Source organism: Scyliorhinus canicula, chromosome 9, assembly GCF_902713615.1.
Source record: "Scyliorhinus canicula chromosome 9, sScyCan1.1, whole genome shotgun sequence".
Lineage (NCBI taxonomy): Eukaryota > Metazoa > Chordata > Chondrichthyes > Carcharhiniformes > Scyliorhinidae > Scyliorhinus > Scyliorhinus canicula.
Window position 1 is genome coordinate 93,227,007 of NC_052154.1, and position 144,179 is coordinate 93,371,185.

The 144,179-nt window shown below is 48.2% G+C and overlaps 1 protein-coding gene across 1 annotated transcript; it reads left to right on the forward strand.

Annotated features, from left to right (window-relative positions):
- The first annotated feature begins 5,705 nt into the window (after positions 1 to 5,705).
- LOC119970908 (septin-7-like) lies at positions 5,706 to 100,854 on the forward strand. Its single transcript, XM_038806017.1, has 13 exons — positions 5,706 to 5,732; positions 7,968 to 8,070; positions 42,905 to 43,011; positions 44,485 to 44,585; positions 53,090 to 53,224; positions 54,522 to 54,639; positions 57,739 to 57,831; positions 63,386 to 63,482; positions 73,027 to 73,078; positions 88,821 to 88,946; positions 94,798 to 94,933; positions 98,498 to 98,643; positions 99,680 to 100,854. The coding sequence occupies exons 1-13, from the start codon at positions 5,706 to 5,708 to the stop codon at positions 99,717 to 99,719; spliced, it is 1,281 nt and encodes a 426-aa protein (XP_038661945.1). The 3' UTR covers positions 99,720 to 100,854.
- Positions 100,855 to 144,179: the final 43,325 nt, after the last annotated feature.

Below are 144,179 nucleotides of genomic sequence, written 5' to 3' on the forward strand. Positions count from 1 at the left end.
GTCATCTCAGATGGCTACAAAACCACCCCATGTCCCCCTCCTCTCCACCCAGATCTATCTCATAAAGTGCCTGGTTGTACTCCCTAAATGCCTCATTTATCTTCCCTGGCTCTGACACCACATCCCCAGTCCGTAGCATCAATATTTCCCTGGACGCAGCCTGCCTCTGCAGCTGGTATGCCAGCATGCGACTCACCTTCTCCCCTTACACATATTGCACCCACTTGCCCTACGCAGTTGCCCTACCACCCCTCCCTGTTGTGGAGATGCCGGCGTTGGACTGGGGTGAGCACAGTAAGAAGTCTTACAACATCAGGTTAAAGTCCATCAGGTTTGTTTCGAATCACTAGCTTTTGGAGCATTGCTCCTTCCTCAGGTGAATGAAGAGGTGTGTTCCAGAAACCTATATATAGATAAAGTCAAAGATGTAATACTTCTTACTGTACCCTCCCTGTTGTCAGCCTGTCAAACTGCCCCTGCAACTTTTTCCTCCTCGCCAATCCCTCCACAGTAGGCACCCTCCCCATCTTGCTCCCTCCTTTCCCTATCTGCATGAGCCTTAAATAAACTAATTTCTCCCCTGACCGCTGCCTTCAATGCTTCCCAAAATGGCCGCCGCCGCCTCCCCATTCTGACGCAACTCCACATACTCCTTTTTTTTAAATATAATTTTTATTGGAATTTTTTACAGAAATATAAAACATAACGACAAACAATGAAATGCAACAAAATAACCTATAATAACTGTAACACCCCCAGACCGTATCGACGCATGTATCACATCCCCCACCCCCCCAACCCCAATGACCAACAAAAGAACTTAAAAATAAATTTAAATTAAATAAACAAACATAGTCATCTTCCCCCCCCCCCTGTTGCTGCTGCTACTGTCCCTGTACCCTATCGTTGAGCCAGAAAGTCGAGAAAAGGTTGCCACCGCCTAAAGAACCCTTGGACCGACCTCTCAGGGCGAATTTGACCTTCTCTAGCTTAATGAAACCGGGCCATGTCATTGATCCAGGTCCTCCCACGCTTGGGGGCCTCGCATCCTTCCATTGCAGCAAGATCCTTCGCCGGGCTACTAGGGACGCAAAGGCCAGCACACCGGCCTCTTTCGCCCTCCTGCACTCCCGCTCCACCCAACCCCATCCTGGCTTGACCCTGGATCCCACAACCTCGACACCGTCCTCGCCACCCCCTTCCAGAACTCCTCCAGTGCCGGGCATGCCCAGAACATATGGGCATGGTTTCGCTGGACTCCCCGAGCACCTGACACACCTGTCTTCACCCCCAAAGAGCCTACTCATCCTTGTCCCAGTCATGTGGGCCCGGTGCAGCACCTTGAATTGGATGAGGCTAAGCCGTGCACACGAGGAGGAAGAATTAACCCTCTCCAGGGCATCAGCCTATGTCCCGTCTTCGATCTGTTCCCCCAGTTCCCCCTCCCACTTAGCTTTCAGCTCCTCTACTGACGCCTCCTCCGCCTCCTGCATAACCTTGTAGATATCAGATATCTTACCCTCTCCGACCCAGAACCCCGAAAGCACCCTGTCGCTCACCCCCCTCGCGGGAAGCGAAGGAATCCCTCCACCTGCCGCCTAGCAAATGCCTTACCTGCAGATACCTGAACAATGTTCCCCGGGGGAGCCCAAATTTCTCCTCCAACTCCCCCAGGCTCGCAAACCTCCCATCAATGAACAGGTCCCTCAGCTGTCTGATGCCCGCTTTGTGCCAACCCTGAAATCCCCCATCAATGTTCCCCGGGACGAACCTATTGTTCCCCCTTAACGGAGCCTCCATCGAGCCCCCCACTTCTCCCCTATGTCGCCTCCACTGCCCCCAAATCTTGAGGGTAGCCACCACCACCGGATTCGTGGTATACCTCGTAGGAGGGAGCGGCCACGGCGCCGTTACCAGGGCCCCCAGGCTTGTATCTCCACAGGACGCCCTCTCCATCCGTTTCCATGCTGCCCCCTCCCCATCCATTACCCACTTGCGCACCATCGACACATTGGCCGCCCAATAATACCCCGAGGAGATTGGGTAACGCCAGCCCCCCCCCATCTCTACCCCGCTCCAAGAAGACCCTCTTCACCCTCGGGGTCCCATGCGCCCAAACAAAGCTCATGATGCTGCTAGTCACCCTTCTAAAAAAGGCCCTAGGGATAAGATGGGCAAACACTGAAAAAGGAACAAGAACCTCGGGAGAACTGTCATTTTGACGGACTGCACTCTACCCGCCAACGATAGCGGCACCATGTCCCACTTTTTAAATCCCTCCTCCATCTGCTCCACCAGCCTGGTAAAATTAAGCTTATGGAGAGTCCCCCAACTCCTGGCCACCTGCACCCCCAGATATCTGAAACTCTTCACTGCCCTCTTAAATGGAGTCTCCCAAGTCCCTCCTCCTGATCACCCGGGTGTACTACAAATACCTCACTCTTGCCTAAATTAACTTATAGCCCGAGAAAACCCAAATTCCGCTAACAGCTCCATCACCCCCGGCATTCCCCTTCTGGATCCGCCACCTACACAGGTCGTCCGCATACAGCGATACACGATGTCCTCCCCACCCCGCACCAGACCCTCCATCCTCTCTGACTCCCTCAACGCCATAGCCAAAGGTTCAATCGCCAGTGCAAAGAGCAAGGGGGACATGGGGCACCCCTGCCTGGTCCTACGGTAGAGCCTAAAGTACTCCGATCTCCTTCCATTGGTAACTACACTTGCCATCGGAGCAGCGTACAGCAGCCTCACCGTTTGATGAATCCCTCCCCGAATCCGACCGCTCCAGCACCTCCCACAGGTACCCCCACTCAACTCTATCGAACGCTTTCTCCGCGTCCAGCGCCACCACTATCTCCGCCTCCCCCTCCACTGCCGGCAATCATAATAACATTTAGCAGTCTCCGCACATTCGTGTTGAGCTGCCGTCCCTTGACAATCCTGTCTGATCCTCGTGTATCACCCCTGGCACACAGGCCTACTATCCTGGTGGCCAGGATCTTCGCCAGCAACTTAGCGTCAACGTTGAGGAGCGAGATAGGCCTGTATGATCCACACTGCAAAGGGGTCCTTATCCCGCTTCAGGATCAGAGAGATCAGTGCCCGGGACATCGTCGGGGGCAAAGCCCCCCCCCCCCCCCCCCCCCCCCCCCCCCTCCCATGCCCCATTGAAGGCTCGCACCAACAGGGGGCCCACCAGATCCGCATACTTTTTATAAAATTCCACCGGGAACCCGTCCAGCCCCGGCGCCTTACCTGACTGCATTTGTCCAATCCCCCTGACTAGCTCCTCCAACTCTATTGGCGCCCCCAGCCCCTCTATCAGCTCCTCTTGAACCCTTGGGAACCATAGCCTGTTCATGAAGCTCTCCATCCCCCCTCTCCCCATCGGAGGTCATGAAGCTCTCCATCCCCCCTCTCCCCATCGGAGGTAACTCCACATACTCCTTAACCGCCGCCCGCACCTAATCACAAAAACCTCCATCCGCCAATAACCCAGAGTTAATCCTCCACCCCGGCCTCTGCTCTCATCCCAATCTAAACCAAATATCCAGCCAGTGGGGTGCATGGTCCGAGATAACTATCCCCGCATAGTCTGCCCCCTCCACCCCAACCAAAATCTCCCGACTCACTACAAAGTGATCAATCCTCGCATACACTTTATAGACCTGTGATAAGTAATACTCCCTTCCTCCTGGGTTCTGAAAGCATCATGGATCCACCATACCCATCATCTCCCATCAGCTCCCTTGCCATTCATACCCTCCCCCATCGACCTGGGGCTTGACCTATCCACCCTCGGCTCTGGGACACGGTTAAAATCTCTTCCCATGATCAACTGTAACTTCTGCACTGTAAATTCTGTGATTCTATAACTGGTGTATGGCCAAATCTGCATCGCTGCCAGCAACTCCCTCATAAAACCCACATCATCCCAATTTGGCATATACATTTACCAACAACAACCCTTCCAATATCCCACTCACAATTGATTTATCCCACCTGGATCCCTCGCCACCTTCTCACACTCAAATCCCATTTTTTGCTCATTAACATCGCCACCCCCCTCGATATCGAATCAAACCCTGAGAGATAAAACTGCCCGACCCACCCCTTTCTTAACCTAATCTGGTCCTTCATACAGAGGTGCATCTCCTGCAGAAAGACCACCACTGCTTTCAAGCTTCTGATGTGTACGAACACCCGTGACCTTTTAACCGGCCCGTTTAATCCCCGGACGTTCCACGTTACCAGAGGCTTATGCCTCCAATCCCCTCTACCGTCCGTCATCTTCCCCACATAACTCCCACCCCCTTAATTCCACCCTGTACCTAGCCCATCCCAGATGTCCCCTTTCTCCGCCCATGACCATGTCATCTCTCACCCCCTGCCATGTCATAACAACATCCCCAGCTTTCCCCCCTCCCAGGCCACCCCTCTCTTCTCCCCCACCACCTCACTTCTGTTCACCAGCATAACCTGCTAGACCAACAGCCCCCGTCCAAAGGCACTTACCAATGCACCCCCGCTCTGCTCAAGGAGGAAGGCTCCCTGTTGACCTTACTCTACCCCACCCACCCAAACAAAGACTTCTTCTGAACTCCAGGTAGCCTTCTCCAAAAGCAAACAAACAAATGTTAAACACCAACAGTCCCAGAAAACAGGATGGGCGGATGGGAACGTCCATCCCCATATAAACTTTCCCAACAGCAAACAGCAAACCCAGAAAAAGATGAACATTCTCCAATCCCACCCTCCACTTCAAACCATTACAAAGTGCCAGCACCCCGTTTCCCAAGCATTGTCCGCTCAGTTCTCCCCAAGTTTATTCTCCTTAATTAAGTATTCGACCGCTTCTGGAGTCTCAAAATAATGCTCCCAGTCTCTGAACGTCACCCATGATTTCACCGGGTGGAGCACCCAAACCTGATCTGCCACTGGTACAGCACCGCCTTGGCCTTGTTGAAGCTTGCCCGTCGCTGTGCCAACTCGGCTCCAATGTCCTGATAAATTCGATGCTATTCCCCTCCCAGTCAGAGGTACGCTTCTTCCTGGCCCATCGCAGAATCTTCTTTTTCTCTTCAAATTTATGGAGCCTCATGATCACCACGCTCCCCAGCTCTAGGCTTCTGCCTCGGGGACCTAGACGCTCAGTCCACTTCAGGCACCTTATCCAGCACCCCTTCTGCCACGAGTCCTGCCAGCATCGTTGAGACCTACCTCGTGGCACCCACACATTCCACTCCTTCAGGCAGGCCCACTGTTTGCAGGTTCTGCCTTCTCGAGGCATTCTCCTGCTCCTCCATCTTTGCCTTCAACATTTTACAGAGTCTCCTAGGAGCCCCTCCTCCAGAGTCCCCATACGATCGCTGTTGTCCGAGATCACTCCTTCGATCTCCCAAATCTGTGACCCCTGCACCTCCCAACACTTCTCTACCCGTTCCAAAGAACTCTTCAGGGGTGCCACAGCTTCTTCAATGCCTTTGCTCGATCCTCACGCATTTCTTTCCTCAGCTGCTAGAATTCCGCCTTAATAAACGACATAGCTGTGAAGGTATGAGTTGCAATTTGGTTGTGGTGGATTGGTAAGCTATATTAATGATAGACATCTTTAATTAACATTTAAAGAATTAATACATGGTTTACAACAAAAATACATTTGTTTGACGCAAAAACCCAGCAGGAAAAGTAATCTAAGCATGGTTAACAAGAAGTTCGATTGTATGGTATCCAAGAAAGAGTTGTAAAGTTGCCAAAGGAAAGAGTAAGCTTGAGGATTGGGAACATTTTAGAATTCAGAAAAGCAAAACTGATAAATAGTAAATCTAAGCCTAAAAAAGCCTAACAAGAAGCCAAGACATACTGTAAAAGATGCTGTTGGCATTTTAAAAAGGAAAAGATTAGCGAAGACAAATGTGGGCGCTCAGGCTGTGAAAGAATGTATAATTGGGAATAAGGAAATGGTAGAGAAACTGAAATACTTTTTGTCAGTCTTCATGGAGGAAGAGTCTAAAAATCTCAACAATAATAATCTTTATTATTATCACAAGTAGGCTTATAACACTGCAATGAAGTTACTGTGATAAGCCCCTAGTCGCCACATTCTGGTGCCTGTTCTGGTATACTGAAGAGAGAATTCAGAATGTCCAATTCACCTAACAAACACGTCTTTCAGGACTTGTGGGAGGCAACAGGAGCACCCAGAGGAAACCCATGTAGACACGGGGAGAACGCGCAGACTCCTCACAAACAGTGACCCAAGCGGGACCTGGGACCCCGGCGCTGTGAAGCAACATTGTGCTACCCTGCCGCCCTATTGGACTACTAGAGAACTAAGGGATGAGGAATTGAAAAAAATTAGTCTTCGTAAAGAAGTAGCATTGGAGAAATGAATGGGACTGGAAATTAATAAATCCCCTCGACCTGATGATCTACCTCCCAAACTGTTGAAAGAGGTGTCTGTGTTGATAGTGAATTGAGCATTGATGACAATCTTCCAAAATTCTATAGATTCTGTAATGGTTCCTGCAGATTGGAAGTTGGAAAATGTAACCCCATCACTAAGGAAAGGAGGGCGAGATAAAACGGGAAATTACAGACCTGTTGGCCTGACACTAGGAGGAAAATGATAGAATCTATTGGATTGGATTTTGTTTATTGTAACGTGTACCGAGGTACTGTGAAAAGTATTTTTCTACGAGCAGCTTAATAGATCATTAAGTACATGAAAAGAAAAGAAAATACATAATAGGGCAACACAAGGTACACAATGTAACTACATAACACCGGCATAGGGTGAAGCATACAGGGGTGTAGTGAATAAGCTGGGTGGGAGGGGTCTCTGATTATGCTGCCCGCTTTCCCCAGGCGGGGAAATCTATAATCTATTATAAAGGATGCGATAACTGTACAATTAGAAAGTACAGAGAAGGGTGGCAAGGTAGCATTGCTGCCCCCTCACGGCACCGAGCTCCCAGGTTTGATTCCGGCCGTGGGTCACTGTCGGTGTGTGGAGTTTGCACGTTCTACCGTGTCTGTGTGGGTCTCGCCCCACAACCCAAAAGATGTGCAGGATAGGTGGATTGGCCATGCTAAAATTGCCCCTTAATTGGGGGCAAAAGAATTTGAGTACCGTAGTAAAGATGCCTTGCTGTAATTGTTAAGAGGCCTGGTGAGACCGCACCTGGACTATCATGTATAATCTTTTTATCTTCTTGCCTATGGAAGGATATACTTGCCATCATGGGAGTGCAATGATTTCTCAGGTGGTGGGATTGTCCAAGAGCAGAAATTGGGGATACTGGCCCTGTATCTCAGAATTAAAATAATGAGAAGTGATCTCATGTTGGACAGATTTGGAGATATTAAAGATAGCAAGGGATATCGGGAGAGTGCAGGAAAACAGCATTAAGCTGGATCTCTAGTTGACATCGGATAGAGGGACTGAATACTATCTTTCTCCCATTTCCTACACCCCTACTGTACCCCAGTGTTACACAGTGAGAGACCTGTCCCCACTGGTACTGTACCCCAGTGTTATACAATGAGGGACCCATCCCCACCAGTACTATACACAAATATTGTGCAAGACAGACCTGTCCACATCAGTACGTTTCCCCAGTGTTATACAGTGAGGGATCTGTCGCCACCAGCATCGCACCCCAGCATTCTATAGTGAAATATAAGAGACCTCTCCCCAACAGTATTGTATTATGATGTGGAGATGCCGGCGTTGGACTGGGGTGAGCACAGTAAGAAGTCTTACAACACCAGGTTAAAGTTCGGACTTTAACCTGGTGTTGTAAGACTTCTTCAGTATTGTATTATGCAGTGAGATTTTATAGTAAGGCCTGTCCCCACGAGTACTGTACCCCAGTGTTATACAGTGAGAAATCCAGAGTCACCAGTGTTGTGGCTAAAATGGATTCCTGGTCTGAATTTGTCTTTTTGTTTATTTACAGCATGCCCGTTCCCTCGAAGGATATGTGGGATTTGCAAACCTCCCTAATCAAGTATACCGCAAGTCAGTGAAACGTGGATTTGAGTTCACACTAATGGTTGTGGGTGAGTCTTGGTGTGTAAATTGAGAATTTAAAGCCCTTTGCTACATCCTGTGAAGACAAATGTTGAACGGTGGTGTTAACATATAACTAACTGTTATTATCCAAGACCACACACCCCCATATTCTTCGTAAGATCCAGTCAGGGGCCAATAATGTTTTATTATGATCTAGCAGTTGGTAAGTGCCGTATGAGCCAAATAACCAAAAAGGGAAACTAGACAAGCAATCACAACTATTTTCTATTTGTATTTACCATGTGAAAATATGTGTACTGAATTCAGGAGCCACAAATTCCAGTAACGCTTTTAAAATATTTATTAAAAGGAAAGAAAACTTACACACAAGATTACATTTACAGTTAAAAATTAGACTTCTAGAACATCATTTGCTCAACTGATTCTTACTTTTCACAATTAAACTGCCGTTTAGGCAACAGTCCATATATAAACTTAAACTATTTCAAAGAAAATCCAGTAACATTACTACAAGACATAACGCGCTTTTGCTGTTGGGGAAGAATTTCACGGGGCTCACTCGATTGTGGAAATCTAAAGCTTTAAACAAAACTCTGCTTTCTGGAATAACCGGGTATTTTCTTGGGTGACTGAAGGTTGCTCCACTTCTTCCGAGTTCTCTCCCAGCACAGCACTCTCATTGGGGGACCTTACATGGGCATACTTAGTATAGCTTCCAAACTGTCTTTAAATGTTTCTTCCTCCTTCATCTTTTCTCAATTGTCCCTATCTTTCTTTGGACTTCATCTTTCCCAGAATGTAGAAACCTTTCATGTTCTTCTTTTCGGGTAAAATAAAATTGAATAACTTTGCCTTATTTATTATGACCTTTTCTTAAGTTGTAAACTTCTTCATAAGTCCCTTTGAAATTCAACAGCTAAAAATCCAAATCCTCAGTTACCTCCGAATGCAAATTTCAACCTATATTGTGTTTACAGGTAGAACATCCAATTTGCCATATTCGTTTGAAGTGCCTGCCTTTACTCTTAACCCCTTTGATATTTTCAACTTGTAGACAACCTGTTTTCAGTTTACACGTCTTACACACACGCCCACACACGCCTGCTTTTGATCAGAAAACTGAAAGGGTTTGGAGTGAGTCGAGATGTTTTTGAGAAGGTATGCAAAGGTCTGCTGGAGACCATTTTAACATTCAACATGAAACTCTGGTCTGGTAACCTGTGTGTGAAATGCAAAACCAAGTTGGCCAAAATTTTCCATATTACAGGTAAAAGCATTGATAGACAGTAGTCACAGCTCAATAATTTATTTAATAACGCAGTTAATGGGCAGCACGGTAGCATTGTGGATAGCACAATAGCTTCACAGCTCTAGGGTCCCAGGTTTGATTCCGGCTTGGGTCACTGTCTGTCTGTGCGGAGTCTGCACATCCTCCCCGTGTGTGCGTGGGTTTCCTCCGGGTGCTCCAGTTTCCTCCCACAGTCCAAAGATGTGCAGGTTATGTGGATTGGCCATGATAAATTGCCCTTAGTGTCCAAAATTGCCCTTAGTGTTGGGTGGGGTTACTGGGTTATGGGGATAGGGTGGAGGTGTTAACCTTGGGTAGGGTGCTCTTTCCAGGAGCCGGTGCAGACTCGATGGGCCGAATGGCCTCCTTCTGCACTGTAAATTCTATAATTCTATAATTAAGAGGAATGCTCAGGCCATCATTGATGAGCCCTATCACTTTATGTCATCAATTTTAATCAATGCCCAATCCTATGAAAAATCTATTTGGGATCTATTGCTCTCAGTGCCATAAGCTTACTGAATTGCATTATGTGAATTTAACTTGCTGTTTTTATTAATTTAAACTGCAGTAAGTGGTTTAATGCCAGAGTGCAACGTGTTATGTTTTTATGTTTGTGTGGTATGAATGTATGTTTTATGTGCAGAAATGTAGGGATGTAATGTAGGTATAAAGGAAATATTTATTGTTTTTAACTAATGACTATGATTATATCTTATCCTGGTGGTGAAGCCAAAGACAAATTTCTACTTCAAACAATACAGTTTTATTCTATTCTATACCAACGTAGAGCCTAAAAATATTTAAGAAATGACATTTTTTTCGCAGTTCAAAGTAGACAAGTTTGAGATTCAAGACACTTGCTCGGTAGGTAAAACCACAAGATTACACAGGTTTTGAACAAACAAAATTAAACTTTGCTGTACAAGGTCACTAAGATAAAACAATTTACAATATCTAATATGAGGCACAGATGAATTTACAGGCAAACTGTGGTCAAATACCCCACACTGCGCAATAAATGGCAGATGCAAGAAGGCATACAGCATGCTTGCCTTCATCGGACGGGGTATTAAGTACAAGAGTAGGCAGGTCATGTTACAGTTGTATAGGACCTTGGTTAGGCCACATTTGGAATACTGCGTGCAGTTCTGGTCGCCACATTACCAGAAGGATGTGGATGATTTGGAGAGGGTGCAGAGGAGGTTCACCAGGATGTTGCCTGGTATGGAGGGTGCTAGCTATGAAGAAAGGTTGAGTAGATTAGGATTGTTTTCGTTGGAAAGACGGAGGTTGAGGGGGGGACCTGATTGAGGTCTACAAAATTATGAGGTATGGACAGGGTGGATAGCAACAAGCTTTTTCCAAGAGTGGGGGTGTCAGTTACAAGGGGTCATGATTTCAAGGTGAGAGGGGGAAAGTTTAAGGGAGATGTGCGTGGAAAGTCTTTTACGCAGAGGGTGGTGGGTGCCTGGAACGCTTTGCCAGCGAAGGTGGTAGAGGCGGTCACGAAGCATCATTTTAGAGGCATCTAGACAGGTATATGAACGGGCGGCAACAGAGGGAAGTAGACCTTGGAAAATAGGAGACAGGTTTAGATAAAGGATCTGGATCGACGCTGGGAGGGCCGAAGGGCCTGTTCCTGTGCTGTAATTTTCTTTGTTCTTTTGTTCTTTGAGACAGATGTCTCAACAATCAGATGTCAGTAAAAACTGAGCCACCCAATACCACTGAAACTCTATCCCTCCCATGAGGACTTCCTGTGTTCACCTTTGAAGATTTTACCTGGAATTCTCTCCAAATGTCACTCCAACTTGGACAGCTTCAACTATGGTTCACCTCACAGGGTTTCAATCTCGCCTCCTGAGATTCTATTCTCCTGGATTATCGAGTTTTCACTCGAGCACTAACTCACAAGCACAACTTCAGCACTTTGGCTGCACCGAGCAGAATACTGCTGCTCTAAAGGGGTACTTTCACTCCAGTAGCCCACGGTAAGGATTCGCTAACCTTATCCTACCTCCTTGTTTTTATAGGGCTTTTCCTGATCCCTCTTCACATTAAATCTGCTAGCCCCTGCCATTTCCTGTTTGGAACCTCTTTCTCTGCTGCTCTTTGAACTTAACTGGATCTTCTTCCTGTTTCTGTTCCATCTGGAACTTCTCTTTTGGGACATACCCTGTCCTGTGCATGGGATACTTGTCAGTAATGGCACTCTGCTCCTGGTCATGTGACGTGCATGCACAGACGCAGTGGACCCAAGCAACTTGGAAATGCAATTTTGTGCATGCATAGCCTACTCTCGTCTGTACGCGCGTGGAAGGAACCACTGAAGTCTGTCAACACTTGGGAGTTCCCGACCTGTGCTCTCGTGAAGATGATGAGTTAATTTTCATAATAAGATGGTCAGGGAGATTGGGTAGATTGGGGATCCTCAGGGTGATGAGATCGGGTTGCTGGGGTTAGGGGGTGTCCGTGGGAGAGGTGTCACTGGAAATTGGGCAGGGTTGGGGGGTCACTGGGAAATGGGACGGGGTTGGGGGGTCACTGGGAAATGCGGGGGTGTTGGAGGCCACTGGGAAAGGGATGAACAAGATGACCCACTTAAGCACTCAGTCCACCCTATTGCCATAACCTCCAAACCTTTTAGGTTACCAAGGGCAAAAACAGCGAGCATCTGTTTTCTCTTTATGGATGTGTTTGACCTACTCCATGTTTGGTAGCTATCTGCAAGTGGCTTTTCATCTGTGAATCATTGAGCAGTTAGCTGAGGTAGCTGTGATCCCAATGGTATTTGTTTGTGTGCTGTGTACTCTAATGATTTAATGGTGTATGTCTGCAGATTTTCTGCTGTATATTTTTTCTAGATATTTGACTTTCCTTCAAAAGTCCGGTCTCTCCTGATTTGCTTATCTTTCTGCACTCTCACCTTTCTTTTCCTTCACTCTCTCTTTTCAATGGAAATTGATGGGGGGGGGGGGGGGGTTCAGTTTTTATATACATATGTCATGCGCCTGTGTATTTTTTCCATCTTTAATGGGATGTGGGCATCGCTGACTCGGCCAGCATTTGTTGCCCATCCCTAATTGCCCTTGAGAAGATGGTGGTGAGCTACCTTTTTTGAACCACTGCAGTTCGTGTCCTGCAGCTACACCCACCGTGCTGCAAAGGAGGGAGTTCCAGGAATTTGGACCCAACAACAATGAAATTACAGTGATCTATTTCCAAGCCTGGATTGTGAGTAACATGGAGGTAAACTTCCAGGTAATGCTGTTCCCATGCACCTTGTCCTTCTAGGTGAAAAAGGTCATGTGTTTGAAAGGTATTACCGAAGGAGCCTTGGTGAGTTCCTGTAGTGCATCTTGAGGGGGTAAGCTCTGTGTTGGTGCCACTTTCTCTGAGGCAATTAGGAATGGGCAGCCAGTGATGCCCGCGTCCCCAGAATGAATTTTAAAAAAAAGTCAAAGTCTGAAAATTGTCCAGGTCTTGCTGCATTTGGACATGGACTGTTTCAGTGTCTGAGGAGTTTCAAATGGTGCTGAACATTGTGCAGTCATTAGTGAACATTCCCAATTTGGAAGGAGGGTCAGAAATGAGGCAGCCAAAGATGTTTGGGCCTAGCACATTACCCTGAGGAACTCCTGCAGTGATATTCTGCCGCTGAGATCACTAACCTCCAACAACCACAACCATCTTCTTTTGTGCCAGGTATGACCGACCGGCAGAGGGTTTTCCCCGATTCCTATAAACTTCAGTTTTCCTGGAACACCTTGATGCCATATTCGGTCAAATGCTGCCTTGATAACAAGGGCAGTCACCCTCATTTCACCTCTAGAGTTCAGCTCTTTGAACCAAGGCTGCAATAAGGTCTACAGATGTAATCCTGTCAGAACCCAAACTGAGCAGGTACTATCTTCTCTCCAGCCGTAACTAGAAAAACAGATGGGTTTGCATTTACGTAACATCTTTCAGCCACTTCAAGACTTTCAAAAGCACTTTATAGCCAATGAAGTATTATTGAAGCGTTGTCAAAGTTATAATGTTTGAAACCGGGCAGGCAATTTGGACACAATAATATGCTATGCAATAATATCCTTTTCTTAAAGCAGGTCCTGTGGGTCAGGATCTCCAGCAATGGTAGCCATGGATCGCGGACTGAGTTTTGAAAGCTGCGAGACCCCTTTCAAGTATTCATGTTCTATTAGGCATGGCTACATGGTCTGTTCTCAGAGACCTGGTTCCTGGGATGGCAGGATTGACGTATGATAGAGATAGATAGAGATGTTGTGCCGAACTTTTGTCCTAGGTTAATCATAGAAGTTTGGACACTAAGGGCAATTTATCATGGCCAATCCACCCAACCTGCACATCTTTGGACTGTGGGAGGAAACCGGAGTACCCGGAGGAAACCCACGCACACGCGGGGAGGATGTGCAGACTCCACACAGACAGTGACCCAAGTCGAAATCGAACTTGGGACCCTGGAGCTGTGAAGCAATTGTGCTATCCACAATGCTACCATGCTGCCCTTAAGAACAAATTAATCTACACTCCATTATTCTACCCTAATCCATGTACCTATCCAATAGCCGCTTGAAGGTCCTTAACGTTTCCGACTCAACTACTTCCACAGGCAGTGCATTCCATGCCCGCACTACTCTCTGGGTAAAGAACCTACCTCTGACATTCCCTCTATATCTTCCACCATTTATCTTAAATTTATGTCCCCTTGTAATGGTGTGTTCCACCCGGGGAAAAAGTCTCTGACTGTCTACTCTATCTATTTGGGGCAGCACGGTAGCATGGTGGTTAGCATAAATGCTTCACAGTTCCAGGGTCCCAGGTTCGATTCCCGGCTGGGTCACTACTTTACCTTCATCCACATGCTTGGTCACCTCCTCAAAGAAGTCAATAAGACTTGTAAGGCAAGACCTACCCCTCACAAATCCATGCTGACTATCCCTAATCAAGCAGTGTCTTTCCAGATGCTCAGAAATTCTATCCCTCAGTGCCCTTTCCATTACTTTGCCTACCACCGAAGTAAGACTAACTGGCCTGTAATTCCCAGGGTTATCCCTATTCCCTTTTTTGAACAGGGGCACGACATTCGCCACTCTCCAATCCTCTGGTACCACCCCTGTTGACAGCAAGGACGAAAAGATCATTGCCAACGGCTCTGCAATTTCATTTCTTGCTTCCCATAGAATCCTTGGATATATCCCGTCAGACCTGGGGGACTTGTCTATCCTCAAGTTTTTCAAAACGCCCAACACACCTTCCTTCCTGACAAGTATCTCCTCGAGCTTATCAGTCTGTTTCACACTGTCCTCTCCAACAATATGGCCCCTCTCATTTGTAAATACTGAAGAAAAATACTTGTTCAAGACCTCTCCTATCTCTTCAGACTCCATACACAATCTCCCGCTACTGTCCTTGATCGGACCTACCCTCGCTCTAGTCATTCTCATATTTCTCACATATGTGTAAAAGGCCTTGGGGTTTTCCTTGATCCTACGCGCCAAAGATTTTTCATGCCCTCTCTTAGCTCTCCTAATCCCTTTCTTTAGTTCCCTCCTGGCTATCTTGTATCCCTCCAGCGCCCTGCCTGAACCTTGTTTCTTCAGCCTTACATAAGTCTCCTTCTTCCTCTTAAAAGACATTCAACCTCTCCTTGCCAACCATGGTTCCCTCACTCGACCATCTCTTCCCTGCCTGACAGGGACATACATATCAAAGACACGCAGTACCTGTTCCTTGAACAAGTTCCACATTTCACTTGTGTCCTTCCCTGACAGCCTATGTTCCCAACTTCTGCACTTCAATTCTTGTCTGACAGCATTGTATTCACCCTTCCCCCCCCAATTGTAAACCTTGCCCTGTTGCATGCACCTATCCCTCTCCATAACTAAAGTGAAAGTCACAGAATTGTGGTCACTACCTCCAAAATGCTCCCCCACTAACAAATCTATCACCTGCCCTGGTTCGTTACCAAGTACTAAATCCAATATGGCCTCCCCTCTGGTCGGACAATCTACATAGTGTGTTAGAAAAGCTTCCTGGACACACTGCACAAACACTACCCCATCCAAACTATTTGATCTAAAGAGTTTCCGCTCAATGTTTGGGAAGTTGAAGTCACCCATGACTACTACCCTGTGACTTCTGCACCTTTCCAAAATCTGTTTCCCAATCTGTTCCTCCACATCTCTTCTATAGGGGGGCCTATAGAAAACTTCCAACAAGGTGACTGCTCCTTTCCTATTACTGACTTCAACCCATATTACCTCCGTAGGCAGATCCCCCTCGAACTACCTTTCTGCAGCTGTTATACTATCTCTAATTAACAATGCCACCCCCCACCTCTTTTGCCATCCTCCCTAATCTTGTTGAAACATCTATAACCAGGGACCTCCAACAACCATTTGTGCCCCTCTTCTATCCAAGTTTCCGTGATGGCCACCACATCGTAGTCCCAAGTACCGATCCATGCCTTAAGTTCACCCACCTTATTCCTGATGCTTCTTGCATTAAAGTATACACACTTCAACCCATCTCCTTGCCTGCAAGTACTCTCCTTTGTCAGTGTTACCTTCCCCACTGCATCACTACGTGCTTTGGCGTCCTGAATATCGGCTTCCTTAGTTGCTGGACTACAAATCCAGTTCCCATTCCCCTGCCAAATTAGTTTAAACCCTTATGAGGAGAGGTTGGGTCCACTGGCCCTGTATTCACTGGAATTTAGAAGAATGAGAGGATATCTAATTGAAGCATAACATTCTGACAGGGCTGGGCAGACTACACGCAGGGGTGTTGTTTCCCCTGGTTGAGGGAGGGTCTAGAACAAAGTCACAGTCCCAGGATACAGGGTAAGCCATTTAGAATTGAGATGAGAGGGTGGTGAACCTGTTGAATGTGGAAGCCAAGTCACTGAATATATTTCAGAAGGAAATAGATTTCTTGACTCTAAAGGTGTCAAGGGTGTGTGGAAAGTGCAGGAGTACAGCATTGACACAGAGGATCAGTCATGATCATGTTGAATGACAGCTGGCTATTTTCTATGTTTGTGTTGCTAATGTGGCCTTTGAAAAGGTAGATCTTTACTTTCTTTAATAGATTCTCAACCTCTCCAATCCTCCAATATTTACTCCTGGCCACACAAAGTCTGAAGCATTAAAATGAGGTCACGTTGGGAATATGAAGGTGCCAATTAGTCTTTCATCTCCCTTCCTTTTTACACTTCTGAATATATTTACTAATGTTTCTCATCATTTCCTTTTGTATTTTCCCCCATTACTTATTGTTCCTGTCCAGAACTCTTGCATTATCCATGGGTCTCTTTACCACTGATTGGAAACATTTAAGCCATTCTATAGTATCCCCTGCTTTTGGCCTTTTGATTTTCGAACTAGTTAATTTAGGCACAGTCCCTTTTCTTCACTCCTCAATGGCATCGTTTCCTGCCCAGCTCTTTCCCTAGACTCCTCAACTGACACTAGCACGGGGCAGGGTGGCGTTTTACCCTCGGGCGTGAGGGCAGTGGTTTGCCAGCAACTTAATAAAAGCAAGATATTGTGGATGCTGGAAATCTCAAATAAAAGCAGTGCTGGAAATACTCTAAATGTAAGAAATTATTATTTTATATTTGTTTCAGTAATGTTATTTGAAAAATGGGTTAAAATGCAGCCAGTATGTCTTCAAAATCTGTGATTATGGGATCGTAAAAGTACATGTTCCGCATAGATTTGAGAAGCAATTTTGTTTACAGATAGGTGGCGAATATTTTTTCATTTGGGAATATTGTTTTGGCTTAGAGGACCCAGGGGTATAGATAATTTGCGAGAAATTGTATTTGGTCCTGGCTAACCAGCTCATGGGATAGTGGGAGGAGACAGAAAAATGCCTTATTTGTTGTGTGCAGGTGACTTAATTAAGGGGTAGCTTCCCGTAGGATTTTAGTGTCCCAAGAAGTGTCTTTTCAGTTTGCTCCTGAAAGGTTCTCTACAGAGAGAAGCAAGTAAACCTGACTGTTGACTTTATTTACAAGTGGTAGTTGAACTATATTAGTTTGCTTAATTGGAATATATAGCGGCAGGTGTTGGGATTAAGTTAAGGTTTTTCCTTTTACTTAAGAACTATTGTAACTGTTAACTGTAAAGCTATTTCGCTAATGTGGTTAATTTCTTTTTAAATTAAAGTTTGTTTTAACGCAAAAGATACCTAGTGGTCAGTGTTATCACTCCTGGGCTAATTTTGCCTCAGTGTTTCAAATTGTTGGGTTCTCATCCGGGATCCTAACACGGCATCAGTAGAAAGAAAAACAGAGGTAACATTTTGAGTTGACTATGACCTCTTCAGAACTGAAGGAAGGTGGGAATGTGATGGTTTTAATGCTGCTGAAACTGGTGAGGTGGGGAATAAACAAAAGGGAAGGTCTAGGATTGGCTAGAGGGTGGCAGAGATTAAAGTACAGAAATGTCACTGAGTTAAAGGCAAAGCGACTGGTATAATGGCCAATAAGTGAATAAATCATTTGACTAGAGTGTTGTCCCAACAGAAGTGAATTAACCAATAATTTGTGTGTTTTCCTGAGATCGCTGACTGCTGCAATGAGTTACAGGCACCAGATTTATACGTAAAACATTAATAAACTGACAGGGCAAAGTTGCACTATGTGGAATGGGTTAAAGTGTGTCTGTTTCAATGCAAGGAGTGTCAGGAATAAGGGAGATGAACTGAGCATGAATCAGTACTTGGAACTACGATGCTGTGGCCATTACGGAGACATGGATTTCACAGGGGCAGGAATGGTTGTTAGATGTTCCGGGGTTTAGATGTTTTCAGAAGAATAGGGGAGGAGGTAAAAGAGGAGGGGGTGTGGCACTGGTTAATTAGAGAGTGCATCACAGTTGCAGAAAAGGAGGTAGTTGAGTAGGGTTTGTCCACTGAGTCAGTATGGGTGGAAGTCAGAAAGAAGAAAAGAGCAGTCACTTCATTGGGAGTTTTCTATTGACCCCCCCAGCAGAGAGATAGAGGAACAGATTGGGCGGCAGATCTTGGAAAGGTGCAGAAGTAACAGAGTTGTTGTCATGGGTGACTTCAACTTCCCTAATATTGACTGGAACCTCTTTAGTGCAAATGGTTTGGATGGAGCAGATTTTGTCAGGCGTGTACAGGAAGGATTCCTGACTCAATATGTAGATAGGCCGACTAGTGATCCTGTCTTGAGTTAATCAGATTATTTGAGACATCTTTCCTTTACAGTTGCTTCAGTTTTAGTAGCCGATTAATTCCTAGTCCTGCCGACTTGCTAAGCTGCTCTGGTGCCCTGGGAATTTGAAACTATTCCTACAACATTATCCCTCTGGTCACAGGTTGATGTATCCTTGGCAGTATACTTCAGTCTCACCTTAAAATTAGTATTAGTATCTCCAACCATCACCATCGTAATGGTAACCATAGTAACCATCACCTTCCTTTTCAGAAGCTTCATCACTGGTATTGATATCTTTCCCAGTATCAGTGATTGATGCTCACTGATTTGTTAAGAGGTCTGTCTCCCTCGTTTTTAACAAGTGCTTTTATTGCAATTGTTCATTAACTCCAGTGCCTATGTTTAGTTAACTGTCTACCTTTATTGCATGTCCACCTGAGAATTAAAGAATTATAGAATTTACAGTGCAGAAGGAGGCCATTCGGCCCATCGAGTCTGCACTGGCCCTTGGAAAGAGCACCCTACCTATCCCCACACCTCCACCCTATCCCCACACCTCCACCCTATCCCCACACCTCCACCCTATCCCCGCACCTCCACCCTATCCCCGCACCTCCACCCTATCCCCGCACCTCCACCCTATCCCCACACCTCCACCCTATCCCCACACCTCCACCCTATCCCCACACCTCCACCCTATCCCCACACCTCCACCCTATCCCCACACCTCCACCCTATCCCCACACCTCCACCCAACCTTTTTTCAACACTAAGGGGCAATTTAGCATGACCAATCCATCTACCTGCACATCTTTGGACTGTGGGAGGAAATCAGAGCACCCGGAGGAAATCCACTTAGACACAGGGAGAACATGCAGACTCCGCATAGACAATGACCCAGTGGGGGATCGAACCTGGGACCCTGGCGCTGTGAAGCCACAGTGCTATCCACTTGTGCTACCGTGCTGCCCCACGGAGAAACAGCAGTGCTAACCATTGTAACACCGTGCCGCTCCCAGTTTGCACCATCAGTTCGTCTCGATGACCCAAGCCGAGAATCAAACCTGGGACCCTAGAGCTGTGAAGCAACTGTGCTAACCACTGTGCTACCATGCTGCCCAAGGAAAGGAGACTCAATTTATTATCTCATTAGGTCAATAGCAGCCAGACAGTGCTGCAGTCCTGGACGGGGAGTAACACAAAAGCAAAAATACTGTGGATGCTAGAAATCGTAAATATAATCCGGAAATGCTGGATAAAGTTAGCAAGTCTGGCAGTATCTGTGTGGAGAGAAATAGAGTTAAGGTTTCGATTCCGCGGCGCGGTAGCACAGTGGTTAGCACTGTTGCTTCACAGCCCCAGGGCCCCAGGTTTGATTCCCGGCTTGGGTCACTGAGTGGAGCCTGCTCGTCCCCCCGTCCCCCCCCCCGTGTCTGCGTGGGTTTCTCTGGGTTTCTCCCACAGTCCAATCATGTGCAGGTTAGGTGGATTGACTATGCTAAATTGCCCTTAGTGTCCAAAAAGGTTAGGTGGGGTTATGGAGATAGGGTGGAAGTGTGAGCTTATGTAGGGTGCTCTTTCCAAGAGCTGGTGCAGACTTGATGGGCCGAATGGCCTCCTTCTACACTAAATTCTATGCCTCTTCAGTGCTCTTTTCTGAGGTCTGGAGTGAAACGTGACCCCACAACCTTCTGGTTCAGGGATAAGAGTGTTACTAACTGTTCCGAGTGTGATAGTATAAGTTTAACCTGAAGCTACGGTAGGGCAGACCAAAGAGAAGTGAATCCGCACAAGCAACTTTGCAGTGACATTAAATCTTCCAGCCCGAGAGATGAATGGAGCTTTATTCTGTTCCACCTTCTCTCCACCCCACTCTCCAACTATGTAATCTATCACATTTCCCCCCTCTTCAGCTCTGAAGAAGAATCACAGACTCAAAACATTGTTCTGTTTCTCTCTCCATAGATGCTGTTGGACTTGCTGGGTTTATCCAGAATTTTCTGTTTTTATTTCTGATTCCGCAGTATTTTGTTTTCACTTATTCTGCAGAGTGGCCTCAATCTCCTCCATCAGCTGTTTCCAACCACCCACCCACCCCCTACCCTGGGCAGACAGCCTCCCTCAGTTTGGTGACATAAATCTTTCCAATTGAACATTCTTGCCTATTGCGGTATTGATGTGGCAGATTCCAGAAGCTTCTGGCACCTTGGGCTGATATCCATGGATCACAGTGATTGGCCAATATTAACACATACTTTCTGCAACAACCCCTGAGGGCTCACGTGCTCCGAATACCAAGCAAATAGATCCAATGAATGACTACTGTGCAAACACTGTGTATAATAAGGAGCTTGCTGCATATCACTGCCATGAACATAGACAGTAAACAGAGCAGCAGTCTCCGTTTATTAGAGAGATTTCCCCTGTGTGGCCTCCTGTCCTGTTTGTCTTCAATTCTGCCTTTTTTGTCCAGAAATCTACATTCTTTCTATTTGGCCAGAAGCAGTGTCTTGGAAACATCTATTGAAAAGGAAGTTGTGTCCTAATCCCAATAATACTGCAAGCAGTATTCTGTTCATCTGAGCAATATGTTTGTGGGTCTCACTGCTGTTTACTAAATCGTGTGGTACACAGGATTGACTGCCCCACTCACATTCGGGTCAGTCTGGAACTGTGTAAAGCAGAGAGCAGAAGAAGCAGCTAATCCTCATACATTATGCTGGGATGGAAAATAAGGACAGTCCAGGACAAGAAAAGTCCTGTCAAAATTCAACATCAACCAACTTGTATAATTTATACCATTAACAAATTGATCACTGCCACCTTATTGGCACATTATTTAAAACATCCCACTGTTGAGTTGAGAAATTATTTTGTGCATCTGTTTTAAACTTCCTTATTTCTTAATTTAAATCCTTCCCACTCATCAACCTGATTCACTTTGAAGCAATATCTGCCATTTTAGCCAGAAAATATTTGGTCGTGGCTTCCCTTCCCCTCAACTTGTACACAGCTACCACCCCATCCGTCCTGTTCCTCGTCTTACTGACCTCTCCAGACTCTGTTCGCACTTTGGACTGTGAGCTGACTGATGACCCATTCGATGAGGGCGTCGTTGACCTGGTCACTTTTATTGTCCATCGCTAATTGTCCTTGAGAAGGTGATTGTGAGCTGCCGCCTTGTGGTGCAGTAAATGTGGTGTAGGTACATCCACAGTCCTGTTAGCGAGGGAGTTCCAGGATTTGGACTCAGCCACAGTGAAGGAACAGTGCTGATTTTTTTTTTAGTATCCTCCCAATAAATCTAAACTGTCTACTTTCACCTCTGCTTCCATAGCAACAACCGTAGTAACTAACAATCACTGTTTGTCCCTTGTTGAGTAAGAAATACACGGTAGCATGGTGGTTAGCATCAATGCTTCACAGCTACAGGGTCCCAGATTCGATTCCCGGCTGGGTCACTGTCTGTGTGGAGTCTGCACGTCCTCCCCCTGTGTGCGTGGGTTTCCTCCGGGTGCTCCGGTTTCCTCCCACAGTCCAAAGATGTGCGGGTTAGGTGGATTGGCCATGCTAAATTGCCCATAGTGTAGGGTTAATGGGGGGATTGTTGGGTTACGGGTTACGTGGGTTTAAGTAGGGTGATCATTGCTCGGCACAACATCGAGGGCCGAAGGGCCTGTTCTGTGCTGTACTGTTCTATTCTAGGGTGTCTCAAAACACTTTGTGACTAGCTAAATATATTTGAAGTGTAGTCACGATTGTCATGTTGAAAACAGGACAATCAATTTACCCACAGCAATCGGATAACCAGGTGTAATCTGCTCAATGATGTTGGTCGAAAGAGACAGTGTTCAAGATTCTGAGGGCTAACACCACTGCAAAACACTTCAGAGTTGGAAATAAGAGAAATTGAAAGACGACTTTGCTGAACTCCATGGTAACAGAAAGAATGCTGTTTATGGGAATGCATGCTCAGTTGATTGATCGTACAGTAAGTGATCAGTCATTCAGGATGATGTTGGAAAGCTGCATTATTTACAGTTTGGCAGGTCTGAGAAATTGTGCCGGTTAAATTGAACCGTGATTTTATGGAATGTGGTAATCATTCATATCCTGGGTGTTAAAGAGTCATAGAATTTTAGAGCACAGAAAGAGACCCTGCGGCCCATCGTGTCTGTGCCGGCCATCAAGCACCTATCTATTCTAATCCCATTTTACTGCACTTGGTCCATAGCCTTGTATACTATGGTGTTTCAATTGCTCATCTAAATGCTTAAATGCTAAGGGTTCATGCCTCTACCACCCTATTACACGGTGAGTTCCAAATTCCCACCACTCTGTGGGGAAAAAGCTTTTCCTCAACTCCCCTCCTGCTCCTTGCCTTAAATCTATGGCCTAAGGGCATTAAATTTATCGCCCTATCTATGTCCCTCTAATTTTGTACACCTCAATCAGGTCCCCCATCATCCTTCTCTTCTCTAAGTAAAACCACCCCAGCCTAACCAGCCTCTCTACATAGCTGAAACGCTTCAGCCCAGGCAACACCCTGGCGAATCTCCTCTGCATCCTTTCTAGTACGATCACACGCTTTCGTGTGGCGAACAGAACTGCACACCGTCCTCTGACTGTGGCCCAACGAGTGTGTTGTACAGCTCTGGCATGGGGCAGCACAGTGGTTAGCACTACTGCCTCAGTTCCAGGTACCTGGGTTCAATTCTGACCCTGGGTGACTGTCTGTGTGGAGTTTGTACGTTCTCCCTGTGTCTGCATGGGTTTCCTCCGGGTTCTCCAGTTTCCTCCCATTGTCCAAAGGTGCGCAGGTTAGGTGGATTGGCCATGATAAATTGCCGCTTATTATATAAAACGTTCGGTGGGGTTACAGGGACAGGGTGAGAGCGTGAGCCGCTCCTTTGGAGGATAGGTGCAGATTGGATGGGCCAAATGGCCTCCTGCACTGTAGGGATTTTATGATTCTATGATTACTTCACAACCTCCCTGCTGATATATTTTATGCCATAACTGATAAAAGTAAGAATCCCATATGCCCTTTTTAACAACCTTACTTACCTGTCCTGCTGCCTTTACTCGTCTATGGGCATCCACCCCAAGATCCATCTGGTCCTCTGTATTTCCTAGCATCCTACCATTCATTGTGCATTCCTCTTGCCTTGTTAGTCCGCAAAAATGCATTACCTCAATTTTATTTGCCCTGTTCTGACCAGCCCATCTATATCATGCTGTAATTTAAGCTTTCCTCCTTGCCATGTACCACACCGTCAACTTTCGTGTCATCTGCGAACATGCTAATTATATTTCCGACTTTGACGTCTAGATCATTAATGTGTACTACAAACCGCAAGGGACCCAGCACCGATCCCTGCGGAACACCACTGAACAACGGCTTCCAGTCATAAAAACAACGTTGACCATCACCTCCTGCCACTAAGCTGATTTTGGATCCAATTTGCCCTGGATCCCATGGACTCTTACCACCTTGATCAGTCTCCCTTGTGGAACCTTAGCAAAGCCTTACTGAAGTCCATGTAGACTACATCAACGGCACTGCGCTCATCTACACACCTAGCCACCTCCTCAAAATTCAGTCAGATTTGATCGACATGTTCTCCCCTTGACAAAGCCATGCTGACTACCCTTGATTAATCCTTGCCTCTCCCAAGTGGAAAATAATTCTGTCCCTCCGTTTTTTTCCAAATCATTTCCTTACCACTGATGTTAGATTCACTGGCCTGTAATTATCTGGATCTCTCCTGTGCCCAGAGAGGATTGAAAATTAGGTTCCGATCCCCAGCAATCTTCTACCGTGCCTCACACACAGCTGCCTAGAATACATCTTGCTTGGGCCTGGGGATTTATCCACTTTTAAGCCCACTGAAACCGGTAACACCATCTCCCTCTCAATGCTAACATGTTTCAATTATATCACAGTCCCCCTCCCTGATTTCTTACATGCAGCTTCCTTTTCCATGGTGAATACAGTTACAAAACTCCTCCCCTAGGTCAGTCGGCTCCACACACAGATTGCCACTTTGGTCCCAAATGGACCCTACCTACTCGTTCCCTGGGAACTACAGGCCGAGAGCCTTATGTCAGTGATAGGGAAATTACTGGAGAGAATTCTTCGAGACAGGATCTACTCCCATTTGGAAGCAAATGGATGTATTAGTGAGAGACAGCATGGTTTTGTGAAGAGGAGGTCATGTCTCACTAACTTGAATGGCCTCCTTCTGCACTGTAAATTCTATGTTCTATGATAGAGTTTTTCGAAGAGGTCACAAAGATGATTGATGCAGGTAGGGCAGTGGATGTTGTCTATATGGACTTCAGTAAGGCCTTTGACAAGGTCCCTCATGGTAGACTGGTACAAAAGGTGAAGTCACACGGGTGAGCTGGCGAGGTGGATTCAGAACTGGCTAGGTCATAGAAGGCAGAGAGTAGCAATGGAAGGGTGCTTTTCTAATTGGAGGGCTGTGGCTAGTGGTGTTCCGCAGGGTTCAGTGCTGGGACCTTTGCTGTTCGTAGTATATATAAATGATTTGGAGGAAAATGTAACTGGTCTGATTAGTAAGTTTGCAGACGACACAAAGGTTGGTGGAATTGTGGATAGCGATGAGGACTGTCAGAGGATACAGCAGGATTTAGATTGTTTGGAGACTTGGGCGGACAGATGACAGATGGAGTTTAATCCGGACAAATGTGAGGTAATGCATTTAGGAAGGTCTAATGCAGGTAAGGAATATACAGTGAATGGTAGAACCCTCAATACTATTGACAATCGGAGAGATCTTGATGTACAGGTCTACAGGTCACTGAAAGGGGCAACACAGGTGGAGAAGGTAGTCAAGAAGGCATACAGCATGCTTGCCTTCATTGGCCGGGGCATTGAGTATAAGAATTGGCAAGTTATGGTGCAGCTGTATAGAACCTTAGTTAGGCCACACTTGGAGTATAGTGTTCAATTCTGGTCGCCACACTACCAGAAGGATGTGGAGGATTTAGAGAGGGTGCAGAAGAGATTTACCAGGATGTTGCCTGGTATAGAGGGCATTAGCTATGAGGAGAGGTCGAATAAACTCGGTTTGTTCTCACTGGAACGATGGAGGTTGAGAGGCGACGTGATAGAGGTCTACAAAATTAATGGGCATAGACAGAGTGAATAGTCAGAGGCTTTTCCCCAGGGTAGAGGGGTGAATTACTCGGGGGCATAGGTTTAAAGTGTGTTTTTTAGAGAGGGTAGTGGGTGCCTGGAACCTGCTGCCGAAGGAGGTGGTGGAAGCAGGGACGAAAGTGACATTTCAGGGGCATCTTGACAAATACATGAATAGGATGGGAATAGAGGGATACGGACCCCGGAAGTGTAGAAGATTTTAGTTTAGTCGGGCAGCATGGTCGGCATGGGCTTGGAGGGCCGAAGGGCCTGTTCCTGTGCTGTACTTTTCTTTGTTTTGTTATCCTCTTGCATTTAATATACTACTTATACCTTTGGATTTTTCTTTATTTTGCTTGCCAATGTTTTCTCATGCCCCGTCTTCGCTTTTCAAATTTTTTAAGGTATCCCCAGCACTTTCTATACTCATTGGGCATCCACTGTTTTCAGCTGCCAGAAACCTCCCTTTTTTTCTTTAGCTAATCCTGTATATCCCTTTATACCTAGGTTTAACATAGAAAAATACAGCACAGAACAGGCCCTTCGGCCCACGATGTTGTGCCGAACTTTTGTCCTCGATTAAGAACAAATTAATCTACACCCCATCATTCTAACATAATCCATGTACCTATCCAATAGCCGCTTGAAGGTCCCTAATGTTTCCAACTCAACTACTTCCACAGGCAGTGCATTCCATGCCCCCAGTACTCTGTGGGTAAAGAACCTACCTCTGGCATCCCCTCTACATCTTCCATCATTCACCTTAAATTTCTGTCCCCTTGTAATGGTTTGTTCCACCTGGGGAAAAAGTCTCGGACTGTCTACTCTATCAGTTCCCCTGATCATCTTATAAACCGCTATCAAGTCGCCCCTCATTCTTCTCTGCTTGAATGAGAAAAGGCCGAGCACCCTCAACCTTTCCTCGTAAGACCTACTCTCCATTCCAGGCAACATCCTGGTAAATCTCCTTTCAACCTTTTCCAATGCTTCCACATCCTTCCTAAAATGAGGCGACCAGAACTGCACACAGTACTCCAAACGTGGCCTTACCAAGGTTTTGTACAGCGGCATCATCACCTCACGGCTCTTAAATTCAATCCTTCTGCTAATGAACGCTAGCACACCATAGGCCTTCTTCACAGCTCTATCCACTTGAGTGGCAACTTTCAAAGATCTATGAACATAGACCCCAAAATCTCTCTCCCAAGTGTCTGGAGGCTCTGCTGTGCCCCGCTGCCCCCTCACAGCTCCCGAGGGTCTTGAGGCTCTGCTCTGCCCTGCTGCCCCCTCACAGCTCCCAAGGGTCTGGAGGCTCTGCTCTGCCCTGCTGCCCCCTCACAGCTCCCAAGGGTCAGGAGGCTCTGCTGTGCCCCGCTGCCCCCTCACAGCTCCCGAGTGTCTGGAGGCTCTGCTCTGCCCCGCTGCCCCCTCACAGCTCCCGAGTGTCTGGAGGCTCTGCTCTGCCCCGCTGCCCCCTCACAGCTCCCGAGGGTCTGGAGGCTCTGCTCTGCCCCCTCACAGCTCCCGAGGGTCTGGAGGCTCTGCCCCGCTGCTCCCTCACAGCTCCCCAGTCTCTAGAGGCTCTGCTCTGCACCCTCACAGCCAGTGACACACTGCTCTCTAATACAGCAAGTACGAGTTTGCAGACTTTTGTGAGAGCCATGAAGAATCCAGCAGGAGCTTGTGGAGTCAAACAAAAAGTGACTATTGACAACAATTTTGTTGTATACAGTAGCAGCAGTTCACTACTGGTTCCCTCTGTAGCCAGTACCACACTGGCCATCTCTATTTATAAAGCTGCACTGCTAATGATTGCCCACCATCCCTTCCCCCACCCCCTCCTCATTTCGGGAACTTATATTCGTCAAGGCACATGGGGTAACTAATTGTCCCCGTGCAATAGGATCCGGCCTGGTTTTCAGTGTTTTTCAGGAAAGTATTGGTTAAATTCCAATTCGTACACTTCTTGTTTCCCTCCTCCTCGTGGCATCTGTTCTTTCGGAAGAGCTTTCTGAAACTCTGGTTCAGATGGGAGCTGTCGAGCATGACCATTGTCATTCTTTCCAGTAAGGAAGGATGTTAAGGCTTTGGGAGTCAGCTACTTTCACAGCCAACTTTCCACTCCATCCACTCGGTTTCACTACTCAAGCTGGAGCTGTAACAAGTCAAAATAAGGTCATTTTATTTACAAAACCAAGTACAGAGTAGCTTTTGGATTTTATTCATTTACGGGATGTGGGCGTCACTGGTTGGGCCAGCATTTATTGCCCATCCCTAGTTGCCCTTCAGAAGGTGGTTGCCTTCTTGAACCGCTGGAGTCTTTAAGGGGTAGGCACACCCACTGTGCTGTTCGGGAGGGAGTTCCAGATTTTGACCCAGCGACAGTGAAGGAGCAGCAATATATTTCCAAGTCAAGGTGGTGAGTGACTTGGAGGGGAACCTCCAGATGGTGGGGTTCCCAGGTATCTGCTGTTCTTGTTCTTCTAGATGGTAGTGGTCATAGGTTTGGAAGGTGCTGTCTGAGGAACCTTGGTGAGTTACTGCAGTGCAACTTGTAGATGGTACATATATAGATGCCACAATTCGTTGGTGGTGGTGGGTTTGAATGTTTGTGGAAGGGGTTGCCATCAAGCGGACCGCTTTGTCCTGGATGATGTCGAGCTTCTTGAGTGTTGTTGGAGCTGCACGCATCCAGGCAAGTGAAGAGTATTCCATCACTTGTGTCTTGTAGATTGCGGAGCGGATTTGGGGGTCAGGAGGTAAGTTACTCTCCATAGGATTCCTAGCCTTTGACCTGCTCTGATGGCCACACCAGATGGCTAGTTCAGTTCAGTTTCTGATCAGCGGTAATCGCCAGGATGTTGATTGTGCGGATTCATAGATAGTGATGCCTTTGAACGTCAAGGCATGATGGTTAGATCCTCTCTTGCAGGAGATGGTCATTGCCTGGCACTTGGTGTGGCACAAATGTAACTTGCCACATGTCAGCCCAAGCCTGGATATTGTTCAGGTCTTGCTGCAATTGGGCATGGACTGTTTCATTATCTGAGGAATCGCGAATGGTGCTGAACATTGTGCAGTCATCCACTAACATCCCCACTTCTGACCTTATGATGGAAGTGACGTCATTAATGAAGCAGTTGAAGGTGGTTGGGCCTGGGACAGTGCCCTGAGGAATTCCTGCAGTGATGTCCTGGAGCTGAGATGATTGACCTCCAACCACCACAACCATCTTTTGTGCCAGGTATGACTTCAACCAACGGAGAGTTTTCCCCTGATTCCCATTGACTCCAGTTTAGCGAGGCCTCCTTTATGCCATACTCGGTCAAATGCTGCCTTGATGTCAAGGGCAGTCACTCTCACCTCACCTCTAGCGTTCAGTCTTCTGTCCATGGTTAAACCAAGGCTATAATGATGTCGGGAGCTGAGTAAACCTGGCGGAACAAAAACTGAGCATCCGTGAGCAGGTTTTTGCTGAGTAAGTGCCACTTGATAGCAGTGTTGATGACTCCTTCCATCACTTTGCTGATGATGGAGAACATAGAACAATTGGCTGGATTGGATTTGTCCTGTTTCTTGTGTACAGGACACAGCTGGGCAATTTTCCACATAGCCGGGTAGATGCCAGTGTAGCTGTACTGGAACAGCTTCTAAGGGGTACGGCAAGTTCTGGGACACAATTCTTCAGTACTATTGCCGGAATATTGTCAGGGCCTATAGCCAGTATCCAGTGCCTTCAGCCATTTCTTCATATCACCTGGAGTGAATTTTATTGGCTGCAGACCTCCGGAGGCAACCAACATTGATCACCCACTCAGCACTTCTGGCTGAAGATTGTTGCGAATTCTTCAGCCTTCTCTTTTGCACAAATGTGCTGGGCTCCTCCATCATTGAGGGTGGGGATATTTGTGGAACGTCGTCCTTCAGTGAGTTGTTTAATTGTCCACCACCATTCATGGCAGATCTGATGTGTTTGTTGTGGAATTGCTTAGCTCTGTCTGTTACTTGCTGTTTGGCATGCAAGTGTTGTGTTGTAGCTTCACCAGGTTGACACCTCATTTTTCGATATGCTTGGTGTTGCTCCTGGGATGCTATCCTGCACTGTTCATTGAACCAGGGTTGACCCCCTGATATGGTGTGGGGAATATGCCAGGCCATGCGGTTGCAGATTGTGGTTGAATACAATTCTGTTGCTGCTGATCGCCCACAGCTCCTCATGTATGCCCAGTCTTGAGTTGCTAGATCTATTCGAATTCTATCCCATTTAGCAGTAGTGCCACACAAGATGATGGAGGTATCCTCGATGTGAAGACAGTATTTTGTCTCCACAAGGACAGTGCGATGGTCACTTCTACCGATACTGTTATGGACAGATGCATCTGCAGCAGGCAGTTTGGCGAAGATTAGGTCAAGTATGTTTTTTTCATCTGTTGGTTTCCTCACCACCTGCTGCAGTCCCAGTCTAGCAGCTATGTCCTTTAGAACCCAGTCAGCTTGATCTGTAATGGTACTACCTAGCTACTCTTGGCGATGAACACAAGTCCCCACCCAGAGCATAGTCTGCACCCTTCCCACCCTTAGTGCTTCCTCCAAGTGGTGTTCAACATGGAGGAGTACTGATTCATCAGCTGATAGTGGCCGGTACGTGGTAATCAGCAGAAGGTTTACTTTCTTATGTTTAACCTGAAGCCATGAGACTTCTTGGGGTCCAGAGTCGATGTTGAGAACTCCCAGGGCAACTCCCTCCAGAGTGTATACCACTGTGCCACCACCTCTGCTGGGTCTGTCCTGTCGGTGAGACTTTGTGATAGTGATATTTGGAACAATGTACGGTATGATTCTTGTGAGTATGACTATGTCAGGCAGTTGCTTAACTAGTCTGTGAGACAGCTCTCCGAACTTTAGCACAACCCCCAGATGGAAGCCAGGGAGGAGATTGCGGAGCCTTTGTCCTTGATCTTTATGTCGTCTTTGTCGACAGGAATAGTGCCGGAAGACTGGAGGACAGCAAATGTTGTCCCCTTGTTCAAGAAGGGGAGTAGAGACAACCCTGGTAATTATAGACCTGTGAGCTTTACTTCGGTTGTGGGTAAAATGTTGGAAAAGGTTATAAGAGATCGGGTTTATAATCATCTTGAAAAGAACAAGTTGATTAGCGATAGTCAACACGGTTTTGTGAAGGGTAGGTCATGCCTCACAAACCTTATTGAGTTTTTTGAGAAGGTGACTAAACAGGTGGATCAGGGTAAAGCGGTTGATGTGGTGTATATGGATTTCAGTAAGGCGTTTGATAAGGTTCCCCACGGTAGGCTATTGCAGAAAATAAGGAAGTATGGGATTGAAGGTGATTTAGCGGTTTGGATCAGTAATTGGCTAGCTGAAAGAAGACAGGGTGGTGGTTGATGGCAAATGTTCATCCTGGAGTTCAGTTACTAGTGGTGTACCGCAAGGATCTGTTTTGGGGCCACTGCTGTTTGTCATTTTTATAAATGACCTGGAAGAGGGTGTAGAAGGATGGGTTAGTAAATTTGCAGATGACACGAAGGTCGGTGGAGTTGTGGATAGTGCTGAAGGATGTTATAGGATACAGAGGGACATAGATAAGCTGCAGAGCTGGGCTGAGGGGTGGCAGATGGAGTTTAATGCGGAAAAGTGTGAGGTGGTTCACTTTGGAAGGAGTAACAGGAATGCAGAGTACTGGGCTAATGGCAAGATTCTTGGTAGTGTAGATGAACAGAGAGATCTCGGCATCCAGGTACATAAATCCCTGAAAGTTGCCACCCAGGTTAATAGGGCTGTTAAGAAGGCATATGGTGTGCTAGCCTTTATAAGCAGGGGGATTGAGTTTCGGAACCACAAGGTCATGCTGCAGCTGTACATAACTCTGGTGCGGCCGCACCTGGAGTACTGCGTGCAGTTCTGGTCACCACATTATAGGAAGGATGTGGAAGCTTTGGAAAGGGTTCAGAGGAGATTTACTAGGATGTTGCCTGGTATGGAGGGAAGGTCTTACGAGGAAAAGCTCAGGTACTTGAGGTTTGTTTTCGTTAGAGAGGAGAAGGCTGAGAGGTGACTTAATAGAAACATATAAGATAGTCAGAGGGTTAGATAGGGTGGACAGTGAGAGTCTTTTTCCTCGGATGGTGATGACCAACACGAGGGGACGTAGCTTTAAATTGAGGGGTGATAGATTTAGGACAGATGTCAGAGGCAGTTTCTTTACTCAGAGAGTAGTAGGGGTGTGGAACGCCCTGCCTGCAACAGTAGTAGACTCGCCAACTTTAAGGGCATTTAAATGGTCACTGGATAGACATATGGATGAAAATGGAATAGTGTAGGTCAGATAGGCTTCGGATGGTTTCACAGGTCGGCGCAACATCGAGGGCCGAAGGGCCCGTACTGCGCTGTAATATTCTATGTTCTATGTTAGTAAGGAGGACTTTGCAGGGTCGACAGGGCTGAGTTTGCCGTTATCGTTTTCCGGTGCCTGGATTAATGCTGGTTGGTCCGCCCAGTTTCATTCCTTTTTATATATTTTCGTAGCGGTTGAATACAACTGAGTGGCTTGCTGGGCCATTTCAGAAAGCATTTAAAAGTCAATCTCATTGCTGTAGCTCTGGAGTCGCTTGCAGACCAGATGCAGATTTCCTTCCCTAAAGAACATTCATGAACCAGATGGGTTTTTAGGACATTCCAGATATTTTATTGAGTTTAAATTCCATCACCTGCCGTGGTGAGATTCAGCACAGTGGGCTAAACAGCTGGCTTGTAATGCGGAACAAGGTCAGCAGCACGGGTTCAATTCCCATACCGGTCCCCCCCGAACAGGCGCCAGAATGTGGCGACTGGTGGCTTTTCACACAAATTTCATTGAAGCCTACTTGGGACAATAAGCTATTATTATTATTATTATTATTATTACCTGCCGTGGTGAGATTCAAACCCGGGTCTCTGGATTACTTGTCCAGCGACAATACCACTGTGCCATCGCCTTAGCAATGGGCCCGTTATCCTTTTCCCTCTTATACATAATAATCTTTATTGTCACAGGTAGGCTTGCGTTGCAGTGAAGTTGGTGTGAAAAGCACCTAGTCACCTGTTCGGGTACACGGAGGGAGAATCCGGAATGTCCAAATTACCTAACAGCAAGTATTTTGGGACTTGGGAGGAAACCGGAGCACCCGGAGGAAACCCACACAGACACGGGGAGAACATGCAGACAGTGACCCAAGCCGGGAATCGAACCTGGGACCCTGGCGTTGTGAAGCCACAGTGCTAACCACTATACCCTGCTGCCCGAAGAACCTTCTGGTTCTTCTGTTGAAGTGAGGACAAATGGTCGGTTCTGCCGCAGTTATGTTTCTGAATAAAGAGTTTCAGATCAAACTGTTGCTTTCTGTCTCCCCCCTTGTTTTTAAAAATATATATTTTATTGACCATTTTGTTGATAAATACAAAATGATAAAACAAAAAAACAAACAAAACAATATTACCCTCCCCACCCCACCCTCCAACAGCTGACGGTAACTAGCTCTTTAACTTAACAAAATAAGCGGCTGTCGTCTTTTGTCGAACCCCTCAATTGAACTCCTCGCGGCGCACTTAATTTTTTCAGGTTATAAAAAAAACCATACGATCCCCCAGCCATAATGAGGCATTGAGTGGACAAGCTGCCCTCCACTCCAACAGAACCCGCCTCCGAGCAATCCGAGGCGAAGGCTCGGGTCTCTGCCTCTGCTCCGTCTGCGGCTCCGGCAGGTCTGACACCCCGATGCCCCCGAAGGGACTGGGCTCCAGTTCAATTTGTAGAATCGGCGACATGGTGCTGAAGAAGGGGATCCAAAATCTCGCAAGCTTAGGACATGCCCAGAACATATGTACTTGGTTGGCTGGGCCCCTTCCACAGTGCTCACATTTGTCCTCCACTCCCTCAAACAGCCGACTCATCCTAGACCTTGTTAAATGTGCCCAGTGTACCAACTTCAACTTGAACAGCCCAAATCTCACACATGAAGCTGTGGCAATTACCCATTGCAGGGCTTTCCACCTCACCTCCGTGGTGATTTGCATCACTGTAAATACACAAGGTGTTAATGTAAATGCACTAAGACTAAGTGAACACTAGAGGGAGCACCAGAGACATCATGAAATGCAGACATACAGCTAATGAAAACTTAGAATAGGACACGACCAATGGGCAGTCAAGACACCCACAGGTGACACGACCACAAGGAGGCAACCCATATAAAAGGACAGGGCACACATGCTCTTTCTCTTTCCACAGGCGACACTCGGAGAGAAGGACAGGGCAGATCAGAAGCATCACACCCACCGCATGGCTTAGAGCAGAATGGTTAGTTAGACTGAGTTACTATAGCAAGATTAGCAGGAGAGTCGACCTCAAGTAGGAGAATTGTTAACTGTTCAATAAATGTGTTAAACCTAGCTCCAAGTCTGAATCTTCCTTTGTCAGAGTAAGCATCTGGAAGCAGCTTATGCTACATGAAGAAGTATAACACAACAACCTCTGCCTCCAATTTCTCCTCTCTCCCCTCCCCCCCCCCAACTCCTTCTACTTGCTCTTAGTCCTCCTCTCCTACCTTGTTAATGAGTACAGCCCTGCTCATAGAACATAGAACAGTACAGCACAGAACAGGCCCTTCGGCCCTCAATGTTGTGCCGAGCCATGATCACCCTACTCAAACCCACGTATCCACCCTATACCCGTAACCCAACAACCCCCCCCCCCTTAACCTTACTTTTTAGGACACTATGGGCAATTTAGCGTGGCAAATCCACCTAACCCGCACATCTTTGGACTGTGGGAGGAAACCGGAGCACCCGGAGGAAACCCACGCACACACGGGGAGGACGTGCAGACTCCGCACAGACAGTGACCCAGCCGGGAATCGAACCTGGGACCCTGGAGCTGTGAAGCATTTATGCTAACCAGCATGCTACCGTGCTGCCTCATCTTTCAGAGGAGGTGGTAACTTGCTCACTAGCAGCAGCTTTCCCATCCACTCTCTTCTGATGGTTTTCCTGTTGTGATGTTCACTGAGATCGTTGACCTTAATGGCTGAAATATCATCATCAGGAGACCATTAAAAGTGGACATGGCAACACCGTATTCCACGCAACACAGCAACTTCCATTGAAACACAAACAACGTGTGTCTGGCAGCAAATTGTCATTTGTGGTTTTTCTTAGAATAGGATGTAAATTATCTGCCAGAAATCAAAGGCCAGGGATAAGACAAAGTTCCTGTGACTGAGCAGAAATTTGGGAGAAAGAGTTATATATTTTGTAAGCAAGAATGATGAGAACTGAATGGTCCATTTATTCATAGGAACAGAGGGACTTCTGGGCTCTCATGTACAAATCTTTGGTGATAGCACAACTTGAGAAAGAAGTTAAAAAGAATAAGGGATTCTTGTTGTATCTCCTCTTCCCCCCCCCCCCAATAAACATTTTTGCTGTGATTGGGGTCCCTCCTTAGCACATCACATATACAAAGTGTTTATACATTACCTGGAAAAAGCAATCTTAATTCAACAGATAGCTGCAGCATCCCCATACATCAGAGGGAGGCCAGTCAACTCATTGCGCTCAAATCACCATCTTATCTTGATGCTGTATTCCAGCAGCCAGCTGACAGTGAATGGCTGTCAAGTTTTTATTCACTGCTCCATATGGAGCTAATTCTGGATATGGATCACTCGCTGTTTGAAGAGCTTCCTTCCTGTTCTTAACTTTTACTAGTTTCTATATATCCCACCTTGTGAAGTCACCGATTCATGTGAAATTATAACTTCGAATCATCCTTTATATTCCACTTAGTGTTGGCCCCGTCAGACCACATTCTATATCATGATGAGGCCTATGCTTCCACGTCCCTTCTTTCTCTTCATGGTGGTTTCCATTGTACCCTTGAGATGCGACCTGTTTCAGCCTGAGTATATATATTCAACTGTGCATATATTCATCAATAACCCACCTCCCAACACCATTCAATATGACCTTCCTTCCAATGTAAGATCAGATGATGACTGCACTATGTTTAGCACCATTCATGATTCTTCAGACATTGAGGCAATCCACATGCAAGTGCAGCAAGACCTGGATAATATCCAGGCTTGGGCTGACAAGTGGCAAGTATTTGTGCCACACAAGTGCCAGGCAATGAGAGAATCAAACCATTGCCCATTGACATTCAGTGGCATTACCTTCACTGAATCCCCCACTATCAACATCCTGGGGGTTACTACATACCAGAAACTGAACTGGACTTGCCATATAAATATTATGGCTACGAGAACAGGTCAGAGCTTAGGCACTTAACTTCCATCCTGACTCCTCAAAGCCTGTCCACCACCTACAAGGCACAAGTCAGGAGTGTGATGGAAAACTCTCCACTTGCCTGGATGAGTGCAGATCCAACAACACTCGAAGCTCGACACCATCAAGGATTGCCACCCCTTCCACAAACATTCACTCCTTCCACCAAACAGTAGCAGCCGTGTATACCATCTACAAGATGCACTGCAGGAACTCGCCAAGGCTCCTTAGGCAGCACCTTACAGAACCCAGACCACTACCATCTAGAAGGACAAAGGGAACGCCATCACTTCGAAGTTCCTGTCCAAGTCACTCACCACCCTGACTTGGAAATATATCATCGGTCCTTCACTGTCTACTCAGAGTTTCTACTTTCGCCCTGTGTCTGCGTGGTTTTCCTCCGGATTCTGCGTTTTCCTTCCACAGGCCGAATATGGATAGGTTGGGTTGATAGGCCATGCCGAATTGATGCTTAGTGACCAGGGATTTGCAGATTCTGTGATAGGGTTACAGCGGTAGCGTGGGGTGGATGTGGAAGTGGAGATAGGTCAATTGCTTATCGAGTTCATTGAGAAGGTGACGGAACAGGTAGACGAGGGTAGAGCAGTTGATGTGGTGTATATGGATTTCAGTAAAGCGTTTGATAAGGTTCCCCACGGTCGGCTATTGCAGAAAATACGGAGGCTGGGGATTGAGGGTGATTTAGAGATGTGGATCAGAAATTGGCTAGTTGAAAGAAGACAGAGAGTGGTAGTTGATGGGAAATGTTCAGAATGGAGTTCAGTTACGAGTGGCGTACCACAAGGATCTGTTCTGGGGCCGTTGCTGTTTGTCATTTTTATAAATGACCTAGAGGAGGGCTCAGAAGGATGGGTGAGTAAATTTGCAGACGACACTAAAGTCGGTGGAGTTGTAGACAGTGCGGAAGGATGTTGCAGGTTACAGAGGGACATAGATAAGCTGCAGAGCTGGGCTGAGAGGTGGCAAATGGAGTTTAATGTGGAGAAGTGTGAGGTGATTCACTTTGGAAAGAATAACAGGAATGCGGAATATTTGGCTAATGGTAAAATTCTTGGTAGTGTGGATGAGCAGAGGGATCTCGGTGTCCATGTACATAGATCCCTGAAAGTTGCCACCCAGGTTGATAGGGTTGTGAAGAAGGCCTATGGTGTGTTGGCCTTTATTGGTAGAGGGATTGAGTTCCGGAGCCATGAGGTCATGTTGCAGTTGTACAAAACTCTAGTACGGCCGCATTTGGAGTATTGCGTACAGTTCTGGTCGCCTCATTATAGGAAGGACGTGGAAGCTTTGGAACGGGTGCAGAGGAGATTTACCAGGATGTTGCCTGGTATGGAGGGAAAATCTTATGAGGAAAGGCTGATGGACTTGAGGTTGTTTTCGTTAGAGAGAAGAAGGTTAAGAGGTGACTTAATAGAGGCATACAAAATGATCAGAGGGTTAGATAGGGTGGACAGCGAGAGCCTTCTCCCGCGGATGGAGGTGGCTAGCACGAGGGGACATAGCCTTAAATTGAGGGGTAATAGATATAGGACAGAGGTCAGAGGTGGGTTTTTTACGCAAAGAGTGGTGAGGCCGTGGAATGCCCTACCTGCAACAGTAGTGAACTCGCCAACATTGAGGACATTTAAAAGTTTATTGGATAAGCATATGGATGATAAGGGCATAGTGTAGGCTAGATGGCCTTTAGTTTTTTTCCATGTCGGTGCAACATCGAGGGCCGAAGGGCCTGTACTGCGCTGTATCGTTCCATGTTCTATGTTCTATGCTCATTCAAAGGTTAGGTGTAGATTCAATGGGCCGAATGGCTATGGACCGTGTGCAAGAATGTGGGATTAGAAAGGGTATCTGGGAATCCTCGGGCTGGTATAGATATTATGGGCCAAATGGCCTCCTTCTGAGCTGTGACTTTTCTATCACTCGATGATGTTAATCCCTACAGTGTAGAAGGATGCCATTCAGACCATCCTCTCAGCAATGACACTCAGAAGGAGCACCCCACTTTGGGCAAATTCCCCGCCCTGACCCAGTAACCTCGCCGACATTTATGAACACTGAAAGGCAACTTAGCACGGTAATCCGCCTAACGTGCACATATTGTGACTGTAAGGAAACCGGAGCACCCGGAGGAAACACACGCAGACACGGGAAGAATGTACAAACGCCACACTGTCACCCGAGGTTGGAATCGAACGCATGACCTTGGCACTGTGAGGCAGCAGTGATAACCACTGAGAACATTTCACTGAGAAGCACAGAATATTTCAGCCAGAACATGTCAAGTCCAAGAAGAGGGAGAGCAATTTTAAATGTTAGTCTTCGGAAGCATACAAAATAATCAGAGGGTTAGATAGGGTGGACAGCGAGAGCCTTCTCCCGCGGATGGAGGTGGCTAGCACGAGGGGACATAGCCTTAAATTGAGGGGTAATAGATATAGGACAGAGGTCAGAGATGGGTTTTTTAAGCAAAGAGTGGTGAGGCTGTGGAATGCCCTACCTGCAACAGTAGTGAACTCGCCAACATTGAGGGCATTTAAAAGTTTATTGGATAAGCATATGGATGATAAGGGCATAGTGTAGGTTAGATGGCCTTTAGTTTTTGACTTCCTATGTCGGTGCAACATCGTGGGCCGAAGGGCCTGTACTGCGCTGTATTGTTCTATGTTCTATGTCACTGGGGAAAAATCCTGGAACTCCCTCCCTAACAGCACTGTGGGTGTACCTACACGACATGGAATGCAGCGGTTCAAGAAGGCAGCTTGCCACAACCTTCTTGAGGGCAATTAAGGATGGGTAACAAATGTTGTCCGAGCCAGCAAAGCCCACATCCCATAAAAATGAATTAAAAAAATATCAGTCCCATTTACAATTTACCAAACCCAGTAAACTTTAGGTAGTCCAACACTGATCTCTGAGATATTGCACTCAGTACCCCTCCCCAATAGCCCCATCGTTAGATGCCAACGCCCCTCCCCCCCCCCCCATCCCAAGATTATATAAGAGCATGAGAAATAGTAGTGCGGGTAGACAATATGGCTCCTTAAGTCTGTTGCACTGTTCAGGACTATTATAGCTGATCTTCTGTCTCAATTCCACTTTCCCGCCCACTCCCTATATGCCTCAAATCCCTGGGAGATCAATAATGGAGCGTCCACAACCCTATGGGGTAGAGAAATACAAAGATTCACAACCTTTTCTCCTGATCTCATTCCTAAATAATCAGCTTCTGTTATGATCCTGAGCCAAACCCCAATAGTTGCTAGGATACTGGATAGAAACCCCAATATTTAATTTAATTTGTAAGACTGAGGGAAGGATGTTTTGTTCCAGAAGTGATTTCATGCACAAATAGGGATATGGTATATTAAACAAACTTTAATACAGGATTAAAATAACTTTTTAAAAATGGAATACCCAATTATTTCTTTTTCAAATTAAGGGGCAATTAAAGCGTGGCCAATTCACCTACCCTGCACATCTTTTTGGGTTGTGGGAGTTAGATTCACAAACATGTGCATGTTCACAAACTCCACATGAACAGTGACCCGGGGCTGAGTTCGAACCTGGGTCCTCGGCGCCGTGAGACAGCAGTCCGAACTACTGTGCTGCTATGCTGCCCCGAAATAACTTCAACGTCGTACGAGAAAGTAGCTTAGAATTACCCGTTAAACAATGCTTAATAATAATGACCATGAAACACTAAATCTTAGCTGCTATCTTCTATCTCCACTCAAGCACAGTCCGTCTCAGGTCAAAATCCACTTCTGAATACAATTAGCCACCCCAGTAATACTTATTGTAAAAAGAAGCCTTGGATAAACCGCTTTGAGGGGGAGAGAGAGAGAGAGATCCTTCAGGAACTAGCTTGCAGATTCCTGTTTGTATCCAATGTCTGTTTAACCTGCCAGCCTTTTAAGAAACTGTTGTTCTGTTCACAAGCAAAAATCTATTTAATTAAACTGCCCTGAGAGAAACTGTTAGTCTGTCTACAGAAAGATCAAAACTGAACTCCATAACTCAACACCTGGCAGCTTCAGCCCCTGGCCCCTCCCATTAACTACACCACTTGACTAAAGCTAAACACAAGGTCTCTCATTATCTACCCCCAGGGAACCTTATTTATACAAACAAAATTCCATTAGCTCTACTTAAGATAAACAATATACATGATTGGAATAAATGATCTAATTTTATGATGGTTTAATTGCACCTCTAGCCAAAGTATTGGCTGGTCTTGTAAAACCAGGATTTTTAAAAAGCATTACTGTAACAGTCATACACACACTCCCTCCGGCTTTAATCCTTACGGCACCAAATACAGATAAGACAATATATTTGAAATTTCTCCATTCATCTCACTCCTTATTCTGAGCGTGATCATAGATTATCATAGAATTTACAGTGCTGAAGGAGGCCATTCGGCCCATCAAGTCTGCACCGGCTCTTGGAAAGAGCACCCTACCCAAGGTCAACACCTCCACCCTATCCCCATAACCCAGTAACCCCACCCAACACTAAGGGCAATTTTGGACACTAAGGGCAATTTATCATAGTCAATCCACCTAACCTGCACATCTTTGGACTGTGGGAGGAAACCGGAGCACCCGGAGGAAACCCACGCACACACGGGGAGGATGTGCAGACTCCGCACAGACAGTGACCCAAGCCAGAATCGAACCTGGGACCCTGGAGCTGTGAAGCAATTGTGCTATCCACAATGCTACCGTGCTGCCCAGTGATGGGGAAGAATTTAGCAGCAGGACAGATGGCACTAACAAAGACAGTATAGTCCTTTGTTTTAGATTCCCCAACCAGGGGAAACAACCATTGTGCCTACCCTTCAAACTCTTGTATGTTTCAATGAGATAGAACAAAGAAAATTACAGCACAGGAACAGGCCCTTTGGTCCTCCCAGCCTGCACCGATTCAGATCCTTTAACTAAACCTGTCACCTATTTTCCAAGGATCTATTTTCCTCTGTTCCCCGCCCGTTCATATATCTGTCTAGATGCATCTTAAATGATGCTATCATGCCCGCCTCTACCACCTCCACTGGCAAAGCGTTCCTGGCACCCACCACCCTCTGTGTAAAAAAACTTTCCACACACATCTCCCTTAAACTTTCCCCCTCTCACCTTGAAATCGTGACCCCTTGTCATTGACACCTCCATTCTTGGGGGAAAAAGCTTGTTGCTATCCACCCTGTCTATACCTCTTGGAATTTTGTTGACCTCAATCAGGACCCCCCTCAACCTCCGTCTTTCCAACGAAAACAATCCCAATCTACTCAACCTTTCTTCATAGCTAGCACCCACCATACCAGGCAACATCCTGGTGAACCTCCTCTGCACCCTCTCTAAAGCATCCACATCCTTCTGGTAATGTGGCGACCAGAACTGCACGCAGTATTCCAAATGTGGCCTAACCAAAGTTCTATACAACTGTAACATGACCTGCCGACTCTTGTACTCAATACCCCATCCGATGAAGGCAAGCATGCTGTATGCCTTCTTGACCACTCTATCGACCTGCGTTGCCACCTTCAGGGTACAATGGACCTAAACTCCCAGATCTCTCTGTACATCAATTTTCCCCAGGACTGTTCCATTGATCGTATAGTCCGCTCTTGAATTGGATCTTCCAGCCTCTTGTTCTTCTAAACTCCAGAGAACACAGTCCAGTTTATTCAAACTCTCAGGATCCCAGAATACGGCAGCACAGAAGAGGCCCTTTGGCCCATCGAGTCTGCACCACCACATGAAAAATACCTGACCTGCCTACCTAATCCCATCTGCCAGCACTTGGTCCATACCCTTAAATGTTATGACATGCCAAGTGCTCATCCGGGTACCTTTTAAAGGATGTGAGGCAACCTGTCTCTACCAGTCTCCCAGGTAGTGTATTGCAGACTACCACCATCCCTTGGGTAAAAAAGATTTTCCTCAAATCCCCCCTAAACCTCCCACCCCTCACCTTGAATTTGTGTCTTCTCATAACTGACCCTTCAACTAACGGTACATAAGCTGCTCCTTATCCACCCTGTCCATGTCCCTCATGACCTTGTACACCTCGATCAGGTCACCCCTCCAGTCTTCTCTGCTCCAGAGAAAACAACCCAAGCCTATCCAACTCTCTTTATAACTTGAATGTTCCATCCCAAGCATCATCCTGGTGAGTCGCCTCTGCACCCCCTTGAGTGCAATCACATCCTTCCTGTAATGTGGCGACCAGAACTGCACACAGTACTCGAGCTGTGGTCTCACCAGATTTCTGTATAGCTCCAATGTGACCTCCCTACTTTTGTAATTTATGCTTCGATTGATAAAAACAAGTGTCCCATATGCCCTTTTCACTTTAAAGGATAACCCTCCCATCCCAGGGAGCAATCTATGAACCTTTGCTGTGCTGTCTCTAATGCAAGTATATACTTCCTTGAACTGTGGAGACCAAACCAGTTTTCCAGGTACAGCTCCCCATTACTTATCCTGGAAACTATACTGTCCTTTTTTTTAGTGCGATCGTTCCTGTTGTTAGTTCTTTACTTAGTACCAATTTGCAGATGAGCACTTTGTTCCTGCACTTTCAACTTGCTTGTATTCCAATCCCATAGCCAATGTGGGTCTTAGACTGCCTGAACTCCTAGCATGCGGGAAGCACATAGTAGATAGATTTCATGTTTCACAATTAAACTATACATGCAATTGAATGCAGCACACTGTTGACTGGGATAATTGGTGAAATGTGGGTATATTTGTAACTGCAGGCCCCAGCATATGCTAGTGATTAGCTCATTATCATTGTGCAGTTGTGAATAACCTTCGCATTTCTCTTCCCTACCAGGGGAGTCAGGACTAGGCAAATCAACGTTGATCAATTCGCTTTTCCTGTCAGACCTGTACTCCAAGGAATACCCCGGACCCTCACTCCGGATCAACAAAACTGTACAGGTGAGTTGCACCCAAGCTGGTGTATGTGTGTGCCCTCAAACATTATGAAGAACACTGAGAGACAGTAAAACTTGGAGGGTACAATTCTATAAAGGGAGCTGAGGGACCTGGGTGTATATGTGCATAAATCATTGAAGGTGGCAGGACAGGTTGAAAGATTAATCCAATAAAGCAGACAGCATCCTAGGTTTTAAACTCGTGTTAAACAAAAACACTATTTTGGTATTGCAACCAGTTCTGGGTGCCATACGTGACGAAAATTATGAATGCATTGGAGAGGGCACAGAAAAGATTCATTAAAATAGTTCCAAGGATGAGGAACTTCAGTTCCCCCCATATCCTTTGTTGCCCTTTGCCCTAAGTGCTATATCTAACTGTTAGTGTGTTTTCAAGAAACAGCTAGAACAATGTTTTGGCCTCAAATATTCCTGTGGTAACGAGTTCCATAGACTGACCACTCTCTGGGTGAAGAAATTTCTTCTCATCTCTGTCCTAAATGGGCTACCCTGTATTCTCAGACTGTGACCCTTGGTTCTGGACACACCCACCATCATGGAATCATGGACTTTACAGTGCAACAGGAGGCTATTCAGCCCATCGAGTCTGCACCAGCCCTCAGAAAGAGCACCCTACCGAAGCTCCATGTCGCCACCCTATCCCCATAACCCAACCTAACCTTTTTGGACACTCTGACAATTTAGCATGGCCAATCCACCTAACCTGCATCTTTGGTCATCTTTGGACTGTGGGAAGAAACCAGAGCACCCGGAGGAAACCCACAGACAGTGACCCAGCAGGGAATCGAACCGGGGACCCTGGCGCTGTGAAGCCACAGTGCTATCCACTTGTGCTATTGTGCTGCCCAAAGATGTTGAATTAGCTGCAGTAGTTAACCAGATCCACATAGTACCATAGGGATCTTCCTCCATTGGACTCCAAGTGGTTCTATATAGCTTGAGGGCCAACAGTCTACAAAAATGGGGAATGTGCTTCTCGGCCATCATAAACCCTGACAGCCAACACAGGAATTGAACCCCCACCATTGGCCTAATTCTGTGTCTCACACGAGCCACGCTAGCAGTTGAATGGGGCAGCATGGTAGCATAGTGGTTAGCACAGGTGCTTCACTGCTCCAGGGCCCCAGGTTCGATTCCCAGCTTGGGTCACTGTTTCTGCGGAGTCTGCACGTTCTCCCCGTGTCTGCGTGGGTTTCCTGCGGGTGCTCCGTTTTCCTCCCACGGTCCAAAAATGTACAGGTTAGGTGGATTGGCCATGATAAATTGCCCTTGCTGTCCAAAGAAGGTGAGGTGGGGGTCACAGGGATAGGGTGGAGGCATGGGCTTAAGTAGAGTGCTCTTTCCAAGAACCGGTGCAGACTTAATGGGCCGAATGGCCTCCTTCTGCACTGTAGAGTCTATGATTGTATGATTTTTAAATGGTTGTCTCAGGGTGTTTATCTCTCTTTGGTTCCAGGTTGAACAGGTAAAGGTTTTGGTTAAAGAAGGAGGTGTGCAGCTCACGCTGACCATCGTCGACACCCCAGGGTTTGGAGATGCAGTGGACAATAGTAACTGGTAAGTCCAGATTCTGTCTGCAGGAAGATGAACAATTAGCCTATTTTCTCATTCCAGGTGATTTCCATCTGTTGAGATACTTAACCTCTTCAAGATGTAAAATGTCCAAATATCTGTAAACAGGCATTCTGAGCTATATCTTACAGTGTGAAAAATCTGATTTCTGATCCCTCATTATACTGTCTGTAATTAATTTAGCATCAATGGGAATGAAAAACTTTTTCTGAACATAGTTTGCACCTTTTCCTGCTGCTACATTTTAAAGTATTAATTGTGTTTGTGTCAGCTTTTGAATACAAGTCTTCATCTGTATTCTGGCACTGATACAGCCGTCACACCAGTGCAAAATAACTAGGGAGTTCAAAAGTTCTTCCACAGCAATATTCCTTGACCGTCGTCTTGTACAGAATCTTCAGTTTGTTGGTGTTTTTTTCCATGAAAGTTGTCAGTGCTAGAGTTTCCTTTTCACAGCCTTTATTTTAAGAATATGACATTGAGATCTGCCTGCAAATCCTGACCAGAGACAACACAAACATGCTCTGGATCGCCTTATAATGTTCCACATTTCTGGCTACAGGCTGCTGTTCAGTTCACTATCTGTGAAGCCCTATTCCAGGAAGCCCTAATGCCGTTCGTAAAGAATATTGTTTAATGTGGTCAATTGCAGTGCCTGACATGCCACTAATAATATCAACTGTTCAAATGTGGCAAGGTGACCGAGACCACTATTCACGGTGCCCAATGCTGCTCTTGCTCATGTATTTGCTTCGTTTGGCCCTTGTTCCGCCCTGTAACCAATCACTATTTGTCGATGTACCATTTGTCAATGTACTCTGTCGATTATTCACTCTGTCTACTATGTACATGTTGTGTGCGTTCCCGAGTGACTGCTGAGGGGGCGGGGGGAAATTTATGTTGGGCAGTGAGGGGGAGGGGGGGGGGGAGAATTTGTGTGGGGCAAGGTGGGGGGGAGAATTTGTGTGAGGGGAGGGGGTGGGACGAGAATATGTGTGGGGCAAAGGGGGAGAGAGAATATGTGTGGGACAAGGGGGGGAGAGAATATGTGTGGGGCAAGGGGGGAGAGAATATGTGTGGGGCAAGGGGGGGGAAGAATATGTGTGGGGCAAGGGGGGGAGAGAATATGTGTGGGGTGAAGGGGGGGAGAGAATATGTGTAGGGTGAGGGGAGGGAGAATGTGTGGGGCAAGGGGAGGGAGAATATGTGTGGGGCAAGGGGAGGGAGAATATGTGTGGGGCAAAGGGGGGAGAATTTGTGTGGGGTGAAGGGGGAAGAGAATATGTGTAGGGCGAGGGGGGTAAGAGAATTTGTGTTGGCGTGGGGGAGGAGAATTTGTGCGGGGCGAGGGAGGGAGAGAATTTGTGGGGCAAGGGGGGGTGGAGATAATTTGTGTGGGGTTAGGGGGAGAGAATTTGTATGGGGTGAGGGGGGAGACAATTTGTGGGGGGTGAGGGGGGAGACAATTTGTGGGGGGTGAGAGGGGGAGACAATTTGTGGGGGGTGAGAGGGGGAGACAATTTGTGTGGGGCGAGGGGGTAGACAATTTGTGTGGGGCGAGGGGGGAGACAATTTGTGGGGCGAGCAGGGGAGACAATTTGTGTGGGGCGAGGGGGGAGACAATTTGTGGGGCGAGCAGGGGAGACAATTTGTGTGGGGTGAGGGGGGAGACAATTTGTGTGGGGCGAGGGGGGAGACAATTTGTGTGGGGCGAGGGGGGAGACAATTTGTGTGGGGCGAGGGGGGAGACAATTTGTGTGGGGCGAGGGGGGAGACAATTTGTGTGGGGCGAGGGGGGGGACAATTTGTGTGGGGCGAGGGGGGAGAGACCATTTGTGTGGGGCGAGGGTGGCGGCGGAGAGAGTTTGTGTGGGGCGAGGGGGGAGGGGAGAATTTGTGAAGGGGAGAGAATTTGCGTGGGGCGATTGCGGGGGGGAGAATTTGTGTGGGGTGATTGGGGGGGAGAATATGTGTGGGCCAATTGTCGGGGGTGAGAATATGTGGGGCGATGGGGGGGTGCGAATATGTGTGGGGCGATGGGGGGGTGAGAATATGTGTGGGGCGATTGGGGGGTGAGAATGTGTGTGGGGTGATGGGGGGTGAGAATATGTGTGGGGCGATGGTGGGGGGGGGTGAGAATTTGTGGGGGGCGGGGGCTGATTTCCCCATCCCCCCCTCATGGTATGTGGGCTGATGGCAGAGGGACGGCAGAGGGCGGTTTGAGGGGTATTTACTGTGCCCTGCCACTGTCTTTTCATTTTATTCAGGTGCATTGGGCTTCCAGCAGTGCCCAGTAGGTGGTGAACAAGTGCAGGGTGAGTTGGACCATCAGATTGATGGTGCACAAATGGTTTCTCTGTGAGGTTGGACACCTCGGGCACCCACATCTATTCTCAAACCCCAGTGCACTCGCTGCTTCCCTAGTTGAAGGTCCTTTATTTTCTGATTTGGCAACCAAAAGTAAGAGTTACATCCTTGTGAAAACTGTCAGTGATGAGGTTGAAGTCAATACTAGAACATTACTATCCATCGTGGGTTTGGAGCTGCGAGGGGTGTATGGTGGTGGACTGCCTGGTGTCTGGTGCCTGGGGCTGTTTAGCACAGGGCTAAATCGCTGGCTTTTAAAGCAGACCAAGGCAGGCCAGCAGCACGGTTCAATTCCCGTAACAGCCTCCCCGAACAGGCGCCGGAATGTGGCGACTCGGGGCTTTTCACAGTAACTTCATTGAAGCGTACTCGTGACAATAAGCAATTTTCATTTTTTTCATTTCATTTTCATAAATCCTGACTGGAGCCTCCATTTCTACCAGCAACACCTCGCACCACACCCCCTCTTCCTCCACCCCATCTCATCGGGACTAACCCTCATGCCCAACTGGGTTAACCACATCCTTTCCCTACCTTATTACATTCCCTCATTCCTGACTGCAAGAGAACCACAACCCCTCTCTACCCCATCACGTCAGCATCCTCATTCCTACTTTTCGGGAACCCCCCGACTCCATCATATTTGGACCCATCTAACTGAGGGGAGCCCACTTGTCCTTATCGTGGGCGTGGGTCCTTGTGTCTAATTCACTGTCAGGGTAATGGGAGGACCTCGATTTAGCACAGCTACACTCGCAGTACTCTGTTAAATTTTTTAACTGAGCCAATCATTCATTCTAAGCTTCCAAATCTCCATTTTCTGGCCAAATGACTACCACTGTCATTGGCCTCCCTTGTGGACTGGTTCTGTCCCAGTCTCAGTTCCTTGTGAGTCAAGGTGCGGTGGTGGCACAGTGGTTAGCACTGCTGCCTCCCAGCGCCAAGGACCTGGGTTTGATTCCGACTTTGGTGACTGTGTGGAATTTCTGCTTTCTCCCCTTGTCTGTGTGGCTTTCCTCTGGGTGCTCCGGTTTCTTTTCATAGTCCAAAAATGTGCAGATTAGGTGGATTGGCCATGCTAAATTGCCCCTCAATGCCTAAAGGTTGGGTGGGAATACAGGACTAGAGCAGGGATTAGGCCGAGCTTCCCCACTGAGGGGTGGAGGCCCAACAGCGGGGCTCATTAACTCCCCGCGATAAAATCTGGCCCAAAAGGGAGCCAGCATCTCAGCATGGTCCAGGTGGGAGTGTTGCTTAGTTGTTGTATTTCCTAGCTTTGAGTAGAAATAAATTACTTTCGACTTACCTTTTTGTGACTCCTCATTGACCAAGATATCCCTCATGTTTTTGTCCTGGTACCTTTCAAGATCAATCAGTGCATATTAGACACACTTGTTAATTAGCATTGCAACTGTCCTTTATTGCTGTCACCGTCAAACTAATAAGAAAACACGGGGCGGCATTCTCCGGTCGCTGACGCCGAAATCGCGTTCGGCCGGAGAATCCCCATTTCAGGCGAAATCGGTGGCGATGATCCACCCCCTCCAAAGCGGCACGCCGTATTGACGGCCTCTGGATGTTGCTTGAGGCCCACCCAACGATACTCTGCCCCCGAACGACCGAATTCCTAACGGCATGGGTCTCTCATGGTATAACCTGTCGGGAACTCGGCGTGGCGGCTGCGGACTCAGTCCAGCGCCGCCACAGTTGGGGGAGAGCCAATCTGCGGGCAGGGGGGACTTTGGCGGGGGCTGGGGGCACTTGGGGGGTGGTCCGGGGCTCGTGAGCTGGCTAAAGGTGGGGGGGGGAGGGGGCACTATTTTGCAGACTGGGTCCGCACACGGCCGGCGCCACGTTGCACGGTGCGGCAGCTGCAGGCTGCCACCGTGCGCATGTGCGTCAAGGACCCGACAATTCTCGGGGCCATATCGGCAGCTAGAACCGGGTGCTCTACACTGCCTTCCTGCTGGCCCCCAGCAAAACGGAGGATCGGTGGCCGTTTACGCTGAAGTTTCCATCGTAAAAGGCCACCGTTCCCACGCCGGCATCAGGACATAGCCTGAGAATCGGTGAATCAAGCCATTGATCCTGTGATCCCACAATGCACTGGCTTGCAAAATACAAGAAGCCAGATAACATAACACCTCTTGAATGCCTTGATTAAATTCCATGGCCACACTCAGACAGTGCATTCCAGGCCCTAACCACTCACTGTGTGAAAAAGTTCCTTCTCACACGGGAGACACAAAGGTTAACATTGCTGCCTCCCAACGCCAGAGACCTGGGTTATTTTTGCATAAACAGTGATCAGGTTTGATCCTGAGGATCTATGATCTTATTGGTTATCTATGTAAGACTAAAAGGCAGCAATATTATTTTTAACAAAGAAGTAGGCACCTGTTTGTGGGGGACTGGGGAGGTACATATACATTTGGGTGCTGGAGAAACAATTATATTAGTAATGACCAATACAGAGAGGGCAACACGAGAATGGATCTGGTGTTGGTGTTTTCGCTGCCGTTGTCGTTTCACATCACCTCTACTTCGGCCGTTCGTCCCGTCTTTCACCCGTATTTTCCTTGCTCTCTTTACTGTGTTTGCCAAGTTTGTTGACGTTTCCCGTGCTCTCCTTCCGGCTATCATTCCCCCCCCCCTTCCCGGTCTATCCCTCCCTCTCACACCTTGTCTACTTTCCCCTGATTCTTGGCTACCTGGCTATTCTTCTGCTTGTTCGTTGGCCACAAACAGGTTCCGGAACAAGTGGGTGAATGGCTCCCACGTTCTGTGGAAGCTGTCGTCTGACCCTCGAATGGTGAATTAGATTTTCTCCATTTGGAGAGATTTTGAGAGGTCGGACAGCCAGTCTGCAGCTTTGGGTAGTGCTGCTGACTGACAGCCGAACAGGATTCTACGGCTGGCGATCAGGGAGGCAAAGGCAAGGGCATCCGCCCTCCTCCCCAGGAATAGTTCTGGCTGGTCTGATACCCCCAAGGCCGCCACTTTCGGGCATGGCTCCACCCTCATCCCCACCGCTTTGGACATTGCCTCGAAGAAGTCTGTCTAGTAACCCGCAAGTCTGGGCAAGACCAGAACATGTGGGCGTGGTTGGCCGGGCGTCCCTGGCACCGTTCATATCTATCCTTCACCTCCAGGAAGAACCTACTCATTCGGGTTCTTGTTAAGTGGGCTCTATGTACCACTTTTAGTTGCGTTAGGTTGAGCCTTGCGCACGTGGAGGTGGAGTTGACCCTGTGCAGTGCTTCGCTCCAGAGTCCCCACCCTATTTCAATCCCCAGGCCTTCCTCCCATTTCTTTCTTGTTGCACCCAGTACGGTGTCGGTCCTTTCTACCAGTTGCCCGTACATGTCGCTACAGTTCCCTTTGTCTGTCGTGGCGGTTGTGGGTACATCCTTGTCTCCTTTCGTAAGAAGTTTTTGAGTTGCAGATATCTTGGCTCGTTCCCCCTGGCTAGCTGGAATTTCTCTGTCAGTTCGTCCAGTGTTGCGATCCTGCCATCCGTATACAAGTCCCTTAACTATCAGTGTCCTTCCGTCCTGTCCCACTTTTTAAAGGTGGCATCAGTCAGCGCTGGTGTGAATCTATGATTGTTGCAGATGGGAGCTTTGTCCGACATTTTGGTCAGGCCAAATTGCTGCCGTAGTTGGTTCCAGGACTGGACGGTGGCTGTCACCACCAGGTGCTGGAGTGTTTTTTGGGGAGAGAGACAAAGTTAATGTTTCAAGTCCACATGACACTTCTTCAGTCTCACAGACTCGAAACATTAACTCTTTCTCTCTCCACAGAAGCTGCCCGACCTGCTGAGTTTTTCCAGCATTTTCTGTTTTTATTTCGGATTTTCACAATCCACAGGATTCTGTTTTTATCTATAGATTCCCTTATTTGATGCTTCATGTTTTTGAACTACTATGTTGGCTTGTTTGGTAGGACCTACTCTGCATTCATTGACTTGGCATAAAATCAGGAAATTAATAAGTACCAGCCTAGGTCAGTTATCAGAACTTGCTGGGCAGCACGGTGGCGCAGTGGTTAGCACTACTGCCTCATGGCGCCGGGGGCCCAGGTTCGATCCCGGCTCTGGATCACTGTTCGTGTGGAGTTTGCATATTCACCCCGTGTTTGTCTGGGCTTCGCCCTCATAAGCAAAGATGTGCAGGTTAGGTGGATTGGCCACACTAAATTGCCCCTTAATGGTAAAAATGAATTGGGTGCTCTAAATTTATATAAAAAAAGAACTGTTGCTGTTTCAGAAAGTTATGGATTCAAGCCTTATTTCACCATTGGGTTTCTTACCTACAGCTGACTGCAAAGATCCAATTCCTTCCCCTTCTCCACGGAGAGCCTCTCTCTTCCCCACACTGTTACTAACAAGAGAATTACCCTTCCAAATTCATACCTTGAATACTTTTTAATGTATTTACTGTAAAAATAGACATTAGTTCCCAATTGGTTGGATTTGTTTATTGTCACGTGTACCGAGCTACAGTGAAAAGTATTTTTCTGCGAGCAGCTCAACAGATCATTAAGTACATAGAAAGAAAAGGGAATAGAATGATTGTAAATTAAGTAAAAAGTGGATCTGTTGGGGAGAGCTTGCATAGAGTCGCCTCGCTCCAGCGCCATCTTCTGGATCTTCTGCAATTATTCAGCAAGCAATAATTCTGCTGTAACTTTCCGACTCTCATAGATCCATTCAATAATTTGTAAAATAATTTGTATATTTGTTAACATTTGAGGTTAATATGTTGGGTAGTAGATATTTTATTTATATATTTAAAAGAACACACTGGTCATAGTCAACAAGCTAACTCACTAGCAAATCACAAGTTACAGTGATTAATACAACAGGCACAATACTACCTATTTCCAAGAGGAGTGATGCTGTTAGGACATCATAGAAATCAGAGAATCCCTACAGTGCAGAAGGAGGCCATTCAGCCCATCAAGTCTGCACTGGCCCCTGCTCCGTTAAAGCACTCTACCTTGGCCCAATCCCCGTGACCCCACCTAACCTTTGGGCAATATTAGTCTGGCCAACAAACCTTTGGACTGTGGGAAGAATCCGGAGTACCCAGAGGAAAGTTATGCAGACCCAGGGAAAATATGTAAACTCCACAAAGACAGTCACTGGAAGTCAGAATAGAACCTGGGTACCTGGCGCTGTGAAGCAGCAGTGCTGACCACTGTGCCACCGTACTGCCCCTTCATTGTTCCTTCTTGTGCAACTTCAGGTATTGGAGATGGATAAGTGTTAATCTTGTCAAGGGGCCTGTTGGCCTGATGGAACAGCCTGTCGACATATGACGAAAGATGTATAATCTCGAGGCTGTAACTTGCACTTCTCCCCTTGCATTTCCCCACAACCCACACCCCCTGCATCCAACATCCCACTACCCCATCTCGATCTCTCGCTTTGCTCCTTCCCCCTTTGATCCCACTACCCCATCTTGATCTCTTGCTTTGCTCCTTCCCCCTTTGATCCCACTACCCCATCTCGATCTCTCGCTTTGCTCCTTCCCCCTTTGATCCCACTACCCCATCTCGATCTCTCGCTTTGCTCCTTCCCCCTTTGATCCCACTACCCCATCTCGATCTCTCGCTTTGCTCCTTCCGCCTTTGATCCCACTACTCCATCTCGATCTCTCGCTTTGCTCCTTCCCCCTTTGATCCCACTACTCCATCTCGATCTCTCGCTTTGCTACTTCCCCCTTTGATCCCACTACCCCATCTCGTTCTCCCGCAAAGGAGTTCTCCCAAATGTCCTCATCAGTATTTACCTCTCAAACATCGCAAGTAGATTATCTAGTCATTTATCTCATTTCTGTTCCTGGAATCTTCCTTTACACAAATGGCCTGTCGACATTCCTCGATCCAACAATAGCTATCCAGTTCAAAAGTACTTAAATTGGCTGAAAGACTTGGGAGATTTTCAGCTGGATGCTATATAAATACAAGTTCCTTTTCCCAAGCAGCTTTGAGCATTATTCTGAGTGGAAGGAGTCCCAGTTTTTGAGTGAGTATGGGGATTTGGGGGGATGGGGGTAAGAGTGCTGATGGGGCTGCTTTCACTGAAAGCCTCATTGCTTCTCTCTGCTCTTGTACAGTTGGCAGCCGGTCATAAACTACATCGACAGCAAGTTTGAGGATTTCCTGAACTCCGAGTCCCGAGTGAATCGCCGCCAAATGGCAGACACTCGCGTGCACTGCTGCCTGTATTTCATCGCTCCGTCAGGACATGGGTGAGTCTTGTAGTGGGAAGGAATGTAGGGAGGGTACTATCTCACACTCATATCAGATCCTACATTCCTGTGATCATCGGCCTCCCAATAGATAGGGGAGGAGAATTGTTGTTATCAGAACCAAAAGGGGCCTCACGGTAGCATGGGGGGCCTCACGGTAGCATGGTGGTTAGCATCAATGCTTCACAGCTCCAGGGTCCCAGGTTCGATTCCCGGCTGGGTCACTGTCTGTGTGGAGTCTGCACGTCCTCCCCGTGTGTGCGTGGGTTTCCTCCGGGTGCTCCGGTTTCCTCCCACAGTCCAAAGATGTGCGGGTTAGGTGGATTGGCCATGATAAATTGCCCGTAGTGTAAGGTTAATGGGGGGATTGTTGGGTTACGGGTATACGGGTTACGTGGGTTTAAGTAGGGTGATCATTGTTCGGCACAACATCGAGGGCTGAAGGGCCTGTTCTGTGCTGTACTGTTCTATGTTCTAATGTCTGGTGGGGAGATGGGATTAGTGTGGCACTGCGATAGCAAAGGGTCAACTCAACCCAGACACAAGAGGTGATGCCTCTTCTGTTGCAAATCAGTATCCCCTATGGATCTGTAGAATTTCAAAACTGTAGAAATGCAATTTCCTTTTGTTCATTATCCCATGTGAAAACCACAATGGCCAAGAACTTCTGTTCTTTGGATGATCGTACCCTGGAACTACCTCAACGGATGCACTGGGGGATCCCCTCTGAGGTCACCGTGCACTAACTACATAAGAATTGCCTGGGAAGTTTCACCTTCCAAAACAATTCTCTGCATCTGGAACACTCAAATTCCAATTTAAAGTTGGAGACTTCAGATGATTCCGAATCAAATGCAGGAAGGATTAAAAGTAGTTCTAATTCCTGAATAACTATGCCACCCGACTACCCCTCTCATACCCCAAAAAACACCCTCACCTCTGAGCCCATCCTACCCTGTCAGCCACTTCCCTTATACGCTATGTAGCTTCTCAAAGTGGCTTCTGGACAAGGGACAAAAAATAAAAGTTGCCGCCTTTAAAAAGGGGAGCGGTGTGTGGCTTGGTTTCCCGCAACACTCTGAGAGGACAGGGGAAGGACTGCAGGAATAGGTGCACTCCATAATTCTCAGGTGGCTTAGTTCAGAACTCCAGGTGAGAAATGTGGATGGTGTAGACTGAGGCATGATGCCAGATTACCGTAGAAACAGGATTGCAGTCAGAGGGGATAAGAGTGTTTGTTTTATTTCACACAGCATGCTGCTCCAGTTGTTAGTCAGCTGCCTGTGCTCTCTTCCAGCATGAAGCCTTTGGACATCGAGTTTATGAAACGTTTACACGACAAGGTGAATATTATTCCACTTATAGCGAAAGCAGACACACTCACCCCTGAGGAGTGCCAACACTTCAAGAAGCAGGTAATGACAGCAACAACTTAGATTTGTGTATTGCCTTTAAACTAATAAAACCTCCCAAGGTGCTTTATAGGAATATTCTAAAACAAAGTATACCATTGAGTTATACAATGAAATATTAAGTCAGCTAATCAAAATCTGGTGGAAGATGTGTCTGCAAGGAGGAAAGTAAGGTGGAGGGTTCTAACGAAGGAATTCCAGAACCTGGGGCCAAGACGGCGAAGATATGGCCATCAATGGGGGAGCGATTATAATTGGGAACGAACAAGTGGCCAGAGTTAGAGGAGCATAAACATCTCACAGGATTGTGGGACAGGAGGAGATAACTGAGATAGGGAAGGGCGAGACTAGGGGCTGGTTTAGCTCACAAGGCTAAATCGCTGGCTTTTAAAGCAGACCAGCAGCACGGTTCAACTCCCGTACCAGCCTCCCTGGACAGGCGCCGGAATGTGGCGACTAGGGGCTTTTCACAGTAACTTCATTGAAGCCTACTCGTGACAATAAGCGATTTTCATTTCATTTCATTATAAAGGGATTTGAAAACAAGGATAAGAATTTTAAAATCAAAACATTGCTTGACCAGTGTAGATCAGCGAGCACAGGGTGCAAATTCAGACATGGGAATCAGAGTTTTGGATGACCTCAAGTTTACAGAATGTAAAATGTGGCACCTCGAACTATGGATACATTGGTGTTATGCAGCGAGTGTATGTACTTTCACAGAGAGTGAAGGGGGCTTCGGGGCTGCCTGGAGGCACCGCCAGTACTGGTAGAATGAATGAACTATCAGTCAAGCAATGTTTTGATTTTAAAATTCTCATTCCTGATTTCAAATCCCTCTGTGGCCTCGCATTTCCCTATCTCGGTTATCTCCTCCAGGGGCAGAATGGTGACACAATGGTTGGCCAGAACTAGGGACCCGAGTTCAATTCCGATCTCGGGTGACTATGTTGGGTTTACACTTACTCCTCGTGTCTGCGTGGGTTTCCTCCGGGTGCTCCGATTGCCTCCGATAGTCAAAATTAGGTTAGGTGGATTGGCCATGCTAAATTGCTCCCTCGTGTCCAAAAGGTTGGACGAGGATACAGGGCTAGAGTGGGGATTGGGACTTGGTAAGGTGCTCTTTCGAAGGGTCGGCGCAGACCCAATAGACTGAATGCCCTCCTGCATTGTAGGGATTCTGTGATTTGAATCCTTGAGATATTTGTGCTCCTCTAATTCTGACCACTTGTTCATTCCCAATGCTGTCACACAGCCATAGCATACAAGGCCTAGTGCTAGAAAATGAGATTAAAATAGTTAAGTGCTTGATGGCCGTACAGGCACGTTGGGCTGAAGGGCCTATTTCTGTGCTGAAAGATTCTTGTTGGAAAAAGTGTCTATGCTATCAACAAGGTGAGGAGAGTGTCCATACTGCCACAGTGAATTATGATGTGGAGATGCCGGCGTTGGACTGGGGTGAGAACAGTTAGAAGCCTTACAACACCAGGTTAAAGTCCAACAGGTTTGTTCAAACACGAGCTTTCGGAGCACTGCTCCTTCACCTGAGGAAGGAGCAATGCTCCGAAAGCTCGTGTTTGAGACAAACATGTTGGACTTTAACCTGCTGTTGTAAGACTTCTTACAGCGAATTATGGGAGTGACTGTCCTGCCAGACGGGGAACGAGTGCACCGTCCGTCCTGCCAGACGGGGAGGGAGGGCGTCGGAGGGAGGGGGAGGGAGGGCGCCGGAGGGAGGGGGAGGGGAGGGCGCCGGAGGGAGGGGGAGGGAGGGCGCCGGAGGGAGGGCGCCGGAGGTGGAGGGAGGGCGCCGGAGGCGGAGAGAGGACGTCGGAGGGGGAGGGAGGGCGCCGGAGGGGGAGGGAGGGCGCCGGAGGGGGAGGGAGGGCGCTGGAGGGAGGGGGAGGGAGGGCGCTGGAGGGAGGGGGAGGGAGGGCGCCGGAGGGGGAGGGAGGGCGCCGGAGGGGGAGGAAGGGCGCCAGAGGGAGAGGGAGGGGCGCCGGAGGGGGGGGGGGGGGGGCGCTGGAGGGAGGGGGAGGGAGAGCGCCCGGAGGAAGAGGGAGGGCGCCGGAGGGGGAGGGAGGGCGCCGGAGGTAGAGGGAGGGCAACGGAGGGAAGGCGCCGGAGGGGGAGGGAGGGCGCCGGAGAGAGGGGGAGGGAGGGTGCCGGAGAGAGGGGGAGGGAGGGCGCCGGAGAGAGGGGGAGGGAGGGCGCCGGAGAGAGGGGGAGGGAGGGCGCCAGAGAGAGGGGGAGGGAGGGCGCCGGAGAGAGGGGGAGGGAGGGCGCCGGAGAGAGGGGGAGAGAGGGCGCCGGAGAGAGGGGGAGCGAGGGCGCCGGAAGGGGGAGGGAGAGCGCCGGAGGGGGATGGAGAGCGTCGGAGGTGGAGGGAGGGCGCCGGAGGGGGAGCGAGGACGCCAGAGGGGGAGGGAGGGCGCCGGAGTGGGAAGGAGGGCGCCGGAGAGAGGGGGAGGGAGGGCGCCGGAGGGGGAGGGAGGGCGCCGGAGGGGGAGGGAGGGTGCCGGAGGGGGAGGGAGGGTGCCAGAGGGGGAGGGAGGGGGGAGGTCGCCGGAGGGGCAGGGAGGGGGGAGGTCGCTGGAGGGGCAGGGAGGGGGGAGTGCGCCGGAGGGGCAGGGAGGGGGGAGTGCGCCGGAGGGGCAGGGAGGGTGCCGGAGGGGCAGGGAGGGGGAGGGGGAGTGAGGGCGCCGGAGGGGGAGTGAGGGCGCCGGAGGTGGAGCGAGGGCGCCGGAGGGGGAGGGAGGGAGGGCGCCGGAGAAGGAGGGAGGGCGCCGGAGGGGGAGGGAGGGCGCCGGAGGGGGAGGGAGGGAGGGTGCCGGAGGGGGAGGGGGGAGGGAGGGCGCCGGAGGGGGAGGGGGGAGGGAGGGCGCCGGAGGGAGGGGGAGGGAGGGCGCCGGAGGGAGGGGGAGGGAGGGCACCGGAGGGAGGGGGAGGGAGGGCACCGGAGGGAGGGGGAGGGAGGGGGAGGGAGGGCACCGGAGGGAGGGGGAGGGAGGGCGCCGGAGGGAGGGAGGGCGCCGGGCGGGGAGCGAGGGCAGCGACTTGGATTATTCTGACAATTCTTTAAATCCTGTTCTCTTCATACAGATAATGAAGGAGATCAAGGAACAGAAGATTAAGATTTATGAATTTCCAGGTACAGAAGATGAAGAGGATAATAAATTAGTGAAAAAGTTTAAGGTAATTTGCTATTTATATTTTTCTGCTGTCCTCGATTGGGTTCATTCTCACAACTCTCACAGATCAATTTTTTTGTTGAAAAATATTTTTATTAGCATTTTGTACTTGGTATCCAAATATGAAACGACGACAATAATCAACACAGGCTGTCCCAGCGTCTGTGACAGTGGTCCCTGTTTCTATTTTTTCTCTACTCTATTTATATTTGTGTGTATCTTAGATCTTTTTTTAGAAATGTTCTTATTGGGACGCCTTAACATTTAGTAACACGAGTTACACGTAACTTTACGTATGTATTTACAGCTATTGCCAGGACTCTTTACATTGTTCATAACTTATAATTACAATTGCAAGAATTTTTCTGGACGGGGGGGAGCCCGTGTGGGAGTGATCTGTGTCTCCTCCTGAAATTGGCCTCCCTCCCCGTTTCTTTTTCTGCTATATGCAGCTTCATCCAGCTGGTGTTTCCTGCCAACTTTTTCCATGTTTCATGGAAACACTCCTTACTGAGAAGTTTATTTTTTCCAGTTGCAGGAACTTGGCCAGATCTGAGAGCCTCTCCGAAGCCCTGGGTAATGCTCTGACACCCGAGAGAATGCCACAGCTGGGCATGGCTCCATCTCGACCCCCACCACTCTGTGCATAGTCTCGGAAAAGGCCATCCAGAACTCCGAGTCTGGGGCAGGACCAGAACACCTGAGTGTGGTTGGTCGGGTACCCCCTCATCTCCATCTCAGGGAAGAACCCGCTCATGAGCGTCTTAGTAAGGTGCACCACCTTGAGCTACTTCAGGCGAAGCCAGGCGCAAGAGGAGGTGGAGTTGATCCTGTGCAGTGCCTCGATCCAGAGTCCCCTCCCTATCTCCAGCCCAGCTCCTCCTCTCATTTATGGGAGCAATGACCAGCGCTCGGAGAGACTTCCCGGTGTAGGAGGCCTCCACCATTTGCATCCAGTCTGCCTCCAGTTCCCTCAGCCACACCCTCACTCTCTCCGCATTTGCAGTCCAGTGGTAGAATAGGAGGTTTGGTATGGCCAGGTTTCCCATGTGTCACCCTTGCTGTACTCTCCAGACGAAGGCCATGATTAATTTGTCAACCCTGGTGAAGAAGATAGGGAGTGATCTGAACATAACCATCTGTACCCTCCCTGCTAGCAAAAGAGTGAGTGTGTCCCATCTTTGCAGGTCCCTCTTCACCACCTCCACCAGGCTGGCGCGGTTCCATTTGTGAACCCTCATCCAGGTGTGGACCACTTGTATCCACAGGTACCTGAACTTGGTTTGGGTCACTCTAGTGTTGATATTCCAGCTCATTTCCTCCCTCTCGGGAGTTCAGCGGGAAGACTTCGCTCTTTCCCAGGTTAAGTTTGTAACCTGAGAAGGTGCCGAACTCCCTGAGGAATCTTGTTATCTTTCCCAAGCTGGCTAGGGGGTTTGATACATTGAGGAGGAGGTCATCTACATAGATTGAGACTCTATGCTCTTTGCCCCCTCTTCAAATGCCCGTCCACCATATCACCGATCTGAGGCGATGGCAAGTGGTTTGATTGCCAGTGCGAACAAGAGCGGGAATAGCAGCATCCCTTTATCATTCCCCTGTGTGGCCAAAAGTATTTGGAGCTGGCGGCGTTCGTCCGTACGCTCGCCGGAGCAGCGCTGTACAGGAGCTTCTCATTGAACCTTGCTCCAAACCCAAAAACGATGACGGCTGGTGTCATGTCCCAGGATGGGGTCATTATTATTACATTCACCAGGGGTCTGATATTCGCTGTTAGTTGTCTGCCCTTGACACACCTGGTCTTATATTTCGTGATCATTTCTGGCAGGCAGCAATCCAGGCTTTCTCTCGGACTTCTGCATCAGTGTTTGAGTGTTCCACAGTCTCAGGTCTTTGTTCTTTTTGGCGATCAGTGAAATCAGGATCGGAGTACATGAGCGGCAGGGCCTCTTCGACAGCAAGTTGTTGAACATCTCCCATGAGTGCTGCAAATTCTTTGTAAAAGTCTACCGGAACCCATCCGGTCCCGGCTCTTTCCCTGACTGCATGGAATTAATGCATTCCATGATTTCACCCAGCTCTAGCGGTGCTTCCAGCCCTTGTTTCCTATCCTCCCCCACCGGTATAGCCAGTCTATCGAGGAATTGTTCCATCACCCCTCTGAGGGTTCGGAGGTGTATAGCCCTCGGTAGAAGTTTGCAAAGGCCTCGTTAACCTTGTTTGGGTCTGCTACCATCCTACCATTTGTGTCCCTAACCTGCACTATCTTTTTCATGGTGGCCTGTTTTCTCCACTGGTATGCCAGCATGCGGCTGGACCTTTCTCTGTGTTCGTAGAAAGCTGGTGGATGGTATTCCTTGTGGAGAGCAGGTCAAATTCCATCTGCAGCTTTTTCCTCTCCGCAAGTAGCTCCGTGATTGGGGGCGTGGGGTACCATTGATCTACCTCCAGTGTGGAGGCGATCAGCAGCTGCTTGTCTGCCCTTTCTTTCTTGTCCCTAAGGGCCCTATAAGGTATCATTTTGTCCCGAATCACCACCTTCAGTGCCTCCCAGAACATGGAAGGTGACTGGTTGCAGGTTACATAACTGTCAGGGCTGGGGATATCTTTGTGCAGAATTCTTTATCACCAGGGGAGAGCCAGTCTCCATGGGGGGGGGGGGGGGGGGCAGTCTCCATGGGGGGCAGTGCACCCAACCCTTCTCCAGCCTCATGTCCATGTAATGTGACGTGTGGTCGGAGATTACAATCACGGAGTATTCTGCCTTAGCCCTGGAAGCTTCATTTTCCCTACGACAAAGAAGTCTATGCATGAAGTCTTGGGCACGTGGGAGAAAAAGGAGAATTCTTTCTATCTCCGGTGGTTGAACCTCCATGGGCCACCCCTCCCACGCCACCCCCTTGTCCTGGTGCTGAAACTTGAGTGAAATGTTTGTCCCACCCAACCCTTCCTTACCACAGTCAGTCCCTCTCTCTTAAGTGTATCTCCTGTAGGAAGGCTGCGTCCATGCCTCCCTCCCCCACTCGCCATGTGGGTATGGCTCTGTTTGTTCGTCTGGGCCTCCCCTCACTCACGGGCCATTCAATATGTCCTCATTTTCGCCATCGCCACGTGTGACCTGTTGCAAATAGTGCTCTACCCTTCTCCCTGCCCCTTTCTCCCCCGTTTCCCTCCCCTCCCTGTACCCCCCTACCCTTGTGCCCCCCTCCTAGTTCTCTTTCTCCCCCCCCTCCCCACTTGGGTTTAACCCTTCCCTGCCTTCCCTGACACCTTCCCTTTTGCCCTTTGTTTCCCCTGAAGCTCTGTTTTTCTCTTCCTCCCTGGTGGTGTGCCGGTACCTCCTCCTTCACTGTACTCCCTTACAGCAGCCTGCCCACCAGTGTAGCAACTCCACGAACAGTTGGTTTCCCCTCTTTAACCCCCGACTACCTCTCTTCTTCCCCCCCACACACACACCCACCGCTTTCTCCGCGTCACTGCTTGTGTTCGTCCCTGCACATCTCGATCTCTTGCTGCCTGCGTTCTGGCCATTGCCCTCTATCGTTGTCTGCACAGTCCATTTTTCTGGACAAATTTGTTGGCTTTCTCTGGGGCGTTAAAGTTATGTTCTTTACCCTAGTATATGACCCATAGCTTGGCTGAGTAGAGCATGCCAAACCACACCCCACTTTTGTAGAGCGCAGGTTTGGCGTTGTTGAATTCTGCCCGGTGCTTGGCCAGGTCAGCACCATGTACAAGCGGATGGAATGTCCTTCCCATTTGCACCCTCACGCTCTTCGCCTACCTCAGGATCCGCTCTTTATCTTGGTACCTGTGGAGCCTCACATTTAAAGCCTACAGTGATTCCCCAGCCCTGAGCCACTGCTGAAGTGACCTGTGAGTGCGGTCTACCTCCTCGCCAACCAGCTGGCCTAGTTTCGCTGCAATGTTGTGTGAAGTTTCTCGCCGCTATTCCCTCTGGCAGCCTCATGATTCTCAGATTCTGTCAAAGCTATCTGTTCTCCAGGTCGTCGATGGTAGCTGACTTAATTACCAGCAAAGCCTTACGTTCAAAGTATCGTCTTGCATCATTGACTTTGTTTATATATATGTTTCTGGAACTCACCTCTTCATTCACCTGAGGAAGGAGCTGTTCTCCGAAAGCTAGTGATTCAAAACAAACCTGTTGGACTTTAACCTTGTAAGACTTCTTACTGTTACTTTGTGCAGTGGCCTTTGATGTGGCACCTTGTGAAATGCCTTTTGGAAATCCAAGTAGACACATCTGCAGGTTCCCCTTTATATTGCTGTTCCTTCTTCAAATAACTCTTACAAATTGATTAAGCTAACTTCCCTCTCTGAAAAGCAACTTGACTCTGCCTGATCAAATGATTATTTTCTAAGTATCCTGCTATCACCCCCTGAATAATGGATTTTAGCATTTTGCCTATGACAGACCATAAGATGTAGGAACAGAAGTAGGCCATTCAGCCCCCAAGTTCTGTCCCGCCATTCAGTGTGATCATGACTGACATGATAATTCTCAGCTCCAAGGGACAGATGGTATGCTAAAGTTTTCTATTTTCATTGGTTATTCCTAACCTGATGGAACCTTTCAAGAATATAGGGAATGTTGGTAAATTAAAAACTTTTGGGACTGGAACTTCTCAGCTTTTAGTTGTAATAGTTTTCTCAGTAATTGTAATTGTTTTAAGTTCCTCCATCTCATTTACTATTATTTTGGAATATTTTTGTGTCTTCGACAACAAAGATGGACACAAACTATCTGTTCAGTACTTCCGCCATTTCATTATTTTTCATTATTAATTTCCCAGATTCATTCTCTACAGGACCAGCGCTCACCTTAGTTACTCTTTTCCTTTTGAAAAAAACTCTTACCATCATTTTTTTTATAGTCCCAGCATGCTTTCGGTCATGGTGCAGTTTCCCCCTCATATTTGCTGGTTTCTAAATTGTGTCCAATCTTCTGACCTGCCAGTAACCTTTGCAAAATTTGTACAGTTTTTCTTTCAATTTGATACTATCTTTCAGCTTCCTTAGTTAGCCACAGATGGCTCGTCCCTCCCTGAGACTGTTTCTTTCTGACTGGAATGCATTTTAACTGAATGTTATGAAACATTTCCTTAAATGTCTGCCACTGCACCCTCGCGCATGAGTTAGATAGATTTTAGATCGACAAGGGAGTTGAGGGTTATGGAGGTGAATAGTCGGGAAAGTGGAGTTGATCAGGCCACAATCTGATCAGCCAGGATCTTATTGAATGGCGGAGCATTCCCAGGAAGCCAAAATGGCCTAATCCTGCTAGTTCTTGTGTTCTCCCAAGCTCAATATGCAATCTGACTGGAACCGGACAATGTACTCAATGTGTGTTTGTCCTGAAATAGTCACTTGCTGACCTGGGTATGACTACAGCTGAAGGTGGTATTTTATTATGACGGGTAACCACTCAATAGTCTGGTCAGCACTCCTCCTCTCATTTTGTAATATGCTGTGCATTGGCTGTGGATTCTGCTGTTGTCTTGTGAGGATCAAAGTTAATTATGTATTTTTCTCCCCAGGACCGTGTACCACTGGCAGTTGTTGGGAGCACCCTTGTCTTTGAGGTCAGTGGGAGGAAGGTTAGAGGTCGTCAATATCCGTGGGGATTGGCGGAAGGTAAAAGTTATTTTTAGTTTGTCTTCTGCATTCAGGCTTTTCCAATCATCCTGTGCAAGCGCCTTTTGGGAACCAAACAATGTTATGCCTATGGACCAGGCCACCAACTTAGTTCACCCCCCACCAGGCCAGGCCTTGATCTGAGTCCTCTCAGACTAGACCTCCAGATGTGACACTCACTCCCAAACCTGGATATCAACACATTGAGGCTGCATGCTAACTTCTTCCAATCGGTTGCAACCTTATCCACCATGGGACCTCTTTGAGGGGAGTACAGGAGCAGGGGGACCTCAGGGTTCAAGTGCATGATTCTCTGAAGGTGGCCAGGCAAGTTGAAATAGTTGTTAAGAAGGCTTATAGCATCTTTGCATTTATAAGTTGAGGTACAGAGTATAAAAGTAAGGAAGGAGGGCGGCACGTGGCGCAGTGGTTAACACTGGAACTACGGCGCTGAGGACCCGGGTTCGAATCCGGGCCTGGGTCATTGTCCATGTGGAGTTTGCACATTCTCCCCGTGTCTGCATGGGTTTCACTCCCACAACCCAAAGATGTGCAGGTTAGGTGGATTGGCCACGTGAAGTTGCCTTTTAATTGGAAAAAAAAATAATTGGGTACTCTTTTTAAAAAAAAAAAATGTTTTTAAATAAAAGCAAGGAATAAAAGCACCTCTACAAATCATTGGTCAGACCACATTTGGAACATTGTGTTCAGTTTTGGGCACCTTATTTAAGGAAGGATGTTACAGTTCTGGAGAGAGTGCAGAGGAACTTTACTAGAATGATTCCAGGAATGAGGAATTTTAGATGCAAGGAAAGATTGGAGAAATTGGACTTGTTCTCCTTGAAGCAGAGAGGATTACAGGTGACCTTACTGAGGTGTTCAAAATTCTGAACAATTTTGACAGAGTAAGGAAGGATATTATATTTCCACTCGTTGGTATGTCAGTAACGAGGGGTCATAATTTCAAGATGGCCAACAAGAGAGCTCTGAGTAAGATGAGGAGAAACGTCTTTACTCCGAGCTGTTGGGGTTTGGAATGCGCTGCCTGGGAGAGTGGTGGAAATGGATTCCATCGGAGGTTTCGAAAGAGAGTTGGATATATATTTGAAAGTGATGTATTTAGAGGGGTATGGAGATAGGACTGGGACTTCTCTTCTGCGAGTAGGCGCAGACACGGTGGGCCGAATGGCCTCCTTCGGTGCTGTAAATAACAAACAAACAACTTAAATGTTTTCATCACTGGGGAGCTGAACTCACGGCGAGACTGGCTCCTTGGAGCTGGCTGCCATTTTGATATGGTGCTCCAATCATTTAGTGTACTTGACACACCTCCCCACCCGCCCGCACAATGAGTATTTGCCATACCCCCACGCAGGCCCTGACCCTGGGCCCTGGCACCTGGACAGGGTGCAGTGCGAAGGTGCCCTGGTGCCAGGGGAAGAGTCAGGATGCCACCCTGCCCTACCCCCCGACCACCTAGGGGTCTTTAATCGCCTGGAAAACTCCCCAGATGCCATTATGCCTGGTCCATGTTTTGGGCCAGTACTCAATGGTACCCGGTCGAAGCCTCACTGCGGAGACCGTTAGTTCCCAGGATACCAGATTATCTGGCACATGTACCAGCCTCCCCGGACAGGTGCCGGAATGTGGCGACTAGGGGCTTTTCACAGTAACTTCATTGAAGCCTACTCGTGATAATAAGCGATTTTCATTTCATTTGTATTTAAATGAGCCTAATCTAACACTGGCAGATCGTGACTGTAGTAGGTACTGCAAGGATCCGTGCTTGGGCTCACGCAGTTCACAATTATTTAGATGTGGAGACCAAATGCATTATTTCCAAGTTCACGGATGATACAAAGTTGATGGGAATGTGTGTTGTGAGGTAGATATAATGGGAGGATTTGGACAGACTTTAGTGAGTGGGCAAGATCATGACAGATGGAATGGAATATGGAAAAATGTGAGGTGATCAACTTTGGTAGAAGGAACAGAGTATTTCCTGATTGGTAAGAAATTAAAAAGTGTAGATTTACAAAGGGACCTGGGTGTCCTTTTCCTAAGTCACTGAAGGCTAACCTGCAGGTGCAGCATGTTATTCGGAAGGTTAATGGAATGTTAGTCTTATCGCAAGAAGATTTGAGTACAAGAGTAGTGAGGTCTTGCTTCAGTTATATAGGAGTTTGTTAGGCCGCACCTGGAGAACTCTGTGCAGTTTTGCAATCTCAGAAAGAATATTATTGCCAAAGAGGGAGTGCAACAAAGGTTCACCAGACTTGTTTCCGGGGTGGCAGGACTGTCTTGTGAAGAGAAATTGGGCAAACTAGGCCTGTATTCGCATGAGTTTTGAAGAATGAGAGGTGATCTAATTGAAACGTGCAAAATACTTAAAGGGGTTAGATGCGAGTAAGATGTTTCCCTTGGTTGGGGAGTCAAGGTCCAGCCCAGGAGGCACAATTTCAAAATAAGGGGGATGCTGATGACGAAGATGAGGAGAAATATTTTTACACAGCGTGTAATGAAACTTTGGAATTCTGTACCCCAGAGGTTGTGGCAGCTCAGTCATTGTGTATATTTCAAGCAGAAATTGATAGATTTCTGATTGACAGGGTTATGGGGATAGTGGGTGTAAAAGGCATTGAAGTGTCCATCAACCATGATCATATTAAATGGCGGAGCAGAATCGACGGGCTACTCCAATGTTCCTATCCGTTTAAGGGTGTATAAATCAGCAAAGCATTATCATCGTCACTAGCTGTTTCCAGAAAAATAGGAACAGTGATTATGATCTGAAATTGTTGAGCTCAGTGTTGAATTTAAAAGGCTGTAACATGCCTCCCAGAAAGGCGAGGTGCTATTCCTCAAGCTTCTATTGAACTTTATTGAAGCAGTTGGAGGCCAAATCAGATTGGGAGTGGTGAAAAATTTAAATGTCAAGTGCCCAGGGTTCGGGGTCACGCTTACAGACTGAATGGAGGAGTTCCCAAACTGATTACGCAATCTGCACTCGGTCTCCGCGGTGCAGAGGATTGTGAACAGTGTTTACAAGATAAAAACAATTGAAAGAAATTCCAAGTAAATTGATATTTACCTAGGAGTGGTGTTGGAACCTTGGGACGGTGGGAAGATTGGATATAAAAGGGCAGGAATTGCATAACCTGCACTTAAACATAGAAGCAGGAGGAGGCCATTTGGTCCTTTGAGCCTGGTATACCATTCATTATAATCATCCAACTTAGTAATGTATTCCCGCTTTCCCTCCATATGCTTTAGCCCAAACGCTACATCTAACTCCTTGAAAACATATATGTTTTGGCCTGAACTGCTTTCTGTGGTAGCGAATTCCCCAGGCTGACCACTCTCTGGGTGAAGACATTTCTCCTCATCCAAGACCTAATAGTTTACCCCTTATTCCTAGGCTGTGTCCCTTGGTTCTGAACTCCCCCACGATCAAGAGCATCCTTCCTGTATTTACCCTGTTTAGTCCTCTTGGAATTTTATAGGTTTCTATGAGATCCCCCTTCATTCTTCTAAATTCAGATAATATAATCCGAACCGACTCGATCTCTCCTTGTACATCAGTCCCACCATCCCAGGCATCTGTCTTAAATGGGAAGGCAGGTGGTTTGTTTTTATTTGTTTACGGGATGTGGGCATCCCGTAGGGATTAGTTTCCCTTCAGAAGGTGGTGGTGAGTTGCCTTGAACCGCTGCAGTCCTTGAGGTGTGGGTACATCCACTGTTCAGTTAGGGAGGGAGTTTCCAGATGTTGCCCCAACGACAGTGAAAGAACAGCAATATATTTCCAAGTCAGGGCGGTGATTGACCTTGAGGGGTTGTTGGGGTGTGGACTAGGGTGTCACCGAGGGAACATTCCCTTCAGAACGCCAAAAGAGATGACGAGGGGAAGATGGTGGTTGCATCAAGCTAGAGATGGTGGAAAAAGCAAAGGATGATCTGTTAAATGTGTGGGCGCTGATGGGAAGAAGGCGAGAAGAGAAATCCTATTGCCCTGAGAGGAAGTGGTTCATGCAGAAATGTGAGAAATGGACTTGACATGTTTGGGCCTGCGAACCATGGAGAAGGGGTCCTCAGTGGAGAGAAAAGACCAACATATCTGAAGCACCATTCTGAAAGATTGCATCATCAGAACACATAATGGAGGAGAAATTAGATGATCGGCTTGAAGTACTTACGGGAAATAGGTGTGAGGAATTGTGATCAAGGGAGCTGTGGAGTCGGTGGGCTTCTAGTTGATTGGCTTCTTTGTCTCCATTTTTAAAGATAGGCAATGAAGGTAGAGTCCGAGATGGATCACGTGAAGGCATGATGAGGCTAGAAATAGAACATACAGTGCAGAAGGAGGCCATTCGGCCCATCGAGTCTGCACCGACCCACTTAAGCCCTCACTTCCACCCTATCCCCGTAATCCAATAACCCCTCCTACCCTTTTTTGGTCACTAAGGGCAATTTATCATGGTCAATACACCTAACCGGAAATCGGAAACAAAGTTGAAGAAATTTTCTAATTTAGGGCAAGAGTAGGAAACCAGGATGGTAGCATAGTGGCACAGTTACTGCACTAGTAACTTGGAGGCCCAGATAAAGCTCCAGCGACATGGGTTCAAATCCTACCTTGGCAGCTAAGGAACTTTAAATTTAATTAATAAATCTGGAATTAAAATCTAGTTTTGGTAATAATGGTCACCAAAATTATCAGCTTTTCACAAAAGCCCATTTGATTCATTTATGTCCTTTAAGGAATGATATCTGCCGCACTTATCCAACCTGACCTACATGTGACTCCAAGCTCACAGCAATGTGGTTGACCTGTTGCATAAAACCGCAACGGAAAAGTCAAATGAGAATAAAAGTTAATGGATCACCCAGCATTGAACAAGTCATGGGACATAAAAATTGTAAACCCGGCAAAGCCCTCCATACCGAGAGACTGGCCAAGCAACAGCTAGTCATACTCACTGATCCATTACAGCCGATATTCCCGACACCACCATCATCATCCCTGGGTACAGCTTGGAGGGAGTGGTCTTCAATATTAACTCTGGACCCCACAAGCAGAATTTTCCCATCTCGCTCACAGTGGGTTTTGTGGCAGGTAGGGGCAGAGAATCGAATGGCAAGCAAAAAGTCATAAACCTGCCAGTGTAAATCAGCCAGTGTAAATCCCACGGGTGGAAAAATGGCAGGTTGTTACCCCACTGTCTAGTGGTGTGAACACCATTTGCATTCATTCAAATCTCATGAATTCTAATTAAAACAGCTGCTGGCCTTCCAATCTCTCATCACGTCAGCGGACAATTGTCAGCCTCAAAGCCGTTTGAAAATGTGTGTGGTGCACAACTCCGAGCTCAATTCGCTCATGATCTTCAAGCTGAGTGCAAAATATCTAGCCTACCTGTCATAGTGCTGCACCGCTCTTGTTGCAATCAACGCCATACTGCTGGGGCTAGGGTTGGTTTTCCCCTGCTTGTTACTGACGTTGTCCACAAGGATACCCCTGTGCTGCGGTACACATACAGGTCTCCACCACCAGACACTGACCAGTACTGCACCCAGGGTTGGGGTGTCCCAGTGGCTGACACCATTATCTGCAAGGGCACACTATGTTGCAGGACAGATGCGAATTTGGACCGTTGCTGGGGTGCAAGGTAAGGGTCGGGTGATAAAGACAACGGGAAACTGACGAGGGTCGGGAAGGAAGGTTGTGCAAGGGCAGTGAGGAGAAAGGCAAACTCAAGGGGGTTAATGGGAAAGGAAGGCTATGCAAAGGCAGTGGGGGAAGAGGGCAAGGAGGTGGATGAGGAACGCAATTGTAGCCAGAGGGAAAACAGGGGTAGGAAGCTGGAGCCTGATAAAGGTGCATGAAATTCTGACAAATAAGAAGGTCAAAGGGATATCACATCTTCCTGGAAGTGGACGTACGCAGATTCCAGAATGTGGGTGATGACAATGTGGCATATTGGGAATGGTCTGCACGAACAGCCTGGGGGTGGGCTGTGTGGTTTGGAAGGGTACACTGTGATCCTTAGTCATCATGGTAATAATGAACTCTGAGAAAGTGAATGGCTTTTTTTTAAAAACATTTTATTAATGCATTTAGAAATTTTTAACAACAATTTCAAGAGGAAAAACAAGAAGTAACTAACACCCACCCAACCAACAACCACACCCAGCCAACATGGCTTACATAGTGTAGCCACCTGGGTTGGCCACTTCCTCACACAAAATGGAAGCACGCAAAGGTTACAGGGAAAAATGGACAGTTGCAAAGAGACCAGCTGTTTGCAGAATCCCCCGTGTATTCTAGCTGCTAAAGAAACCAGACAGCATTGTAACTAACGAGCTGTGCATATTAAGTGAGCGATTCCCGGTGGTTCCCAGGCACAATGGACACAACAATGGATCCCTTCAAAGAATCTGCTCACACGGGCCACAGTGAAAGTGAATGTCTTTAATCATAGAATCCCTACAGTGCAGAAGGAGGCCATTCAGTCCATCGATTCTGCACCGACTCTCTGAAAGAGCACTCCACCTAGGCCCACCCCTGCAATTCCACAGCTAAACCTAACCTTTGCACACTAAGGGGTAATTTAGCATGGTCAATCAACCTAACCTGCACATCTTTGGACTGTTGGTGGAAACCAGCAACGGGGATAAAGTGCAAACTCCACACAGACAGTCACCCAAGGCCGGAATTGAACCCAGGTCTCTGCCATTGTGAGGCATCAGTTCTAACCACTGTGGCTGCCCCATCTGGGGCTAGCAGTCAGGAATCACTGTGGCTGCCCCATCTGGGGCTAGCAGTCAGGAATCACTGTGGCTGCCCCATCTGGGGCTAGCATTCAGGAGTCACAGTGCCGTCCCATCTGGGGCTCGCACTCAGGAGTCACCATTAAGCCCCATCTGGGGCTAGCAGTCAGGGGCCACTGGGTCAGTGTGGGAATACTGCAATGCTAGACTAAGGGATCAGTGTGGGAATACTGCAATGCTAGACTAAGGGATCAGTGTGGGAGTCAGTGTGGAACTGCCGCAATGCTGGACTAAGGGATTTTTTTGATGGAGTGCCGATTGTTGGTATAGAAAGAGTGAACAGGAGTCCGATTCATTCGAAAGGAAGGCAAACTCCTGGGCAAGAAAATTACTGAAAGCCGTGATTTTCGACCCAAACAAGTTTCCATCGCACTTTTGATTTGAATGATGAGTGCAGCTAAAGGATAAGTTCAATGTGAGAACACATTCATTCTGGCAGAGGAGAGTGATGATGGGTGGAGATTGGCGGGGCCTCCATTCGAGGAAGAAATTGAGAGCTTTTGGACTGTCCTGGTGGGGGTCGATGTATCAGGCAACTTTCATAGAAAAAAGACTGACTGTGTCAGGAAATCAGTGTTACATCCACAATAGAGATTCTTATCCAGGCCATTGCATATCACATTTCATGTACAATGACCAATTATCATGTCTGAAGAAGGAATATTACAGGAAAGCACCGAGGTCTAGTCTACTTGGATATTTAATGCTCCTTCCTCAAGTGACCAGCATTCACCTGAGGAAGGAGCAGTGCTCCGAAAGCTAGTGATTTGAAACAAACCTGTTGGACTTTAACCTGGTGTTGTAAGTCATCTTACTGTGCTCACCCCAGTCCAAAGCCGGCATCTCTACATCACGGATATTTAATGGTCACAGCCCTGTATTAGCATCACCTCCTTCACAACCAGATCCTTGTTAATTCATATTACATTCTTTAATGATACTTAATAACTCGACTTTTGTGTCTCGATGTTGAACGTCTTAATTTTAAATAGTAAGTGGACCCTTGTAAATTGGTGTTACAATTAGAACCTGTATAATCTCTGTAAACTGTATCAGCATTTTTCCACTGCATTAGTTTTACTCACCACACACCTGTATATCAGTGTCGATCTCTGACAGAAGAGCTTACACAAACAGCCCTCAGCCTAGTTAGTATCAGTTTGACTGAGTTTGGTGTTGCCACAACTACAAAGTGCACTTCCCGCACAAGTATTTTTAAATCCAGCGACTGCAAATGCAGCCGACAACTTCCAAAAACTTGTTCAAAAAAGGGTAAAGATACAGTAACAAGATTGCTATCCAAGTGCTGAATCTAATGCAATTTCCATTTCAGCATCGAAAGACAATAATTGATTGAAAACCGCATACCACTATAACTGATATACAAAAGTGGAAATCTCACAGCATCTATCACTGCGAGTTTTAGTTTGCTTGCACACATTTGTTTTCTTTCCTGTTTGTTTTTGCATTATTTTCAAGATGCATGATTTCGGTTTCGTTGACTTTTTAAAAAATAAATTTAGAGTAGCCAATTATTTTTTTCTCTTCCAATGAAGGGGCAATTTAGCATGGCCAATTCACCTAACCAGCACATCTTTGGGTTGTGGGAGTGAACCCATGCAGACATGGGGAGAATGTGCCAACTCCACATGGACAGTCACCCGGGTCCTCAGCACCGCAGTCCCAGTGCTAACCACTGCGCCACATGCCGTCCGTTTCATTGACTTTTACATCGCTAGTCCAACTGAACCAAGCATGGAAGCAGCAATAATAACTGTGTTTGCATTGTGTGATCTGGGCAAAATTTTGAGCACTTCAGTATAATTTTATATTTGGCATGGTGTGATGATGTTTTGGGGCAAGGTTAGCACTGCTACCTCACTGCACAAGGCACCCGGGTTCAATTCTGGCCCTGGTTGACTGTGTGGAGTTTGAACGTTCTCCCCATGTCTGTATGGGTTTCCTCTGGGTTCTCCAGTTTCCTCCCACAGTCCAAAGCTCTGCAGGTCAGGTGGTTTGGCCATACTAAATTGCCCCTTCGTGACCAAAGATGTGCAGGTGGGGTAACGGGGATAGGGTGGGAGCATCGGCCTAGTTAGGGTTCCCTTTCTATGGGGACTCACTAGGCCGAATGGCCTCCTGCACTGTTGTGATTCTATGGAGGTGTCTTTCTGTGTGGCATATAAAAGTCCATTCCAAATTGGACATCTGAAGGTGTATGTTGCAAATGTTTCTTTCAGAACTCTTGCAGAAGGGACTAGCAACTCATGGGGAAAAGGATGGTGCAGGCTTTTGGACAGTGGACTGGAAGTGCTGAGAGGGTGGTGGCGATGAGGAGGCTGCAGGAGCATATGTGGAGAGGTAGACAGAGGCGGTATGGATGGGTGGTGATGACGGGGTTGTGGGGGTGTAGTGACAATAGTGGGTGTGGCGATCAACCGTGGATGACGATGAGGAGGTGGCAGACAAGAGATGATGAGGGGGCTGTGCTCAAGGAAGAGTAGGCACATGTGAGTACTGGCATTAGCTGATGGGCTCACACCAATGACTCCAACAGAGGGAGAAACCATACATGTGCCAGCAGACACAGTGCATCGGTAACTGGCCCTGGCGCCTGGTCAGTTCTCGGCAGGAGTTACATTGTATCAGTTTTGGAGTGGATTTTCCTACTGAGATTGTTAACTCGTTCTGTTTTATTTTCTATGCTTTTCCAGTTGAAAATGGCGAGCACTGTGACTTCTCCCTGTTACGTAATATGTTAATCAGGTAAAGCCTTACAGTGTTAGATAACGAACATTACTGTTGATATCTGACTGTTTACTCACAGTCCCTGTGCTGCGTTTTTATATGATCCTTTACGTGACATAACAAAGCTAAGAGTAGACCATAAGGCCCCTCAAGCCTGCTCCACCATTCTGTGCAATTCTGGCTGACCTACCTGAACTCCACTTTCCTGCCCTTTTTCCCCCATATTCCTTGATTCTTGTGTGATCAAAAATCCTAGCCTTCAATATACTCAGTGATGGAGAATCCACAGCCCTCTGCAGTAGAGAATTACAAAGATTCACAATCCTTTAGGTGAACAAAGTTCTCCTCATCTCGCTCGTAAATGATTGGTCCATTATCCTGCGACTGCATCCCCGTGTTTGAGATTAGGGCAGCACGGTAGCATTGTGGATAGCACAAATGCTTCACAGCGCCAGGGTCCCAGGTTCGATTCCCCGCTGGGTCACTGTCTGTGTGGAGTCTGCATGTTCTCCCCGTGTGTGCGTGGGTTTCCTCTGGGTGCTCCGGTTTCCTCCCACAGTCCAAAGATGTGCAGGTTAGGTTGATTGGTCATGATAAATTGCCCTCAGGGTCCAAATTGCCCCTGAGTGTTAGGTGGGGTTTCTGGGTTATGGGGATAGGGCTTGGGTAGGGTGCTCTTTCCAAGAGCCAGTGCAGACTCGATGGGCCGAATGGCCTCCTTCTGCACTGTAAATTCTATGAAAAATTCTATGAAATGAAATTCCCCACCCTGTCCAGCCCTTTCACAATCGTGTATGTTTCATCCCTCTAAGCTTCAGAGAGTATAGACCCAGTTTACTCCGTGTCATGGCTGATCTGACTTTAACTTCAACTTCATTTTTTTCTAAACTTAGAGTACCTAATTCATTTTTTCCAATTAAGGGCAATTTAGCGTGGTCAATCCACCTACCCGGCACATCTTTGGGTTGTGGGGGTGAAACCCACGCAAACATGAGAGAATGTGCAAACTCCACATGGACAGTGACCCAGTGCCGGGATCGAACCTGGGACCGCGGAGCCGTGAAGCAGCAGTGCTAACCGCTGCACCACCGTGCTGCCCTTCAACTTCACATTTAGGAAGTATTTAGATGTTCATTTGCGATGCCAAGGCATATAAGGTTATGGACCAATTGCTGGAAAATGGGATTACAATACTTGGGTGGTTGTTTTTGACTGGCGCAGACGCAATGGGCCGAAGGGCCTTTCTCTGTGCTGTTTGACCTCTGTGACACACTCGTGCCTTCCCTTGATCACCTTTCACTCACTTGCTTATCACAAATCTACCTACCTGTGCCTTATTCAAGGACTTTGCCTCACCGTCTTTTGAGAAGATAATTTCAACATCTCATGTCTCAAAATATTTTTCCTCATACCTGTCCTAAATGGACAATCCTTTTTTCAGCAGTGACCCAGTACTCTAGAATCTCCCACAAGAGGAAACATCCTGTCCACATCCACCTGTTAATACCCCTTGGGATCTTTCTTGTTTCAATCAAGTCGCCTCTTTATCTTCTGAAGTCCAGGCGATACTAGTCCAGCCTGTTCAGCCTTCCCTCATAAGAGAACCTGCCCATTCCAGGTATCAGTCTGATTAAACTTTTCTGAACTGCATTTGCATCCTTAAATAAGGAGACCAGTACTGTACACAATGTTCTAGATGTGGTCTCACCAAGGCTCTGTATAACTAAAGCATAACCTCCTCACACTTGTATTCAATTCCCCTCGCAATAAACAACATTCGATTAGCTTTGCTAATTACTTGCTGTACCTGCATTCTAGCCTTTTGTGGTTCATGCACTAAGACACCCAGACCCCTTTGCTTTTCAGAGCTCTGCAAACTAATTTCATTCAAATAATATGCTTTTTTATTTGTCCTGCTAAAATGGACAACCCTTACATTTTCCCACATTATACTCCATTTTCCAAATCTTTGCCCACTCATTTAACCTATTTATATCCTTTTGTAGCCTCCTTTTGTCCTTTTCACAACTTACTTTCTTGCCTATCTTAATGTCATCAGCAAATTTACTATCTGTCCCTTCATGCAAGTCACTTTTGTAAATTGTAGAGTTGAGGTCCCAGCCCTGATCCCTGTAGCACATCACTCATCACATCCTGCCAACCAGAAAATGAGCTGTTTATGGCTACTCTTTGTTTCCTGTTAGCTAGCCAATACACACTATGAGCTTTAATTTTCTGCAATAAGCTTTGATGTGGCACCTTATCAAATGGGGCGGCACAGTGGTTAGCTCTGCTTCCTCACAGCGCCAGGGACTCGGGTTCAATTCCATCTTCGGGTGACTGTGTAGAGTTTGCACATTCTCCCCATATCTGCATGGATTTCCTCTGAATGCTTTGATGTTTCTCCCGCTCACTAAAGCTGTGCAGGGTAGGTGGATTGGCCATGATAAATTCCCCCTTAGGGTGGCTTTTCAGGAATAGGGCGGGGGATTGGGCCTTCATCGGGTGATATTTCGATGGGTCAGTGAAGACTCGATGGGCTAAATGGCCTCCTTCTGCACTATAGGGGTTGTATAATTCTATGCCATCTGAAGATTTTTTTAAAATGTTTTTATTGGCATTTTCCATTTTTTACAGTATAACAACTTAACATATGCACCCGATGTTTACACGGTATGCGGCGTTTTTTATTTACAAATTTTACACACATTCCATTCGCCGGCCCGGTTGATAGTCGGGCTTCTTCCTGGCATCACCTTTCACCCTGGGTGTTGTATTGCTGTACTTTGCTCCCCTCTTATGGAGTTCCTGTTGTTGGAAGCCCTCGTCCGACCATTGGATGGTGTATTTGATCTTATCCAAGTGGAGAAATTCTGAAAGGTCTGCCAGCCAGTCTGCAGCTGTGGGTGGTGCAGCTGATTGACGAGAAGGATACTCTGGCATCCGATTAAGGAAGCAAAAGCTAGGGCGTCGCCCCTCTTCCCCATTTGTAGTTCTGGCTGGTCCGAAACCCTGAAGACTGCCACTCTCAGGCTCCACCCTCACCCCCACAACCTTGAACATCGCCTTCGAGAGCGATTGCCAGGGGTCCGATTGTCAGGGCTAACAGCAGCGCGGAGAGTGGGCATCCCTGCCTTGTGCCTCTGTGTAGCTGGAAGTATTCAGAGCTGGTGGTGTTGGTCCGACCGCTCGCCTTGGGGGCGTTGTACAAGTTTCACCCATGAGGTGAACCCCGTCCCTAGCCCATACCGCTCCACTACCTCAATGAGGTACTTCCATTCAATTCTGCATCCAGGGAGACGATCACCTCTGCTTCTCCCCGGTTGGGGTCAATATTACATTCAGCAGCCGCCTGATGTTCGCAGTTATCTGTCTACCTTTGACAAAGCCCGTCTGGTTCTGCGACCACCTCTGCTACGCAGTTCTCCAGTCTTTTGCCAGGACGTTTGAGAGTATCGTCACATCCACATTGAGCAGCGAAATGTGTCTGCGAACCGCATTCCGTCGGGTCGTTGTCTTTTTTGGGCATCAGTGATATCGTGGCCTGTGTTAGCCTTGGAGGCAGAGTGTCCCTCGCTAGTAAATCCATGAACATTTCCCATAGGTGTGGGGCCAAGGTTGGTGTGAATATTTTGTAGAAGTCTGCTGGGAACCCATCGGGTCCCAGCGCCTTCCCCATGTGCATGGAATTAATACTCTCCATGATCTGTCCCAGTCCTATTGGTACTTCCAGCTCCCCCCGCCTATCGTCACCCAGGACTGGCAGGTCCAGTCTATCGACGTTCCGTTTCATCCCCGTCAGGGGGCCCAGAGGTGTACAGTTGTTGGTAGAAGGCCTCAAATATTTGGTTGACCGTTTTTGGTTCGACTACCAGTCCTCTGCTATCCTTCACCTGAGTTTTTTCTCGTGGCTGCCTGCTTTCTCAGCTGGTGAGCCAGGGGCAGCTAGCCTTCTCTCCGTGGTCGTAGAAGGTCCCTCGTGTCTGGCGGTGTTGGTCCACTGCTTTCCTGGTGGATACCAGGTTAAAGTCCATTTGTAGCTTTTTTGTCCCTGCCAGAAGCTCAACAGTCGAACCTCGGAGTACTTTCTGTCGGCCTCAAGGTTTAAATCAATCAGTTGCTGTATAACCGCTCTCTCTTCGCTGTCTCTTCATGCCTTGTAGGCTAAAATCTCTCCCCTAACCACCGCCTTCAGTACCTCCCAGAACGTAGAAGGTGAGACTTACCTATTCTGGTTGTTAGTAACATACTCGCCTATGGCCTGTGATGTTTTCTGGCAGAAGACCTTGTCGGCCAAGAGGTCTGAGTCCAACCTCCATATGGGGCACTGGCCATGGCCCGTCTCCAACCTCACATCCATGTAATGTGGAGCATGGTCGGAAATGAATATTGTGGAATATTCTGCCCTCACTATTTCTGGAAGCACCGATTTCCCCACTGTAAAGAAGTCAATGCGAGTGGATACTTTGTGCACCAGCAAAAGAATGAAAATTCCTTCTCACCGGGGTGTAGGAACCGCTATGGGTCCACTGCCCCCATCTGCTCCATGAAAGATACCAGTTCCCTAGCCATGCCAATATTTTTCCACGTTTTGGTATTTGACCAGTCCGTGAATGCACCCCCTCCCGCTATGGTGATTTTTATGAAGTTGTGCCATCTTAGTTGGGCACAACATGTATACCAGAACTACCGGTGCCCCCTCTGGGACACCGATGACCATGATACCATCCCCCTTGGTCCATAACCGCCCTTGTCCCCGTAAACACCATTCTCTTGCTAATCAGTATTGCTACTCCCATAGCGCTCGTCCCGTGGAAGTTCCATCCAGCCTTCCTTACCCGCAGTCGGTCCTTCTTCCTCAGGTGTGTCTCTTGCAGGAAGACTACATCGGCTTTCAAACTTAAGTGGGCAAAGACTCTGGATCGTTTCACTGGGCCGTTAAGTCCCCTGACATTCCAGGTGATAATTCTGGTGGGGGGTTTGGCCTTCATCACTGCCTCGCCCTGCCCCTTGTCCATATGTTTGACCGAACAAACACGTCTGCCTCCACTGGGATGTTGAAATAGTGTTCCTTGTTCTGGAATGTGTCCCAGAGTCTGGCTGAGAGAGAGCATTCTGAATCTTACCCCGTTCTTGTAAGGGCTGGTTTCGCCTGATTAAATTAGGCCCTGCGTTTTGCCAAGTCTGTCCCAATGTCTGAGATACCTGGATTTTTGTCCTTTCCAGGTACTCTCCTTGGTCTGTCTCGCCCACACCAGGATCCTCTCACGATCCTGGTTCTAGATCTAGCTTTGCGAGGACAACACTCAGCCGTTTCCACACTTTGGGTTTTAGCCAGAGCAATCTGTGTGCTCTGTCGATCTCTAGGGTTTTGGGGAAGCTCTCTCTCCCAACTAGGTAGGCCAGTATTTGAGCACTGTAGCCCGTGGGGTCCCTGCCCTCGTTCCCCTCTGGCAGGCCCACAATTTGAATGTTCTGGCGTCGGAACCTATTCTCTAGGTCCTCGACTTTCCCCTTCATCTCTCCTGGGCTGCCATTCGACCTTTTTGACTTCTGCTTCCAGGGCGACGATCCTGTTGCTCTGGTCTGTCAATGCCTTTCTCCAACTCCGGGATCATTTTTTCTTGCGCTTCCACCTTCTTCCCCAATTCATGGATCGCTTTTTGCATGGAGACCACCTCCTCTGTAGCCGCCATCTTGACCCCCACCTGGATTTCGACCTTTATCGCCTCTCTAATTTCAGTCAGTTCCTTCATAAGGAATGCCTTCCATCCGTCTCCAGGGGGGAACTAATGCTCAGGTTGTCGGTCTCCCTCTCTCTTGGATGGCCGGGGCCCACTCGCCTCGTGGGTCCACCATCTCATCTGCCAGTTGCTCGTATCCTTTTCCGCCGCCCCATCGGTCTGGGGGAGAGCCTACCTGATCTGCATCACCTCGGTACGTTACTGTCACCGGACGTCCGCCATCTGAAAATCTAAGTGTAATAGCCACAGCATCTGATACTTCAGAAACCTCCAATAAATTGGCTAAACAAGATTTCCCACTCTCAAATCCATGTTGACTTTGCCTGATTGCCTTGAATTTATCTAAGTGTCCTTTTATAAAGTCTTTAAAAAGCTTTTAACATTTTTTTCATTACAGATATTAATGAAAAGGCTTGTAGCTTCCTGCTTTCTGTCTCGCTTTTTGAATAAAGGAGTTACATTTGCTGTCTTCCAATTCAATGGAACCTTCCCTGAATCTCGAATTTTGGAAAATTAAAGCCAACACATCAACTGTCTCCTGAGCCACTTCTTTTTAGACCCGAGTGTTACGACTTTCCCCTGGTCAGGTTTCCCAAAAGTTGGTCCGGGACCCCTCGATTTGTCACCGTCCAGCTGGGCTACTACCAAATTGTTACAAACCCCATGAAGAGGGGTGATTGGTTCCTTGTCTTTATTGAAGTGCCTCTACAGGCAGCAGCAAGGCTTAATTTAACAACATTCCCTTTCCCGAGGATATCTTTACCAGATCCAAGTTATGTTTTAAAAGGAGCCAATTTAACAAGGCTTTCTTGAGTTAAAGACAGCCAGTTTGTTAACTGATATGGAGAAAAATGGTGAACAATTTCAGATAGATTGGAAGTGAGAATTGGGTGTAACAGTAAGTAAATATAAATAAAAAGTTATACAAAACGGTCATTGACTTGCAAGGAGGAGATGATTAAGTAATTAAATTCTAGTTGAGCAGACACCTGCAGGCGAATCGTTGATTCTTCCAAGTTCAGTATCCTGTGGTTTGGTGGCGATATTTCAATTATTTTTCCAGCTGCAATCCTTTTGCTGGCTGAGTTGACTTCCATAGTCAGAGAGAGAGTTTTGAGATATTCCTGCAAAAGGTGGCTCTTTTTCCAATGACACTGCTGCTTGTTAGTGAATTCCTTCATTGCATCTTGCAACCCCAGAATCCACCAATCTGTCTAGGCAGTTACACCCAGGATCTTTGAGATGGGATCGTGGTTATGCCCTTTGTTTAAACCAGAGATGGTAGTCGGTCTTTGGACACTTTTACAAATACCTTATCTGGAAATAAGGAGGGGTTCATTGCCCCATAGAGAATCACCCTGCAGCCATTGCTGTCCTGACTTTTCCATGTATAATTCTGGGTTTTTTTCTCCATCATTGTGGACCAGGATGTAATCCATCAAGACCCAGAGATTTGTCAATCCTCCGCTCCACCAATTTGCTCAATGCCAATTTCCTGGTGATTATAATAGCCTTGAACTTCTCCCTCCCTTCAAATTACTCATTTACAGCTACTTCTGGGATGTGACTCCTATCCTCTCAGTGAAGAGCGGGGCAAAATAATTGTTCTTTCAGTTGCCACCTTTTTGTTCCTTATTAACACCCCAGCTCGCTACTTAGAGGATCAATACTCAGTTTGTTAACTCTTCTGTTTTTTTTTTAAATTGATTGAAACTCTCACTGAACTGTCTTTACATTTCTAGCTAGCCTTTTATCAAACTAAGTTTTGCCCTCTGAATTAACTTTTTAATCATTCATTGCAGTTTATGTTCTGTCCATTTTTCGGTGCTGCCACTCATCTTTGTGCGATTAGATTTTTCATTATGTTTGATACTTTTAACTTTGTTAGTTAGAATGGTGATGAGTGGAGAATATGCTGTGTTGCTGGGTTCATGGCTGGGGTGTGTGCTATATTTCTGGGTTGATGATGAGTGGGGAATGTGCTGTATTTCTAGGATGATGAGTGGAGAATGTGCTGTGATTCTCGGTTGTTGATGGGTGGAGAATGTGCTGTGATTCTGGGTTGATGATGAGTGGAGAATGTGCTGTGATTCTGAGTTGATGATGATTGGGGAATGTGCTGAATTTCTGGGTTCATGAGTGGGGAATGTGCTGTGATTCTGGGTTGATGATGAGTGGAAATGTGCTGTGATTCTGGGTTGATGATGAGTGGGGAATGTGCTGTGATTCTGGGTTGATGATGAGTGGGGAATGTGCTGTGATTCTCGGTTGTTGATGAGTGGGGAATGTGCTGTGATTCTCGGTTGTTGATGAGTGGGGAATGTGCTGTGTTTCTGGGTTGATGATGAGTGGGGTACGTGCCGTGATTCTGGGTTGATAAGTGGGGAATGTGCTGTGATTCTGGGTTGATGATGAGTGGGGAAACTGCTGTGATTCTCAGTTGATGATGAGTGGGGAATGTGCTGAATTTCTGGGTTGATGAGTGGGAAATGTGCTGTGATTCTGGGTTGATGATGAGTGGGGAATGTGCTGAATTTCTGGGTTGATGAGTGGGGAATGTGCTGTGATTCTGGATTGATAATGAGCGGGGAATGTGCTGTATTTCTGGGTTGATGAGTGGGGAATGTGCTGTGATTCTGGGTTGATGAGTGGGTAATGTGCTGTGATTCTGGGTTGATGAGTGGGAAATGTGCTGTGATTCTGGGTTGATGATGAGGGGAATGTGCTATGATTCTGGGTTGATGATGAATGGGTAATGTGCTGTGATTCTGGGTTGATAAGTGGGGAATGTGCTATGATTCTGGGTTGATGATGAGGGGAATGTGCTGTGATTCTGGGTTGATGATGAATGGGGAATGTGCTGTGTTTCTGGGTTGATGATAATGAGCGGGGAATGTGTTGTGATTCTGGGTTGATGATGAGTGGGGAATGTGCTGTGATTCTAGGTTGATGATGAGTGGGGAATGTGCTGTGATTCTAGGTTGATGATGAGTGGGGAATGTGCTGTGATTCTGGGTTGATGATGAGTGGGGAATGTGCTGTGATTCTGGGTTGATGAGTGGGGAATGTGCTGTGATTCTGGGTTGATGATGAGTGGGGAATGTGCTGTGATTCTGGGTTGATGATGAGTGGGGAATGTGCTGTATTTCTGGGTTGATGAGTGGGGAAAATGCTGTGATTCTAGGTTGATGAGCGGGGAATGTGCTGTGTTTCTGGGTTGATGATGAGTGGGGAATGTGCTGTGAATCTGGGTTGACGATAAGTGGGGAATGTGCAGTGTTTCTGGCTTGATAATGAGTGGGAAAAATGCTGTGATTCTGGGTTGATGATGATGAGGGGGAATGTGTTGTGATTCTGGGTTGATGATGATGAGCGGGGAATGTGTTGTGATTCTGGGTTGATGAGTGGGGAATGTGCTGTGATTCTGGGTTGATGATGAGTGGGGTACGTGCTGTGATTCTGGGTTGATAAGTGGGGAATGTGCTGTGATTCTGGGTTGATGATGAGTGGGGAAACTGCTGTGATTCTGGGTTGATCATGAGTGGGGAATGTGCTGTGTTTCTGGGTTGATGATGAGTGGGGTACGTGCTGTGATTCTGGGTTGATAAGTGGGGAATGTGCTGTGATTCTGGGTTGATGATGAGTGGGGAAACTGCTGTGATTCTGGGTTGATCATGAGTGGGGAATGTGCTGTATTTCTGGGTTGATGATGAGTGGGGAATGTGCTGTGATTCTCAGTTAATGATGAGTGGGGAATGTGCTGAATTTCTGGGTTGATGAGTGGGAAATGTGCTGTGGTTCTGGGTTGATGATGAGTAGGGAATGTGCTATGATTCTGGGTTGATGATGAGGGGAATGTGCTGTGATTCTGGATTGATGATGATGAGCGGGGAATGTGCTGTATTTCTGGGTTGATGAGTGGGGAATGTGCTGTGATTCTGGGTTGATGAGTGGGTAATGTGCTGTGATTCTGGGTTGATGATGATGAGTGGGGAATGTGCTGTGATTCTTGGTTGATGAGTGGGTAATGTGCTGTGATTCTGGGTTGATGATGAGTGGAGAATGTGCCGTGATTCTGGGTTGATGATGAGTGGGGAATGTGCTGTTATTCTGGGTTGATGATGAGTGGGGAATGTGCTGTGTTTCTGAGTTGATGAGTGGGGAATGTGCTGTGTTTCCGAGTTGATGAGTGGGGAATGTGCTGTGATTCTGGGTTGATGAGCGGGGAATGTGCTGTGATTCTGGGTTGATGAGTGGAGAATGTGCTGTGATTCTGGGTTGATGAGCGGGGAATGTGCTGTGATTCTGGGTTGATGAGTGGAGAATGTGCTGTGATTCTGGGTTGATGATGATGAGTGGGGAAACTGTTGTGATTCTGGGTTGATGATGAATGGGGAATGTGCTGTGATTCTGGGTTAATGATGAGTGGGGAATGTGCTGTGATTCTGGGTTGATGATGAGTGGGGAATGTGCTGTATTTCTGGGTTGATGATGATGAGCAGGGAATGTGCTGTATTTCTGGGTTGATGATAAAGATAGAAAATGGGTGACCAACAGAAAGAGCAAGAGAAGGAAGGCAGTGCAGGTGTCCCCTGCGGTCATCTCCCTGCAAAACAGATATACCGCTTTGGATACTGTTGAGGGAGATGGTTCACCAGGAGAAAGCAGCAGAAGCCAGGTTCATGGCACTGTGGCTGGCTCTGCTGCGCAGCAGGGCAGGTAGAAAAATGGCAGGGCTAGAGTGATAGGGGACTCGATCGTAAGTGGAATAGACAGGCGGTTCTGTGGACGCAATCGAGACTCCAGGATGGTAAGTTGCCTCCCTGGTGCAAGCGTCAAGGATGTCTCGGAGCGGCCGCAGGACATTCTTGGGGGTGGGGGGGGTGAACAGCCAGCTGTCGTGTTGCACATAGACACCAACGATATAGGTAAAAATGGGATGAGGTCCTTGCAAGCTGAATTCAGGGAGTTAGGAGTTAAACTAAAAAGTAGGACCTCAAAGGTAGTAATCTCAGGATTGCTACCAGTGCCACGAGCTAGTCAGAGTAGGAATGCCAGGATAGATAGGATGAATGCGTGGCCCGAGAGATGGTGCAAGAGGGAGGGATTCAAATTCCTGGGGCATTGGGACCGGTTCTGGGAGAGGTGGGACCAGTACAAACCGGACGGTCTGCACCTGGGCATGACTGGAACCGATGTCCGAGGGGGTGTGTTTGCTAGAGCTGTTGGGGAGGGTTTAAACTAATGTGGCAGGGGGATGGGAACCGATGCAGGAAGTTGGAAGGTAGTAAAACAGGGACAGGAGCAAAAGGAAGTAAGGGGGAAAGTGCAAGACAGAGAAGACATAGTCAAAAATCAAAAAGGGCGACAGTACAAGGTACAGTGACTAACGGGAGCACAGTGAATAGGCCCAGTAATACTAAAAGGAGTAAAACTGGAGATGTTAAGATTCAAAACAGAGGTAAAAAAACCCAACATAAGTGTACTTTACCTGAATGCTCGTAGTATTCGGAATAAAGTAAATGAGTTGGTGGCGCAAATCATCGTGAATGACTATGATTTAGTGATGATGTGGAGATGCCGGCGTTGGACTGGGGTGAGCACAGTAAGAAGTCTTACAACACCAGGTTAAAGTCCAACAGGTTTGTTTCAAACACGAGCTTTCGGAGCACGGCTCCTTCTTCAGGTGAATGGAAAGGCTTGTTCCAGAAATGTTTATATAGACACAGTCAGAGATGCCCCGGAATGCGAGCACCTGCAGGCAATCAAATCATCAAAGATGCAGAGAGAGAGGTAACTCCAGGTTAAAGAGGTGTGAATTGTCCCAAGCCAGTTCAGTCGGTAGGCCTCTGCAAGTCCAGGCTTGTTGGTGGGGGCCGAATGTAATGCGACATGAATCCCAGATCCCGGTTGAGTCCGCATTCATGCGTGCGGAACTTAGCTATAAGTTTTTGTATGCGTTTTGCAAAAACTTATAGCTAAGTTCCGCACGCATGAATGCGGACTCAACCGGGATCTGGGATTCATGTCGCATTACATTCGGCCCCCACCAACAAGCCTGGACTTGCAGAGGCCTACCGACTGAACTGGCTTGGGACAATTCACACCTCTTTAACCTGGAGCTACCTCTCTCTCTGCATCTTTGATGATTTGATTGCCTGCAGGTGCTCGCATTCCGGGGCATCTCTGACTGTGTCTATATAAACATTTCTGGAACAAGCCTTTCCATTCACCTGAAGAAGGAGCCGTGCTCCGAAAGCTCGTGTTTGAAACAAACCTGTTGGACTTTAACCTGGTGTTGTAAGACTTCTTACTATGATTTAGTGGTCATTACTGAAACATGGTTAAAGGATGGTCACGACTGGGAATTAAATATCCAAGGGTATCAAACTCTTCGGAAGCACATAGTGGATGGTAAGGGAGGTGGTGTAGCTCTGTTATTTAAGGATGACATCCGGGCAATAGTTAGGGATGATATCGGTTCTATGGAGGATAAGGTTGAATCCATTCAGGTGTAAATCAGGAATAGTAAGGTGAAAAAGTCACTGATAGGAGTAGTCTATCGCCCACCAAATAGTAACGTTATGGTGGGGCGGGCAATAAACAAAGAGATAACTGATGCATGTAGAAATGGTACAGCAGTTATCATGGGGGATTTTAATCTACATGTCGATTGGTTTAACCAGGTCGGTCAAGGCAACCTTGAGGAGGAGTTTATAGAATTTATCCGCGATAGTTTCCTAGAACGGTATGTAATGGAACCTACGAGGGAACAAGCGGTCCTAGATCTTGTCCTGTGTAATGAGACAGGATTGATTCATGATCTCATAGTTAGGGATCCTCTCGGAAGGAGCGATCACAATATGGTGGAATTTAAAATACAGATGGAGGGTGAGAAGGTAAAATCAAATACTAGTGTTTTGTGTTTAAACAAAGGAGATTACAATGGGATGAGAGAAGAACTAGCTAAGGTAGACTGGGAGCAAAGAGTTTATGGTGAAACAGTTGAGGAACAGTGGAGAACCTTCCAAGCAATTTTTCACAGTACTCAGCAAAGGTTTATACCCAGAAAAAGGAAGGACGGTAGAAAGGTGGAAAATCGACCGTGGATATCTAAGGAAATAAGGGAGAGTATCAAATTGAAGGAAAGAGCATACAAAGTGGCAAAGATTGGTGGGAGACTAGAGGACTGGGAAATAATTAAGGGGCAACAGAAAGCTTCTAAAAAAAGCTATAAAGAAGAGTAAGATAGAGTATGAGAGTAAAATTGCTCAGAATATAAAAGCAGACAGCAAAAGTTTTTACAAATATATAAAGCAAAAAAGAGTGGCTACGGTAAATATTGGTCCTATAGACGATGAGAAGGGAGTTTTAATAATGGGAGATGAGGAAATGGCTGAGGAACTGAACAGGTTTTTTGGGTCAACCTTCACAGTGGAAGACACAAATAACATGCCAGTGACTGATAGAAATGAGGTTATGACAGGTGATGACCTTGAGAGGATTGTTATCACTAAGGAGGTAGTGATGGGCAAGCTAATAGGGCTAAAGGTAGACAAGTCTCCTGGCCCTGATGGAATGCATCCCAGAGTGCTAAAAGAGATGACTAGGGAAATTGCAGATGCACTAGTGATGATTTACCAAAATTCACTAGACTCTGGGGTGGTCCCGTTGGATTGGAAATTAGCAAACGTGACACCACTGTTTAAAAAAGGAGGTAGGCAGAGAGCAGGAAATTATAGGCCAGTGAGCTTAACGTCGGTAGTAGGGAAGATGCTGGAATCTGTCATCAAGGAAGAAATAGCGAGGCATCTGGATAAAAATTGTCCCATTGGGCAGACGCAGCATGGGTTCATAAAGGGCAGGTTATGCCTAACTAATTTAGTGGAATTTTTTGAGGACATTACCAGTGCAGTGGATAACGGGGAGCCAATGGATGTGGTATATCTGGATTTCCAGAAAGCTTTTGACAAGGTGTCACACAAAAGGCTGCTGCATAAGATAAAGATGCATGGGATTAAGGGTAAAGTAGTAGCATGGATAGAGGATTGGTTAATTAATAGAAAGCAAAGAGTGGGGATTAATGGGTACTTCTCTGGTTGGCGAACAGTAGATAGTGATGTCCCTCAGGGATCCGTGTTGGGCCCACAATTGTTCACAATCTACATAGATGATTTGGAGTTGGGGACCAAAGGCAATGTGTCCAAGTTTGCAGATGACACGAAGATCAGTGGTCAAGCGAAAAGTGCAGAGGATACTGGAAGTCTGCAGAGGGATTTGGATAGGTTAAGTGAATGGGCTAGGGCAGGGGTGGGCAAACAAAAGTGGGGAATGTGCTGTGTTTCTGGGTTGATGATGAGTGGGGAATGTGCTGTGTTTCTGGGTTGATGAGTGGGGAATGTGCTGTGTTTCTGGGTTGATGAGTGGGGAATGTGCTGTGTTTCTGGGTTGATGATGACTGGGGAATGTGCTGTGTTTCTGGGTTGATGAGTGGGGAATGTGCTGTGAATCTGGGTTGATGATGATGAGTGGGGAATGTGCTGTGTTTCTGGGTTGATGAGTGGGGAATGTGCTGTGTTTCTGGGTTGATGATGACTGGGGAATGTGCTGTGTTTCTGGGTTGATGAGTGGGGAATGTGCTGTGTTTCTGGGTTGATGATGACTGGGGAATGTGCTGTGTTTCTGGGTTGATGAGTGGGGAATGTGCTGTGTTTCTGGGTTTATGAGTGGGGAATGTGCTGTGTTTCTGGGTTGATGATGACTGGGGAATGTGCTGTGTTTCTGGGTTGATGAGTGGGGAATGTGCTGTGATTCTGAGTTGATGATGAGTGGGGAATGTGCTGTGATTCTGGGTTGATGATGAGTGGGGAATGTGCTGTGATTCTGGGTTGATGATGAGTGGGAATGTGCTGTGATTCTGGGTTGATGATGAATGGGGAATGTGCTGTGATTCTGGGTTGATGATGAGTGGGGAATGTGCTGTGTTTCTGGGTTGATGATGAGTGGGGAATGTGCTGTGATTCTCGGTTGTCGATGAGTGGGGAATATGCTGTGATTCTCGGTTGTCGATGAGTGGGGAATGTGCTGTGTTTCTGGGTTGATGAGTGGGGAATGTGCTGTGTTTCTGGGTTGATGAGTGGGGAATGTGCTGTGATTCTGGGTTGATGATGAGTGGGGAATGTGCTGTGGTTCTGGGTTGATGAGTAGGGAGTGTGCTGTGGTTCTGGGTTGATGATGAGTGGGGAATGTGCTGTGATTCTGGGTTGATGATGAGTAGGGAATGTGCTGTGGTTCTGGGTTGGTGATGAGTGGGGAATGTGCTGTGATTCTGGGTTGATGATGAGTGGGTAATGTGCTGTGGTTCTGGGTTGGTGATGAGTGGGGAATGTGCTGTGTTGTGCTTCTGGGTTGATGGTGAATGAGGAATGTTCTCTTTTTCTGGGCTGGTGAATGGGGAATGTGCTGTGTTTCTGGGTGGTTGATGAGTGGGGAATGTGCTGAATTTCTAGGTTGATGATGAGTGGGGAATGTGCTGTGATTCTGGGTTGATGGGTGGGGAATGCGCTGTGATTCTGGGTTGATGAGTGGGGAATGTGCTGTGATTCTGGGTTGATGATGACTGGGGAATGTGCTGTGATTCTGGGTTGATGGGTGGGGAATGCGCTGTGATTCTGGGTTGATGAGTGGGGAATGTGCTGTGTTTCTGAGTTGATGGGTGGGGAATGTGCTGTGATTCTGGGTTGATGATGAGTGGGGAATGTGCTGAATTTCTAGGTTGATGAGTGGGGAATGTGCTGTGATTCTGGGTTGATGATGAGTGGGGAATGTGCTGTGAATCTGAGTTGATGATGAGTGGAGAATGTGCTGTGAATCTGAGTTGATGAGTGGAGAATATGCTGTGTTTCTGGGTTGATGATGAGTGGGCAGTCTGCTTTGTTTCTCCGTGTTGATGGTGTTGAGTGGGAAGTTGTGTGTTGAAGACCATGCTTTGATGGAAATATGATGTTTTATTGTAGGACGCATATGCAGGATCTTAAGGACATCACTAATAACGTACACTATGAGAATTACCGAAGTCGCAAGCTGGCAGCCGTGACTGGCAATGGGGTTGATGCCAATAAGACTAAAGGACCACTCACCAGGTCAGTGTTTTAAATGTCTGTTATAAGGCAGATAACCAAACGTATCTTCCCACTGTTTGGTGAGCAAAATGGAAATTTGTGATTTAGCTCTGTGTTGGACTTGAGCAGGGAAACCTGGAACAGTAGAACATTCACTGGATGTCTATTGAGCTCTCAGGATGGTAATCTGCCGTCTTTAACTGGAGTTACCTAGGCGTAACTCCAGACCCTGCGCGGTAGCACAGTAGTTAGCACTGCTGCTTCACAGCTCCAGGTTCCCGGGTTCGATTCTAGGCTTGGGTTACTATCCTAGAATCTACGGCACGGAGACAGGCCCTTCAGTCCAAACTGGTCCATGCCAACCAAACTGCCCATCTAAACTATCCCCATTTGGCCCATATCTTTCCTATCCATGATATGTAGATTCCGGCATTGGACTGCGGTGAGCACAGTTAGAAGTCCTACAACATTAGGTTAAAGTCCAACAGGTTTGTTTGGAATCACTAGCTTTCGGAGCGCAGCTCACTCACCTGATGACGGAGCAGTGCTCCGAAAGCTAGCGATTCCAAACAAACCAGTAAGACTTCTTACTGTTTCCTATCCATGTATCTGTTGAAATGTCTTTTAAATGTTGTCAATGTCCCTGCCTCAACCAGTTCCTCCAGCAGCACGTTCCACATACGTACCACCCTCTGTGTAAAAAAAGTTGCTCCACAGGTTCCCATTAATTCTTTCCCCTCTTAACTTAAACCTATGCCCTCTAGTTCTCGATTCCCCAACCCTGGGAAAAAGACAGAGTGCTTTCACCCTATCCATGCCTCTCATGGTTTATACACCTCTGTAAGATCATCCCTCAGTCTCCTATTCTCCAAAGAAAAATCTCTCCCTATAGCTCAGTCCCTTGGGTCCTGGCAACATCCTTGTAAATCTCTTCTGCACTCACTGCAGTTTAATAACATCTTTCCTGTAGCAAGGTGACCAAAACTGAACACAATTCTCCAGGTGCGGCCTCACCAACGTCCTGTAAACTGCAACATAACTTCCCAACTTCTATACTCAATGCCCTGACTGATGAAGGCCAGCCTGCTAAAAGCCTTCTTCACTGTCCTATCTACCTGTGACTCCACCTTTTTGAGAACCGTGCACCTGAACTCCGAGGTCCCTCAGTTCCATGATACTCCCTAAGTTCCTAACATTCACCGTGAAAGTCCTACCTTGATTTGACTTTCCAAAATGCAACGCCTCACACTTATCTGTATTGAACTCCATTTCTCATCCCACTTCCCCAGCTGATCAAACTCCTGCTGCAATTTTTGATAACCTTCCTCACAGTCTACAAAACCACCTATTTTAGTGTCATCTGCAAACTTACTGATCTTGCCTTGTACATTCTCATCCAAATCGTTGCTACAGTTAACAAACAGCAATGGGCCCAGCACTGACCCCTGAGGCACACCAGTGCCTCCAGCCCAACAAGCATCCTTCCACGGTTACCCTCTGCTTCCGGCCATCAAGCTAATTTTTATCCAATTTGCCAGCTCTCCCTGGATTCCATGTGATTTAACCTTCCAGAGCAGCCTACCATGTGGAACTTTGTCAAAGGCATCACTGAAGTCCATATAGACTACGGCCACTGCCCTGCCCTTATCAACCTTCCTGGTCACTTCATCAAAGAGCTCTGATGAATTTGTGAGGCATGATCTCCCATGCACAAAGCTGTGCCTAATCAGATAGGATCAAGGAAAACCCTCAGGCTTTCTATAGGTATATCAGGAACAAAAGAATGACTAGAGTAAGATTAGGGCCAATCAAGGATAGTAGTGGAAAGTTGTGTGTGGAATCAGAGGAGATGGGGGAAGCGTTAAATGGATATTTTGCGTCAGTGTTTACACTGGAGAAAGACAATGTTGTCGAGGAGAATACTCAGGTTCAGTCGACCAGGCTAGATGGAATTGAGGTTCAAAAGGAGGAGGTGTTAGCAATTTTGGAAAATGTCAAAATAGATAAGTCCCCTGGGCCAGATGGGATTTATCCTAGGATTCTCTGGGAAGCCAGGGAGGAGATTGCAGAGCCTTTGTCCTTGATCTTTATGTCGTCTTTGTCGACAGGAATTGTGCCGGAAGACTGGAGGATAGCAAATGTTGTCCCCTTGTTCAAGAAGGGGAGTAGAGACAACCCTGGTAATTATAGACCTGTGAGCCTTACTTCGGTTGTGGGTAAAATGTTGGAAAAGGTTATAAGAGATAGGGTTTATAATCATCTTGAAAAGAACAAGTTGATTAGCGATAGTCAACACGGTTTTGTGAAGGGTAGGTCATGCCTCACAAACCTTATTGAGTTTTTTGAGAAGGTGACCAAACAGGTGGATCAGGGTAAAGCTGTTGATGTGGTGTATATGGATTTCAGTAAGGCGTTTGATAAGGTTCCCCACGGTAGGCTATTGCAGAAAATAAGGAAGTATGGAATTGAAGGTGATTTAGCGGTTTGGATCAGTAATTGGCTAGCTGAAAGAAGACAGAGGGTGGTGGTTGATGGCAAATGTTCATCCTGGAGTTCAGTTACTAGTGGTGTCCCGCAAGGATCTGTTTTGGGGCCACTGCTGTTTGTCATTTTTATAAATGACCTGGAAGAGGGTGTAGAAGGATGGGTTAGTAAATTTGCAGATGACACGAAGGTCGGTGGAGTTGTGGATAGTGCTGAAGGATGTTATAGGATACAGAGGGACATAGATAAGCTGCAGAGCTGGGCTGAGAGGTGGCAGATGGAGTTTAATGCGGAAAAGTGAGAGGTGGTTCACTTTGGAAGGAGTAACAGGAATGCAGAGTACTGGGCTAATGGCAAGATTCTTGGTAGTGTAGATGAACAGAGAGATCTCGGCATCCAGGTACATAAATCCCTGAAAGTTGCCACCCAGGTTAATAGGGCTGTTAAGAAGGCATATGGTGTGCTAGCCTTTATAAGCAGGGGGATTGAGTTTCGGAACCACAAGGTCATGCTGCAGCTGTACATAACTCTGGTGCGGCCACACCTGGAGTACTGCGTGCAGTTCTGGTCACCACATTATAGGAAGGATGTGGAAGCTTTGGAAAGGGTTCAGAGGAGATTTACTAGGATGTTGCCTGGTATGGAGGGGAGGTCTTACGAGGAAAGGCTCAGGGACTTGAGGTTGTTTTCGTTTGAGAGGAGAAGGCTGAGAGGTCACTTAATAGAGACATATAAGATAGTCAGAGGGTTAGATAGGGTGGACAGTGAGAGTCTTTTTCCTCGGATGGAGATGACCAACACGAGGGGACATAGCTTTAAATTGAGGGGTGATAGATATAGGACAGATATCAGAGGCAGTTTCTTTACTCAGAGAGTAGTAGGGGTGTGGAACGCCCTGCCTGCAACAGTAGTAGACTCGCCAACTTTAAGGGCATTTAAGTGGTCACTGGATAGACATATGGATGAAAATGGAATAGTGTAGGTCAGATAGGCTTCAGATGGTTCCACAGGTCGGCGCAACATCGAGGGCCGAAGGGCCCGTACTGCGCTGTAGTGTTCTATGTTCTATGTTCTAACCCTGTCTTTCCAAATGCCTGTATATCTTATCCCTCAGAATCCTCTCTGGTAACTTACCCAGCACAGATGTTAGGCTTACCAGTCTATAATTCCCAGGTTTTTCTTTGCAGCCCTTCTTAAATAAAGGCACAACATTTGCTACCCTCCAGTCTTCTGATACTTCACCCGTGACTAACGATGAAATATCTCAGCCAATGCTCCCGCAATTTCTTCCCTCACCTCACACGGTGTTCTTGGATAAACCTGCTCAGGGCCAGGAGATTTATCCATTTTCATACATTTTAATATGTCCATCACCTGCTCTACTGTAATAATAATAATCACTTATTGTCACAAGTAGGCTTCAATGAAGTTACTGTGAAAAGCCCCTAGTCGCCACATTCTGGCACCTGTTGGGGAGGCCGGTATGGGGATTGAACCAGCACTGCTGGCCTTGTTCTGCATTATAAACCAGCTGTTTAGCCCACTGTGCTATACCAGCCCCTACTGTAATGCAAACTGTCCCCAATATATCGCCATTAACCTTCCCCGGTTCCCAAGCCTTCATGTATTCCACGGTAAACACAGCAGAAATATTCATTGTGAACCTTGCCCATCTCCTGCGGTTCCATGCATATGTGTCTACCTTGGTCCTTGAGGGGTCCTGTTCTCTCTCTAGCTTTTCTTTTTCCTTTAATGTACTTAAATAATCCCTTTGGGTGTTCTTTCCAAGAGCCGGTGCAGACTCGAGGGGCCGAATGGCCTCCTTCGGCACTGTAAATTCTATCGGGCAGCACAAGTGGATAGCACAATTGCTTCGCAGCTCCAGGGTCCCAGGTTCGATTCCGGCTTGGGTCACTGTCTGTGCGGAGTCTGCACGTTCTCCCTGTGTGTGCGTGGGTTTCCTCCGAGTGCTCCGGTTTCCTCCCACAGTCCAAAGATGTGCAGGTCAGGTGGATTGGCCATGGTAAATTGCCCTTAGTGTCCAAAATTGCCCTTAGTGTTGGGTGAGGTTATGGGGATAGGGTGGAGGTGTTGACCTTGGGTAGGATGCTCTTTACAAGAGCTAGTGCAGATCGATGGGCCGAATGGCCTCCTTCTGCACTGTAAATTCTATGATAATCTATGATTCACCTTAATCCTCTCAGCCAAAGTTACCTCATGCCCCCTTTTTGCCCTCCTAATTTCCTCCTTGTATCCTCCTTCTGTATCCACTGTACACCTCCAGGGAACATTATAAAGTACTCTGCATCCCAGACAATCCTGAGTGCATCCAGCTCCCTAACTTGGTCTCCCAGGAGCTGCAGCTGGGTGCACTTCCCACAGGTGTAGTCATCAGGGACAAGGGAATTCTCTCTGAGCTCCCACATCCTACAGGAGGAGCATGTCACTGCCCGCATTGCCATCCCAACTGCACCAAGACTGAACAGGAAAGTTAAGAGGACTTTACCTGAGATTACCTGTACTCTGCTGAGACACCACTTGCCAAAGCCTCCCCACTCAAACACTCTGCTACAAATTTTCTAACAGCGCACCTCTCTCCCCTCTTCCTTTTTCTTTCACTTACTTTTGGTCCTCAAAGTGACTGTTAGAGGAGGAGGGAGGGAGGGAGGCAAATACTGAAGTAGTGTTTGGTGTTTAACTGTCCCTTGACAATAGCTCCTCCACAAACCACTTTCTGGAAGCACTGACCGCCCGATGCAAACCTTGCCCGCTACAGCCAGTTAGCGCCGCCGCTCTGCTGGTCTGTGCGGTGTCTGCATGTTCTCCCCGTTTCTGCGTGGGTTTCCTCCGATGATCCAGTTTCCTCCCACAAGTTCGGAAAGACGTACTTGTTGGATGAATTGGACATTCTGAATTCTCACTCCGTGTGCCTGAACAAGCCTGGAGTGTGACGACGAGGGGATTTCCACAGTAACATCATTACAGTGTTGATGTAAGCCTATTTGTGACAATAATAAATATTATTATGTGGTAGAATTTTAGATGCCCACAAAATGGCCAAACGAGCTACTCAGTTGTATCATAAAATTCAAAGAATAAAAACAGATCCACTTGGGAATCAAAAATGACAAAGGCACATTGTGGACCCTTCAAAGTCCTCCTCTATTGTATGTGGGGTCTTGTTTTGAAATTGGGAGAACTGTCCAACAGACTGGCCAAACAGTGTCTGTAAGTATGATTCAATGAGTCTCCCTATATCCCAGTGACCTTCATCCCCTTCCAAAGTATGTGTTGACCCACTCTCAGCTGATAGGATCATGTGAACTGTGCAGCATTGGCCTTCCAGGCTGGGATCCATGCTCCAGTAATTTGCTGTGTTAAACGGCAGGAGTCCTTTGGCAGAAATGGAGGAGGAGCGTCGAGAGCATGTGACCAAGATGAAGAAGATGGAGACGGAGATGGAACAAGTCTTTGAGATGAAGGTTAAAGAGAAGAAACAGAAACTGAAAGACTCTGAGAATGAGGTAACATGATCCCAGTTGACCCGTCCCTTCCTTACTGTCTACCTCCGCCATCAACTGTGCCTCAGGCTCTCTTTCCCTCCCCATGCCGCTCACCTTCGGTGCCCGCAACAGCCATCCTAAACTCTTCGCCACTCGTCACAACCTACTCGCCATCTCTTTCCCCCCTTCCCCAGACCGCTCAGCTTCTCTTTTCACCCCACCCATCCAGCCCGCTCCCGGTCTCTTCCCCCACCCAGCCCGCTCACCGCCTCTTCCTCCCAGCCCGCTCACCGCCTCTTCCTCCCAGCCCGCTCGCCGTCTCTTTCCCCCAGCCCGCTCCCGGTCTCTTCCCCCACCCAGCCCGCTCACCACCTCTTTCCCCCAGCCCGCTCCCGGTCCTTGCCCCACTCAGCCCGCTCACCGTCTCTTTCCCCCAGCCCGCTCCCGGTCTCTTTCCCCACCCAGCCCGCTCCCGGTCTCTTCCCCCACCCAGCCCGCTCCCGGTCTCTTCCCCCACCCAGCCCGCTCGCCGTCTCTTTCCCCCAGCCCGCTCCCGGTCCTTCCCCCACCCAGCCCGCTCACCGTCTCTTCCCCCCAGCCCGCTCCCGGTCTCTTTCCCCACCCAGCCCGCTCGCCGTCTCTTTCCCTACCCAGCCCGCTCCCGGTCTCTTCCCCCACCCAGCCCGCTCGCCGTCTCTTTCCCCCAGCCCGCTCGCCGTCTCTTTCCCCAACCCCCTCGCCGTCTCTTCCCCCACCCAGCCCGCTCGCCGTCTCTTTCCCTACCCAGCCCGCTCCCGGTCTCTTCCCCCACCCACCCCGCCCGCCGTCTCCTCCCCCCAGCCCGCTCGCCGTCTCTTCCCCACCCAGCCCGCTCCCGGTCTCTTCCCCCACCCAGCCCGCTCCCGGTCTCTTCCCCCACCCAGCCCGCTCGCCGTCTCTTTCCCCCAGCCCGCTCGCCGTCTCTTTCCCCCAGCCCGCTCGCCGTCTCTTTCCCTACCCAGCCCGCTCCCGGTCTCTTCCCCCACCCAGCCCGCTCGCCGTCTCTTTCCCCCAGCCCGCTCGCCGTCTCTTTCCCTACCCAGCCCGCTCCCGGTCTCTTCCCCCACCCAGCCCGCTCGCCGTCTCTTTCCCCCAGCCCGCTCGCCGTCTCTTTCCCCCAGCCCGCTCGCCGTCTCTTTCCCCCAGCCCGCTCGCCGTCTCTTTCCCCCAGCCCGCTCGCCGTCTCTTTCCCCCAGCCCGCTCCCGGTCCTTCCCCCACCCAGCCCGCTCACCGTCTCTTTCCCCCAGCCCGCTCCCGGTCTCTTCCCCCACCCAGCCCGCTCACCGCCTCTTCCTCCCAGCCCGCTCACCGCCTCTTCCTCCCAGCCCGCTCGCCGTCTCTTTCCCCCAGCCCGCTCCCGGTCTCTTCCCCCACCCAGCCCGCTCACCACCTCTTTCCCCCAGCCCGCTCCCGGTCTCTTCCCCCACCCAGCCCGCTCGCCGTCTCTTTCCCCCAGCCCGCTCGCCGTCTCTTTCCCCCAGCCCACTCGCCGTTTCTTTCCCCCAGCCCGCTCGCCGTCTCTTTCCCCCAGCCCGCTCGCCGTCTCTTTCCCCCAGCCCGCTCCCGGTCCTTCCCCCACCCAGCCCGCTCACCGTCTCTTTCCCCCAGCCCGCTCCCGGTCTCTTTCCCCACCCAGCCCGCTCGCCGTCTCTTTCCCCACCCAGCCCGCTCCCGGTCTCTTCCCCCACCCAGCCCGCTCGCCGTCTCTTTCCCCCAGCCCGCTCGCCGTCTCTTTCCCCAACCCGCTCGCCGTCTCTTCCCCCACCCAGCCCGCTCGCCGTCTCTTCCCCCACCCAGCCCGCTCCCGGTCTCTTTCCCCCACCCAGCCCGCTCGCCGTCTCTTCCCCCAGCCCGCTCGCCGTCTCTTTCCCCCACCCAGCCCGCTCACCGCCTCTTTCCCCCAGCCCACTCACCGTCTCTTCCCCCACCCAGCCCGCTCCCGGTCTCTTTCCCCCACCCAGCCCGCTCCCGGTCTCTTTCCCCACCCAGCCCGCTCACCGCCTCTTTCCCCCAGCCCAATCGCCGTCTCTTTCCCCCAGCCCGCTCGCCGTCTCTTCCCCCACCCAGCCCGCTCCCGGTCTCTTCCCCCACCCAGCCCGCTCCCGGTCTCTTTCCCCTACCCAGCCCGCTCACCGCCTCTTTCCCCACCCAGCCCGCTCACCGCCTCTTTCCCCCAGCCCAATCGCCGTCTCTTTCCCCCAGCCCGCTCGCCGTCTCTTCCCCCACCCAGCCCACTCCCGGTCTCTTCCCCCACCCAGCCCACTCCCGGTCTCTTCCCCCACCCAGCCCGCTCCCGGTCTCTTTCCCCCACCCAGCCCGCTCACCGCCTCTTTCCCCCAGCCCAATCGCCGTCTCTTTCCCCAGCCCACTCGCCGTCTCTTCCCCCACCCAGCCCGCTCACCGTCTCTTCCCCCACCCAGCCCGCTCGCCGTCTCTTTCCCCCAGCCCGCTCGCCGTCTCTTTCCCCCAGCCCGCTCCCGGTCCTTCCCCCACCCAGCCCGCTCACCGTCTCTTTCCCCCAGCCCGCTCGCCGTCTCTTTCCCCCAGCCCGCTCGCCGTCTCTTTCCCCCAGCCCGCTCCCGGTCCTTCCCCCACCCAGCCCGCTCACCGTCTCTTTCCCCCAGCCCGCTCCCGGTCTCTTTCCCCACCCAGCCCGCTCGCCGTCTCTTCCCCCACCCAGCCCGCTCCCGGTCTCTTCCCCCACCCAGCCCGCTCGCCGTCTCTTTCCCCCAGCCCGCTCGCCGTCTCTTTCCCCCAGCCCGCTCGCCGTCTCTTTCCCCCAGTCCGCTCGCCGTCTCTTCCCCCGCCCAGCCCGCTCGCCGTCTCTTTTCCCCACCCAGCCCGCTCGCCGTCTCTTCCCCCACCCAGCCCGCTCGCCGTCTCTTTCCCCCACCCAGCCCGCTCGCCGTCTCTTTCCCCCACCCAGCCCCCTCGCCGTCTCTTTCCCCCACCCAGCCCACTTGCCGTCTCTTTCCCCCCAGCCCACTCGCCGTCTCTTCCCCCACCCAGCCCGCTCGCCGTCTCTTTCCCCCACCCAGCCCGCTCGCCGTCTCTTTTCCCCCACCCAGCCCACTCGCCGTCTCTTACCCCACCCAGCCCGCTCGCCGTCTCTTTCCCCCACCCAGCCCGCTCGCCGTCTCTTTCCCCCACCCAGCCCACTCGCCGTCTCTTACCCCACCCAGCCCGCTCGCCGTCTCTTCCCCCACCCAGTCCGCTCGCCGTCTCTTCCCCCACCCAGCCCCGTCACCGTCTCTTTCCCTCAGCCCACTCGTCGTCTCTTTCCCCCAGCCCGCTCGCTGTCTCTTTCCCCCTGCCCACTCGCCGTCTCTTTACCCCAGCCCACTCTCCATCTATTCGCCGCCACCCCCCCCCCCCCCTGCCGGCCCTTTCGCCATCTCTTTGCCAGCCCTCTCTTTCCCGCCTTTCTGAGTATTCCTCGCTTCCATTCTACCTCCGTGATCTCACACTCTCCGCACTGTGCCTTTCAGCAGTGTCCAATGTCCCAAGCTCTCTCTGCCACTCCTTTTCTGTCACCTCACCTGTAGCTGCAGCGACGACATGAACAAATGAAGAAGAATCTGGAGGCTCAGTACAAGGAGCTTGAGGAGAAACGGAAACAGTTTGAGGAGGAGAAAGCATCATGGGAAATGGAGCAACGTTTGTTGGAACAGCAGCGGCTTGATATCTCAAAGTAAGTGTCACTGATTGTCGAGAAGTGGGGCGCGTGAGAGGGTGAGGCAAGTGTCAGAGCCCAAGAGGAGCGCGTGTGAGAGTGAAGGGGTCACGTGTGAGATCAGGGAGGGAGGGGGGGGGGGGGGCGAGAGGCCGAGAGCGTGCGGGCGGGGAAGGGGGTGTGCACGCCAGAGCATGGCGTGCACGAGAGCGTGGGGATCGTGTGATGAGAGCGACGGGGGCACGGGTCAGAGGCTGGAAGGGTGCGTATTCGATGTGCATGCGTCAGACCAGGGGGGGTGCGCGGGTGGTCGCGGGGGTGCAGCAAGGGTGGGGTGCACGCGGCATTTGCAAGAGCCCGGGGCAGGTGTGAAGCAAGGGTGAAGGGCGGGTTGTATGGCGCGCTTGAATGTGCATGTGGGAGAGCGAAGGGAGGTGTGAGCATGTGTGAGAGCGAAGGGGTGGCTGCGTGGTTCGAATGAGGATGAGGGGGTGGTGCAAGCGAGGGTCGTGCGCAAGTGGGAGGAACTGTGCGCGCGTGCAGAGCGATAGAGGGGATGGGGCACGCTAGAGGGGGGAGCCATGTGGGACAATGGGGGTGTGAGCAGCCATGTGAGCAAGAGAAGGGGGTTTTGGCGCGTGCACGTGTGGGGGGGATGGGGGGGCGATGCGAGAAGAGGAGGGCCATGCGAGAAAAGGGGGGCTTTGGGTGTGCCAGTGAGGGTGTGGCGGCGCCTGAGCAAGATGGGTGCAGCGCGAGACGTTTAGACCCAGGAGACGTGCGGACGCAGGGGAGGGAAAGGGAACCCGGCGCGCAAGAGGGAGAGGGCACCACGTGTGTAGGAGAGAGGGAGTGTAGAGGAGGGAAAGGGGCACATGCACGATGGGGAGGGGCAGGGACACGCAAGTGAGAGAGGGCTTGCCCCCCATCTCCCCTGGCCCCTCACGCCCTCGCACTCTCCCAGGTTGTTGTTGGGTGTCTGTCCCTCAGCAGCTTGCCCTGGGTGTTAGTGATTGAGTGAATCAAACTGAGACTTTTCTCTTCAATTCCTCAGAACAATGGAGAAAAATAAGAAGAAGGGCAAGATTTTTTGAAGCTGTTTCTGGCTGACATCATTGTCCATCCTTCAGCTTCTGGCCGCCAATAAAAGCCGCTCATCACACATTTACTGAACTGCGTTTGTACCACAGGACAATCTACATAGGATCCAAGCATTGAGCTCCTCAATCAGTCTCTTAATGCAGCATTTTAAACTCGTAGTAATCACGAGTCACACAGGGTAAGGGAAGATTGTTAACGGCTGCCACATTGCAACACTCCTTGCACTGACCTCTCTTTGATTAAAGGGCAAATCACAGGCTTCCCAATCCCTATCTGCTTGCTGTGCTCATAAACGTATCCCTTGCATGCTGCCTGCTCATAAAGCAAGTCACCATTCATCCAGGAGCCAGACTAAACCCTCGCGCAAATCCAGACATTTATTTTCCCTCTTCGTATCGGCTGAGTACTGATCTTGTTGGAGTTCGCCAAGTGTCGGGGGATGTGTTCTGTGAGTATGTGGAATCTGCAACTTTGATCAGTCCTGATGTGGAATTGGGCAGACTGCAACCCATGGTCAGATCACAAACTTATTACTGAGAGGGAAGGGGATCCCATTCAGTTACCATGCTCAGACTGATCATCCCACAGAACAAAGCTCATCTGGTTGTAGTTGTGATTCGTGTATCGGTGACACAATAGTCCTGAGATTTGTGTATTACCAATGGAGTGAAGGAGAACCACCTCCTAATAATTGACTATTTGTGTAAGTTGTTCGCCTCTTGTTTTACCAGTGACACTGCAACAGTTTAGAAGGTTTGCATGATTTTTATTGTCTAACTGCTGCTTGTTATAGTGTTTGTTTTTATACAAAATTGCAGAGCAGCAGATGATGTGGTTTGCCCTCACGCAGTATTACCCTGTGATTGTGCTGAAGGGACAGATCAATTCTGAAACTTTGAGTAGCCTGTAGTAACGATTTGCTAAATGTGTCATCCCTCTTGACCAGTATATTCTTCAAAGGTAATCAAAAGCTGCAGCTTCTCACTCCTTTCACACTCTCTCTGCCCCCTCAACCCCTTTCCTGCCCCTTCCATCCCCCAGCCACCTTTTTTCCCTCCCCTTCCCCAACCCTACACCCTTCCCCCCTACCACCTTACCACCCACACTACCCCTTTCCCCCACCCTACAGCCTTCCCCCCCACCCTACAGCCTTCACCCTACACCCTTCCCTCCCACCTTACCCCCCCACCCTACACCCTTCCCCCCCACCCTGCCCCCTTCCCCCACCCCGCCCCCTTCCCCCACCCCGCCCCCTTCCCCCACCCCGCCTCCTTCCCCCCCACCCTACCCCTTCCACCCCCACCCTGCCACTTCCACCCCCACCCTGCCACTTCCACCCCCACCCTGCCCCCTTCCCCCCCACCCTGCCCCCTTCCCCCCCACCCTGCCCCCTTCCCCCACACCCTGCCCCCTTTCCCCCACCCTGCCCCCTTCCCCACACCCTGCCCCCTTCCCCTTCCCCCCCACCCTGCCCCCTTCCCCCCCACCCTGCCCCCTTCCCCCCCACCCTGCCCCCTTCCCCCCCCACCCTGCCCCCTTCCCCCCCCACCCTGCCCCCTTCCCCCCACCCTGCCCCCTTCCCCCCACCCTGCCCCCCTTCCCCCCACCCTGCCCCCTTCCCCCCACCCTGCCCCCTTCCCCCCACCCTGCCCCCTTCCCCCCACCCTGCCCCCTTCCCCCCACCCTGCCCCCTTCCCCCCACCCTGCCCCCTTCCCCCCACCCTGCCCCCTTCCCCCCACCCTGCCCCCTTCCCCCCAACCCTTCCCCCCCACCCTGCCCCCTTCCCCCCACCCTGCCCCCTTCCCCCCCACCCTGCCCCCTTCCCCCCCCACCCTGCCCCCTTCCCCCCCCACCCTGCCCCCTCCCCCCCCCCCCCACCCTGCCCCCTTCCCCCCCCCACCCTGCCCCCTTCCCCCCCACCCTGCCCCTTCCCCCCCACCCTGCCCCCTTCCCCCCCACCCTGCCCCCTTCCCCCCCACCCTGCCCCCTTCCCCCCCACCCTGCCCCCTTCCCCCCCACCCTGCCCCCTTCCCCCCCACCCTGCCCCCTTCCCCCCCACCCAGCCCCCTTCCCGCCCCCACCCTGCCCCCTTCCCGCCCCCACCCTGCCCCCTTCCCGCCCCCACCCTGCCCCCTTCCCCGCCCCCACCCTGCCCCCTTACTCCTCCCTACCCCTTCCCTCCACTCTGCCCCCTTCCCCCCACCCTACCCTTTCTCCCCCCCCCACCCTACCCCCTTCCCCCACCCTACACTCTGCCCCCTTCCCTCCACCCTGCCCCCTTCCCTCCACCCTGCCCCCTTCCCTCCACCCTGCCCCCTTCCCTCCACCCTGCCCCTTCCCTCCACCCTGCCCCCTTCCCACCCCACCCTACACCATTCCCTCCCCACCTTCCCCCCCCACTCTACCCCCTTTTTCCCACCCTGCCCACTTCCCCCCTCCCTACACCCTTCCCCTATCCCCTTCCCCCATCCTACCCCTTCCCCCCCCCTACCGACCCCCTTTCCCCCCACCCGACCCGACCCCCCCTTTCCCCCCCACCCGACCCCCTTCCCCCCACCCGACCCCCTTTTCCCCAACCTCCTCCCCCCCCCCCCACCCGACCCCCTTTTCCCAACCCCTCCCCCCCCCCCCAACCCCTTTCCCACTTCTGTCGCCGTACCCCATCTCTCTTCTCCCCCCCCCCCCCCCCCCCCCCCCCTCTCCAACTGGGCGTGCTGGTGAGGGTGCAGGTGCTCCTCAGGGAGACAGCATCGGCCCATGTGGATCTTTCCTGGTCGATCCATATCGCTTCTCCCCCAACATGTCAGTGACAAGGCCTGGAATAGTTTGAAAGAACGACTGAAACATTGAATCAGACTCTCATTCTTTTGGGCGTTTATTGTAAGTTCTAAAGATGAGCTTTGAAAAATAAGCTTTACTTCAAATTTTATAATTATCATTGCTATCTGGTCTGTCTGTAAAACAAAGATTAAAGTCTACAGTATCAAATACTCATTTCTCAGTTCAGTGATATACCTCTTTATTGTAATAAACAGTGTGATATTGCTAACACTTCACATTGCACACATCTGCACACGCAAACACAGTCAAGGCATGGGGGGGGGATTTGAAAACAAGGATAAAAATGTTAAAATGGAAGCAATGCTTAAATAGGAGCCTTGATATGAGGCCAAGGGTAGTGAATGAACAGGACTTGTGTGTTTGAATACGTCAGCAGATTATCATACAGAAAAGCCAGCAATTACCAGTGAAGGCCTCACCCACCACTAACTCAGCATTCAGCCAGGACATTTTGACATCTCAAAAGATGGCCAGGTCACTGTGAAAGTACCAGGGAAGCCTCCCTGGAGAACTACAAGTGTCAGACACAAGGCTGCTGACATGATCCAAGAAAGGCTCCCAGAACCAGCAGTAGGCTGCATCATCACTCCGAAGGTTGCTCCGATAAGGTAACAATTTTGGTCAACAGCCATTCCCTAGAAATTGAGGTTGATACGGGAGCAGCCATCTCAATCATTAGGGAACAGATCTTCCGACATCTCCATGTGGACGACTTGTCCCAGGACTGCAAGACGCCACAGCCAAATTGGCCACATATACAGGGGAACCATTGAAGATTGTGGGGACCACTATGACTCGGTTACCAAGGGCAGCAGACAGCCTAACTTGCACTCAAAGATGTACGAAGACCAGGAACCAGCGTCCTAGGCAGAGACTAACCCCAGAGGAGCCATCTGGATTGGCTACAAATTTTTATACTCTGAACCGGTGGACTGTATGAGGTAATTGAAATGAAATGAAAATCGCTTATTGTCACAAGTAGGCTTCAAATGAAATTACTGTGAAAAGCCCCTAGTCGCCACATTTGGGCGCCTGTTCGGGGAGGCTGGTATGGGAAATTGGCAAATACCCCGAGGTATTCCAAGAAGGCCTTGGTAGAATAATGGGAGCAAGAGCAAAGATTTATGTGGACCCTGACACCCTACACTATTTCAGGGCACAGTCAGTCTATTGGCTGCACCAGTCGTCCCCGTCCTCAAGTCCGACAAATAAGTCTGCCTTTGCAGGGACTATAATGGTTAAAAAAGTCTTATGTTTAGATCGGCCCCCAGACCACGCATAGAAGATCTATATGCCAAACTGGCAGAGGCCCACTATTGTCACCCCTGCACACGATTTGAAAAAACACCGTAAGTGGTTGTGGCTGAAGCAGCAGTTACTCTCGTCAAACATCCTGCTGCATTACCCAATAGAGATGTGATGCCTCTCCATATGGTGTAGGGGCAGTCCTTTCCCATTGATGGAACAATGACACAGAACTGCAGCGCATGTATCCAGAACCTTGGCGGACACGGAAAGACGTTATTCTTGAAAAATAATTGGCTTTTGTTTTTTGGGTATAGAACATACAGTGCAGAATGAGGCCATTCGGCCCATTGAGTCTGCAGTGACCCACATAAGCCCCCACTTCCACCCTATCCCCGTAACCCAATAACCTCTCCTAACCTTTTTGGTCACAACGCCAATTTATCATGGCCAATCCACCTAACCTGCACGTCTTTGGACTGTGGGAGGAAACCCACGCAGACACAGGGAGAATATGCAGACTCTGCACAGGCAGTGACCCAGCGGGGAATCAAACCTGGGACCCTGGAGCTGTGAAGGCACTTGTGCTACTGTGCTGCCCATATGTTCATATTCATATGTCTACAGTCGACATTTCACAACTGTAACAGACCATAACCCCCTGCTGGGCTTTTTTCAAAGAGGATAAAGTGATTCCCCCCACCCCCATCGGCTCGGATCCAATGTTGGACATTGTTAGCAGCCTACGAATACTCTCACTAGCATCACCCAGGAATGCACATAGCCAACATGGATGCCCTGAAACACCTGCCGCTGCCCACAAGCTTGACCGCTCTGTCGGCATTGGAAGAAGTCACCATGACTTTGAACATCCTGGACACCTTGCCAGTATCCGCAAAGCAGTTTCAAGCGTGGACCCAGAAGGAACGCACACTGGCAAAATGACACCATATGATCTTCAGTGGCAGAATCCAAGGACACCCCAGGGATGACATGAAACTCTCACTAAACGACAAGAGCGGAGTATAGAAGATGGCATCATAAGACCATAACTTATAGGAGCAGAATCAGGCCACTCGGCCCATCGAGTCTGCTCTGCCATTCAATCATGGCTGATAATTTTCTCATCCCCATTCTAATAATATTTATTGTCACAAGTAAGCTTACATTAACACTGTAATGAAGTTACTGTGAATAGCCCCTAATCACCACATTCCACCGCCTGTTCGGGAACACTGAGAATTCAGAATGTCCAAATTACCTAATAGCAGGTGTTTTGGGACTTGTGGGAGGAAACCTACACAGACACTGGGAGAATGTGCAGATTCCACACAGACAGTGACCAAACCGGGTCAAACCTGGGACCCTGGCTCTGTGAAGCCATAGTGCTAACCACTATACACCGTGCTGCCCTGCCTTCTCCCCATAACCCCTGATCCCCTTATTAATCAAGAACCTATCTATTTCCGTCTTAAAGACACTCCTCAGTGATTTGGCATCCACAGCCTTCTGTGGCAAAGAGTTCCACAGATTCACCACCATCTGACTGAAGAAATTGAAATGAAAATCGCTTATTGTCACGAGTAGGCTTCAATGAAGTTACTGTGAAAAGCCCCTAGTCGCCACATTCCGGCGCCTGGTCGGGGAGGCTGTTACGGGAATCGAACCGTGCTGCTGGCCTGCTTGGTCTGCTTAAAAGCCAGCGATTTAGCTCTGTGCTAAACAGCCCCTGTTCCTCCTCATCTCTGTTTTAAAGGATCTTCCCTTTAGTCTGATTGTGTCCACTGGTTCTAGTTTTTCCTACAAGTGGAAACATCCTCTCCACGTCCACTCTATCCAGGCCTTGCAGTATCCTGCAAGTTCAATAAGATTCCCCCTCATCTTTCTAAACTCCAACGAATACAGACCCACAGTCCTCAACCGTTCCTCATACGACAAGCTCTTCATTCCAGGGATCATTTTTGTGAACCTCCTCTGGACCCTTTCCAAAGCCAGCACATCCTTCCTTAAATACGGGGCCCAAAACTGCTCACAATGCTCCAAATGGGGTCTAACCAGAGTCTTATACAGCCTCAGAAGAACATCCCTGCTCTTGTATTCTAGCCCTCTCGCCATGAATGGTAACATTGTATTTGCCTTCCTAACTGCCGACTGAACCTGCATGTTAACCTTAAGAGAATCTTGAACAAGGACACCCAAGTCCCTTTGTGCTTCTGATTTCCTAAGCATTTCTCCATAGTCTGTGTCTCCATTCCTCCTTCCAAAGTGCATAACCTCGCACTTTTGCACATTGTATTCCATCTGCCATTTGTTCGCCCAGTTTCCTAGGCAAGCCCTCACTGCTTCGTCATCCTGTTAATGTAAGCCTACCTGTGACACTAATAAAGATATGGTAACCCCTACACCATGAGTTTGCATTTTCCTGCAAACACTTTTAATGTAACACCTTATCAATGTGCCTTCTGGAAATCGGTAAGTACTGTACACTCCCTTTATCCACAGCACTTGTGATTCCTTCAAATAACTCCAATAAATTGGTTAAACATGAGTTTCACAAAATCATTTTGACTCTGCCTGATTGCCTTGATTTTTTTTCCAAATGCCCTACTATAACATCTTTAATAATGGCTGACAACATTTTCCCTACGATAGGTGTTAAGCTAATTGGCCGGTACTTTCCCTCCCTTTTTGAATAAAGGAGTTACAGTTATGATTTTTCGATCTAATGGAACCTTCCACAAATCTAATGAATTTTGGAAAATAAAAACCAAGGCATCAACTATTTCACTAGCCAGTTCTTTCAAATCACCATCCGGACCAGGGGATTTGTTAGTTCCCAGCCCCAATAGTTTTTTCAATACCATTTCCCTGGTGCTTGTAATTTTCCTGAGTTCATCACTTCCATTTCCTGATTTGCGGCTATTTCTGGGATATTACTTGTGTCTTCTATCGTGAAAACTGATGCAAAATACTTGTTTAATTCATCCACCATCTCCCTTCCCATTACCAATTCCCCAGATGCACTTTCTACAGTACCAACTTTGTTAACATTTAAGTATCTATCACCTCTTACTATCTGTCTTTCTACTAGTCTACTGTCTGTGGGTTTCCCCCGGGTGCTCCAGTTTCCTCCTGCAGTCCAAAGATGTGCAGGTTAGGTGGATTGACCATGCTAAAATTGCCTCTTAGTGTCCAAAGATATGTAGGTTAGGTGGGGTTACGGGAATGGGGCAGGGAGGGTGGGTCTACGTTAGGGTGCTCTTTCAGAGGATCGGTGCAGTTTCCAGGGGCCTAATGGCCTCCTTTCGCACTGTATTCTGTGGATAGCTAGCTTCCTCTTGTACTCTATTTTTTCCGTCTTTATTATTATTTTAGTCTTTCTTTGCGGTTCTTTATCTTCTTTCCAATCTTCATAAAATAGTTTGGATGGGGTGGTGTTTGTGCAGTGTGTCCAGGAAGCTCTTCTCACACACTGATTGTCCGACCAGAGGGGAGGCCATATTGGATTTGGTACTTGGTAATGAACCAGGGCAAGTGATAGATTTGTTAGTGGGGGAGCATTTTGGAGGTAGTGACCACAATTCTGTGACTTTCACTTTAGTAATGGAGAGGGACAGGTGCGTGGGAGAGGGACAGGTGCGTGCAACAGGGCAAGGTTTACAATTGGGGGAAGGGGAAATACAATGCTGTCAGACAAGAATTGAAGTGCATAAGTTGACTGTCAGGGAAGGATGCAAGTGAAATGTGGAACTTGTTCAACGAACAGGTACTACGTGTCTTTGATATGTATGTCCCTATCTAGCAGGGAAGAGATGGTCAAGTGAGGGAACCATGCTTGACAAGAGAGGTTGAATGACTTGTTAAGAGGAAGAAGGAGACTTGTGTAAGGCTGAGGAAACAAAGTTCAGACAGGGCACTGGAGGGATACAAGATAGCCAGGAGGGAACTGAAGAAAGGGATTAGGAGAGCTAAGAGAGGGCATGAAAAATCTTTGGCGGGTAGGATCAAGGAAAACCCCAAGGCTTTTTACACATGTAAGAAATATGAGAGTGACTAGAGCGAGGGTAGGTCTGATCAAGGACAGTAGTGGGAGATTGTGTATTGAGTCTGAAGAGATAGGAGAGGTCTTGAACGAGTACTTTTCTTCGGTATTTACAAACGAGAGGGGCCATATTGTTGGAGAGGACAGTGTGAAACAGACTGGGAAGCTCGAGGAGATACTTGTTAGGAAGGAAGATGTGATGGGCATTTTGAAAAACTTGAGGATAGACAAGTCCCCCGGCCTGATGGGATATATCCAAGGATTCTATGGGAAGCAAGAAATGAAGTTGCAGAGCCGTTGGCAATGATCTTTTCGTCCTCACTGTCAACAGGGGTGGTACCAGGAGATTGGAGAGTGGTGAATGTCGTGCCCCTGTTCAAAAAAGGGATAGGGATAACCCTGGGAATTACAGGCCAGTTAGTCTTACTTCGGTGGTAGGCAAAGTAATGGAAAGGGTACTGAGGGATAGGATTTCTGAGCATCTGGAAAAACACTGCTTGATTAGGGACAGTCAGCTTGGATTTGTGAGGGGTAGGTTGTGCCTTACAAGTCTTATTGAATTCTTTGAGGAGGTGACCAAGCATGTGGATGAAGGTAAAGCAGTGGATGTAGTATACATGGATTTTAGTAAGGCATTTGATAAGGTTCCCCATGGTAGGCTTATGCAGAAAGTACGGAGGCATGGGATAGTGGGAAATTTGGCCAGTTGGATATGAACTGGCTAACCAATAGAAGATAGAGAGTGGTGGTGGATGGCAAATATTCAGCCTGGAACCCAGTTACCTGTGGCGTACCGCAGGGATCAGTTCTGGGTCCTCTGCTGTTTGTGATTTTCATTAATGACTTGGATGTGAGAGTTGAAGGGTGGGTCAGTAAATTTGCAGATGATACGAAGATTGGTGGAGTTGTGGATAGTGAGGAGGGCTGTTGTCGGCTTCAAAGAGACATAGATAGGATGCAGAGCTGGGCTGAGAAGTGGCAGATAGAGTTTAACCCTGACAAGTGTGAGGTTGTCCATTTTGGAAGGACAAATATGAATGCGGAATACAGGGTTAACGGTAGGGTTCTTGGCAATGTAGATTAGCAGAGAGATCTTGGGGTCTATGTTCATAGATCTTTGAAAGTTGCCACTCAAGTGGGTAGAGCTGTGAAGAAGGCCTATGGTGTGCTAGCGTTCATTAGCAGAGGGATTGAATTTAAGAGCCGTGAGGTGATAATGCAGCTGTACAAAACCTTGGTCAGGCCACATTTGGAGTACTGTGCGCAGTTCTGGTCGCCTCATTTTAGGAAGGATGTGGAAGCTTTGGAAAAGGTGCAAAGGAGATTTACCAGGATGTTGCCTGGAATGGAGAGTAGGTAATACGAGGAAAGGTTGAGGGTGCTAGGCCTTTTCTCATTAGAACGGAGAAGGATGAGGGGCGACATGATAGAGTTTATAAGGTGATCAGGGGAATAGATAGAGTCGACAGTCAGAGACTTTTTCCCCGGGTGGAACAAACCAATACAAGGGGACATAAATTTATGGTGAATGGTGGAAGATATAGGTGGGATGTCAGAGGTAGGTTCTTTACCCAGAGACTAGTGGGGGCATGGAATCCACTGCCTGTGGAAGTAGGTGAGTCGGAAACATTAGGGACCTTCAAGTGGCTATTGGATAGGTACATGGATTACGGTAGAATAATGGAGTGTAGATTAATTTGTTCTTAAGGGCAGCACGGTAGCATTGTGGATAGCACAATTGCTTCACAGCTCCAGGGTCCCAGATTCGATTCCGGCTTGGGTCACTGTCTGTGCGCAGTCTGCACATTCCCCGTGTGTGCGTGGGTTTCCTCCGGGTGCTCCGGTTTCCTCCCACAGTTCAAAGATGTGCATGTTAGCTAGTTTGGCCATGATAAATTGCCCTTGGTGTTGGGTGGGGTTACTGGCTTATGCGGATAGGGTGGAGGTGTTGACCTCGGGTAGGGTGCTCTTTCCAAGAGCCGCTGGAGACTCGATGGGCCGAGTGGCCTCCTTCTACACTGTAAATTCTATGATAATCTATGATTAATCTCGGACAAAGGTTCAGCACAACATCGTGGGCCGAAGGGCCTGTTCTGTGCTGTATTTTTCTATGTTCTGACCTGTGCACAAATATATGTTTTTCTTTAAGTATGATACTGTACCATCTTTAACTTTTTTGTTAACTACGGATGGTTAACGCCTTGGAATTTCTCTTTCTCATTGAAATGTATCTATTTTGAAATATCCTTTTAAATATCTGCCACTTAACCTCAATTGACCTTAACCACATTTGCCAATTCACTTTAGCTAGCTTTGCTTTCAAGGCCTCATAATCAGGGAAGTAATGGCACAGTGATATTGTTACTGGGCCAGCAAACCAGAGACCCAGGGTAATACTCTCTCTCTGAAATAAATGGGTATTTTGCATTGATCATGACCATTCCACCTAACTTGCACATCTTTGGACTCAAAATCAATCAGATTATGATGACTGTGATTTAGCAGAGGTGCCTTCACTAATTAATTAATTAGTCATTAATTAATCCTATCTTGTTGCATAATACCTGGTCTCCGATTGGCACCAGAATGTGCTGTTCTCTGAAACGATCCAGAAAACATTCTATGAGCTCCTTATCTATGTTACCTTTGCCCTTCTGATTTATCCAGTCTATGTGTAGATTAAAATGCTGCATTATCAGTGACGGCCATGGAGGAGTAGGTCAAGAGCAGCACGGTGGCCTAGTGGTTAGCACAACCGCCTCACGGCGCTGAGGTCCCAGGTTCGATCCCGGCTCTGGGTCACTGTCCGTGTGGAGTTTGCACATTCTCCCCGTGTCTGCGTGGGTTTCGCCCCCACAACCCAAAAATGTGCAGAGTAGGTGGATTGGCCACGCTAAATTGCCCCTTAATTGGAAAAAATAATTGGCTAATCTAAATTTAAAAAAATAAAAAATATTTTAAAAAATGGAGGAGTAGGTCGTGCATTCGGCAGCTCCCATCTGGAACGGACTCTTGGACCTTTTTTCAGGAGTTTTCACGGACCTTTGGGGCAGATTGGTGAAGCGAACACGGCCAAAAGGATTCCCTCTCTGTTGTATGGATAGCTGGACCAGAAGTGGCCGGGTGAAGCATTTAAGTCCCCACAGACAGGAGCGGGCGCCAAGACACGGCATGGCGGCCGGTAAAGACAAGGGTGCATCGGCGCAGTGGTCACAGGAGCAACAGGAGTTCCTTCGGGGCTACTTTGCCGATCTTAAAAAGGACATGCTGGCCCCGATGAAGGCATCAATAGACAAAATGATCGCAACTCAGGCGACACAAGGGAAAGCGAATAAGGAGTTGGAGAAAAAGCTATCCGACCACGTGGACAAGTTGGTCGTATTGGCCCTTAAGGTGGAGGCGCAGGATGACCTCCACAAGAAGTGGATCTAGAAAACAGGTTCAGGAGACAGAACTTGAGAATTGTGGACCTCCCCAAAGGTGTGGAGGGGTCGGATGTGGGATCATTTGTGTCCAAGATGCTGGAGATGCTGATAGGGACGGGCGTATTCCCTCGACCCCTGGAGCTGGACAGAGCCCTCTCAAGGAAGCCCAAGGCGAATGAACCGCCGAGTGCCATGGTGGTGAGATTTGATTGCTTCTCGGACAAGGAACTTGTCTTGGGGTGGGCAAAAAAAGAACGGAGCAGCAGGTATGATACGCCAAGCGTATCCCACCTGAGGAGCTGGCCAAGAGGCGTGCTGGATTCAACTGGGTGAAGGCGACCCTCTTCAGCAAGGGGGTGAAATTTGGGATGCTACACCCAAGGCTATGGGTCACGTACAAGGAACGCATTACTTAGCCCTGTACTTAGTGCGATTTTCCGGGAAGTTGGAGCCTTGGTTCAACAAGTGTCTACTCACGGGCCAATGTTCATGTCAACTCGTTTATTTTTTGTTTCGTATTACTATTTGCTCACTGGGGCTGGAGAGGTAGTTTAATTGGTTTACTCATGGGGAGAGGATCCCGGACAATGAGGCGACAGTCTGATCGGGGCCAGGGGCGGGAGCTGCCAGGGTCAGCATGGGTCAGCTGACTCTCGGGAGCGTAGTGGGGGGTGAGCAAGTGCTCAGCTGGTGCTTGGCGGGGGATTTTGGGTCGTGGGGCTGTTGGGGGGGGGGGGGGGGGGGGGATGCTGTTTTGCTGACACAGGAGGTATCAATTTGGAGGTACCAATTGTGGGGGCGCTCGGAAGCGAAGGGTTGGCCAAGAAAGGACGATGGCTAGTCGGCAGGGGAGAGGGTTAGCCCCCCGTCCAGGCTGATCACGTGGAATATGAGGGGTTTGAATGGGCCGGTCAAAAGAGCGCGCGTGTTCGTGCATCTAAAGGGGTTAAAGGCAGACGTAGCAATGCTTCAGGAGACACATTTAAAGCTCGCAGATCACACGAGATTGAGAAAGGGATGGGTAGGCTAGGCGTTCCATTCAGGGATGTATTCGAAGACCAGGGGGGTAGCAATTCTGATCCGTAAGGGTATGGCATTCGAGGCTGGGAGAATTGTGGCAGATAAGGGGACGCAGGTTTATAATGGTGATTAGAAAGTGAGAGTGGGTCCGGGTGATGTTTGTGAACGTCTATGCTCCGAATTGTGATGATATGGAATTTCTGAGACGCATGCTAGGCAAAATCCCGGACTTAGAGTCACACAACCTGATCATGGGGGAGACTTTAACACAGTCATTGACCCCGAGCTGGACCGGTCGAAGTCCAGTGGAGGAGATACTCCTAGTGGACAGGAGATACGCAGAGGCCCCTGAGGCGGGGCTACTGAGGGAGCGGCGGAGTCTGCAGGCGGAGTTTGAACTGCTGACCACAGTGAAAGCGGTAGCACAGCTGAGGAAGGCAAGGGGGGCAGCCTATGAGTACGGGGAGAAAGCGAGTAGAATGCTGGCACAACAACTGTGAAAGAGGGAGGCGGCCAGGGATATCGGGGGAGTAAAGAATAAGGAGGGTAACACAGTCTTGGATGCAGGGGGTTTGAACGGAGTCTTTAAGGAGTTCTATAGTAAACTATACGAATCGGAGCCACTGACGGGAGCGGAAGGGATGAGGCAATTTTTGGACCAGTTGAGGTTTCCAAAGGTGGAAGAAGACCTGGAAGAGGGGCTGGGGGCCCCGATTGAATTGGAGGAGATTGTCAAGGGTATAGAGGGCATGCAATCGGGTAAAGCCCCAGGGCCGGACGGTTACCAGGTAGAATTCTACAGGAAATTTTAGGAAATATTGAGCCCACTCCTGATGAGGACCGTCGATGAGGCTAGAGAGAAAGGAACCCCTCCCCCCAACAATGTCACAGGCCTTGATCTCACTCATTCTTAAACGAGGGAAGGATCTGGAACATTGCAGGCCATACAGGCCGATTTTACTTTTAAACGTGGATGCCAAATTGCTAGCTAAGATTCTGTCCACAAGAATTGAGGATTGCATCCCAGGGATGACAGAGGAAGACCAGACGGGGTTTGTTAAAGGCAGACAACTCAAAACCAATGTCCGGAGACTTTTGAATATTATTATGATGCCCTCAGAGGGAGGGGAGGCGGAGGTGGTAGCAGTGATGGACGCAGAGAAAGCCTTTGACCGGGTGGAGTGGGAGTACCTGTGGGAAACGCTGGGGAGGTTTGTGTTTGGTGAGAGCTTTATTCGCTGGGTGAAATTGCTGTACCAGGCACCTGTAGAAAGCGTATCTACAAACCGGCTGAGGTCGGGGTACTTCGAGCTTCACCGGGGAATGAGGCAGGGGTGTCCCCTCTCCCTGTTACTATTTGCCCTAGCAGAGAACTGCAAGCCATGGCGCGAGGATCTGGTGGGGACTGGTTCGGGGCGGGGGGGAGGGGGGGGGGGGGAACATCGGGTCTCACTATACACGGATAATTTGCTCCTGTACATTTCGGACCCTGTGGAGGGGATGGGGGAGGTTCTACGGATCGTGAGGGATTTTGGTAGTTTTTCAGGGTACAAACTGAACATGGGAAAGAGTGAGTTGTTTGTGATCCAGGCCAAGGGGCAGGAGGAGAGACTGAAAGAGCTGCCGCTCAGGATGGTAGAGAAAAGCTTTCGTTACCTGGGTGTACAGGTATCCAGGAAATGGGATGCCCTGCACAGGCTCAACCTGACCCGGTTGGTGGAGCAAATGGAAGGGGACTTTAAAAGATGGGACATGCTCCCGCTGTCACTGGCAGGGAGGGTGGAGACTGAAAATGACTGTCCTCCCCAGATTTTTGTTTGTCTTTCAGTGCCTCCATCTTCATCCCCAAGGCCTTTTTTAAGGCCTAAGGCCTTGGGCTTTGTGTGGGCGAATAACACCTCACGAGTAAGGAGATCGCTGTTGGAGCGCAGTCGGGGTGGGAGGGGGGGGGGGGTGGGGTGGGGTTGGCGCTGCCGAACGTTCACAACTACTACTGGGCGGCCAATATAGCTATGATTAGGAAGTGGCCGATGAGGGGAGCGGGACGGGGCGGCATGGGCGCAGCTGGAGGCGGCGTCATGTAAAGGTATTAGTCTGGGAGCTTTGAAAGCGGCTCCTTTGCCATTCTCCCGACCCATTACTCCACAAGTCCGGTGGTGGTGGTGACACTGCAGATCTGGGGACAGCGCAGGAGGTACAAGAAGGTGGAGGGAGTGTCGGTCTGGACCCCGATATGTAACAACCACAGATTTGTCACGGGTAGGATGGATGGGTTCCAGAGCTGGCAGAGGGCAGGCATCAGAAGGATGGGAGATCTGTTCATAGACGGAAGCTTTCCCAGTTTGAAGGCGCTAGAGGACAAATTTAATCTGCCGCCAGGAAACGCCTTTAAATATCTGCAAGTACGAGTCTTCCTGAAAAAATAGGTAGTGGTCTTTCCGATGCTGCCGCCACTGAGGATACAGGACAGGGTGGTCTCCGGCGCTTGGGTGGGGGAGGGGAAGGTGTCTGATATCTATCAGGAACTGCAGGAGGCGGAGGAAACCCCGAGGAGGAGCTCAAGGGCAAGTGGGAGGAGCAGCTAGGTGAGGAGTTGGAAGCGGGTCTGTGGGCAGAGGTCCTGGGCAGGGTTAATTCCTCCTCCTCATGTGCCAGGCTCAGTCTAATTCAATTTAAGGTGGTCCACCAGGCACACATGACGGCAGCGAGAATGAGCAAGTTTTTTGGGGTAGAAGACAGTTGTATGAGGTGCAGGGGCAGCCCTGCAAACCATGTCCACATGTTTTGGGCATGCCCGGAGCTTGGAGTATTCTGGCAAGGGTTCGCGAGGGCAGTGTCCAAGGTGTTTAACACACAGATGGTGCCGAGTCCGGAGATAGCGATCTTTGAAGTGTCAGAAGACCCGGGAGTTCAGGGGGCGAAAGAGGCCGACGTCTTGACCTTTGCCTCCCTGGTAGCCCGGAGACGGATTTTATTAATGTGGAGGGACTCGAAGCCCCAGAGTGTAGAGACTTGGGTTAACGATATGGCTGGGTTTCTCAGCCTTGAGAAAATAAAGTTTGCCTTCAGAAGGTCTACACTAGGGTTCTCTCGGAGGTAGCAGCCGTTCGTCGACTTTCTCGGGGATGTTGCTCGTTTTACTGGAGTGTGATTAACACGCCTCCGTTTAAAGGCCGTGTGCTTAACACTACTATGGCTCTGTATGTGTAATTATGCTCGGAGTCGCCAGGTGCCATATTGAGACACCGTCACAAGTATATCAAGGTCAGGTTCAAAGTAATAAATCTGTACACCGATTAGTAAGTCCAAACGATTGGTGTTTATTATAACAAATATAATAAATACACATGCATACGCTAAAGAGACTAACTTACTTCTAATACTAAACAACTAAATACTTACCTAGACAGGAACAGGCAAGGTCAGGGAACAAGGCCTTCGTCCCGTTCTTGGTCTGCAACTTTCTGATTCGCAAAATTGTCAAGATCTAGCAAGGTCTGGATCACGTAGCGATCGTTGTTTTGGCACTTGCAGTTCGATGGCTGAGGCTCAACGGCCGGTGATGAAACTGGAGTCAGGATGCGATGTAACAGGTCTGGGCCGGAGCAAAACAACAGACCTGGGCCGGAGCAAAACAACAGACCGAACCATGTGCGGGACCTACTCTTATAGGTCCTAGAAGTCCGTGCCCCCTTGGGGCGGTTCTTTCACCTGCCAGGTATCGATTGGGTCTCTCCCAATCGATATCTTTCAAACTCCCCAATCTGAGGGTCGTTCCTCGATGGGTGGGGCGGTCCCTACGGCTCTTTGTGTTGGTTGCTTTGGCGCCATTCTGTCTGGGCGTCTAAGGAAAAGTATCCATTGATACTTAAATGTTTCTATTGTGCGGGGTCTGGATCTGGATCACCTCATTACTATGCAGATCTGTTTCCCATTTGCACCTTTGGCTGAAACTCTGCACCTGGCCAGAAACTGGTTTCTGTACGTGCAGAATGTAAAACAGTCTTCTGCAAGCTGCTTGTCCTCACTAAGACTGTTTTTCCCTGCAGCCTTAGCAGTTCTCCATTTTGTAGCCCAGTGTCCATCTTAGATGGCTACAGGGAAAATTAAAATGTCAGCAGCAGCAGCAATCCGGGGGTTGGGGGGGGTGGGTGGAGGGAGGGGGGACTGAGTGCTTCATTGGGGTGGTGTGGGAAGACTGAGTTGCATGGGGTAATGTCTATTTAACTGTTATTGTATATTCTCTTTTTGAACTATGTTAATGTTCACTCTGGTTGGTTTTGTTATTATTGTTACTACTGTTTTATTATGAAAAATTCTGCAAAAGCTTAATAATTAGGGGCTGGTTTAGCTCACTCAGCTAAATCGCTGGCTTTTAAAGCAGACCAAGCAGACCAGCAGCACGGTTCGATTCCCGTACCAGCCTCCCCGGACAGGCGCCGGAATGTGGCGACTAGGGGCTTTTCACAGTAACTTCGTTGAAGCCTACTCGTGACAATAAGCGATTTTCATTTTTCATTTTTTCATAAAAATACTTTTTTTTTTTAAATCCTGCATGATTATCGCTGCGGCTTTCTGACAAGGTCCGTTACCTGTTCCTATATACTCTGTCCTATTGTGTAGTTACAATTCGGGGACCTATACACCACTCCTGCAAGTGACTTCTTGCCTTTATCATTTAACATCTCAACCCAAACCACTTCTTCATCCAGGTTTCCTGAACTTAGGTCATCCCTCTCTTATTGTGTTGGTAACTAACAGAGCCATCTTTCCAGCTTTTCCTAACTTCCTGTTCTTCTGAATTGTCCCAATACCCTTCAATATTCAGGTCCCAATCTATGTCACTCTGCATCCAAGCCTATAGTTAGACTGTACTTATTCTTTTTTATTTGCAGTGCAGAAGGAGGCTATTCGGCCCATCATATTTGTACCAGCTCTCCAAATGAGCATCATAACTTGGTGCCATTCTCCTGCCTTTTCCCATACTCCTGCACATTGTTTCTATTCAAATAATCATCTGATGCCCTCTTGAATGCCTTGATTAAACCTGCCTCTACCACATCTCCAGGCAGTGCATTCCAGACCCCAACCACTCACTCTGTGAAAACGGTTTTTACTCACATCACATTTGCTTCTTTTGCAAATCTTTTTTTAATCTGTGTCGTCTTATTCTTGATTAGGGCAGCAGGGTAGCATGGTGGTTAGCATACATGCTTCACAGCTCCAGGGTCCCAGGTTCGATTCCCGGCTGGGTCACTGTCTGTGTGGAGTCTGCACGTCCTCCCCGTGTGTGCGTGGGTTTCCTCCGGGTGCTCCGGTTTCCTCCCACAGTCCAAAGATGTGCGGGTTAGGTGGATTGGCCATGCTAAATTGCCCGTAGTGTCCTAAAAAAAAGGGGGTTGTTGGGTTACGGGTATAGGGTGGATGCGTGGGTTTGAGTAGGGTGATCATGGCTCGGCACAACATTGAGGGCCGAAGGGCCTGTTCTGTGCTGTACTGTTCTATCCTTTAACGAACAGGAACAGTTTCTCTCTATCTAATCTATCCAACTCCAATTTTGAACAGTTCTATCAAATCTTCTCTTAACTGTCTTCTCTCCAAGGAGAACAGTGCTAAACATAGAACATAGAACATTACAGCGCAGTACAGGCCCTTCGGCCCACGATGTTGCACCGTCCTGTGAAACCCTTCTAAAGTCCCTCTACACTATTCCCTTACCATCCATAATAGAACATAGGACATAGAAACTCTCTAATCTATCATCATAACTGAAGTTTCTCATCCCGGAAACTATTCTTGTAAATATCTGCACTCTTCTGCACTCTCTCTTATCTTGTACTCTGTTCCCCTTTTATTGAAACCCAGAATATTGTATGTTTTATTCACTACGCTCTCCAGCTGTCCTGCCACCTTCCTAATAATAATAATTTTTCTTAGTGTCACAAGTAGTCTTACTGTGCACATATACACCCTGTTCCCAGCACCACCTTAAGAATTTTGCTCCTTATTATATAATGTCTCTCCACATTCTTCCTACCAAAATGCATCACCTCACACTCCTCCGCGTTAAACTTCATCTGCTGCCCATCTTCCCACTCCAGCAACTTGCCTATGTCTTTTTGACGTTCTACTCTATCCTCTTCACAGTTTATAATACTTCAGGTTTTGTATCATCTGAAAATGTTTAAACTAACCCCTGCACATCAAAATCAAGCTTTGCGTAAGTCAAGGAAACACAGCCGGAGTGAGACATATCCAGAGTGGGAATTTGGAACTTGGTAATTTGGTGCAGTGAGGTAATTCGGTGCAGAGTGGGAGAAGGTGCTTTTTCCCTACTGTTTTGTTCTCTCTCTTTCTTCTGGCCTGTAACTTTTAATCTGCAGGGAGAGAACCAGAGAGCATCTGAGAACCTGGGAAGGTAAGTGATTTTTATTTATTTTTATTACCTTTTCAAATTATGTGTGTGGGGGGGGGACTAAAGTCACATCACAGTAAAGCTGTGACCTGATTGGCTGGTTGGGAAGCTACACTAAATTTAAAAATTAAGCATTGTTAAACTAATTAAACATAATTACTTATTACTTAGTTATAATTTAGAGGGGTATCTAAGCCAGAGATTGGAGAGTACTGTATTTAGCTTTCACATTTATAGTAGAAATCTAGTGCTCGGAAACATATAGTTAACAGTAACTTTTTTTAAAAAAGTATAAATTTAATTTACTAATTAATTGACGCAATGTCAATTAGAGGGGTGCAGTGCTCTGACTGTGAGATGTGGCAGGTCCGGGAGGCTTCCAGCGTCCTGGATGGCTTCATCAGCAGAAAGTGCACATAACTGGAGCTCCTCACAGACCGCATGGTTTAGTTGGAGTAGCAGTTGCATGCAGGTGGCGGAAAGCGTCATAGACAGCAGTTATGTAAATGTGGTCACACCCAAGGTGCAGGCAGAGAAATGAGTGACCACCAGAAGGGGCAGGCAGTCAGTGCAGGAATCCCCTGTTGTTGTCTCCCTCTCAAACAGGTATACCGCTTTGGATACTGTCGGGTAGGATAGCCTATCAGGGAAAAACAGCAGCAGCCAGAGCAGTGGCAACCACGGCTGGCTCTGATGTTCAGAAGGGAGGGTCAAAGCGCAGAAGAGCAATAGTATTAGGGGACTCTATAGTCAGGGGCACAGATAGACGCTTCTGTGGACGTGAAAGAGACTCCAGGATAGCATGTTGCCTCCCTGGTGCCAGGATCCAGGATGTCTGAACGGGAGTGGGCATCCTGAAGGGGGAGGGCAAACAGGCAGAGGTGATTGTACATATTGGTACTAACGACATAGGCAGGAAGGGGCATGAGGTCTTGCAGCAGGAGTTCAGGGAGCTAGGCAGAAAGTTAAAAGACAGGACCTCTTACGGTTGTAATCTCGGCATTACTCCCTGTGCCACGTGCCAGTGAGGCTAGAAATAGGAAGATAGAGCAGCTAATCACATGGCTAAACAGCTGGTGTAGGAGGGAGGATTTCCGTTATCTGGAACACTGGGAGCTCTTCCGGGGCAGATGTGACCTGTATAAGAAGGACGGGTTGCATCTAAACTGGAGAGGCATAAATATCCTGGCCGTGAGGTTTGCTGGTGTCACACGGGAGGGTTTAAACTAGTATGGCAGGGGGGTGGGCACCGGAACAATAGGTCAGAAGGTGAGAGCATTGAGGTAGAACTAGGGAATAGGGCCAGTATGGCTCGGAGGAAGAGCAGATAGGGAAATGTTGCTGAACACAGCAGGTCTGGTGGCCTGAAGTGCATATGCTTTAATGCAAGAAGTATTACGGGTAAGGCAGATGAACTTAGAGCTTGGATTAGTACTTGGAACTATGATGTTGTTGTCATTATAGAGACCTGGTTGAGGGAAGGACAGGATTGGCAGCTCAACGTTCCAGGATTTAGATGTTTCAGGCGGGATAGAGTGGGATGTAAAAGGGGTGGAGGAGTTGCGCTACTGGTTAGGGAGAATATCACAGCTGTACGACGGGAGGACACCTCAGAGGGCAGCGAGGCTATATGGGTAGAGATCAGGAATAAGAAGGGTGCAGTCACAATGTTGGGGATTTACTACAGGCCTCCCAACAGCCAGCGGGAGATAGAGGAGCAGATAGGTAGACAGATTTTGGAAAAGAGTAAAAACGACATGGTTATTGTGATGGGAGACTTCAACTTCCCCAATATTGACTGGGACTCACTTAGTGCTAGGGGCTTAGACGGGGCAGAGTTTGGAAGGAGCATCCAGGAGGGCTTCTTAAAACAATATGTAGACAGTCCAACTGGGGAAGGGGCTGTACTGGACCTGGTATTGGGAAATGAGCCTGGTCAGGTGGTAGAAGTTTCAGTAGGGGAGCATTTCGGGAACAGTGACCACAATTCAGTAAGTTTTAAAATGCTGGTGGACAAGGATAAGAGTGGTCCTAGTGTGAATGTGCTAAGTTGGGGGAAGGCTAATTATAACAATATTAGGCGGGAACTGAAGAACCTAGATTGGGGGCGGATGTTTGAGGGTAAATCAACATCTGACGTGGGAGGCTTTCAAGTGTCAGTTGAAAGGAATTCAGGACCGGCATGTTCCTGTGAGGAAGAAAGATAAATACGGCAAATTTCTGGAACCTTGGATAACGAGAGATATTGTAGGCCTCGTCAAAAAGAAAAAGGAGGCATTTGTCAGGGCTAGAAGGCTGGGAACAGACGAAGCCTGTGTGGAATATAAGGAAAGTAGGAAGGAATGTAAGCAAGGAGTCAGGAGGGCTAGAAGGGGTCACGAAAAGTCATTGGCAAATCGGGTTAATGAAAATCCCAAGGCTTTTTACAGGTACATAAAAAGCAAGAGGGTAGCCAGGGAAAGGGTTGGCCCACTGAAGGACAGGGGAGGGAATCCATGTCTGGAGCCAGAGGAAATGGGTGAGGTACTAAATGAATACTTTGCATCAGTATTCACCAAAGAGAAGGAATTGGTGGATGTTGAGTCTGGAGAAGGGTGTGTAGATAGCCTGGGTCACATTGAGATCCAAAAAGACGAGGTGTTGGGCGTCTTGAAAAATATTAAGGTAGATAAGTCCCCAGGGCCTGATGGGATCTACCCCAGAATAATGAAGGAGGCTGGAGAGGAAATTGCTGAGGCCTTGACAAAAATCTTTGGATCATCACTGTCTTCAGGTGATGTCCCGGAGGACTGGAGAATAGCCAATGTTGTTCCTTTGTTTAAGAAGGGTAGCAAGGATGATCCAGGGAACTGCAGGCCGGTGAGCCTTACGTCAGTGGTAGGGAAATTACTGGAGAGAATTCTTCGAGACCGGATCTACTCCCATTTGGAAGCAAATGGACGTATTAGTGAGAAGCAGCACGGTTTTGTGAAGAGGAGGTCGTATCTCACTAACTTGATAGAGTTTTTCAAAGAGGTCACAACGATGATTTATGCACGTAGGGCAGTGGATATTGTCTATATGGACATCAGTAAGGCCTTTGATAAGGTCCCTCATGGTAGACTGGTACAAAAGGTGAAGTCACACGGGATCAGGGGTGAGCTGGCAAGGTGGATACAGAACTGGCTAGGTCATAGAAGGCAGAGAGCAGCAATGGAAGGGTGCTTTTCTAATTGGAGAGCTGTGACTAGTGGTGTTCCGCAGAGATCAGCGCTGGGACCTTTGCTGTTCATAGTATATATAAATGATTTGGAGGAAAATGTAACTGGTCTGATTAGTAAGTTTGCAGACGACACAAAGGTTGGTGGAATTGCGGATAGCAATGAGGACTGTCAGAGGATACAGCAGGATTTAGATTGTTTGGAGACTTGGGCGGAGAGATGGCAGATGGAGTTTAATCCGGACAAATGTGAGGTAGTGTATTTTGGAAGGTCTAATGCAGGTAGGGAATATGCAGTGAATGGTAGAACTCTAAAGAGTATTGAAAGTCAGAGAGATCCAGGTGTACAGGTCCACAGGTCAGTGAAAGGGGCAACACAGGTGGAGAAGGTAGTCAAGAAGGCATACGGCATGCTTGCCTTCATTGGCCGGGGCATTGAGTATAAGAATTGGCAAGTCATGTTGCAGCTGTGCAGAACCTTAGTTAGGCCACATTTGGATAATAGTATTCAATTCTGGTCGCCACACTACCAGAAGGATGAGGAGGATTTAGAGATGGTGCAGAAGAGATTTACCAGGATGTTGCCTGGTATGGAGGGCATTAGCTACGAGGAGCGGTTGAATAAACTCGGTTTGTTCTCACTGGAACGACGGAGGTTGAGGGGTGACCTGATCGAGGTCTACAAAATTATGAGGGGCATTGACAGAGTGGATCATCAGAGGCTTTTCCCCAGGGTAGAGGGGTCAATTAATAGGGGGCATAGGTTTAAGCTGCGAGGGGCAAGGTTCAGAGTAGATGTACAAGGCAAGTTTGTTTACACAGAGGGTAGTGGGTGCCTGGAACTCGCTGTCGGAGGAGGTGGTGGAAGCAGGGACAATAGTGACATTTAAGGGGCATCTTGACAAATGCATGAATAGTATGGGAATAGAGAGGTATGGACCCAGGAAGTGTAGAAGATTGTAGTTTAGTCCGGCAGCATGGTCGGCACAGGCTTGGGGGGCCAAAGGGCCTGTTCCTGTGCTATACTTTTCTTTGTTCTTTGTTCTTTATCTCAGTCATTATATTTCAGGAAAAACAAGGGTCCTAATACCGAACCCTGGGGAACACCACTACAAACCTTCTTCCAGCCTGAAAAATATCCATTGACTGTTGCACTCTGCTTCCTATTATTTAGTCATTTTGTATGAGAAGTCCTTGGCGGGTCAGATCAAGAAAAACTCTTAATGTGAGAAATAAAAGAATGACCAGGGTGAGGGTAGGGCTGGTCAAGGACCGCAGTGGGAACTTGTGCATGGAGTCAGAAGAAATAGGAGAGGCGTTGAATGAATTCTTTTCTTCAGTGTTCACCAAGGAGAGGGGCCATGTTTTTGAGGATGAGAGTGTGATATAGGCAGGTAGACTGGAGGAGGTAGATGTTCTGAGGAAGGATGTATTAGCAATTTTGAAAAACCTGAGGGTCGACAAGTCCCCTGGGTCAGATGGGATATATCCAATGATTCTTTGGGAGACAAGGGATGAGATTGCAGACCCTTTGGCTTTGATCTTTGGGTCCTTACTGCCACAGGGATAGTGCCAGAGGACTGGAGAGTGGTGAATGTTGTTCCTCTGTTCAAGAAAGGGAATAGGAATGACCCTGATAATTATAGGTCGGTTAGTCTCACTTCGGTGGTCGGGAAGTTAATGGAAAAGGTCCTGAAGGATAGAATTTACGACCACTTGGAAAGATGCAGCTTAATCCGGGATAGTCAACACGGATTCGTGAAGGGCAAGTCTTGCCTCACAAATTTGATTGAATTCTTTGAAGAGGTAACTAAGTGTGTAAGAACATAAGAACATAAGAACATAAGAACTAGGAGCAGGAGTAGGCCATCTGGCCCCTCGAGCCTGCTCCGCCATTCAATTAGATCATGCCTGATCTTTTGTGGACTCAGCTCCACTTTCCGGCCCGAACACCATAACCCTTAATCCCTTTATTCTTCAAAAAACTATCTATCTTTACCTTAAAAACATGTAATGAAGGAGCCTCAACTGCTTCACTGGGCAAGGAATTCCATAGATTCACAACCCTTTGGGTGAAGAAGTTCCTCCTAAACTCAGTCCTAAATCTACTTCCCCTTATTTTGAGGCTATGCCCCCTAGTTCTGCTGTCACCCGCCAGTGGAAACAACCTGCCCGCATCTATCCTATCTATTCCCTTCATAATTTTAAATGTTTCTATAAGATCCCCCCTCATCCTTCTAAATTCCAACGAGTACAGTCCCAGTCTACTCAACCTCTCCTCATAATCCAACCCCTTCAGCTCTGGGATTAACCTAGTGAATCTCCTCTGCACACCCTCCAGCGCCAGTACGTCCTTTCTCAAGTAAGGAGACCAAAACTGAACACAATACTCCAGGTGTGGCCGCACTAACGCCTTATACAATTGCAACATAACCTCCCTAGTCTTAAACTCCATCCCTCTAGCAATGAAGGACAAAATTCCATTTGCCGCCTTAATCACCTGTTGCACTTGTAAACCAACCTTCAGTGACTCATGCACTAGCACACCCAAGTCTCTCTGAACAGCGGCATGCTTTAATATTTTATCGTTTAAATAATAATCCCGTTTGCTGTTATTCCTACCAAAATGGATAACCTCACATTTGTCAACATTGTAATCCATCTGCCAGACCCGAGCCCATTCAGTTAACCTATCCAAATCCCTCTGCAGACTTCCAGTATCCTCTGCACTTTTTGCTTTACCACTCATCTTAGTGTCATCTGCAAACTTGGACACATTGCCCTTGGTCCCCAACTCCAAATCATCAATGTAAATTGTGAACAATTGTGGGCCCAACACGGATCCCTGAGGGACACCACTAGCTACTGATTGCCAACCAGAGAAACACCCATTTATCCCAACTCTTTGCTTTCTATTAATTAACCAATCCTCTATCCATGCTGCTACTTTACCCTTAATGCCATGCATCTTTATCTTATGCAGCAACCTTTTGTGTGGCACCTTGTCAAAGGCTTTCTGGAAATCCAGATATACCACATCCATCGGCTCCCCGTTATCTACTGCACTGGTAATGTCCTCAAAAAATTCCACTAAATTAGTTAGGCACGACCTGCCTTTTACGAACCCATGCTGCATCTGCCCAATGGGACAATTTCTATCCAGATGCCTTGCAATTTCTTCCTTGATGATAGATTCCAGCATCTTCCCTATTACCGAAGTTAAACTCACTGGCCTATAATTTCCTGCTTTCTGCCTACCTCCTTTTTTAAACAGTGGCGTCACGTTTGCTAATTTCCAATCCACCGGGACCACCCCAGAGTCTAGTGAATTTCGGTAAATTATCACTAGTGCATCTGCAATTTCCCTAGCCATCTCTTTTAGCACTCTGGGATGCATTCCATCAGGGCCAGGAGACTTGTCTACCTTTAGCCCCATTAGCTAAGCTTGGCACAATATCGAGGGCCGAAGGGCCTGTTCTGTGCTGTATTGTTCTCTGTTTTATGTATCCACATTTTCTCGCACGTCTGTTGTGTGGCATTGTATTGAGTGTATCCATGTACACCACATCAACATCATTACCGTCATCGACCTTTTCTGTTACCTCAAAGAACTTCAAGTTAGTTAATTATGATTTCTCCCTTTGAAATCCATGCTGGCTCTTCCTAATCAACCACATTTTCCAGCTGACGACTAATTCGATCCTGAATAATTGTTTCAAGAAGCTTCTCCACCACTGATGTTAAATTAATTAGCCTGTATTTGCTGGGTTTATCGTCTTTGTTGACAGGAATAGTGCCGGAAGACTGGAGGATAGCAAATGTTGTCCCCTTGTTCAAGAAGGGGAGTAGAGACAACCCTGGTAATTATAGACCTGTGAGCCTTACTTCGGTTGTGGGTAAAATGTTGGAAAAGGTTATAAGAGATAGGGTTTATAATCATCTTGAAAAGAACAAGTTGATTAGCAATACTCAACACGGTTTTGTGAAGGGTAGGTCATGCCTCACAAACCTTATTGAGTTTTTTGAGAAGGTGACCAAACAGGTGGATGAGGGTAAAGCGGTTGATGTGGTGTATATGGATTTCAGTAAGGCGTTTGATAAGGTTCCCCATGGTAGGCTATTGCAGAAAATAAGGAAGTATGGAATTGAAGGGGATTTAGCGGTTTGGATCAGTAATTGGCTAGCTGAAAGAAGACAGAGGGTGGTGGTTGATGGCAAATGTTCATCCTGGAGTTCAGTTACTAGTGGTGTACCGCAAGGATCTGTTTTGGGGCCACTGCTGTTTGTCATTTTTATAAATGACCTGGAAGAGGGTGTAGAAGGATGGGTTAGTAAATTTGCAGATGACACGAAGGTCGGTGGAGTTGTGGATAGTGCTGAAGGATGTTATAGGATACAGAGGGACATAGATAAGCTGCAGAGCTGGGCTGAGAGGTGGCAGATGGAGTTTAATGCGGAAAAGTGTGAGGTGGTTCACTTTGGAAGGAGTAACAGGAATGCAGAGTACTGGGCTAATGGCAAGATTCTTGGTAGTGTAGATGAACAGAGAGATCTCGGCATCCAGGTACATAAATCCCTGAAAGTTGCCACCCAGGTTAATAGGGCTGTTAAGAAGGCATATGGTGTGCTAGCCTTTATAAGCAGGGGGATTGAGTTTCGGAACCACAAGGTCATGCTGCAGCTGTACATAACTCTGGTGCGGCCGCACCTGGAGTACTGCGTGCAGTTCTGGTCACCACATTATAGGAAGGATTTAGAATTTAGAACAGTACAGCACAGAACAGGCCCTTCGGCCCTCGATGTTGTGCCGAGCAATGATCACCCTACTTAAACCCACGTAACCCGTATACCCGTAACCCAACAATCCCCCCATTAACCTTACACTACGGGCAATTTAGCATGGCCAATCCACCTAACCCGCACATCTTTGGACTGTGGGAGGAAACCAGAGCACCCGGAGGAAACCCACGCACACACAGAGAGGACGTGCAGACTCCACACAGACAGTGACCCAGCCAGGAATTGAACCTGGGACCCTGGAGCTGTGAAGCATTGATGCTAACCACCATGCTACCGTGAGGCCCCTTTGGAAGCTTTGGAAAGGGTTCAGAGGAGATTTACTAGGATGTTGCCTGGTATGGAGGGAAGGTCTTACGAGGAAAGGCTCAGGGAATTGAGGTTGTTTTCGTTAGAGAGGAGAAGGCTGAGAGGTGACTTAATAGAGACATATAAGATAGTCAGGGTTAGATAGGGTGGACAGTGAGAGTCTTTTTCCTCGGATGGTGATGACCAACACGAGGGGACATAGCTTTAAATTGAGGGGTGGTAGATATAGGACAGATGTCAGGGTCAGTTTCTTTACTCAGAGAGTAGTAGGGGTGTGGAACGCCCTGCCTGCAACAGTAGTAGACTCGCCAAATTTAAGGGCATTTAAGTGGTCACTGGATAGACATATGGATGAAAATGGAATAGTGTAGGTCAGATAGGCTTCAGATGGTTTCACAGGTCGGCGCAACATCGAGGGCCGAAGGGCCCGTACTGCGCTGTAGTGTTCTATGTTCTATGTTCTATCCATTGTCCTTTTCTACCATCCTCCTAATCTTAATGATACAATGACCACTGTCTCCTAAATCTTCCCCACTCACACTTGATCGATTTGACCTACCTCATTTCCAAGAACCAGGTCCAACAGTGCATCCTTTCTTCTTGGACACAAGCTGCTGTAGAAAGTTCTCCTGAAGACAATTTGGGAAAGTTTTCCCCTCTCTGCCCTTTACACTAACACTGTCCCAATCTATATTCGTGTAATTAAAATCCCCATTATAACTACTCTACGATGTTTGTATCTTTCTGTAATTTCACTGCAGATTTGTTCTTCCAAATCCTTCTCACTAATTGGAAGTCTATCAACAACTTACACACGGCTCAGGTCATAATCCAGAAATAAACTAAAAGGTTCTGTTTCATAATTTGGTGCCTAGCCCCTCATCGTGACTATGCAGAACCTTCTCCCTTTTCCTGCCTTTGTCGTTGGTACCTATGTGGACCATGACCACTGGATCCTCCCCCTCCCACTGCAAGTTCCTCACCAACCTGAGCAAATGTCCCGAACACTGGCCGCGAGCGGGCAACACAGCCTTCTGGACTTTTGCTCATTATTCCAGAGAACAGTGTCAATCCTTCTCACTATATTGACCCCTACTACCACAACATTCTTTTTTGATCCCTCCACATGAATGGTTTCCTGTGCCATGGTCAATCAGCTTTTCCTCCCCTCACTCGCATCCAAACAAGATAATAAGAACATAAAAACTAGGAGCAGGAGTAGGCCCCTCGAGCCTGCTCCGCCATTCAATAAGATCATGGCTGATCTTTTGTGGACTCAGCTCCACTTTCCAGACCGAACACCATAACCTTTAATCCCTTTATTCTTCAAAAAACTGTCTATCTTTATCATAAAAACATTTAATGAAGGAGCCTCTACTGCTTCACTGGGCAAGGAATTCCATAGATTCACAATCCTTTGGGTGAAGAAGTTCCTCCTAAACCCAGTCCTAAATCTACTTCCCCTTATTTTGAGGCTATGCCCCCTAGTTCTGCTTTCACCTGCCAGCGGAAACAACCTGCCCGCATCTATCCTATCTATTCCCTTCATAATTTTATATCTTTCTATAAGATCCCCCCTCATCCTTCTAAATTTCAACGAGTACAATCCCAGTCTACTCAACCTCTCCTCGTAATCTAATCCCTTCAGGATTAACCTAGTGAATCTCCTGTGCACACCCTCCAGCGCCAGTTCTCAGGTAAGGAGACCAAAACTGAACACAATACTCCAGGTGTGGCCTCACTAACACCTTATACAATTGCAGCATAACCTCCCTAGTCTTAAACTCCATCCCTCTAGCAATGAAGGACAAAATTCCATTCGCTTTCTTTATCACCTGTTGCACCTGTAAACCAACTTTTTGCGACTCATGCACTAGCACACCCAGGTCTCTCTGCACAGCAGCATGTTTTAATATTTTATCATTTAAATAATAATCCCTTCTGCTGTTATTCCTGCCAAAATGGATAACCTCACATTTGTCAACATTGCATTCCATCTGCCAGACCCTAGCCCATTCACGTAACCTATCCAAATCCCTCTGCAGACTTCCGGTATCCTCTGTACTTTTTGCTTTACCACTCATCTTAGTGTCGTCTGCAAACTTGGACACATTGCACTTGTCCCCAACTCCAAATCATCCATGCAAATTGTGAACAATTGTGGGCCCAACACTGATTCCTGAGGGACACGACGAGCTACTGATTGCCAACCAGAGAAACACCCATTAATCCCCACTCTTTGCTTTCTATTAATTAACCACGACCTCCCCTTTATGAACCCATGCTGCGTCTGCCCAATGGGACAATTTCCATCCAGATGCCTCGCTATTTCTTCTTTGATGATAGATTCCATCATTTTCCCTACTACCGAAGTTAAGCTCACTGGCCTATAATCACCCACTTTCTGCCTACCTCCTTTTTTAAACAGTGGTGTCACGTTTGCTAATTTCCAATCCACCGGGACCACCCCAGAGTCTCGTGATTTTTGGTAAATTATCACTAGTGCATTTGCAATTTCCCTAGCCAATTCTTTTAGCACTCTGGGATGCATTCCATCAGGGCCAGGAAACGTGTCTACCTTTAGCCCCATTAGCTTGCCCATCACTACCTCCTTAGTGATAACAATCATCTGAAGGTCCTCACCTGTCATAGCCTCATTTCTATCAGTCGCTGGCATGTTATTTGTATCTTTCACTGTGAAGACCGACCCAAAAAACCTGTTCGGTTCCTCAGCCATTTCCTCATCTCCCATTATTAAAACTCCCTTCTCATCCTCTAAAGGACCAATATTTACCTTAGCCACTCTTTTTTGTTTCATATATTTGTAGAAACTTTTACTATCAGTTTTTATATTCTGAACAAGTTTACTCTCATAATCTATTTTACTCTTTATAGCTTTTTTAATAGCTTTCTGTTGCCCCCTAAAGATTTCCCAGTCCTCTAGTTTCCCACCAATCTTTGCCACTTTGCATGTTTTTTCCTTCAATTTGATATCTTATTTCCTTCGATATCCACGGTCGATTTTCCCTCTTTCTACCGTCCTTCCTTTTTGTTGGTATAAACCTTTGCTGTATGATGAAGGATGTAAGATGAAAAACTTTAAACCCATTGGACAATTGTAGAGACTGACACTGCTAAACTCCAGGCCTCTGGGCCCCGTTATCAGCTGCAGTCACTCCCTCCTGTCTCTGACCACCTTACAAATCAGAGCCCCCGGTCCTCCTGATGTGTTGCTGTGTCCACAGATCAGCCTCCAACTCAATGACTCTGTGCTAAAGCTCCATAAAGTGCAGACACATAGTCTGCGGATATGTGTGTCTTGGATAGCACTGATATCCAGAAACTTGCACCTGTCTCGCCATCCTTAACAGGTCTTTTTTTAAAATAAGTTTATAGTACCCAATTCTTGTTTTCCCAATTAAGGGGCAATTTAGCATAGCCAATTCTCCTGAAATAAATATCTTTGGGTTGGGGTGGGGTGAGACCCACGCAAACACAGGGAGAATGTGCAAGCTCCAGATGGACAGTGACCCGGGACCGGGATCGAACCCGGGTCTTCAGCGCTGTGAGACAGCAGTGCTAACCAATGCGCCACCATGCTGCCCTTTCCTTAAACGTGTCCTAATTTATGTCTTCCATTATTTAACTCAATTACTTATTTTCTTTTATGTATTTATTTTTTAAATATATTTTGATAAGCTCGACCTGTCCCGCCTTGGATCTATAACTGTATTAAAATCCCTGCCCATAATCAGCAGATGTGAGTCCAGATCAGGACCCGCCTCATGAACTCTACATCATCCCAGTTTGGAGCGTAAATGTTCACCAGCACCACTGGCCTCCCCTCCAAGTTCCTACTCACTATAACATATCTCCCCCCTCCCTCCCTCACGAGTCTGCCACTATACTTCCCACTTCAAATGCCACCCACTTGTTGTTCAAAATCATCACCCCACTTGTTTTGGAATCTAGCCCCGAATGGAATACCTGCCCTAACTACCCTTTCCTCAGCCTAGTCTGATCTGCCACCGTCAGATACGCTCCTGTATTATCGCCACATCCGCCTTTAAGTTTTTTAAATGCTCAAACCCTTTCGACTGGCCCATTCAACCCTCTCATGTTCCAAATGATCAACCTTAGTGATCCCCACCCGATCAACCATAATCCCTCCTGAGCCAACCTCCAACCCGCGTCCCGCACCTCCTCAGGCCCGCCCTCAGGCGCCCACCGTCATCAACCCTCCCCATGTCAACTTTTAATAACCTCTCCACTGTCAGCAGTCTCCCCCCTGCCTCCCCTCGACCACAAAATAGCAACCCCAACCCGCATCAACACACTAACCACCTGCTGACCCCCACTGCGCTTTTGTGAACTAGTTTGCTCAGCAAGCCTGGTAGCCCCCGCCCATGGTGCCTTGCATCCTACCCCCCACTGATTTCCTTCCCCCCCCCCCCCCCGCTCAACCTTCCTCCCAGTGCAAACTTAACAACCCCCACCAAACATCCAGAAAAGAGCAACCCACCATCTCCCATCAAGAAAAAAAACAAACCCAGAACAAAACAACCAATGGCCCCGAACACTGTGCAAAAGTGATACAGATAAACCCCAAAAGAACAGAACGGGAACATCTCTTCCAGAGTAAATGTCCTCATCCAGAGTGGGGATTGCAACTTGGTAATTTGGTGCAGAGTGTGAGGAGGTGCTTTTTAACCCTGGTAAGTGACTGGTAAGTAGTTTCTCTTTTTCTTTTCATTGTCTAATTTATTTATTTTTACTTTGAAATTCTAGTTGTTTAAGTTTACCTAGGGTTTAAGACATGGCAGGAGATCCCAGACCCGTGTCATGCTCCTCGTGTGCGATGTGGGAGCTCAGGGACACATCCACTGTCCCTGGCTCCTTCACGTGCAAGAAGTGTGTTCAGTTGCAGCTCCTGTTAGACCGCATGACGGCTCTGGAGCTGCGGATGGACTCACTTTGGAGCATCCGCGATGCTGAGGAGGTCGTGGATAGCACGTTTAGCGAGTTGGTCACACCGCAGGTGAAGGTTACTGAGGGAGATAGAAAATGGGTGACCAAAAGAAAGAGCAAGAGTAGGAAGGCAGTGCAGGTGTCCCCTGCGGTCATCTCCCTGCAAAACAGATATACCGCTTTGGATACTGTTGAGGGAGATGGCTCACCAGGGGAAGGCAGCAGCAGCAGCCAGGTTCATGGCAGCGTGGCTGGCTCTGCTGCACAGCAGGGCAGGAAGAAAAATGGCAGGGCTATAGTGATAGGGGACTCGATCGTAAGGGGAATAGACGGGCGGTTCTGTGGACGCAATCGAGACTCCAGGATGGTATGTTGCCTCCCTGGTGCAAGAGTCAAGGATGTCTCAGAGCGGCTGCAGGACATTCTGGGGGGGGGGGGGAGGGTGAACAGCCAGCTGTCGTGGTGCACATAGGCACCAACGATATAGGTAAAAAACGGGATGAGGTCCTACAAGCGGAATTCAAGGAGTTAGGAGTTAAACTAAAAAGTAGGACCTCAAAGGTAGTAATCTCAGGATTGCTACCAGTGTCACGAGCTAGTCAGAGTTGGAATGTCAGGATAGATAGGATGAATGCGTGGTTCGAGAGATGGTGCAAGAGGGAGGGATTCAAATTCCTGGGGCATTGGGACTGGTTCTGGGGGAGGTGGGACCAGTACAAACCGGACGGTCTGCACCTGGGCAGGACTGGAACCGATGTCCTGGGGGGGGTGTTTTCTAGAGCTGTTGGGGAGGGTTTAAACTAATGTGGCAGGGGGTTGGGAACCGATGCAGGAAGTTGGAAGGTAGTAAAACAGGGACAGAAGCAAAAGGAAGTAAGGGGAAAAGTGCAAGGCAGAGAAGACATAGTCAAAAATCTAAAAGGGCGACAGTACAAGGTACAGTGACTGAGGGGAGCTCAGTGAATCGGCCCAGTAATAACAAAAGGAATAAAACTGGAGAAGTTAAGATTCAAAACAGAGGTAAAAAAACCCAACATAAGTGTACTTTACCTGAATGCTCGTAGTATTCGGAATAAAGTAAATGAGTTGATGGCACAAATCATCGTAAATGACTATGATTTAGTGGCCATTACTGAAACATGGTTAAAGGATGGTCACGACTATCACGATAGGAGTAGGGCAGCACGGTAGCATGGTGGTTAGCATAAATGCTTCACAGCTCCAGGGTCCCAGGTTCGATTCCCGGCTGGGTCACTGTCTGTGCAGAGTCTGCACGTCCTCCCCGTGTGTGCATGGGTTTCCTCCGGGTGCTCCGGTTTCCTCCCACAGTCCAAAGATGTGCGGGTTAGGTGGATTGGCCATGCTAAATTGCCCGTAGTGTCCTAAAAAAAGTAAGGTTGGGGGGGGGGGGGGGGGGGGTGTTGTTGGGTTACAGGTATAGGGTGGATACGTGGGTTTGAGTAGGGTGATCATTGCTCGGCACAACATCGAGGGCCGAAGGGCCTGTTCTGTGCTGTACTGTTCTATGTTCTATGACTGGGAGTTAAATATCCGAGGGTATCAAAATATTCGGAAGGGCAGAGTGGATGGTAAGGGAGGTGGTGTTGCTCTGTTATTTAAGGATGACATCCGGGCAATAGTAAGGGATGATATCGGTGCTATGGAGGATAAGGTTGAATCCATTTGGGTGGAAATCAGGAATAGTAAGGCGAAAAAGTCACTGATAGGAGTAGTCTATCGGCCACCAAATAGTAACGATATGGTGGGGCAGGCAATAAACAAAGAAATAACTGATGCATGTAGAAATGGCACAGCAGTTATCATGGGGGATTTTAATCTACATGTCGATTGGTTTAACCAGGTCGGTCAAGGCAACCTTGAGGAGGAGTTTATAGAATGTATCCGCGATAGTTTCCTAGAACAGTATGTAATGGACCCTACGAGGGAACAAGCGTTCCTAGATCTTGTCCTGTGTAATGAGACAGGATTGATTCATGATCTCATAGTTAGGGATCCTCTCGGAAGGAGCGATCACAATATGGTGGAATTTAAAATACAGATGGAGGGTGAGAAAGTAAAATCAAATACTAGTGTTTTGTGTTTAAACAAAGGAGAGTACAAGGGGATGAGAGAAGAACTAGCTAAGGTAGACTGGGAGCTAAGACTTTATGGTGGAACAGTTGAGGAACAGTGGAGAACCTTCCAAGTGATTTTTCACAGTGCTCAGCAAAGGTTTATACCAACAAAAAGGAAGGACGGTAGAAAGAGGGAAAATCGACCGTGGATATCTAAGGAAATAAGGGAGAGTATCAAATTGAAGGAAAAAGCATATAGAGTGGCAAAGATTGCTGGGAGATTAGAGGACTGGGAAATCTTTAGGGGGCAACAGGAAGCTACTAAAAAAGCTATAAAGAAGAGTAAGGTAGAGTATGAGAGTAAACTTGCTCAGAATATAAAAACAGACAGTAAAAGATTTTACAAATATATAAAACAAAAAAGAGTGGCTAAGGTAAATATTGGTCCTTTAGAGGATGAGAAGGGAGTTTTAATAATGGGAAATGAAGAAATGGCTGAGGAACTGAACAGGTTTTTTGGGTCGGTCTTCACAGTGGAAGACACAAATAACATGCCAGCGACTGATAGAAATGAGGCTATGACAGGTGAGGGCCTTGAGAGGATTGTTATTACTAGGGAGGTAGTGATGGGCAAGCTAATGGGGCTAAAGGTAGACAAGTCTCCTGGCCCTGATGGACTGCATCCCAGAGTGCTAAAAGAGATGGCTAGGGAAATTGCAGATGCACTTGTGATAATTTACCGAAATTCACTAGACTCTGGGGTGGTCCCGGTGGATTGGAAATTAGCAAACGTAACACCACTGTTTAAAAAAGGAGGTAGGCAGAACGCAGGAAATTATAGGCCAGTGAGCTTAACTTCGGTAGTAGGGAAGATGCTGGAATCTATCATCAAGGAAGAAATTGCGAGGCATCTGGATAGAAATTGTCCCATTGGGCAGACGCAGCATGGGTTCGTAAAGGGCAGGTCATGCCTAACTAATTTAGTGGAATTTTTTGAGGACATTACCAGTGCAGTAGATAACGGGGAGCCGATGGATGTGGTATATCTGGATTTCCAGAAAGCCTTTGACAAGGTGCCACACAAAAGGTTGCTGCATAAGATAAAGTTGCATTGCATTAAGGGTAAAGTAGTAGCATGGATAGAGGATTGGTTAATTAATAGAAAGCAAAGAGTTGGGATAAATGGGTGTTTCTCTGGTTGGCAATCAGTAGCTAGTGGTGTCCCTCAGGGATCCGTGTTGGGCCCACAATTGTTCACAATCTACATAGATGATTTGAAGTTGGGGACCAAGGGCAATGTGTCCAAGTTTGCAGATGACACTAAGATGAGTGGTAAAGCGAAAAGTGCAGAGGATACTGGAAGTCTGCAGAGGGATTTGGATAGGTTAAGTGAATGGGCTAGGGTCTGGCAGATGGAATACAATGTTGACAAATGTGAGGTTATCCATTTTGGTAGGAATAACAGCAAACGGGATTATTATTTAAACGATAAAATATTAAAGCATGCCGCTGTTCAGAGAGACTTGGGTGTGCTAGTGCATGAGTCACAGAAGGTTGGTTTACAAGTGCAACAGGTGATTAAGAAGGCAAATGGAATTTTGTCCTTCATTGCTAGAGGGATGGAGTTTAAGACTAGGGAGGTTATGTTGCAATTGTATAAGGTGTTAGTGCGGCCACACCTGGAGTATTGTGTTCAGTTTTGGTCTCCTTACTTGAGAAAGGAAGTACTGGCACTGGAGGGTGTGCAGAGGACATTCACTAGGTTAATCCCAGAGCTGAAGGGGTTGGATTATGAGGAGAGGTTGAGTAGACTGGGACTGTACTCATTGGAATTTAGAAGGATGAGGGTGGATCTTATAGAAACATATAAAATTATGAAGGGAATAGATAGGATAGATGCGGGCAGGTTGTTTCCACTGGCGGGTGACAGCAGAACTAGGGGGCATAGCCTCAAAATAAGGGGAAGTAGATTTAGGACTGAGTTTAGGAGGAACTTCGTCACCCAAAGGGTTGTGAATCTATGGAATTCCTTGCCCAGTGAAGCAGTTGAGGCTCCTTCATTACATGTTTTTAAGGTAAAGATAGATAGTTTTTTGAAGAATAAAGGGATTAAGGGTTATGGTGTTTGGGCCGGAAAGTGGAGCTGAGTCCACAAAAGATCAGTCATGATCTAATTGAATGGCGGAGCAGGCTCGAGGGGCCAGATGGCCAACTCCTGCTCCTAGTTCTTATGTTCTTATGTTCTCCTGCCAGTTCATTGTCCATGACAAACTCAATCGCCGCCTCCGGCGTCCCAAAGTAGAGTTCCCGCCCCGTTCTTAAAGAGGGCCGTCTTCACCCTGTGAAGTTCGCACTCCTTTTGGCCAGGTCCGCTCCCAGGTCCTGATAAACGCGCAGCTCACCGCCTTCCCAAGTGCAGCGCCTCGCCTGCCTGGCCCACCTCAAAATCCGTTCCATAGCCAATCGGTGCATGCGTACCACCATCGCACTCGGCGGCTCGTTCCCCTGTGGCTTCCTCATTAGCGCCCTGGTCTTCCAGTCCACTTCCAAGGGCCGAACAAATACCCCCCCAGCAGCTTCTCAAACATCCGTGCCACATATGCACCGGCGCCTGCTCCCTCACTGCCCTCCGGCAGGTGCATGATCCGTACCAATTCTCCGGCTCCTCCACTTTCTCCTGCAGCTGCCTATGTTGTTCCTGCATCAACCCCATCTCCGCAGCCATTGAGGCAAACTGCTCCCCGTGTTCCCCCAACACCTCTTCCACCTTCTGTATCTCCTGGCCCTGGGCCTCCAACCTCATCTGCATGCGATCGATCCCAACTTTTATCGGACCCATCACCCTGGCCAGGTCCTCCAAGTTCTCCTTCCTTTGCAGGGCAAATTTCTTGTGGAGGAAGCCTACTAGCTGCTCCATCGACAACTGGGCAGGCAGAATCGGTCCCTGACCCTCCATCATCTTCCCCCAGGTTGCATGCAGCATACCAGCTTTTGACAATTGTTCCCTCCTTTTTCGACCACTTCTGGTCCGCAAATCCAGACAAAAGAGGACCACGAATAGTGCCTTGTGGAACATGAGCTCTAACAGTTTAAGAGTGAACAAAAGAACCGTTGGCAGCTATTCTCCGGCTACAATTAGATAGAATCATAGAATTCATTGAGTCTGCACTGACAATCTGAAAGAGCATCCCACCCAGTCCCACTCCCCCACCTATCTCCGCAACCACATAACCCCACATAACCTTTTGGACACTAAGGGACAATTTATAACCAATCCACCTAAACTGAACATCTTTGGACTCTGGGAGGAAACCACAGCACCCGGAGTATGCCCACATAAACACAGGGGGGAAATGCAAACTCCACACAGTCACCCAAGGATGGAATCAAAGCCAGGCCCCTGGCACTGTGAGGCAGCAATGCTAACCACTGTGCCACCATGCCGCCAGCGATCAACAGAGGAGCGCACTCCCAGCCAGCTGTAGAAAGGGGCTGGTGGAGGCTGGTGTGGTCACCGTGTCAAAGCTGCAGGCAGCTCGAGAAGGATGAGGAAGGAAAGTTTCCCTTTCTTACAATCACACAGGATGTAACTTTGATCAGAATTGTGACAGGGACAGAAACCTGATTGGAGAGATTCAAACAAGGAGTTTGGGCAAGATAGGAATCGATTTTTGAGACAACAACACGTTTAAAGACTTTGGAAGTGTGGTGAATGTATTCACCTAAGCATGAACTGTCTGTATAGTGCTGTGACCTATGACCCATAAATGATAATACGGTCTACTTCCAGGTGACTGTACTAGAACCTCTGGCTCCGCCCTCCCCGGGGTGATATATAGACCGTCCACGGTGAGTGGCACTGGCAGGCGAGTTCCTGGATAATAAAGTCTTATGTTCACTCGTTCTCACAGTCGCGCAGTGAATTGACGGTATCATAGAATTTACAGTGCAGAAGGAGGCTATTCGGCCATAGAGTCTGCACCGGCTCTTGGAAAGAGCACCCTACCCAAGGTCAACACCTCCACCCTATCCCCATAACCCAGTAACCCCACCCAACACTAAGCGCAATTTTGAACACTAAGGACAATTGACCATGGCCAATCCACCTAACCTGCGCATCTTTGGACTGTGGGAGGAAACCGGAGCACCCGGAGGAAACCCACGCACCCATAGGGGCCTCACGGTAGCATGGTGGTTAGCATCAATGCTTCACAGCTCCAGGGTCCCAGGTTCGATTCCCGGCTGGGTCACTGTCTGTGTGGAGTCTGCACGTCCTCCCCGTGTGTGCGTGGGTTTCCTCCGGGTGCTCCGGTTTCCTCCCACAGTCCAAAGATGTGCAGGTTAGGTGGATTGGCCATGCTAAATTGCCCGTAGTGTAAGGTTAATGGGGGGATTGTTGGGTTACGGGTATACGGGTTACGTGGGTTTAAGTGGGGTGATCATTGCTCGGCACAACATTGAGGGCCAAAGGGCCTGTTCTGTGCTGTACTGTTCTATGTTCTATGTTCTATGTGCAGAGTCCACACAGACAGTGACCCAAGCCGGAATCGAACCTGGGACCCTGGAGCTTTGAAGCAATTGTGCTATCCACAATGCTACCGTGTGGTGTGCTGATGGTTTGCAAGGACAAAGGGGTTTTTTTGAAAGCAGGGTGAGGAGACAACACCTGAAGTGAGAGAACAATATCAATGAACATGGAAACCAAGAGCAAAATTGGGTGCAGTATACAGAACAAGGTAAATGAGCTTGTTGCTCACATTGAAATTGGCCAGTACAAAGAACAAAGAAAAATTACAGCACAGGAACAGGCCCTTTGGCCCTCCAAAGCCTGCGTCAATCCAGATCCTCTATCTAAATCTGTCGCCTATTTTCTAAGGATCTGTATCCCTCTGCTCCCTGACCATTCATATATCTGTCCAGATACATCTAAAATGATGCTATCGTGCCCGCCTCTAACACCTCCACCGGCAATGCGTTCCAGGCACCCACCACCCTCTGCGTAAAGAACTTTCCACGCATATCTCCCTTAAACTTTTCCCCTCTCACCTTGAACTCGTGACCACTAGTAATTGAGTCCCCCACTCTGGGGGAAAAAGCTTGCTATCCACCCTGTCTATACCTCTCATGATTTTGTAGACCTCAGTGAGGTTCCCCCTCAACCTCTGTCTTTCTAATGAAAATAATCCTTATCTACTCAACCTCTCTTCGTAGCTAGCACCCTCCATACCAGGCAACATCCTGGTGAACCTCCTCTGCACCTTCTACAAAGCATCCACATCCTTTTTATTAATATGGCGACCAGAACTGCACGCAGTATTCCAAATGTGGCCGAACCAAAGTCTTATACAACTGTAACATGACCTGCCAACTCTTGTACTCAATACCCCTTCCGATGAAGGAAAGCATGCTGTATACCTTCTTGACCACTCTATCGACCTGCACAACCACCTTCGGGGTACAATGGACTTGAACACCCAGATCTCTCTGGATATCAATAATCCCCAGGGCTTTTTCATTTCCTGTATAGTTCACTCTTGAATTGGATCTTCCAAAATGCATCACCTCGCATTGGCCCGGATTGAACTCCATCTGCCCGTTCTCCCCCAACTCTCCAATCTATCTATATTCTGCTGTATTCTCTGACAGTCCCCTTCACTATCTGCAACTCCACGAATCTGAGTGTCATCTGCAAACTTGCTAATCAGACCACCTATACCTTCCTCCAGATCATTTATGTATATGACAAACAACAGTGGTCCCAGCACGGATCCCTGTGGAACACCACTGGTCACAGTTCTCCATTTTGAGAAACTCCCTTCCACCACTACTCTCTGTTTCCTTTTGCACAGCCAGTTCTTTATCCATGTCGTGGGCATCACAGAGACGTGGCTGCAAGGGGATCAGGGCTGAGATCTAAATATCCAAGGGTATATGTCCTATCGAAAGGACAGGCAGATGGACAAAGGGGGCGGGGTTGCATTGCTAGTAAGGAATGAAGTTAAATCGATAGCAAGGACAAATATAGGATCAGAAGGCATCGAATCTCTGTGGGTAGAGTTGAGAAATCGCAAAGGTAAAAAGACCCTGATGGAAGTTATGGACAGGCCCCTGGCAGTAGTCAGGATGTGGGGCAGAAAATAAATCAGGAGCTAGAAAAGGCATGTAAAAAAGGCAATATTACAATAATCATGGCGGACTTCAGTACGCAGGTGGACTGGGAAAATCAGGTTAGTAGTGGATGCCAAGAAAAATAACTTGTGGAGTGCCTAAGAGATGTTTTTTTGGAGCAGCTTGTGACAGAGTCTAAAAGGGAAGAGGCAATTTGGATTTGGTGATGTGTAATAAGGCGGAACTGAAGGGGAAGGTTTTTGGGGTTATTCAGGAGACACAACAGAAATTCATCCCAAAGAAGAGGAAACATGCTGAGGGGAGGAAAAGGCATTCATGGCTGACGAGGGAAGTCAAGGACAGCATAAAAGCAAAAGCAAAAAGGCGAGGATTAGTGGGAAGCCAGAGGATTGGGAAGCCAAGCGAGCAGTGGACAACTAAAAAAACAATAAGTGGGGAGAAGATGAAATATGAGTGCAAGCTAGCTAGTAATATAAAGGAAGATAGGAAGAGTTTTTTTCAATATATAAAAGGTAAGAGAGAGGCAAAAATAGACATTGGTCCTCTGGAAAATGGGGCTGGAGAAGTAATAATAGGAAACAAAGAAATGGCAGAGGAACTGAATAGTTACTTTGCATCAGTCTTCATGGTGGAAGACACCAGTGGGATGCCAGAGCTCCAGGAGAACCAGGGTGCAGATGTGAGTGTAGTGGCCATCACTCAGGAGAATGTTCGGGGGAAATTGAAAGGTCTGAAGGTGGATAAATCACCTGAACCAGATGGACTACACCCCAGGGCTCTAAAAGAGATAGCTCAGGAGATTGTGGAGGCATTGGTGATGATCTTTCAGGAATCACTGGAGGCAGGAAGGGTTCCAGAGGACTGGAAAGTGGCGAATGTAACACCATTGTTTAAGAAGGGAGGGAGGCAGAAGATGGGAAATTATAGGCAGTTAGCCTGACTTCAGTCATTGGTAAGATTTTAGAGTCCATTATTAAAGGTGAGATCGCGGAATAATTGGAAGCGCATGATAAATAGGACTGAGTCAGCACGGCTTCGTCAAGGGGAGGTCATTTCTGACAAATCTGTTAGAGTCCTTTGAGGAAGTAACACGGAAGTTAGACAAAGGAGAACCAGTGGACATGATTTATTTAGATTTCCAGAAGGCCTTTGACAAGGTGCCGCACAGGAGATTGTTAAATACATTAAGAGCCCATGGTGTTAAGGGTATGATCCTGGCATGGATAGAGGATAGGCTGACTGGCAGAAGGCAGAGAGTGGGGATGAAGGGTCTTTTTCAGCATAGCAGCCGGTGACTAGTGATGTACCTCAGCGGTCGGTGTTGGGACCACAACTTTTCACAATATACATTAATGATCTGGAGGAAGGAACTGAAGGCACTGTTGCTAAGTTTGCAGATGATACAAAGATCTGTACAGGAGCAGGTAGTATTGAGGAAGTAGGGGGCTGCAGAAGGACTTGGACAGGCTAGGAGAGTGGGCAGTGGGCAGATGGAATACAATGTGGAAAGATGTGAGGTTATGTACTTTGGAAGGAGAAATGGAGGCATAGACTATTTTCTAAATGGGAAGATGCTTAGGAAAGCAAGCACAAAGGGACTTGGGGGTCCTTGTTCATGATTCTCTTCAGGTTCACGTGCAGGTTCAGTCGGCAGTTAGGAAGGCAAATGCAATGTTACCATTCATGTCGAGAGGGTGAGAATACAAGACCAGGGATGTACTTCTGAGGTTATATAAGGCTCTGGTCAGACCCCATTTGGAGTATTGTGAGCAGGCTTGGGTCCTGTATCTAAGGAAGGATATGCTGGCCTTGGAAAGGGTCCAGAGGAGGTTCACAAGAATGATCCCTGGAATGAGGAGCTTGTCGTATGAGGAACGGTTGAGGACTCTGGGTCTGTACTCGTTGGAGTTTAGAAGGATGAGTGGGGATCTTATTGAAACTTACAGGATATTGCATGACCTGGATAGAGTGTCCGTGAAGAGGATGTTTCCATTTGTAGGGAAAAGCTAGAAGCAGAGGACACAATCTCAGACTAAAGGGACGATCCTTTAAAACAGAAATGAGGAGGAATTTCTTCAGCCAGAGGGTGGTGAATCTGTGGAACTCTTTGCCACAGAAGGCTGTGGAGGCCAAATCACTGATTGTTTTCACCTGAGGAAGGAGCAGTGCTCCGAAAGCTAGTGTTTGAAACAAACATGTTGGACTTTAACCTGGTGTTGTAAGACTTCTTACTGTGCTCACCCCAGTCCAACGCCGGCATCTCCATATCAGTGTTTTTAAGACAGAGATAGGTTGTTGATCAATAAGGGGATCAGGGGTTATGGGGAGAAGGCAGGAGAATGTGGATGAGAAAAATATCAGCCATGATTGAATGGCGGAGCAGACTCGATGGGCTGTGGCCTAATTCTGCTCCTATGTCTTATGGCCGGTCAGCAGTTCAGTGTGAATATAGCCGAGAGGCAGGAAAATAGTCTCATGGACAAGATGTGCTTGGAGAGGGAATGAGGGGAGAAAGGAGAGAAACTCGAGAAAGATGTGAATTTAAGGCCAGGGTATTGGGAAAATCTTAGAGGAAGTTTGATCCAGTAGAATATTGCAGAAGTCGTATGGTCTCAATCTCAATAATAAAGAAGTTTGTGAGCTGCTCAACATGTTGGATATGAGGGTGAAGGAAAAAGCAAGTTTAAGAAGAGAGTTTGCCTTGGGGGGGGGGGGGGGGGGGGGAGTCAGGATTAACTTTTCATTGAAGGATTATCCTGACGTTCTGAGCACTTTGTCCAGGTGAGAGTGCCGGAGCCGATAGGACGATGGGTGGTCCAATCAGAACTGGCAGTGAATGACTAAACTAGTTGTTAGCCATATGAAGGAGAGTTGTTGGCAGGAGTGTGAGCAGAAGAATGTGGATGAAGTTATTCAGTGAAGCGAGCAAGATTGGCTCTAACTGTGATTAATGCAATGGGGATAGAGAGACCATAGTGAGATGACAATATCAAGTGAACAGACGTGAATATGGGAGTTTACACAGAGGAAGTAATGAAATGAGGATAGGAGGACAGTGAGCTCAGAGGATCAGAGAACACGATGAGTTGAGATGGAGGGTGAAACCATCAGGAGTGCTGAGGGAGGAAAACAGTGAATTTCCCGATTGTATTATTCATTTACATGTGTGGGTGTCACTGACGAATCCAGCACTTATTGCCCATCTCTATTTGCCCTTGAGAAGGTGGTGATGAGCTGCCTTCTTGAACCACTACAGTCCCTGAAGTGTATTTACACCCACTGTGCTGTTAGGGAGGGAATTCCAGGATTTTGACCCAAGGACAATAAAGGAACAGCGATATATTTCCAAGTCAAGGTGGTGAGTGACTTGGAGGGGAACCTCCAGGTGGTGGTCCCAAATATCTGCTGCTCTTGTCCTTCTAGATGGGAGTGGTCGTGGGTTTGGAAGGTGCTGTCTAAGGAACCTTGGTGAGTTATTGGCGTCTTGTAGATGGTACACATGGTTGCCACTATTTGTCAGTGGTGGAGGGAGTGAATGTTTGTGGAAGGGGGACTGCATTGTCCTGGATGGTGTTGTTGGAGCTGCACTCATCCAGGCAAGTCGAGAGTATGCCATCACATTCCTGACTTGTGCCTTATAGATGTGGACTGGCTTTGGGGAATCAGGAGGTGAGTTACTTGCCGTAGGATTCCCAGCCTTTGACCTGCTCTGGTAGCCACAGTATTAATTTGCTAGTCCAGTTCAATTTCTGTTTTATGAATACCAGGATGTTGATAGTGGGGGATTCAATGAGGGTAATGCCATTAAATGTTCAGGGGTGATAGATTCTCTCTTGCTGGACGTGGTCCTTGTGTGGCACGAATGTTACTTAGAACATAAGAACATAAGAACTGGGAGCAGGAGTAGGCCATCTGGCCCCTCGAGCCTGCTCCGCCATTCAATGAGATCATGGCTGATCTTTTGTGGACTCAGCTCCACTTTCCGGC

What these genes read in the sequence shown, in the direction of transcription:
- LOC119970908 (XM_038806017.1), top strand. Translation starts at nt 5,706, where the DNA reads ATGGTTAACAAGAAGTTCGATTGTATG. An exon ending in TTACGTAATATGTTAATCAG is followed by an intron (nt 73,079 to 88,820) that starts GTAAAGCCTTAC and finishes GTTTTATTGTAG; the next exon opens with GACGCATATGCAGGATCTTA. An exon ending in ACTAAAGGACCACTCACCAG is followed by an intron (nt 88,947 to 94,797) that starts GTCAGTGTTTTA and finishes GTTAAACGGCAG; the next exon opens with GAGTCCTTTGGCAGAAATGG.